This window comes from Xyrauchen texanus, chromosome 44 (assembly GCF_025860055.1).
Source record: "Xyrauchen texanus isolate HMW12.3.18 chromosome 44, RBS_HiC_50CHRs, whole genome shotgun sequence".
Taxonomy (NCBI): domain Eukaryota; kingdom Metazoa; phylum Chordata; class Actinopteri; order Cypriniformes; family Catostomidae; genus Xyrauchen; species Xyrauchen texanus.
The window spans coordinates 25,252,109-25,393,751 of NC_068319.1; the positions used below are offsets into that span (position 1 = coordinate 25,252,109).

Sequence of the window (141,643 nt, forward strand, 5' to 3'; positions counted from 1 at the left end):
CCCAGATCTCATTTTTGGTTAGGTTGTTCACATGACATTTTAAATGTAGCCCATATCAGACACTGGTCTGAACAGCCGACACTCCTAAACTGACCCATATGCGTGTAGCACTCCTTGAGCATGTGTATAACAAACTCCAGAATGTTCATCATTATTGTATGAATAATGACTTAAAAAATAGGGCCTAATTAAACATTTAATTATCCATTTTTAATGCAGATAGGACACATAATCTGAAATTATGTCCACGAGTGATGGAGAAAGGCTGTTGATCTGTCATTTGCCTTCATATGGTGGAATTTAAATAATCATGGAAGTTCAAGTGTAATATTGCCTACAAGTGAAAAACGGCATTACATGTATGTAAGGTAAGATGAGTTCTTTATTTATTTCATATTTCCATTGACTGGCTTGCATTCATATTTTGATACAGTTTTAGAAATATTAAAACTTTGTTTTCTGAGCGAGTGACACAACCAAAGAGAGTGCCGTTATATAAATCTACATCTGTATCTTTTCATATGCACATTTAACGTACAATACAAACGATTCGCTGAGCTGAACAGTTTGTTTATTTCTTTTAAAAGAAACTGAATGCATTAACCAGACAGATATGACTCACACTTAAAACATGTTAAAATATAAGAGGCATATAAATGCTGGAAATTAAGCATGCAAATGATGAATATTGATGTTGATTCATGTAAAAATCACATTAAATCTGACCTGACTGCATTGAGAAAAATCCGATTTATTTCCACATATGAAAGTGGCCCAGATCAGATTTGAAAATGTCAGATTCAAAGAGCTTTTGGCTGTTCACACAATCATCCAATTAACATCTGTCACATGTGAGTGAAAAAAAAAATCAGATTTTGGCCACATTCAGCTGTGGTGTGAATGTAGCCTTATTCTCTTTACCATCATGTAAAAAACAAAATTGAAAAAATCATCATAATGACAAGAAAACTCTCATTATCATTAACGTAATGCAAAAATGAGAATCATAATGACAAAATGTTTTGATTTCATTACCATAATGTAAAAAAAAAAATATCATTACCATAATTACAAAAAAACAAACAAATCCTCATTAAGTTAATGTGAGAAATCTCATTACCGTAATTACAAAAAACTCATTCTTATTAACGTAATGTGAAAAATGTCGTCATCATAATGACAAAATATGTTATTCTCATTACCGTAATAATGATCTTGCCAGAATATTTTTTCCATTTAAAATAAAGTATAATCATAAGTGAAAGCTCATTACAAATACTACAATGATGTACTGTATTCCACACATTAAATATATTATAATTTTATTTCACAGTAAAGTGAATTGGAAACAGTGATGTGCTTATTTGGTATAAAAATGTAACAATTCACTATTTGAACTCGGCATATTCTTGACAGTTTTCATGAGATTCACTCATATAGCAGTACAGGACTGATAGAGGTTTGATACATCAAGCCCAGGGCACAGCAGTGACATAATTGGTTAGTCAGCCAATCAGATGCAGTCATTTTCAACAATACCATTTTCTGTTTTCTTGTGATTTGTCTTTATTTATCACTTTAAATTTTTAAGTAATTATTATGTTCAGATTTTTTGTGAATGGAGCTTTATTTTTCCACTAAGCTTGTCTTTTTTTGTAATGTTCTTTGTTCTGGGTGTTTGACAGAGAAGGAATGCGCATCTAACGCCACACTGGGCAAGATTCTAGACTACTGCTCTGCATATGTTTCTTTCTCATTATGGTGTGTGTTGGTGTTTGTGTCCAATGACGGCAAGAATCCTTATGTTGGAACTCTGCTGAGGCCTCTCTTGATTATTTCTCCCAGTTAAAGGGATAGTTCACCCAAAAATACAAAATGTAATAATTTACTCTCCTTCATGTTGTTACTTTTTTAAAAAACAAATTCATGTCGTAATATTTATGCAGATCTTATCCATTTGTCAACAGTTCATAGAGACCACATCTGTCAATCTCCAAAAAGGAATACAATACCATACGAGTAGTCTAAATTCCATATTCCAAGTTTTCTGAAGCCATATGATAGCTTTGTATAATAGACCAAAATGTAAGTTATTTTGTTTTTGTTTATCTCTTAATAAAATGACTGTTTTCATTTTCGGGTGAACTGTTCTTTTAAAATTTCATAAATAGACACATACTTGCAACAACAACAAAAAAACCTTCAATTTCAATAATTCATTCATAAATTATGTAATGCTGCTTTGTAATTTTTTATTTTAAGTTAATTTTATATTTATAAAAAAATGTGAAATGCTGAAGGCACTGATGTGAATATTTTGTAGCCTTTTAAGTAAATCTGAACATCAAAGCTTTTAAAGGGATATTTTTTGTGTGCAAGTATGTGTTGGTTTATTTTATAGACTTTGTCGCGGTGTGCAGTAGGTGAGATATGATGCAGTTCTCATGTCTGACCACAAGGTTGTGGTGTTGCTCATTCAGTGGACCTCAAATTCACAGATTCCACAAACCTTCCCTCTTCATATTCAGAATGGCTGTGAAAATCTCAATGCACTGTTTTTATATTTTCATGTTTTACATTTAACTTGATTATTTACTGTGGATTTTCTCATTTTGTTTTGGCAATAGCCATTCACAAGCAAGGGTGTGTTCAACATAAATGTTATCTTACTATATTTTTTATCTTATTTTGTTGAGCACCAAAGCCAATGCTAGTTTTTTAATGGAGCAACACAGTTTGTTTTATTTTTCAGAATTTTAGCTGTTTATTTTCTTCTCAAAATGTAACCATTTTGTCACCATTCTCAAAAGACTGATCATAAATACACTTTTGTTTTGTCATTTTCGGTTCGGTACTCAGGAACAACGTGAAAAGGCAGATGAGAGAAGGGAAGGGGTGAGCTGGTGGCTCTGTTAGTCGTGTGTGTGTGCGTGCGTGTGTGCGTGTGTGTGCGTGCGTGTGTGTGCGCGTGTGTGTGTGTGCGTGTGCGCGTGCGTGCGAATGTGTGTTCACACTGACGTCCTCTCATCTTAAAGATTTGCTGTATATCATGCTCTTTGAAAAACAATGGCATCCAAAATACATATTAATAAAAAAAATTGTAATTCTACAAAATGTCTCCATTTTATTTTACTTGTTTTGTGTGGAACAAATAAAATAGTATAAAATATGTTTGTATACGTTAGTGAACTTTGAAAGAAGTAGGATGAGATGCGACAATGCAAATTTTTATAACTTTTTGTTAAGATATTTTATTACATTAACTATGGACTAAGTTCCACATTTATTTCCAAATATCTTTGTCCAAATACTTTTTGAAAATCACATTTAACTTAATTTAAAAGGTGTGCTTGTGCAAGCTATTTTTAAAATAAATGTGTTTTTGTTTTCAAATACAATGACATTTCATAAATTTTTAGTGTAGCTTAAGTGTCCAAATATATTTGGGGCCACTGTAATACTGAATGTCTCTGTCTAATGTGTTCTCTCATTTGATTGGCTGGATTGGTCAGTGGGAGGAGCCTATGTGGTTGGCACCCCCTTTGGCAGACCCTGCATAGTCCACAATCCCAGTTTCCTGGATGTGTTTCTCTACCACATAAGCAGGAAGATCGCCTTGGTGACCATCTCTTTGGCAATGCTCTTCCTGATAGATGTCCATGCCAACATCCAACCACAGAAAACCTTTGACCTGCAGAGGGTGAGAACGTTTGCCATGGATTTTACATGATGTTTTGGAGGAGTGAGCAGATTTTCTTTTCACAATGACTAGTTTTGAACAGACAAAGTGTCTTTATCGTCATAAGATTAGGATGTGAAGTTATGGGGTTCAAGACTAGTAAAAACAAAATATCATTATATATCACAGCCAATTGGGGTTCAAGGCTGTGACACCCATAGATACACCCCTCCAGTCAGATTTAGACAGCTGAAATATGTTTATTTGACATTTGTTTAAAGATCTCCTTTCTCTGTGTTAAATACAGACATTTACAAGCTGTTCGTCTGTGTTTACATATAAGAGTAAGGGTAATGCTCCACAGTAGTTCAGGGGGAGGTCTAGGACAGTGATTGCATAAACCGTAGAGACAGTGTAGACAAACAGACCTCAGGGCAAAGGTCACATGGTCAGTATTGCAACAAGCAACAGATGATTTCTGCCAAGATCTTCAGGCCCTTAATTGTCAGTGTTGGGTGTAATCTGATTACAAATTTATTTTAGTTACTTTTTAGCAACAAAATGAGTGTAAAGCATAACATTTAAATTTTTGTAATCAGAATACATTTATTGTAAAGTAATTAGTAATATGAATACTTTTTCTACAAAGTAATCAATAAATTAATCTGAATACAATTTTATAAAATAAATTTGTAATGTGCAGTGGATTACTTTTTAGTAACTTGCCCTACACTGCTAATATTACTGAGATAAGTTTATATATAGAAGCTTTTATTTTTCAATGGAAAACAAAATATTCTGGGAAGAACAAATAAACACAGTTAAATATATGTACAACAAACTGTTACAGTGGACTAGGAGTCTGCAGCTCGACACGAGCCCAACGGGACCTGAGAACTTGATGGGTTTCGGGCCGGGTTCGGGTCAGTTTTTCAAGTAGGACTTCGGTTTCGGGTTTGTATGAATGAAAAAATACAGACTTACTAAACTTGTTTCATGCACGTGCTCTCTCTCACAGACACGTGAGAGATGGAAGCCAGACGTGTTTTTGCACGTTTTCCCAATTTTTTACATTTACATTTATGCATTTGGCAGATGCTTTTTTACGAAGCAACTTACAATGCACTTGTTACAGGGACAATCCCCCCGGAGCAACCTGGAGTTAAGTGTCTTGCTCAAGGACACAATGGTGGTGGCTGCGGGGATCTAACCAGCAACCTTCTGATTAACAGTTATGTGCTTAAGCTCACTACGCCACCACCACCCTTTTTCATATGTAAATGCAAGCTGGACAAATGTCTTTGACATTTGCACAGCGTACAGCATTGCACAGCATTGTTTCATTTTATTCCAGATTGTTCTGCACCAAGTGAAGGTTCAGCAAATTAACGGCTGGCAATGCTTTTTTCCCCTTCTGCTCTAGTGCACTGAGGGGCTGCTGTGCCTGGTTAAAACTGTGTGTGTTTACTGTTTCAGTACTGTTATGAATGTTGCCTACAGTATATGCTTACATAATATACAGCCTATTGCATCAGTATTTGCAAGCAGAAGAAATTAGATAGCAAGCGATTTTGGGTTCAGGTCTTGTTCGGCTTAAAATCTGATGGTATCATTCTGGTCGGGTACATTGTCTCGGGTATGGGTCGCGTTTCATTTTAAGGCCCGTGCAGAAATCAAGGCTGATTGATTACATTTTCCGGCTCAATTAAAAAATTTTGTGTTGAAAAAATGACGTTTTTCAGATATTCAACAAAAATTGTCATAACTATAAAACATATAAAACCACTGTAAATGTTATGAGTGGATTTTTTAGAGAAAGAACTAAAAATAAGCACTTTATAGTTCAGATTAATAACATGTCCGAAAACTTTTTTCCCAACATAGAGATGTTTGATTAAAATGTACATGAAAGTACAAGGGAGATTTTCAAGGGTGTATTTTATGAGCTGTGATAAGTCAGCTGAATATTTGCTCTGTAATGGGGTCCATGCGGGCATGTTGGAGTCCAGGGCTGCAGCGCTTATATCGTCTGTAGGATGGGGCGGTACTTGCGCAGCAGCGGGCCAGACCAAATTACCTAGAGGCCCACTGGGAAAACACACGGTGCTCCTGATGACCAGTTCGACCCTGTCTGATACACATATATATATATGATAACAGTGATTTAAAAACATACATGTGATGTTACAGAACTGGACTTTAACACTGTCAGAATGTTACAATATTATTTCATTTCTACTGTTACAATTTCCCCTAACTTCTGACCTGAGCTATCAGCAACACATTTGACTAACAACCTATAGTGATAAAATAGATACAAGTTTAAATTCAAATGAATTACAACTCTAGACCAGTGGTTGAGCTCTTGTGCACATTTATGATAGAGCACGAGAGCAACAGTTCAAGCAGTCCCCACTTGTGACATGGGGCGTTCAAGTGAAAACATAAAAAAAATAAGGCTGGGCATAGAAATGCATACATTTTTTGACTCTTCAAACATGTTTAGTAAGCACTGTTCTCTGTGTTGTGTGCAGCTGTGTTGTGTTCTTTTGTCACTATCTCTGTGGAGGTCCTGTTTTTAGATGAACAAAAATATTTTCGCTTGAATGCCTCATGTCACGAGTGGGGGCTGCGTGAACTGTTGCTCGTGTGAACTTTTGCTCTCGTGCCTTATCATAACTGTGGACAAGAGATCAAGGATCAGTGAATAGTTTCACTAAATAATACATTCAATATTGTTTTTTTGTTTTGCACCAAAGCTTATCGTATGCTTTCATAACAATCATGAGTTTCATGGAATCATTTATTAGACTTCTGAATTATATTTATGCATCCTTTTGAAGCTTGAAGAGGTGGTCACCATAAACTCCCATTGTATGGACATCACTGAGAGCAAATTTTTTTCCACAAATACTCCCTTTGTGTTCAGAAAAAGAAAGTAAGTCATATGGGGATATAACAACACAGCTGTGAGGAAACAATTACTTTTTCATATTTGGGTGAACGAATCCTTTAAGATCATCCTGTATTGACAAACCAAACAAAATATAAAATAAAGTGATTAAATGTTAATATACTTAAAGGATCAGGATTTTTATTTATGAAATTTTACATTATTTTAATGATGGAGATGATGATGGTAACAGGGTTGACATATCATTTTAGGACACTGGACTTTAAAAAAAAAAATGTTATGCTGATGTTTCAAGACAATTGCCTGTAATAAGATTGTTAAAGCTGGCATAAGTTGTTCATTGTTAAAGTCACTGTTCATAAACTCAGCAAGAAAAGAAACGTCCTCTCACTTTCAACTGCTTTTATTTTCAGCAAATTTAACATGTTCAGTTTATGTCTTAGTTGTTGAATCTTCTTATGTTCATACAAATATTTACACATGTTTCTCAGACATGTGACTAACAGAAATGGATTAATGTGTCCCTGAACAGTCAGTATCTGGTGTGACCACCAGCTGCATTAAGTACTGCAGTGCATCTCCTCCTCATGGATTGCACCAGATTTGCCAGTTCTTGCTGGGAGATGTTACCCCACTCTTCCACCAAGGCACTTGCAAGTTCCTGGACATTTCTGGGGGGAATGACCTTAGCCCTCACCCTCCAAAACAACAGGTCCCAGACGTGCTCAATGGGATTGAGATCCGGGCTCTTCGCTGGCCATGGCAGAACACTGACATTCCTGTCTTGCAGGAAATCATGCACAGAACGAGCAGTATGGCAGGTGGCATTGTCATGCTGGAGGGTCATGTCAGGATGAGTCTGCAGGAAGGGTACTACATGAGTGAGGATGTCTTCCCAGTAACACACAGTGTTGAGATTGCCTGCAATGACAACAACCCCTCTGTCCGATGATGCTGTGACACACCGCCCCAGACCATGACGGACCCTCCACCTCCAAATCGATCCCGCTCCAGAGTACAGGCCTCGTGTAACGCTCATTCCATCGACGATAAATGCGAGTCCGAGACAAAACCTTGACTTGTCAGTGAAGAGCACTTTTTGCCAGTCCTGTCTGGTCCAGTGAAGGTGGGTTTGTGCCCATAGGCGACATTGTTGTCGGTGATGTCTGGTAAGGACCTGCCTTACAACAGCCCTACAAGCCCTCAGATCATTGTGGACAGTCTGAGCACTGATGGAGGGATTGTTCGTTCCTGATGTTACTCGGGCAGTTGTTGCTGCCATCCTGTACCTGTCCCGCAGGTGTGATATCCGGATGTACAGAACCTGTGCAGGTGTTGTTGCACTTTGTCTGCCACTGCGAGGACGATCAGCGGTCCTTCCTGTCTCCCTGTAGCGCTGTCTTGCGCGTCTCACAGTACGGACATTGCAATTTATTGCCCTGGCCACATCTGCAGTCCTCATGCTTCCATGCTGCATGCCTAAAACTTCTCAAATCTTATAAGCATGTGCTGAATAAGTGTAAATACTCTAGTTTATTTTTGAAACATAGAGTGAAACGATTGCCTCGTAATTACCCTTCCCTTGTCTGATACTGATCAGTCATTTGAATTATGCTTAATATTTTGGGCTGGATAAGGTCAAAACATCCCTGGGATCATGAATAAAACTTTAAGATCTCTGTGCTGTAAGTTCTGTGCCTAAAATATTGTAATACACACAGTGTGTTTTGTCAATAAATTATGTCTGTCTCTCGCTAACACCTCGCGCTGCGCTGTGCACCTAGGTCGCGAACCTTCTTCACATTGTCCTGAGGTTCGGTCACTTCGGTCGGAGATTTCGGATTTGCGTGTGGCCAAACTCTCTCCTGTATTGTTTTTGTCGCCTTTAGCGTGCATCGCATGGCATTTGCCTTGTGATGTACGCTTAGGTTTTGTTCAGTGTGAGAATGCATGGCATCGCTTTGTTTAGTGTTGCTACACATTCTCTCATCTTGTTTGTCGGTTGGCATGAGCGTATATATCCATATTGTCTTGGGGATGACTGCTCATGCCATTCGGGTGTATTGTTGTCTTGTGAGAGCATGTGGCTTTGTTTATGTCTCTCTGTCTTACGTCATACCTTGCCTCCTTGTTAGCTTATTATTAGTTAATTTGCCTCACCTGTCCACTGTTAACCCATTTGATTTATCTCCTTGTTTTAACCTCCTCGTGTGCCGTCCAGTGCCAGTAGCCTCGTGTACATAGTCGCTCTTGTCTGTTGGTCAGTTCCAGTTTATGTTATTCCCTGTTCCTGTTTCGGTCAGGTCATCATGGTACGCTATTTTCCCTACCCCAGCCTGGACCTTTTCCCCTTCTGGGTAGTTTATGTTTGTTTTTTACCCCTCGTTGGAGTTTTGGTTTGTTTTTTGCCCTTTTTGTAATATCAATAAATCCTTTGTTTTTTAAACTCTGCATTTGGGTCCTGAGCCTCCATCATTCTCTCTGCATCATGAAAAACACTGGAGTTGTATGTAGTATTGTTTTGTTAGCTTAGCAACATACTAACATCACTCTATTCGAGTGAACTGTGAGTGTCAATTGAGCCCTCATAGAGTTGCTGTCTATGTAAAGCAGTTAAGATCTGTAATTTATGGGGATTATTTTTATTTTATTTGATCAGATATACAAAACATAAAACCAACATAAAAGAAATAAACCAAAAAGAAAAAAGGCATAGAGGCCTAACCAGCGATATCCATCACACATTCCACCTCAGGTCAATGATTATGTAAAACAACAGCATGTTTCCTTCAGGGCAGTTTGTAAAAGACCTTTACAGGTATTCAAAGAAAGGAAAGTGTTTCTAAAATAATAGTAATTTGCAGCTCATTCCATGCCCAGGGTGAATAAAAAGAGAAAGCAGTATTACCAAGCTCTCCATAGTCTAATACAGATAGAGATGAGCTTTGCACAATTTTGTTTCTGGCCTCAAATGGAAAGCATATAAATAAGGCAAGTTTTGGACTAAGCTTTTTCAATAGATGATCGATATGCACTTTAAACGCCAACTTTTCGTCAAGCCATATGTCTTGGTATTTGTAAGAAGTTACTCTTTCTATTCATATACTTTCTAATGTTAAAATAATAGGATCAGCAGCCTTATAGTGAGAACGAGTGAAGGTCAAATATTTGGTCTTTTTTGAATTTAGGATCAGTTTTATTTTTGACAGTGAGAGCTGCAGTGATTGAAAAAAGCATCATGTAAGAGCTTTATAGCTTGATTCAAAGAGTTTGTCAAAAGGGGTGCCACTGGATTCAATAACTCTAAAGATGCTACTTTAGAAGGTAGTTGCCAGTCCTCCCGAGATCCCGCATCCACATTATGTATTGGCTTTACCATAGGCTATGTATAATTTAATTTAAACCGACTGATCTCAGTTCAGTAAACTCTGTGCTGTCTAAAAAGGGTTAAACTTCTGATGCACAGAGTCATGTGAGAAAACAACATGGTGCCGACCACAGCAGATTTTGTCTTTGGGAGGAACGGTAACAAAACTACATCTGGTAAGAAACCTCAGTACGTTTTTACATGAAAAGTCTCTAGTTTCATCCGATATGCCATTTTATAAAATGTCATCGATTTATCACTAAACGGCACGATGTTAAACACAATGACCACGTACATGGACTATAGGCTAATTTTCCTTAAAATGTCCCATATTTACTGTGCATTATCACACTGAGAATCAATGGATGCATCCAAAAGCTGTAAAATGTTGCTTTCTGGGGCTTTATATTGTGTTAGAATGAAAATAGGGTGCAGACAGACAGCACACTAGTCATTCCCTAATTAGGTAGAAAGGGAGCAAGGAAGCATCCTATAACTTTCCTATGAATTCACTCCTATCAGGCAGCAGAGGATGTTTGGACCACTCAACATGTTTGGCAGACATGGGACAATGATAATCAGTAAATAGATTCAGAATTTATAATGAATAATTTTATTTTAACATGGTTGGCAGTGATTGGTTGATGTTTGCCATTACTTTGAATCAGAATTATTTATGATAATTTCTGTAGCGTCCTAGAAACATAAACAATGTGATAAAAAACTGACTTTGTATAGATTGGTATTATTTAAAATTTCACACGGTCCATATACAGTACTGTGCAAAAGTTTTAGGCACTTGTGAAACATGTAGCATATTAAGGCTGTATTCAAAAAGAATGACATAAGTAGTTTTCATTTATCACTTAATGTCATACAAAGTCCAGTAAACATAGAAAAGCTAAATCAATATTTGTTGTGACCACATTTGCCTTTAAAACAGCCCCAATTCTCCTATGTACACCTGGACACAGTTTTTCTTGGTTGTTGGCAGATAGGATGGTCCAAGCTTCTTGGAGAATTTGCCACAGTTCTTACATCTATTTAGGCTGTCTCACTTGCTTCTGTCTCTTCATGTCATCTCAGACTGACTCAATGTTCAGTGGGGGGCTTTGTGGGGGCCATTACATCTGTTGCAGGGCTCCCTGTTCTTCTGTTCTAATCTTTTCTATTTGCAAAAGTAATGTAAATTAAAGTTGTTCTGTATAATACTTGTTAGACTGTGTTTGCCTTAATGATCTGAAATGACATTGATGAACTGTTCTGGTAATATTTCAAGTGATCATGAATTGACTGTCTGAATTGTTATATTTCATTGTAAACCTGACTAAATATTGAACCCTGTACACAGAATAAAGGGGTGACGTCTCCAAAGGAATATTCCGTGTTTAATACATAAGATGCTCAATTGACAGCATTTGTGGCATACTATTGATTATCACAAAAATGTATTTTGACTTGTCCCTCCTTTTCTTAAAAATAAATTAATTAATTAATAAAAATAATCTGGTACAGATTTTACTCTTTACAGTAAAGCATTTGCAATGGAACTGAATGGGGCCAATTCGTAAACATTAACATAATTAATATTAATTCATATTTAATTCATTAATAACCACAAGACATAAACAATATGTGTGTTAACATGATTTTAGTGTCATAATTCCACTTATTCCTTAAAACCCTAAAATTATTGTAAAAGAGTTATAACAGAACAATTCATGAAAGTGCTTTTATAAAATTATAAGCTTCACATTTCTGTAATTCCGCAGTTTGTGCAGTTTTGAAAGAAAAGTACGTATGAGTCTAAATCATTTTTTGTTGTGATCAACATTATGATCAGAAAGTCTGTTTTTATTTGTTTCAGTATGTAAATTCACTCAACAAAAAGGCTGAAGAAGCCTATTTTTAATGACTTTCAGCCAAAAACACAAAGAAAAATAAGGCACAGAAACAGAGTCAATAAACAGATAAGAAGAACTTTGGTCTATTTGTTTTGTTGGTGTGTTTTTGGGGGTGGTGTTGCACACACGGCCGGCAGGTCGATGTCCTGCAGCTGTGGGTCTTGTCTGGGTTAGACATCAGAACTTCAGTTGGATCACAGACAGACAGACAGAATGCTGCATGTTGTTCTGGTGTTGGCCTTCAGCGGCCTGCTGCATGCTGAACCTCTGCCCTCTGAGCCTCTCCTCCAAACCCAAGAGAACTTTAACTTAAACCGGGTAAGTTACGGCTAGTAAGAGTTTAACCACTGCCTCTCCAGGCTTATAAATAATTGTAGGTTTTCTGTTTGTCCTTACAGTTGGTCACTGTAAGATACTGTTTATGTTCAGGGGTGATGGGGGCTTGTTGTCACACATTTTACTCCAGTGATATTAGTTTGAAAGTCAATTCCTGTATAGCCAAATGCCTTAAAGTCTTGGCTGCATTAAAACAACTGAACATTTCCACCGTTATTGCCCAAATATAAGAGATATATGTTAATGAAAATAAGTTGTCCCAGTGGCCCATGTTGTCTCACTACAGTATATGGGGTAAGTTGTCACAATGAGAACCTGCTGTTTATTGACACTAATTTGAAAAGAATAAAATCTGAAATATTATCCAAAAATTTAAAAGCCGTCTTCCACAATATATCTGTACTTAAAATGTATTTTAGGCAATTTAATGGCTTTTCAACTAATTTAAAGGAATATTACAGGTTCAGTTCAAGTTGAGGTCAATCGACAGCTTTTTTGGGATAACATTAATTACCACATGTATTTCAACTCCTTAAAAAAAAAAAGGTTACATTTGAGGCACTTACAATGTAAGGGAATGGAGACAATTTTTAGAGGGTTTAAAGGCGGAATATATTTTTATAATTCATTATATTTTACAAATCCTATTTTTTAGGGTATGTTGGCATTACATCTTCATGGCATCTTCAAGTTATAAAACTGGCTATTTACACAGAAAAGGTTATTATGCAATTTTATCACTCTAAAAAATGTTAACACACATATTTTTTATGTCTTGTGGCTATGCGTTTGAGTGTTTTAATGTAAAAAAAAAAATTGGCCCCATTCACCATTGCAAGTGCCTCATTGTCACCCAGATTTCTGCTTTTCTTTTTTTAAGAAAAGGCGGGATGAGTCAAAATTCATTTTTGTGTAGTCAATATTATGCCACAAATGCTGTCGATTGAGCTCAACTTTTGAACCTGGATCAATAAAACAATTATAATACACAATATATGCACAAAATGTGTGAATGTAAATATCAAAGCATTGTTTTGGTCAACAGAAATTGTATATAATTCATAACTAAAAAATGTCCCTCAACCATTTATGAGAAAAAAAAAACTTGCCATAAGAACACAGTTCAACTCATGTACCTTCACAATCAGTGTTGAGCAAGTTACTCTAAAAGTAATTCATTACTAACTACTAATTACATCTTCTACAGTGTAATTAGATTACTGTACTAATTACTCTGTATGAAAAGTAATTGCATTACTTATTACTAATTACTTTCTAAAACCCTAATCAACCTCAACCAGATGAAAAATACAAGAATATTCTTTCAAATAAATAATGTAAAATTAATTAATTATTCATGAACTGGTCAAAGAATTTAAGGGGGTAGTGTTAAATTAGAAATCATATATTTTAACATTATTACATCAGAAGTAACTGTAATTAAATTACTGAAAAATTAAGAGTAATCCCTAACTTTACTTTTTTCAATGATAAATAAATGTAATTACAGTAATGAATTACTTAGTAATGCATTACACCTAACACTGTTCATAACAGTTGACTGTTATCTCGATGGATCTCAGTTTGGTTTTATTGTGTTCACTTCTTTATCTAACAGCTATTACAAAAACACACCTTACTGAGTTACTGAGAGTGTAACAACAAGCCCCGGTCTCCCCTATATTCAACATTTTGCTTGTTCACAATTTAAGTACTATTCTCTCAGTCAATTAAGATTGTTAAGCAGTTATAGCTATGTAATAGCCATGTTTCACTGGTTATTACACAACATGTAAATAATTAGTTAACATCGTAATCTGTTACGCCACAAACTTTTGTTGACATAACATCTGGTTTATCCTTGCTTTGTGATATGTTTTATGAAGATTTTTTAATTATTATTTCCATAACTATTGTTGTGGCATGAGAATCCTGCCATTGACGTGATCTTTCTAATACATCCACATCCACCTGCTTTTGAATTGCTTTTTGATCTGAGTTCTCCTAATCTGACCTCTGACTCCTCCCCTCCACCTCTCCACCTACCAAAGTTCATGGGGAAATGGTATGATATAGCGGTGGCATCCACGTGCCCTTGGCTCAAGCACCGTAAAGGAGATGCAGCCATCGGCTCGTTAGAGCTGCAGTCAGGTGACTCTGCCAAAACTGTCAGCATGACCCATACTGCCCTCAGGTACAAATCTCGAAGCAATAGTTCACCCAAAAATAAACATTCTGTCAACATTAACTTGAACTGTTGTTACAATAAGTAATGATTTTCTATCTTTCGTGGAACACAAAAATATACATTTTAAAGCATGTTCACGGTTGGCTTGGGTTCGCTGGCATTTTCGCGCATCGATAATCAGAAGATCATTCCCAATGATTATCGATATACAGTATATCATGATTTTATTCAGATATAAATTGGGCTGATCGTTGCACAAAAGTGTTTGTCTTTTCAAATATATTCCAAAATTCTGCAGTGCCACGAAGCGCAAAACTAGTTTTTCATGAAATTTGACCCAAATCATTATCAAAGGACAAAGATTATTTACTCTAGCCATGTATTTTTATATAGCATACACAATGTATTTTCTGTTACAATTATGTCGTTTTGTGGTTTAACAGCTTGAATTAAATCTATTCAAGGCTACATACAGAGAAATTCCATAATAAACATCTCCATTTCTAATCGTTCGGTTTGCACAGCTATACCAGTTTTATACACTAACCTGCAAACTCATCAGCGTCACTTTTTCATTCTTGAAGCAGTACAAAAACCTTCGTAACCTTGACTGCCTTCTGCTGCGCCGCATCAGCTCATCCTCTGTGTGTGATGGTGTCTTTCATACCTGCAACCCAGTTTCAGTAAATGTTATATCATCCCCTTGTGGTATCCCAATGCTATTATATCAGACTGATAAACAGAAGACCAACTAAGTGAATGCAAAAATGTGCATGCAAATTAGGCTTCTAATTTAAATGTCGGCTAATTTTAATACATCGATGCCTCAAAAATATATCGATAAAATAACGTGCTGATCAATAATCAATATATTGATGTTTTATGACATACTTAGTTTACGCTGCTCTTTTCCATATCATGAAATTGGAGACCGTTATCGTTTTAGCTTTTCAGTCTGTTCCTCACACAAAGCTATCGAATGGCTTCAGAAGACTTGGAATACAGTGCTTGAGTCATATGGACAACTTTTATAGTACATTTTGGTCCATTGTGGAGCTTGACAGCTCCAGTCCCCATTGACTTTCATTGCATGGAAAACAGCAATTTAAATAATCTTTTTAGTGATCCACGGAAGAAATAAAGTCATACAGGTTTGAAATTGAACAAAACAAAAGTGTTCAAAAAGTCTTATTATATGACATCAAATGAAAAATGAAGCTAATTGGTGTGAAACAATGACTTCTAAGAATCAAACTTCTTTGTGCCATCTAAAACAGCCTATATGTGTCATATTACACCCTGTATGTCAGTTATCATTCACTTATTTTGTAGGCATGGAACCTGTAAGTCCATCAGTGGAGAGTATCAGCTGACCAAAAAACCCGGAAGATTCCAATACCACAATGCCAGTGCGTAAAGCATCACAACTGTCTATCAGAGAGTGTCCTCTGTTAAAGTCTGAAGATTTGTCACTGTTTTGTTTTTACTTTGTAGAATGGAAAGCTGATGTGGATACCTACGTAGTGCACACTAACTATAACGAGTATGCACTGGTGGTGATGCATAAACACAAGGCGGGTGGCAACAAATCCACATCTGTGAAACTCTATGGTAAGAGATCCAGAACTGTTATCTTAAGGAATAAATGTTTAGTTCAATATACTGTTTTTGTGAATAAATTAGACAATTCTTCATGTCTGTTGCTACACCCCAATTTGCATACGATCCATCCTAAATGGAAATGCAGGATTAGGATTAGTACATCCCAAATCATAGAGTGAAAAGTAGTATGAAAAAAGGTACCTGTACAGTAAGTATACTATTTCTGGTTGATTGTGAGAGTATGCATGACTTTTGAGCTAGAATTTGCCATAACCCCTCGCACTACAGAGAAGTTTGTGACAGTATTTCCAGTAGAAAAGTGGCAAGGAATGTGAGGCTGATGCTGCCGCCGCATACAGTTTTTCAAGGTATACACCAAAAAGTGGAGTGATAATGAATTTGAAGGTATTGAATTAAGCTAGGTGCTACTGTAAAACAGATTTTGCCTTTTAGTAATCATAACTTAAAATGTAGAGTTAGAAAAACTGACCTGGACAAGATCATTTGTGATCATTTATTGAACTTAGAAAAACTATTCAGTTGAAACAAAAATATAGAGTAGAAATAAAATAAAGTGGACTATGGTTATTTGTCATGTAACAATAATTCAAAGCTCATGTTTTTACTGTGTTTGATGACTGTCAGTATCATTATGGATTGCATTAAGTTCATTAACAGGGTTGGGAGGGTTACTTTTGAAATGTATTCCACTACAGATTACAGAATACATGCTGAAAAATGTAATTTGTAACGTATTCCATTAGATTACTCAAGGTCAGTAATGTATTCTAAGTACTTTGGATTACTTCTTCAGCACTGGTAGATTTTTTCACTTGTATTGACTATAAAAACTCAATATACACATGTTAAAAATACATTCTCTGAAAAAACTAAATATCTTATGCAGTGTTGTTAAATCAAATTGATCTTGTTTTAATGATTTTTAGATATTTTTACAGGAAAACAATAAAAAATATATATTATCAAGAATAAGATTTTTGCCCTAATCTGAAAGGTCTTACTAGAAAAAAAATTATTATGATCCAAGTGAATTTTGTTGATTAAAAAAATATGATCGTTCCTGGTAATATGTGCATGTAAAATGGCTAGAAATAGCATTTTAGCTTAGCGTAAAGCTGACAATATACACAAGGTTTATTTCTATTTCTTCTGCTCCAAACTTACTTCTCTGTCTGCTCGTATGAATGTAACACTTCATAAGAAAGGGTTCCACTGCTGTTCAAATGCACTTTGGATCGCATTATTTATATGTATAAATATTTTCCATCTGAAAGGACTAAATATTAAATGAAACAAATGATAATAAAACGCAATGTAATCTCTTCAGTAATCAAAATACATTTACATACAAGTTACACATATTTTATATTTTAAATACGTAATCCTGTTACATGTACTTCGTTACTCCCCAACCCTGCTCATTAAACAAGTTAGATTGATTTAAGCTGACTTCTGTTTAAACAATGTTTCCCCTTAAGTTGACAAAAATATAAATTTTAAGGCAGCACGAACACGCACTTATTTAAGTTGAAACTACATACTCAAAAGTATTTACAGAGGTAGAGAGCGTCTGCGGCAATGAATGGAACGTTGCCATGCCATCGCTGGAAAGACTTCGTGACCTCTCGTGAACGCACATACTGCTGCTTAATGGAAGCAATGGTTTATAGTTAAAAATACTTAAATACTGATCTTTTTCACACCAAAAGCAATCGTATCGCTTCATAAGACATTAATTTAAACACTGGAGTCGTATACACTCACCTAAAGGATTATTAGGAACACCTGTTCAATTTCTCATTAATGCAATTATCTAATCAACCAATCACATGGCAGTTGCTTTAATGCATTTAGGGGTGTGGTCCTGGTCAAGACAATCTCCTGAACTCCAAACTGAATGTCAGAATGGGAAAGAAAGGTAATTTAAGCAATTTTGAGCGTGGCATGGTTGTTGGTGCCAGACGGGCCGGTCTGAGTATTTCACAATCTGCTCAGTTACTGGGATTTTCACGCACAACCATTTCTAGGGTTTACAAAGAATGGTGTGAAAAGGAAAAACATCCAGTATGCGGTAGTCCTGTGGGCTAAAAATGCCTTGTTGATGCTAGAGGTCAGAGGAGAATGGGCCGACTGATTCAAGCTGATAGAAGAGCAACTTTGCCTGAAATAACCACTCGTTACAACCGAGGTATGCAGCAAAGCATTTGTGAAGCCACAACACGCACAACCTTGAGGCGGATGGGCTACAACAGCAGAAGACCCCACCGGTACCACTCATCTCCACTACAAATAGGAAAAAGAGGCTACAATTTGCAAGAGCTCACCAAAATTGGACAGTTGAAGACTGGAAAAATGTTGCCTGGTCTGATGAGTCTCGATTTCTGTTGAGACATTCAGATGGTAGAGTCAGAATTTGGCATTAACAGCATGAGAACATGGATCCATCATGCCTTGTTACCACTGTGCAGGCTGGTGGTGGTGGTGTAATGGTGTGGGGGATGTTTTCTTGGCACACTTTAGGCCCCTTAGTACCAATTGGGCATTGTTTAAATGCCACGGCCTACCTGAGCATTGTTTCTGACCATGTCCATCCCTTTATGGCCACCATGTACCCATCCTCTGATGGCTACTTCCAGCAGGATAATGCACCATGTCACAAAGCTCGAATCATTTCAAATTGGTTTCTTGAACATGACAATGAGTTCACTGTACTAAAATGGCCCCCACAGTCACCAGATCTCAACCCAATAGAGCATCTTTGGGATGTGGTGGAACGGGAGCTTCGTGCCCTGGATGTGCATCCCACAAATCTCCATCAACTGCAAGATGCTATCCTATCAATATGGGCCAACATTTCTAAAGAATGCTTTCAGCACCTTGTTGAATCAGTGCCACGTAGAATTAAGGCAGTTCTGAAGGCGAAAGTGGGTCAAACACAGTATTAGTATGGTGTTCCTAATAATCCTTTAGGTGAGTGTATATGATGTTAATGCTGATTGTCTGTGCTTTTTGGAGCGTCAAAATCGTGTTACCAACCACATCAATTATAAGGACCTACTGAGCTTTGCTATTTTTCTATTTTTCTTCAAATGTGTTCTGCTGAAGAAACAAAGTCATACACATCTGGGATGTCATGAGGGTGAGTAAATGATGAGAGTATTTTCATTTTTGGGTGAACCATCACTTTAACAAATGTTATGTATTTTTGCAGTATCCAAACATATCTTGAGGCACTACTGTCTAAACTCTCATGGTAGTCGCCGCCTCACATTGCGGCAGATTGTCATAAGTTGAAATCTGTCACTTCAGCAAAACTACGTTTTTTTTTTTGTTGCTCACGTCACCTCAAATTGCAAACTCTCCTTGAAGATCAATGACTTCCAGCCTTTTTATCGCTGCAGATCGCTGTCACTATGAAAGCTCTGTTTTTGTAAGCATTGAAGATCATGTTATACTGCTCCCTGTAGGTCGTTCTATGCAACTGCGACCCACTCTCATCGAAGATTTCAAGACTCTGGTAGCAGAACAGGGAATGAGTGAAGACACTATAGTAATCAAACAAAACAAAGGTGCCTTCATGACACACAAACCAACATGAAACAACTCAACTGCCAACTCTTTGTCATTATAACTGTCTTATCCTATGCGTCATTAGGGGAATGTGTTCCGGGTGAGCAGGCCATACCAGAGCCACAGATCCAGGTAAAGTCCTCATTATCACTGCACTGGACTGTAAACACACACACACAATATTAAAAGCTTCCCTAATGACTTAAAAATGTTTTAATTTAAATTGAAAGTATTATTAACTTTAACCCATAGATAAGCTTTATTAACCCTGTCATTTGACCCGATCACGATAGAGGGCGAGGAGGAATGTGGTTCTGCCACCCCCTGATGAAGGATCAGGTGATGACACGCCCATGTTGAGAGGACCAGGTGAGTAGCTAATAGTGCCACTTATGTGCTTCTTTCATACTTAGTAGTAAACAATATGCACCATATCTTCATGTTTTTCACTCTAAAGGTCAATTAAATTGTCCGGTGTGACAAATTAAGGTTTAAAGTATAAATATGGCAGTAGTAATCACATTGAATCCCTCTGAACCTGATCTAGACCGGCGATGCTGGGGTGGAGGAGGCTTTCTGAGAGAAAAATCTTGTAGAGTGCTGCAGTGAAACTATTTTATTTTCCTTAGCAAAAATTGTGCTCTTTGCAGTCCAGCCAAATTATTTAAATCTATTAGAAAAATATTTATCATTTTGCTTTCAATATCGTGTTTGTTTGTGAACGTGTGTCTTTAGAAACGTGTAAGGCTCAGCCAGATTCCGGCCCGTGTTTTGGAATGTTCCAGCGATTCCATTATAACTCCTCCATTATGACCTGTCAGGTGTTCACCTTTGGAGGCTGCATGGGCAATCTAAACAACTTTGAGACTGAAAAGGAGTGTCTGCAGAGCTGTCGCACTGAGGGTGGGTGTGTGTGTGATTGTGCATGTTACACTGACATTTCTGTATGTATGTGTGTTAGTATCCCAATATGTACAATATACTTCTCTGTTTTGTCTATCTAGCTGCCTGTAGAATGCCCATGGACGCTGGCCCCTGTAAAGCGTTTGTAGATCTGTGGGCCTTTGATTCATCCATTGGAAAGTGTGTGTCTTTGAAATATGGAGGCTGCAAGGGAAACGGCAACAAATTCTACAGTCAGAAAGAGTGTGAGGAGTACTGTGGAGTTATGATGAGAGATGGTAAGACACACACACACACACACACACACACACACACACACACACACACAGAAAGTACTAAAAAAAATTTCATTAGCTTGATTTTTCCTCAGTTACAATGGGGTTCTAATGTCTGAGTCCATGTAGAATCTGAGATTCTAAATCTAATTTAATCCAAGAAATATTTTAAATATTTCAGTAGTTAAAAGAAGTTTTAAAATACATTCCTATATATTTTTATTTCTTTATTTATGCCATTTATCTGTTATAAAATCACTGTACGTTTGAATATCTTCAAGGAAAATGAATGATAGAGTCATTTATACAGCGATGTGCTGATTAATAACAGCGACACTTGAATGCGCGAGCTCGTTATAATGTCGCGGGTGATTGAGTCATAAGTGTCCCAATGTGGAGTGGATGAACACTTAACAGTGCCCGACTTCGTGTTCATGATTTACTGATTCAAGACATGGAGAGCTAGGGAGCTGATTGAGACACAGGGTATGTTAAAGATGCAAAATGAGTAACTTTTGTTTTTGTGTCATCTTGGACTGACATCTAGTGGTGTGGATGTAGCATCAATTAAAATCAATAGTTTTCAATTTCAGATGCCATTGTAGAAAGTTAGTATTCACAGTCAGTCATGATTACTTTAATCAATGAGTGTAACCTCCATTCCCTGATGGAGGGAACGAGATATTGAGTCGAATGAAGCGACACAATGGTCTTTCTTGAAGGCCTCGGTTACCTCTGACCTTGAGAAAAGGCAAATGAGAAATTGGCAGACAGAATTTGGATGTCCCTACCCCAGACATATTGGTATAACAGAATGTTCGGCAATTACAGTGGCTCGGTACAGCATTGTGGCTGGGGGGACACAACGTCTCGTACCCTCCATCAGGGAACGGAGGTTACAACAGTAACCTAGACGTTCCCCGTCTGTTGCTCACTCGATGTCTGTGTCGAATGAAGCGACACTAGGGGTCCCTATTCAATCACGTCATGCTCTGTACCGTGTATGTGAGCTCCATGTGGCCACATGTGGAAGTAGCTTGGTGGTAGCTCATACCTAGCGAGGTACAGAGTAGTTAGTACCCATAGTGGTCTGGTCGGGAATTCCTTGTGAATTTGCGGACCAGAGGGCTAGGGAGGAAAGACATCCAGGGAGCGCGAGTTTAGTGCTTGCACAGCCCCTGTGGCCAGCTGTGTGCCAGCGTGTCTATCCCGAGGGTAGCCTCCACTAGGGAGTACCAGAGCGTGCAGTGGGAGGTCTCTTGGGAAGCAAACAGGTCTATCTGTGCTTTGCCGAACCACTCCCAATTCAGCTGGGCCGCCTGGGGGTGAAGCCTCCACTCTCCACTGAGTGTCCCCTGTCAAGACAGCGCTTCCACTGCCATGTTGAGGTTGTTTGGGATATGAGTGGCGTGCAGCTGCTGTCGCTGCTGACTCCAAAGGTGCGTGATGGTGACTCCAGATGGCGGGAGAGTTGCAACACGTGACGAGAACGCACACCGCCTTGGCGATTTATGTACGCTATCGTGGTGGTGCTGTCTGAATGGGTCAAGATGTGTTTACCTCCGCAGGGCAAGAATTACTGCTAGCAACTCTAGGCAGTTGATGTGCCAACCCAGCCGCGTCCAGGAGCAACTACACACGGCACCCCAACCCCTTTTGGAGGCATCTGTGGTGGCCAGAACGCATCGGGACACCTGCTGTAGGTGGACTCCTGTCTGCAGAAAACAGAGGTCTGTCCAGGGGTTGAAAGTCTGGCTGCAGGCAGTTGTGATGAACACACGGTATGTGCCGTGGTGCCATGCCCATCTCGGGACTCGAGTCTGAAGTCAGTGCTGAAGCGGTCTCATATGCCATATGCCCCAGGAGCCTCTGGAATTGTTTTAGAGGAACCGCTGTGCCTGGCTTGAACAAGTTGAGGCATTTCAGCACCGACTGCTCACGCTCGTTGGTGAGGCGCGCTGTCATTGAGACTGAGTTTCACTCCATCCAATTTCTCATTGGCCTTTTCTCAAGTTCAGAGGTAACCGAGGCCTTCAAGAAAGACCCTAGTGTCGCTTAATTCGATACAACGTCGAGTGAGCGACAGACGGGGAAAAGAATGTTCCATCTTCAATAAAAGTTATGGTTAATTGTCAGCATTTGTGGCATAATGTTGATTACCACAAAAATTTATTTTTACTTGTTCCTCCTTTTCTTTAAAAAAAGCAAATATCTAAGTTACTTTGAAGCTCTTACATTGGAAGTGAATGGAGACCATTTTTTTTTTTTTTTTTGTGTTTAAACACTGAAATGTGAAGTTTATAATGTTATAAAAAACTTGTAATAATTCTTCTGTTAAAACTCATGAATTATTTGAGCTTTAAAATTGTTTAAATCATTATTTTACAGATGTTTTAGGGTTTTAGAGTTTGTAGACGTTACATTAACTAAAATTTGAAATTAGATTAGATTTAACTCTACCAAGAAATAGTTTGTAAGTGATTATATCTCACTAAAATCATGTTTACTCGCATATCCTTTATGTCTTGTGGTTATACTTTTGAAACAGTGAATATTTAAACATTTACATGATTGGCCCCCATTCACTTCCATTGTAAGTGCCTCACTGTAACCCTGATTTTTGCTTTTTTAAAGAAAAGGAGAAGAGCCTAAATTAATTTCTGTGGTAATCAACATTATGCCACAAATGCTTTCGATTGAGCTTAACTTGTATAGAACCCAGAATAATCCTTTCAGCAAGTAGTATTTGGCTGGTCATGTGATCATAACATGACTGCCTCCATGTTTGGACCCTCTCCATGTACTGTAGAATAAAACAGCTTTTATAAGGTCACTGGTATGACTGGAGTCTTCATATTAATGTGAGTGGTCGTGATTTCCTACATATATTTCAAAATTACAATTCATGTCTTTAGGAGTTCAACGTTTTTAATGAGCAACAAATTACTTAGTGCACCTTTAACTCTTCTGTATAAAAAGGTCAAATTACTTTGCTACCGTTAAAGCACACAAGATGCTTTCTGGAACATTCTGAAATCATGCTAGATCACATGATCATTGGGTTTTGTACAAATGTGTAGAGTTCATTCCAGCTGGATTGCATGATGTCATTAAAGCAAAACGGGGACATCTCAAAAAAATGACCAAGAAATATAATAATTAATATAATTTATATATTCAACTCTTCCCTCAAATAATTATGCTTGAAAACTTGTTTTAAATAAAAGAATAAAAAATAATAAAACCCCTGCAAAATAGAAGCATTTTCACAGAAGGCCTCTGACCTTTGAACCCCATTGCATATTACAGTATAACCAATAAAAGGAGTAGATTAAATTGTGTATTCATCAATATGTAGATAATTGCAAAGTACTGATTGTGATTTTATGTCCTTACAGGAGATGACGAGTTTCTGAATGTGAACTGAGAATGGCGTGATGTGAATGAGAACGGAGCATTATTTTTCAAATGATAAAGTGCAACATGGAGCAGTTTCCACAGGCATCTATTTCAGCATTAACACAATAAATAGAGACCTGTTCATTTATCTGTCTGTGCACTTCATATTTAAATATTTTAAAATCATAAGCTGATTTGATGCTGTATGGCCCAGTATGAGAGACCTGGAGTCATTGTAAAATTGTAGTATCTATATTTACACTCACTGAGCACTTTATTAGGAACATTATGTTCCTAATTAAGTGTCCAACGTGGTCTTCTGCTGTTGTAGCCCATCTGTCTCATGGTTCGACGTGTTGTGCATTCTGAGATGCTATTCTGCTCACTACAATTATAGAGAGTGGTTATCTGAGTTACCATAGCCTTTCTGTCAACTCGAACCAGTTTAGGCATTCATACATTTATGATCTCTCTCAACAACAAGGGGTTTCTATCCGCAGTACTGCCACTCACTGGATGTTGTTTTGTTTTTGGCACTATTCTCTTTACACTCTAGAGACTGTTGTGCATGAAAATCCCAGATCAGCAGTTACAGAAATACTCAAACCAGCCCGTCTGGCACCAACAATCATGCCACGAGTGAAATCACTGAGATAAAAGAATTTCCCCATTCTGGTGGTCGGTGTGAACATTAACTGAAGCTCCTGACCTATATCTGCATGATTTTATGCATTACACTGCTGCCACACAATTGGCTGATTAGATAATCGCATGAATAAGTAGGCATACAGGTGTTGCTAATAAAGTGGCCAGTGAGTGTGTGTGTGTGTGTGTGTGTATATATATATATATATATATATATATATATATATATATATATATATATATATATATATATATATATATATATAGTAGATAATATAGTTTAAATCAAAACCTTAGACTGCAGAAGATACCAAAAAATTCAGGACTTCCTAAAAATAACATATTTACATATACATTATTTATTTTGTCGAAAATTACTCCGGCAGATAGAGAACTTGTTTCAGTGGCCAGTAGAGGTCAGTGTTGTTTACTATTGTGGCTCCGCTCACAAGCTCTAATGAAACTGCCCTTTCATTGCTGATCTGTGATCAGTTTAAGGGGTCTTATTATAATGCTACAGCTTTACGTACAGGCAGATAAAGCTGATCCTCCATCCAATCTGAGTAAAGCCCAGAGCAGCCCAGCCAGGCTTCCTGCCCTCTGTTTCCCAGAATTCACGGCTGGTGATGTGGCTGGGAGAATGCTGGGAATATCCGGAGAGGAAAAAGGAACTGTCGGCTTTCAGTGACTTTCCGGACAGGGCCACATCACCTGCACACACCCTCACATGGTCACAAACATATGCAGTGGCCCCTTAAAGTATCTGGATACTTAAGCATCCTTAAACATCTATGAATGTCATTGCAGATTACAAAATATCGAACCAAGAGGAATTTATTTTAATGACAGACAGCACAAGCTCACTTTTCAAGCAAAACATATCACAAAAGGAGTGTGTTAGGTTTTAAATAGTGAAACAATAGATATACAGTTAAAATGAAGATCATGTCAAATGTATTTGGGCATATACAGAGTGTCACACTTAAACTGTATGCATTTCCCTGAATATTAGATAACAAATTTTCAAAACAAGTGTTTTCTGCTAAATCAAATGTTGTTAGAGCATTTTTGGTTTAGTTTTTTGCAATGACTTTTAACCAACTTGTGTCAATGTGATTTTTTTGGGGATGAATTCAGTTCCTCTTAAGTTCACACAGGTGTCCAAGCAAAGTAACTAACTTAGCATGTAACGTTTAACAACTAACATTTGACAACTAGAAAGTGTCCAAATATATTTTGTCTTAATTTTGAGCAGTATATTGCATTATAATGTAAAACCTACTAAAAAATATATATTTTTTATTTTTTTTTGTATGTATTGTTATCTAATGCAATGACATTCATACATAGTTAAGTGTGTTTTAAGTGTCTGAATACTTCTTAGGATACAATTCAACTTCACAAGATGTATGCACTGAGTGAGTAAGACTAAGTATTCAGTCTTATTTTCTTGTAAAAAAAATAAATAAATATCTAAACATCATTAAGACAAGAAAAAACGTCAAGGTTACAGATGTAACCTCCGTTCCCTGATGGAGGGAACGAGGCGTTGTGTCAGAGAAGCCTCTGATGCCTCTGATTTATGAAAAAAGGCCTACGAGAAGTTGGCAGACAGTATTTGCATACCCTGCCCCCGGACATATGGGTATAAAGGCAAGGAAATACATCGAGTTCATTCAGGATTTTTCTGAGGAGCCGGAAATGGTCCGGCCACTACAGTGGCTCGGCTCAGCAACGTGGCCAGGAGGACACAACGTCTCGTTCCCTCCATCAGGGAACTGAGTTTACATCCGTAACCTAGACGTTCCCCGTCTGTCGCTCTCTCAACCTTGTGTCGGAGAAGCGACACTAGGGGTCCAATTTAAATCACACCATGCGCTGAGCCGTGTACATTTTCTGATGACACAGGAGTGAGCAGGTATTTTACGTGCAAAAGCGACCAGCTGTGTCAGACTGCACGTAACCTTCCCCAATACCCTAAAAGAGTCGTCTGAATACCGTACCGCGGAAAATACACACAGGGGGGAGTCCATGTAGGAGTCCTACCCTGTGGAGCACCTATTCCAGTACAGGGTAGATTAAGTACCCGCAGTGGATTGGGTCGGCGAGTTCCTCCGCTAAACTGCAGACCCACAAGGGCTAGGGAGGAATCATCCAGGGATCCGAATATGCAGAATCTCCTGGGGGAGAAAGCGCACAGTTTTACCTCGGCCGAAGGAAAAGGTGCTGGGTGCTAGGTGCAAGCGATCCACCCGGCCAGTCCGTCAGCGTGTTACCGAGTTCTACCGGCTCGGACCTGAGAAAACACAGGACGATACTGACTCAACCCTGAGATTGAAAAAATCTTGCAAGGGTATTAGGTGTTGCCCAACCCGATGCTATACATATGTCTGCTAGGGAGGTGCCCCTGGCCGGTGCCCAAGAGGACGCAACACTCCTGGTTGAGCATGCGCTTACCCACAAAAGGGGGGGGCACGGCCTGGGTGTGATAGGCCAATGAAATGGCATCCACGACCCAGTGGGAAAGCATCTGTTTGGAGACAGCGTTCCCTTTCCGCTGTCTGCCAAAGCAGACAAAGAGCTGCTCAGAACGTCTAGAGCTCTGCGTGCAGTCCAAGTAGGTATGCAAAGCACGTACTGGACACCGCAACGAAGGGGCTGGGTCTGCCTCCTCCCGGGGCAGCGCTTGCAGGTTCAATACCTGGTCTCTGATGGATGTGGTAGGAACCTTGGGGATGTAGCCCGGTCGCGGTCTTAGGATCAAGTGTGTGTCTGCCGGACCGAACTCCAGGCAAGTGTCGCTAACAGAGAACGCTTACAGGTCCCCAACCCTGTTGATGGAGGCGAGCGCGATCAGCAGGGCAGTCTTTTAGAGAGAGGGCCTTGAGTCCAACTGATTCTAGCGGCTCGAAGGGGGGTCTCTGAAGGCCCGTGAGGACCAATGAGAGATCCCAGGAGGGGAATAGGCTTGTCCGGGAGGGAATTAACCTCCGGGCGCCTCTTAGGAACCTGATGATTAAATCGTGCTTACCCAAAAACTTTCCGTCTACTGCGTCGAGGTGGGCCGCGATGGCAGCGACATATACATTTAGGGTGGAAGGGGACAGCCTTCCCTCCAGCCTCTCTTGCAGAAATGAGAGCACTGACCTAACTGCGCACCTCTGTGGGTCTTCGGCCCAGGAAGAACAGCTATTTGTGAAAAAGCGCCATTTCAGGGTGTAAAGATACCTGGTAGAAGGGGCTCTGGCTTGGTTGATCATGTCTACGACGGTAGGTGGTAGACCAGCTAGATCTTCCGCGTCCCATCCAGGGCCAGGTTCCAAAGGTCTGGGTGTGGATGTCAGAGCGTGCCCTGTCCCTGAGAAAGAAGGTCTTTCCTCAGGGGAATTCACCAGGGAGGGGCTGTCGTGAGAAGTGCGGAGGTCCGAGAACCAGGCCCGGGTGGGCCAATAGGGAGCCACTAGTGTGACTTGTGCAAGAAGGCTCACTGGGGGAAAATGTGTACTTGCGCAGCCCTGCAGGCCAGCTGTGTGCCAGTTCGTCTGCCCCGAGGGGAGCCTCTGTTTGGGCATACCAGAGCGGGCAGTGGGAGATCTCTCGGGAGGCAAACGGGTCTACCTGGGCCTTGCCGAACCATTCCCAAATCAGCTGGACCGACTGGGGTTGAAGCCTCCACTCTCCGCTGGGCAAGCGTTGTCGTGACAGCGCGTCCGCTATCACATTGAGCAGACGAGGCATGGCCCATGGCGGCAGGTTTGCGGCAGGGCAGGATGTGTGAAATGGCATCCGTCTGCTTCTTCACTGCTGAGGACTGCTGGGCGGAGTTGTCAACGGTGCCGCCGAATGGACGGAGCTGGGAGACGGGTGCGTTCGAGAAAGCGTGCTTTTTCTACTTCCCGTATTTCGACCAGGTCCAGTCCATAGATTGCATTTCTGGACCACAGGGGGTGGCCATCGCCCGTTCGAGTGACCTTAGTGGCCCGGGTGGCACGATCGGTCATTGAGCGCAGTTCCTGCAGCACATCAGACTACCCAAGTGCAAGTTTTAAGTGCCTTGGCCTGGTGTTGCTTGCAGGAGGGGCCGTGGCATACAGGGCATGTCGAGGGTAGTGAGAGCAGAGAAGCCGGTTCCGGGCAGTAAAAGGTGCCCTTTTACGGCTTACTCAACTTGTCATGCACGTCCGTGAAGAAAGGAACCGGGGGGGCGGGGAACAATGAAGTAGCCCATGAGCGGGGGGCGGGATTTTCCGGTCCAGCCTCGTGCTCGCGGTACCCGGGAAAGCATAGCGGACCTCTGTGCGTCCGACTCAGACTTGGCGCGCAGACCCGAAGGTGACGGCCCAGACGAGTTATCAGCATCAGACGTCGCTGTAACGCTCTCCGATGCAGCAGCGATGTCGTCATCCAATTCCGGGAGCTCAAGGGACCAGCAGGCCAGCCGCGAAACGGGCCGCACTCATCCCGAGCTCGGACGGAAGCAAGCAAGCGTGCCGGGGAGGCTGGTGTTTCGAGGGGATTTACCCGGTGAACAGAGCCCGTCATTGTCCCCAAATCACTTTTCATCGCCCGAGGCACCTGCCCCAATCCCGTAGGAAGGAGGCGAGGCGTGGGGGGTGGCTGAAGTGGCTTTCTCTCATGACAAAAGAAAGCCGCGACCGCAATGCTGTCATGGCTATGTTCTCGCACTGAGAACATAGACCATTCATAAAACGCTGCCTGTGTGTAATCGCAGCCCATGCATGCAAGCCAGCTTTTATGACCGTCAGAGGTCGGGAGAAATCAACCGCATCCAGAAACTACATAGAGGCGGAAACACGTCTTTAAAAAGACGCGTCCTGAAAAGGACGTTCAACGCCAGCTGTGTATTTGCTCTTTTAGAGAAAATAGCTCTTTTAACTGCGTGTCGAAGCGCCCAGGGGCGAACTGCACTGCCGTGCAGAGAAGGAGAAAGCAGCTGTAATGCGCCATAGATCCAACAGCAGGCAGCGTCAGAGGAACAGGAACGGGTGTGTAACTCGCAGCTGACTGCATACACGACCATCTGCTCCGAAGAAAATTTCTGAATGAACCCGTATTTCCGGGGGCGGGGTATGCAAATACTGTCTGCCAACTTCTCATTGGCCTTTTTTCATAGATCAGAGGCATAATCGGCGCTCAAGAGAGACCCCTAGTGTCGCTTCTCCGACACAACGTCGAGAGAGCGACAGACAGGGAACTATATTTGAGAACCACAATAGCAGAAGATATTTTGTCTTGTTTTCAGAGAAATCTAACAAACATTTAGTAGGGTTTATGCTTCAAAAAAGAAAAAACTATTTGCTAATGAGGTGAAAAAAATAAACATGTTTTGTCTTGTTACAAGCACAAATGTTGTTAGTAAATGTTGTTAGATTTCTCTAAAATCAAGACAAAATATCTGTATTTTTCTTTTTTAGATATTTTGTCCAGAAAATAATGATTGAAAAGTACCCATATAAAGACACCCAACCACCTATATTTGTGAACACATACAAACACCTCAAACCTACAAAGACCAGCACACTTATAATCTACACAAACTCACACAATCTCAGTTTTACCCAACCATACATTCACTATGAAATATGAACTTCCCTTTAATTAATTAAATAAACAGTCATTTGTCACATGTCACACAGAATGTGCTGTGTGGAAATGCAAATATACATCTTTAGACATTGAGCTTGGCATTCCTTACCTACCAGTTTACTTTAAATACTGCATCCACCTAAATAAAATATTATAATTGTTAAAGGAACAGTTCACCCCAAAATGAAAATTCTCTCATCATTTACTCACCTCATGCCATCCCAGATGTGTATGACTTTCTTTCTACTGCTGAAAACAAATTAAGATGTTTAGAAGAATATTTCAGCTCTGTAGGCCCATACAATGCAAGTGAATGGCTTCCAGAACTTTGAAGGTCCAAAAAGCATATAAACACGATATAAAAGCAGTCCAGACTCCAGTTGTTAAATCCATGTCTTTAGAAGTAATATGATAGGATAACAATATTGATAAACAATATTTTTACCAATAAGTTCTCCTCCCTGCACAGTAGGTGTCGATATCCACAAAAAATTTTAATTGCCAAAACAAAAGTAGAACAATATAAAAGTGAAAGTGGAGATTTAGAGTAACAAAGGACTTTTGGGTAGTACAAATTTTAAACTAAAAGAGACTAAAGTCTGTTTCTCACCCACACATATAAATGACTTGGTAACCACCTAGCAACCACCTTAGAACACCGTAGCAACTGCATAGCGACACACTACAAAACCACCTACAACAATGGTGGTGACATTGGCGAGGGAAAGCACCACTCACATTTGCTTCAAAGAGTATAATAATATATATCTTATGACTGATCAGTTAAGCAGTCTGGCACAGCTGAAAGGTGTTTAGACATACTTGAGCCTTTTTACTATATTCAAGTTGAGTCATGAACACAGATGAGTCTTCCAGCTGTGGGATTCCTGCAGACCTTTGATGTGCATGTTTCCCACAGTGTTGCAATGATGTGGGTAAATGAACGATACAGAAAGCATCTCGCATGTGTGTGTATGCATGTGTGCATTAGAGTGGGGCCTGTTAGTGGTGCGTCTTTGCTGTGGGAAGACTGCTGGTGTGTAAGTGTGTGTGTGTGTGTGTGTACGTGTGTGCGTACATGTGTCATGTCTGTCGGCAACGCAGGAAAAGAGTTTCAGACCACTGAACAGGATCAAAGCAAGTCAGCTCAGACACAAGGGTTCACTTCTCTTTCCACATACACACATGGTCACACACACACACACACACATATACATTTTCACACACGCATTCAATCACACCCAGACTTTCCCACAGGACATGTCGTATGTGGTTGTGCTGAGTATTAAAGCTCATGCACACACCTTTTAAGGGATATTTCACCCCAAAATGAAAACATTTTGTCATCATTTACTCACCCTCATGTTGTTCAAAACCTGGATGAATTTCTTTCTTCCATGGAACACAATAGGACAAATACCAAAGACATTTATTTTCCATGCAAATACAATGAACTGGGACTGGAGCTTTCAAGATTCAAACAGGCTGCAAAATCACCATAAATGTAGTCAATTTAATAGACTTCTAAAGCAATATGACACCTTTGTGTGAGGAACAAACTGAAAATACAGTAGTTATTCACTTAAAAACTTGACATTCGCCCTAGCTCTCTTGAGCATGTTCATGAGTGTAGAATGATGTGAAAAAATCTTCTTCTTTTTTTGTCAGATTTATCAGTAGATCCGGTCAGCGGCGGACTAGCCATCAGGAGTTAGGAGTTATTTTCCCGGTGGGCTGCTGGGTAATTTGGGCAAGACCACTGCTGCACAAGAACCGGCCCATCCTACAGGTTATATAGGCGGCCACCCTAGGTAACAATATGCCCACGCGGACCCCTTAACAAAGCAAAAATTAAATGAACTCTGCAAGGTAAACTAATACAATCGATTTTAATTTGAAAACTTTTCAAGTTTTTTATTTTGAAATTACTTGCACATCGGCGCTCATGTCCATGTGAGAACAAAATGTGCCTTTTCATAAAAATTTACAAATATTTTATATAATATCTGATGAGGGTATAAAAGTGGTACTCTTTGTTGTTGTTGTTTTTTTCTTATCACGTGACAACCTACATGTTAGTTACACCACATGACTTTGATTTGGATGACAAAATTTCACAATAATTATATTTATATAATTATATGAGGTGTGGTGGTGGTGTAGTGGGCTAAAGTGCATAACTGTTAATCAGAAGGCCACTGGTTCGATCCCCACAGTCACCACCATTGTGTCCTTGAGCAAGGCACTTAACTCCAGGTTGCTCCGGGGGGATTGTCCCTGTAATAAGTGCACTGTAAGTAGCTTTGGATAAAAGTGTCTGCCAAATGCATAAATGTAAATGTAAATGGCATAATGTATTGTTGATAATATTAATAGTATTTTATAAACAATATTTAATATTTTAAATAATATTTAATACAATTATAATATGGGGGAAAAAAATCACTGTTTATTTTTTAAATAAATAATTATTAAAGATCATTCTGCACTGCTTGTGCCAAATTTCAGCATTTAATGTGCCTTTTTTTCTCAGAACGTTTACATGACATGACATATTTAACAAGCCCCAGAACAAATATCAAAATGACTTTGAACTCAGTAACTAAATACATGTTCATCATAGAAGAGGTGTATTCAAGTAATTGTGTTGTGTGAATTGCATTTTTAATATATATATATATATATATATATATATGAGAATCACATCGACCCAAAAAAGACTAGAATAAAGGACATTTTGGCTTCCAAAGATTTTTAGACAGCATATTTATTGCACAAGTCACATGGACTATTTTAGTGTATTTTAATACTTTATGGTGCTTTTGCATTCTTTTTAAACTAGCAACCTCCACTCCTTGTTCTTTATAATTACATAATATTCATTAAATATCCAGTAGGGCCCATTCATTCAATTTTGTCACTTTGTGTTCTGCAGAAGAAAAAAGTAATACGAGTATGGAGCAAAATCAGGGTGAATAAACAAGGACAATCATAACTTTTGGGTGAACTATTCCTGTATGCCAGTTTCATTATATCAATGCACAAACCACCACAAATGCTCTCAAAGATACAAACCACAACACACAAAAGCCAGATCAGAAGGAAATGATATGAGACCAAAGATATACTGGATTGCACCTTCTCTCTTTTCCAAAGCAATTAAACTCAAATGGCAACTAAAAGCATAGACACTGGGTGCTTGGATTCCTTTCTCCTTACAGACTCTGAGCTCGACCGTGAGCACAGGAAGAGCTGAGGCACTGATTGGTCAGTGAGTGTCAACTCAAGCACATTCGTCTGCTTGATTGTGTACATAATAAAGCCCTCAGCAAAGGTTGGAATTAACTTTGTCAAACACTTCCCTCGCATATGATCAAAGCGATGGCCTCTTTACAACCTTCCTGTCTAGATTTGCCCTTCCTGCCATTTGTAACTGTTTCTTTTATGAAACATAATAACTTTGAAATGTATTGAATCATACATGCTTGAATGTGAATGATGTGAGAGAAATCAGCAGCTTCAAAGTTCTTGTTTAATTTGGAAGTATAAAAAAGCAGTTGAATTGAATACAAACACACTGTTGAAATGTGTAAATACTAGTGGAACCATTCGAAATGGCAAAAATTATGGCTATGTTCAGAATGGAATATTATTTCTATAACATTTTTATTTGAGTTATATTACTCTGGCACTGCTATGATGGAGTTTCAAGTACTGCTGCTGAGGAGTAAATTTGGCATCTTTCTCTGTCATAATCCTGTTTTTGAAAGTTGTGTAAACATAATTGAGTATTTTTTCTATAGTTGTTGGAGCAAATGGGAACATAAAAATATTATTTGCTATGGTCTCCCATTCACTGCTATAGAAGTTTAACCCACAGTATTCCCACTTCAGTATTCCAAACCCAGATATGTGAAAAGTTTCCATGATACACATTCCAAAAAAATCGTATGCTGCACTGTTGTCCCATGTCTAGTTATTTCATGCACACTGTATTCATATTATCTACTCCAGAAATAGAAGTATGGTATGCTATTCTGAACATAGCCATTGATTGTGTCCAAACGGGTTTTCCAAGCACTTCTACCGCCTCTTCCACTCCCCATCTGCCATACTACTTTGGAAAAACCGGTAGTCCCAAACTCACATTGACATGTTGGACTGCTTAAACAAATACAGCAACAATGATTACACTTTTCAGGGTATTCAACCTACGAATGGCTTACTTATATTTATAGGAGAAAGTATGTCTAAAACTGAAAAAATGACATCACCTTTGATGTATTTGATTATTATAGCTTGTCAAGACAGACTGCTTGCTTCTTCGCAGTATAAAATAAAACTATTACAATTGAGTCTGTCTTTCTGTATGATGGAAAAATCTTCCGTTTCTTCTTTTTAATGATTTAAAAGTGAAACAAGAAAGGTCTTAAGATGCCTTTCTCATCCAGACATCTCTCTCCCCCTCTGTCTTGGGTTATGTGGGGCAGTAGAGAGAAGGGGAGATGACAGTGGAAAGAAAAGAGGATTGCAGTATTGGGGGTTTGCTGAATAGTACCATTCAGGATGCCCAGTCAAACAGAAACACATCTCCCCACTCACTTACAACCCATAGTTCCACTGCAAACAACCAGGGCTTTATTCCCCACAATCACTCCCCGGCACACACACTCACACTTGTGTAGACCAAAAAGAGTGACGGCATGGCCAGACAGACATACATACATGCATGCAATCACACGCAAACAAGAGGATGAGCACTGGGGTTGACATACATAGCGCGTACTCAGCAACAATGTGGAGCAGAAGTGGAACTTGCAAGCTAAAGTGCTCTCCAGCACTCTAGTGCAGTGTCGACATGTACATGGTCACATGGGATGATCACAGAGTCAATAGAAGACATGAGAGTCTCGACGTGGTGGTCAAGAGGTTTGTTGTCTGTGGTCGTTTTCAATATAGAAGATGCTTCCAAACCTGATTGCTATTGAAACGAGAACTAGTACACTTCTAAGCAATACAAGATGGTTTAACAACAATCGGAAGAACTTTTGCTGAGGGAATTTAATACTTGGGAGCAAGTTGATCAAGGCAAAACGGATGCTTACTTTTAAATGTTTTCAGAACGTTTATACAGTGTGTATATTTCTTTCATTTGGGTTCATTGATAGTATTTATGGAATTAATCAGTTCATCGAATATGGATGGTTGCAAGGTCTTGGCTTACTGGCCCAAGTTATAAGAACCCACCCTCAAGACCCTAGACATGGCTCGGGTCTATGGGATATTTTCGCCCATTTTATTGTCCACTAGATGAAAATCGTTTGTCTGACATTCCTCCTCAACAAGCTGCATGGTTTGAGGTCTTATTAAGGACTTTAGCAATGTTTACACAGTGTTTATTGGACTAATTTGAGACTTTATTCATAGTATATATCTGGAGGGTTGCTGACTGGCCCAAGACCCCATTTCCAAGTCTCTGTGATATTCTGGTCTCTAGATATGGCTTGGTATCCTCCATCAATGTTAGATTTTTTTAACCTGTTCTATTGTCTGCCAAACGGAAATCATGAGTTGCTTACTGGCACAAGTCAAGTGACCCCCCCCCCATGTCTCTATGGTATTCTTGACCCAAAATATGGCTTGGAACCCTCCGTGTCTCAATAACTGGATATCCATTAAGGTATTTTATTATTTAAAATGTTGTGATATTACCCCCCAAAAAAAAGAAAATACTAGATGGAAACACCAATATGCTAGTATGTAAAATCTGCAAGTAATTCATTACATTTAATACAGAGCTACGGCAGGTTCCATTTTTATTTCTATTTTGTGCCAATTTCCCCAGAAGTGACTATTTTCTTCTGGGAAATTACATGGGATGGAAATGCTGCTTTATTTGCAAGATTTGTGTTCTTCGATTTTCTGAATTTGTGCATAAATTACATTCTTTGATGGAAAAATTTATATGTTTAATGGTTTAATGCACTATTTTCATTGATTGTTTTTATGAGATTTAATTAACCTTGAATACTTTCATGAAGATTTTACCCTTATTGAAATCTGATATCTGTTAATCTGATATTGTCCCCATGAAGACAAATCCAGACACAGACTGACTCTCACGTCAGAATGTCCAGCTGGGTGAGGTCAGTGCCCTGTGGTTACAGAGACCTGAACATGTGTAGAGAGGAGAAAGTCTGACCCCACTGCTCGCACCCTAATCCTTAACCTCATCTCTCTATCTCTCACTGTGTGTGTGGTTTGCATGCATACACAGGGTATTGCCTTGCCCTTGAAGCCAGTTGCATGAATACATCGCTGACCAGACATGCCCTCCTAAACACCCACACACTCCCTCTTTATGGTCTGTGAAGGAATGAGGCAAACCGCAGCGAGCAGGACATACAATAGCAGAACAAAAGGTGCAGGCAGCAGGGTACAGCAAAGTGACAGGGCGAGGGTCGTGTGTACGAATGCGTGTGCGTGTGTACTAATGTGCGTATGCTCCATATGGGCGCTCTCTCGCGCAAAAAGGCAGATGTCACATAGGTGGCCCCGCCCTGCAGGTCATTGGGTCACGGCGCTCTGGGACACGTCTAAATAGCTGAGCAGGAGCGAGGAGAACGGGGGCCTCTCCCCAGCTGCCTGCTCCATATACAGATAACCATATTCATGCACTCACTGCCATACACTGAAGGGCTTGAGTTCGCCTCCCATTCGCACTCCTGCTCGCTCGTCTTTGTTTACATGTTTGTTTACTTCTTCATGCTGATTTCTGCTCTATTGTTCTCCGTCTATCATGCTTATCGTGCACACGCTTCACTCTATTTGTGTACAAACTTCAAACCATATTTTTGTAATTGTTTAATTTAGTTAAGTTATTTCAGCTCAACTACATTAAGCAACTAAAAAATATGGTTTACTGTCATTTCAGAGATTGACAAATACAAAGTTGCGAAATGTCATTACATACTTTTTGCTATTTTTTATAGCTATTGCTATAACATACTGATTTCTCTGTTTCATTAAATGGCATCAAATTAATGAAACAAGATTGGAGGTGTGGGTTAAAGATACTTTGACTTTTAAAAAATACTCAAACATTTTAAGTTTGCTATTCACAGGGGCCTGTGTAGCTCAGCGAGTATTGACGCTAACTACCACCCCTGGAGTCGCGAGTCCGAAACCAGGGTGTGCTGAGTAACTCCAGCCAGGTCTCCTAAGCAACCAAATTTGCCCGGTTGCTAGTGAGGGTAGAGTCACATGGGGTAACCTCTTTATTGTCACTATAATGTGTGGTTCTCACTCTCAGTAGGGCATGAGGTGAGTTGTGAGTGGATGCCACGCGCATCAAGCCGCATGATAAGATATGCAGATTGACGTTCTCGGACGTGAAGGCAACTGAGATTCTTCCTCCGCCACCCAGATTGTGGCGAGTCACTATGTCACCACAAGGACTTAAAGCGCATTGAAAATTGGGCATTCCAAATTGGGGAGAAAAGGGGAGAAAATAAAAAAACATTTTATTTTCACAAGAAGCATCTGCTTACGTGGACCATGCCTAGCAATACAGGGGTCTCAGAAAACCTGCGGTCAAGAATTGTTGCTTTGCATAAAGCTGGAATGGGTTACAAAGTTATTTTGAAGAGCTTAGATATTCATCTGTCCACAGTTAGATAAACTGTCTATAAATGGAGATGATTTAGTACTATAGCTACTTTCCCAAGAAGTGGCCGTCAAGCCAAGGATGACTCAAAGGGCACACTGCAGAATGCTCAATGAGGAACAATTGAGCATTCTGCAGTGACAGCTAAAGACTTGAAGGAATCATTGGAACTGGTTAACATCTGTGTTCATAAGGCTACTATATGGAAAACATTAAACAGGCATGGTGTCAATGGCAGGACAACATGAAGGAAGTTTGCCAAAAACATCTTGGCAATCCACAACGCTACTGTGATAATGTTTTGTGGACTGATGAAACTAAGGTTGAATTGTTTGGAAAGAACCTGCAGTACTACGTATGGTGTAAAAAGGGCTACGCATACCAACATGAAAACAGCACAATGGTGAAGTGCGTTGGTGGGAGCATCATAATATGGGACTGCTTTGCTGCATTGGGCCTGAATCGCTTGCCATCATCGAGGGAAATATGGATTCCCAAGTTTATTTTGATTTCCTACAGGATAATGTCAGGGTGGCTGTGCACCAGCTGAAGCTCAATAGTTGTTCACACCAGACATCCTAAGAATATGGTTGAGATTAAGCAGTTCTGTAAGGAAGAATGATCCAAAATTCCTTCAGAACATTGTGCAGGTCTAATCCGCAGCTACCGGAAACGCTTGGTTGAAGTTATTGATGCAAAAGGAGGATTGACCAGTTATTAAATCCAAGTGTTAACTTTTTCCACAGCACTGTGAATGCTTAATTGGATGTATTCAATAAAGACATGGAAGACTACACTTGTTTGTGTGTTGTTAGCTTAAGAACAATGCGTTTGTCTATACTTGTGACTTTGATGAAGATGAGATCACATTTTATGACCAATTAATGCATAAAACTGGCTAATTCAGAAGGCTTCACATACTTTTTCTTGCCACTGTATAGTAGGACACAAGACCCTTAGTACCTTTTTGCTTTGACAAAATGATTACTGCATAATAAAAACGTCTTAAACATTATTTTGTAAAGCAAATTCATTAAGTGTGTTCCTTCCGCTATAAAAACAATAGTCCTTTGCATGTAAGCTAAGGTTAATAGTATCCATGTGTTACTTTGTTGTTGATGACAGCACAATATTTAATCACAACATTAATTTATTAATCAATTCTAAATGGTCTTGCAAAATGTTTTTGTATCATTTGGAGCAGAAAAATATGTAAATTACTTATATATATAAACTACCTTTTACTGTTTAGGCCACTGCCATTTTGGTTCTTTTTACATGATGTCACAGTGGGCAAGTCAGATCTCAATGTTATGTTATAATTTGCTCTCTGTCTGTAATTTCCCCATCTCTCTATTGCTGAGGTTCATTAGCATAGCAGCTGCTGAGTGCAGGGTGTTTGAGATGAGAAGGCTGGTGTGTCTGTATGTGTGTGAGTATGTTTTGGAGGGGGAGTGTAGGGGGGCTCTAATTAATGGTGGTCCGTCTGGGAGCTGAATAGCGATGAAGCAGAATCCAGCAGGCTGGACAAAAAAAGAGGAGAGCAAAGAATAGAGCGAGAGAATGAATGCGCTTGTCACTGTGTGCTTGAAAAAGCACTGAGCGGAGCGAAAGAATGAAAGAGAGTTCAAACAGGAGAGGAGGGTAAGGAAAGACAGGCCTAGCCACCTGTCCCGTTCTCTCGCTATCTTTCCTCTTGCTGTTCAACGAGAGAGAACTTTGTTTTACATGTTTAATAGCATGCATTTTAATGTGGTTTCTCGCACTGAACAAATGTGTGCAGCTCGGTTTGCATTGACAGCTTTTAAGATCAATGATGTTTTAAAGGAATGTTTTGGGTCCAATACAAGTTGGGCTCAACAGACAGCATGTGTGGCATAATGTTGATTGCCACAAAAATTATTCTGACCCATCCCTCATTTATTAAAAACAAACAAATAAACAAAACAAAAACATTTGTTAGAATTAAATGGGGCCAGTCCATAGACGTTAAATACAGACAGTTTCAAAAGTAGAGCCATAAGACGTAAACGTTATACATATCAACATTACTTTAGTGTGATAAAATCACTTACTAATCTTATCTGTGTAAAGATATATCCAATATTACAACTTTGTTATCATGACCATGTAACAGCAGTAAGTCTTGTAACGCTGGTAAATCCATGATTTAATTACACTTTAATCATATCTACGCTTATAATGTTTATGTCTTGTGGCTGTACTTTTGAAAGTGTGCATGTTAATATTTAACTACTGGCCCCATTCACTGCATTGTAAAAAGGTTCAGCAGAGATATGTTTATCTACAAAGCTAGTATGCTAAAAGAAAATGTCTAGGTTACGGATGTAACCTCCATTCCCTGATTGAGGGAACGAGACGTTATTTCGAAGAAGCGACACTAGGGGTCTCTCTTGAGCACCGAATATGCCTCTGATTTATGAAAAAAGGCCAATGGGAATAAGGCAGACAGTATTTGCATACCCCGCCCCGGACATACGGGTATAAAAGCGGAGAAATACGTCGAGTTCATTTAGGAATTTTCTGAGGAGCCGGAAATGGTCCGGCCACCACAGTGGCTCGACTCAGCGACGTGGCCGGGAGGACACAACGTCTCGTTCCCTCCATCAGGGAACGGAGGTTACATCTGTAACCTAGACGTTCCCCGTCTGTCGCTCACTTCGACGTTGTGTCGAAGAAGCGACACTAGGGATCCAATTCAAATCACGCCATGCGCTGAGCCATGTACGTGTACTGCCGACACTAGAGCGGGCAGGTTTTTTACATGCAAAGGCGACCAGTTGTGTCAGACTGCACGTACTCTTCCCCAATGCCCCATAAAAAGTAATCGGAATCCTTTTGGTTACCCTAAGCTGGGGAACAAGATGATGCTTGCCAACCGGGCCGAGCCTAGCCGGGCCTCTTTCTCTCTATGTTTCTCGCATAGAGGCAAACGGCTGGAGCCCTTACACGCATAGTGGGAAGGGGCTCTTACCCGGTTTCCAATTCTTTCAGGGGGAAAAGATCCTGCGGAGACCACACCTGCCCAGAGACGGGGAGGTAAATGGTGAATAGATCACATGGGCCATTCAGGTCACATGTGGAAACATGGTGCGGTGGTAGATCCAGCCTCAAGGAGGGGGGAGTTGCTACAGCACAGCGAATGGAAGGCAGCTGGAACTGCCTAAGGGAGACGCAGGTCCACTCGCAAAGGGACCGTACCACGGAAAATACACACAGGAGGAGTCCAAGTAAGAGTCCTGCCCTGCGGAGCATGAATTGCGGACCCACATGGCTAGGGAGGAATCATCCAGGGATCCGAATATACGGAATCTCCTGGGAGAGAAAGCGCACAGTTTTACCTCGACCGAGGGAAAGGGCGCTAGGTGCAAGCGATCCACCCGGCCGGTTCTACTGGCTCGGACATGAGATAATGACTCAACCCTGAGATTGTAAAATCTCGCAAAGGTATTAGCCCAACCCGCTGCTCTACATATGTCTCCCGCAAGGGGGGGGGGTCTAAAGCTCTGTGTGCAGTCCAAGTAGGTATGCAAAGCACGTACCAGACACCGCAACGAAGGGGCTGGGTCTGCCTCCTCCCGGGGCAGCGCTTGCAGGTTCACTCCCTGGTCTCTGAAGGGCATGGTAGGAATCTTGGGCACGTAGCCCGGTCACGGTCTTAGGATCACATGTGTGTCTGCCGGACCGAACTCCAGGCAAGTGTCACTAACAGAGAACGCTTGCAGGTCCCCGACCCTCTTGACGGAGGTGACCGCGATCAGCAGGGCAGTCTTTAGAGAGAGGCCCTGAGTCCAATGATTCTAGCGGCTCAAAGGGGGGGTCTCTGAGGGCCACTGAGAGATCTCAGGAGGGGAACAGGCTTGGCCGGGAAGGATTTAACCTCCGGGCACCTCTTAGGAACCTGATGATTAAGTCGTGCTTACCCAAAGACTTGCCGTCTACTGCGTCGTGGTGGGCCGCGATAGCAGCAACATACACCTTCAATGTGGAAGGGGACAGCCTCCCTTCCAACCTTTCCTGCAGGAATAGGAGCACTGACCTAATTGCGCACCTCTGTGGGTCTTCAGCCCGGGAAGAACACCAATTTGCGAACAAGCGCCACTTCAGGGCGTAAAGTTGCCTGGTAGAGGGAGCTCTGGCTTGGGTGATCGTGTCTACGACGGCAGGTGGTAGACCAGCTGGATCTTCCACGTCCCGTCCAGGGGCCAAACATGGAGGTTCTGGAGGTCTGGGTGCGGATACCAGAGCGTGCCCCGTCCGGAATTCGCCAGGGAGGGGCTGTCGCGAGGAGTATGAGGTCCGAGAACCAGGCCCGGGTGGGCCAGTAAGGAGCCACTAGTGTGACTTGTTCCTCGTCCTCCCTGACCTTGCACAGCACTTGTGCAAGAAGGCTCACTGTGGGGAATGCATACTTGCGCAGCCTCGAGGGCCAGCGCGTCTGCCCCGAGGGGAGCCTCTGTTCGGGCATACCAGAGCGGGCAGTGGGAGATCTCTCGGGAGGCAAACAGGTCTATCTGGGCCTTGCCGAATCGTTCCCTAAGCGAGCCGCGACCGCAATGTTGCCATGGTCATGTTCTCGCAGTGAGAACATGAACCATCCACAAACACTGCCTCGGTGTGATCGCACTGCCTCTGTGTGAGATAACATCTGTGGCTGTCTGAAGCGGAGAGCACTCTACCGCATCCAGGAACTACGAAGGGGCGGAAGGGCATCTTTACAAAGACGCGTCCTGAAAAGGATGTTCAACGCCAGCTGCGTATTGCTCTTTTAGAAATAATAACTCTTTCAGAGATATCACTCTTTTCTAGAAACTCTTTTAGTTTTTTTGCGCTGTCGAAGTGCCCAGGGGCAAACTGCACTGCCGTGCAGAGAATGGAGAAAGCTGCCGAAGTGCGCCATAGATCCAACTGCAGGCAAAGCGTCAGAGGAAACAGGAACAGGTGTGTGACTCGCAGCTGACTGCAACACGACCATCGGCTCCGAATAAAATTTCTGAATGAACTCGACGTATTTCTCCGATTTTATACCAGTATGTCCAGGGCGGGGTATGCAAATACTGTCTGCCTTATTCCCATTGGCCTTTTTTCATAGATCGGAGGCATAATCGGCACTCAAGAGAGACCCCTAGTGTCGCTTCTTCGACACAACGTCGAAGTGAGCGACAGGCGGGGAACATGCGAATAATGTATTATTGTATAATCATTATTATTTAATATTATGTATATTATTATTAATAAATATTATTATTCTTGTCATATTCTTATAAATGTGATGATTATTTATTTTCTATTCATTTGATTTATATTTAATACATTTGACACTTCAAAACTGTAAAATTATCAATCACCTAAAATTATATAAAAAAAAAAATTACATCTTTTTAAAGACTAATACTTATTTCTAGTGTTGGGTAGTTTTTCTCAGTAATCCACTATAAATTACTAATTACTTCTTTAAAACTGTAATCAAATCACTATACTGATTACTTTGTTTAAAAATAAACACATTAATAATTACTTTTAAGTTACTTTCAGTAATGCTTAAAAAAAAAATTCTTTAACAAATTTAAAATAATGTCTATATTTCCTTCTTGTTCATTGTCACATTCAAGACTTACAATGACTTATTGGGGCATCTTACGCCCTTCAATTGTCACAGAAATGCAGAGATGTACACTTTATTCTACATAAATAATACTATTTTAGAAAAGTGTAAAGAAATATCCTTAAAAGTAATTAACTTAAATTCAGTAACTAATCTGATTCCTAGAATTTACAACGCAATGTATTACACAATTTTTTGACTGAAAGGTGATTAGATTACAGTAGTTGCGTAATTGTAATCAGATTACACCCAACACTGCTCATTTCCACCAGCAGATAAGTGCATTTAATGGAGGGTACTGTGTTTGAATGGAACTTTTCCTGATAATATTTGTGGTCGTGTCTGAACCAGTGGAACAACCATTCATCTTGATTCCTTTCTGGCAGTAATTTTTCTCTTTCTCTGTGAATTTGCAACCATTTTAGGTTAACATGGCCGCAAACATGTTTTTCCATGCATGTATATACTTGCACCAGGGCAAACAATCTTGAAGGCCTTTGAGAATTACATGCGAAAGTATGTGAAACTACTGACAAGAATCTGTCCATGCAGGAGAGGTATTTTTGGATCTCTGGAACACTATGGATTGGCTCTGACAGAAGGTATGAAAAAACGAAACATTCCTGTGCAGCTAACTACAAACAAAAAGACCACTTCACAAACAAAAAGTGCACTAGAATAGGAGCATGTTTTCTTCTCCTCTCTGAAGTACATTCACAAAATTCTTGTTCACATTGTTGAGTTCACACCATCCCACCATCCCTCCCTCTTTAGCTGGTGGTGGGGGAATGCTGGCGCGCAAAGCGACGGGACTCTGTTAAAATCATTTCAAAATTCCTGCGATGATGTGTGTCGGGACTGAGGCACATGAAGAATCTATTAGGGGGCCTCTCTATTGCACTCTGGGAAGGTGGCCAACTCAGCCTCCGTACAATGGAAATCCAGCTCAACAATAACATCCTGCCTGGGGGGTGGAGGGCGGCATAGAGGGGGGTGGAAACAGAGAGGGATGCCATTGAGGTCACAGTCAACTAGCGAGGGTTGTCTTCAAAAGCATGCAGTTAGCAGCTCTGTCTACCTGCAGAAAACTAATTCAAAGCAGTTTCCTTGTGCTCTGTAAATGCAGTTGTTGGACAATACAGCTATGCACAGTGCAGCTTTTGGTTTATTGTAAATTTTTGAAATTTTACAAGCTGGAAATTCCACACTTTGCACAACCAGTAAATCAGGAACAGAAATCAGCAGGACATCCATTTGTGTTATTTATAGTGATTACATTTGCCATATATCAGTGTCTTTTCATCTTTAGGCCATTTATGTCCCAGAGGTTGATTTACATGAAACAAACTGATTTAAACTTTTATTTCTTGTTTCAAATTTGTATATGTGGCTCTCATTAAAACCAAATTGGGAAATGTTTCCCAGGCCGTCATCATAAAAAAAATAAAAGTCTGGTCCCAGACTTTCAATAATAAACTCTGTAAATATATACATATGAAAACTATAACATGTTTTAACTAAGATAATATAAACAAATAGTGAAATAAACCATTTAAATATTTATTTTGTGAAAATTATTTCTTGTTCCACACATAGACTGTAAAAAAAGATGGACGACGTCCCTTCGCTCTTTTCCATTGGTGAGAACTGAAGCCGCCAGTGTCCCAATATGGTGCTGACATCTTGGGACTTGAGTCTGCGCAGTTGCGATTTCGGGACCAGACCTGCGCAGTAGTGAGCAGGAAGTAAAGCCGCAAACTCAAGGCCCCGCCCTCACTCTCGCTGAATCAATCGCAAGGACACGCCCCTTTTTTTGGCTTCACTTTTGAGGGCTTGTGCGGCACACTTGGGTTCCACCAGACCAATCAAATTTGCCCCTAATAATGTTTTTCATTAGTTAGTTTGGTGTTTGAAGGAAACAACATTATTTAAGGTAAATATAATTTATGAGAAGAATATTTTTATTGGACATTATTTTCATGCTGCAATTTTGCCAAATTATGCAAAAAGTGTGAGAAATGATTTGATTGCATGCAGTAAGGATACATAAAATGTTAGCTATGAAATTAGCCTTAGCAAGACAAAAGGCCAGCAATTATTACTTTATAAAGCATTAAAAGTGTCATTTCCATCACCAAATTCTATTAAATACCAATAAAGAATTGGAGATGTGCTGGAAATGACAGTGGTGGGAATTTTCATGACATTTCAGAGTTTGTCAAAAACTGACTTGAATCTCCTCTGATGCATGCATACTGAAAACAATTTGGAGTGAGTTTTACTTAAAGTTAGCAAACAACGCAGCACAGAATTAAGCCATGCTTTTAAAAATACACTAGCGTTTCAATGCTTTTTATGATATTTAATCATGCACCACATGACACACAGAAGCCTTCTACAGGGAAGCTTAATGCATGATATGTAGTCTATTAGACAACATCACCTCAATGGTGATATAAATAAGACTCTGAGCTGTACACGCAGACATCAACACTTGATCCAAAAACACGATGCCGGCAATAATCAACAGATCATTTTTGAATGATTTTTTTTTGAGTAGAAAGTGAACTTCAGACTACACAAAACAAGAAGTTACAAAATGAAACAACAAAATCAAGATAACAACGGTGTAAATCAACTTGCAAACAGTGATATCATGCAAGCTCATTAATTATCCAATCCCAGTGCATGCTGGGACCACAAGCTTTGAAAAGTTAATTAAAATGTACTTATTTTATTTACCTGTGAAATGTACTCAAATTAGCAAATAATATGACATATGACAATTGATACATGATAATGCATGTAAAGAGAACAAACAATCATGACTAATATTAACTTATAAACTAGAGCATTCATTTTTACATGTTTGAATTGAGTACAAATGTAGAATTTAGGCTACTTCATATTTTCAAGTTCATACTTAAACTAACTTATTCAGTGTAGAAAATGCTTTTTTTCTGCTTTATTTAATTCACCACAAAATCATTGTTTTCAGTGTACTGTTGAACATTTTAGTAGGCAAATTAATTAAACTAGTGAGAGTGTGAAAAATGCATAAAAGTGCCCAAAGTTGAAGAAACACCTATTACGGTCTTGATTTAAAGGCATAACGATATTGTAACTTCACGTGAGCTGCGCAGTGTTGTAACATAAAACCCACACAAACACACAGGGAGGGGATCTGTCTTTAAAACAAAGTTACCCACTACCCCCCAGCACTCTTTTATCCAGCATATGAAAGAAACCGGCCAAATGAATGACAAAAAGAAAGAGAGGGGTTGGCCCAGAGAGGAGAGGAGGCCCAAACCAGCCTAATTCTTGAAAGAGCAAGAAAGAAACGTTCACACTGAAGAAGGTTTAATGATTTCTTTACTGGCTTAAACGCACACACACATACAACAAAAAATATTACAGCACTCATTTTCTCATCACGTATGAATCACAGTGTTACAAATGCTCAAAAAAAAAAAAAAAAAATACACACAAAAAACTGACATACAAACAAAAAAGAAAAGCTAAAGAACATTCGCATTACTCATTAAAACATTTTTGTTCGCTGAAGACACAAGATGAAAAATTACTTGGTCCACAAACAAAACAAAACAGAAAAATAAATCAGCACTTTTGCTCATTCATATACACCTATCCAATCATTTAACCCCCCATGTCATAAATGTTATGACAAATGGTGGGATAAAACAACTATACATCGTGCAATTTATTTTCGTTACAATGATCTTACCATCACAAGTATTATTCCCCTTTATTAACATCAGGAGGAGAGCACTTCAAATAAGAAAGTGCTCAGAGATATCAGCGTCTATATGTGTATATATATATATATATAGCCTATATATGTATACACATACACCCGATCACAGAGATACAAACATCTTTGCAAACATAATGTTATACAATGTAACATACACAAAAAGAAACAATATAACCTGGAGATTTTTTATACAATAGTATTTTGTTGTGTTCCTTTTTTCTATTTAGAAAAATAAAATGTCGACCTGAAGTCAACGAATTAACAACAGTCATCAGTGCAATATTTTCCACAAGAGTAAAAATATCAAGTTTAAGACAAGCGATGCATATTTGTTCTGCCTATACCATCAAGTAAGATGATCATGAGAATCACATCTGTTGCATCTCCAGGTGTAGGAGTTGATAGTCCCTGGTTGGAAACAGTTTAACCAGGAGTGAGTGAGTGTGGGTGGGGGGGCTGGACACATAAGCACAATCACACACATGCATACTTACACCCGCTCAACTGCATGAGGCTTCTCACGAATGGACTTAATGATATTTGTCCTCATTCACTCACCGTTATAAAAAGCAGCATTGAAACAAACATCAGGTGCCATGACTCTTAAAGGTAGCAGGCAGTCTTTTGAACGAATCTGTCGATGTTTCCTGCAACAGAAGTCATAGTCTTCTTCTCAATAGTAATGTTCATATAGTCCTGCTCAGTAGTAACTTTTCGTAAGCCTCGGCTCCTGCAGTTACCCGAACAGGCACTAGGGGTCGCAAAAGGCTCCACTTTTTATGTGCAACAAAACTCCCTGCATTTAATAGTCATGCGATGCATTTCGCTTTTTAACGAATAATCGAAACAAAATGGAAATGCACTATTAAGCGATTGGCTGAAAGAAAACGTTAAAATGTCTCAACCATGCTTGGCAAAGAACAAAAAAAATTAAAATAATTAATAACCAATCGATCTTAATTTTGGTTGTGGAGATAAATTGTCCCGAGTTAAGATTTGGAAGAAAAGAAAAAGAGAATCGCCAAAAATGAGGCCTAATAGATTTTTTCGCCCAGTTAAAATGAGTGCTAGAGGGTAACTAGTTCATGAGAAGGCATGGAAAAGGAGAGGATATATCTGATATTGTCGAATACTTTCAAGTCGAGGTAGCTGATGCAGAGAACCAGAATAATGGTAGAAGGTGACGTTTTTTTTCCCGGGGGAAAAAAAAAAGTTTACACGTGGGGGGCCGTGGCACAGAATCTCCACACGGGACAGTTTAGCCTGTAATGAGTCCGAAGCAGCTTTAGGTCACCCTACATACTCTTACACTTAAAAATAAGCACAACATAATTTAAAATGCATCATCTCATTGTACCTTCATAAATAAAGAAACAAAAGCAAACCCAGCCTGTATTCACAGTGATGACCAGGGTGTTAATTAAATTACTGAAAGAAGATTATAAAGTGTGTCCCAAATGCGACTTTCCTGATGTTTTGATACAAAAAAGGCGAAAGCAGCGGTTTTTAGTAACACGTTAAACATGGGTCGCACTGGCCTGAAAGCTGTGTAAAAAGCAATCTGCTAGGTGAAGGCAGAGCGCAATGGACTACTTTTACATTGAAACACGGTAAAGCTATGTGTACAGTACTTAAGAACAAGTCAGTTGTTATGTCGAGGACATAGTTTAGCATTGCTCATCAACGCCGCCGCATGCCACGTGATTTGATTGATGAAACGACATAAGTAAGGTTTGTTTTAAAAAAAAGACAGTGTTTAGCCAGAATAGAGGATGATGTCCTGGAGTTCACCTCTCTCCCTTTCAAATATTCCAGCATTCAGCCACAGCATCAAGTGCCATCTTGATTTCTCCAGCGGTCGCATCGGTGGACAGGTCAATAGGTCAAGCCCCGGGTAAAGCCACACAGTCCAGATCTGATGACTTCAACATTCAATCAAAAGCTTTAGTACCAACGCACGTAAAACACTGTGCGTTTCAGTTTCACATCGTGGATCTGTGGATTTGACCGTGGAAAGAAGTAGCCCGACAAGGACCTCGTTTGGTTTCAGGTACAAGGGAACTTCGATCTTTCCTACGTGTGCATTGACCCGGATCACCGCGCACCGGACGAGTACTTGGCCTTGGTGATGAGGTATAAGACGATGTCTTGATGTCCTCCGAAAGCGGCGATGTGTAACGCGCTCCAGCCCTCCCGGTTCGCCAGCCGAATATCGGCTCCGAATTTCACCAGCAGTTTAACCAGCTCCAGATTGCCGTCGATGACCGACTGATGCAGCGCCGTCTGTCCCTCGGGCCCGAAGGAATTGACGTTAAACTCGCAGTTGGTCATGTTCTGCAGCAGTGAATGGAGCTCTTTCGTGTTGCCTTTCTTCACCGCCTCCTGGAAAACTCTCTGAGGCGCCGAGCACGTCGATATCTCCGCCTGGCTCATGATGTTTGAAGCTGTATTGGATTAAAACCAGAGGCACTCGAGACTAGAAATGAGGCGAGCGTATATCCAGAAAGGACAAATAAAAGACACACTTGGTGTGTAAATGCAGTCAGTGGCTAGTACATCCAAAGACCTAACAAGAGAAGTTCAAAAGGGTCCCTCAGCTGCAGCAGGTTTTGAAGTAATTGACTGTGTGAACGACGGCGTCTCCGGTTAAGCGCATTGAGGGGCCGTTATATTCGGTGATTTACCTCAGGAAATGCGGCTCACGCGTCCCGCTGTGGCTTTTTTTTGGCAAGGCTGACTGAAATAAACATAGGCGCTGTTTAAATGACTATTTTATGACATGTGAAATATTTGACGTTAAACAAGTAACGATATTGTACTTACCTCCTGACGTTTGGACGGGTAAAATTGACTCAGAAACTCTGTCCGCTTGCCCGCTGTTGTGTGTCCGACGCGCGGTCCCGGTGATTCTCTGCTCAGAACTGCGTTGCCCGGGGGCTATTTAGACGAACTATTTTGCATAACAAAAAGTCTCTTTAGAATCTAGCACTGTGGAATGGGAGGTGCTGGGCGAAGCTGATAGGCTGGGGGGTTGGCTTGGGGGGGTGTGGTAAACCCGTAAAATGGGCGTGGTTTACGGCCCAAGCGTTTAACAGCGGCTATAAAACGGCTGCTTTATTACGCGTTGATATGGTTTTCAGTACACCAAATGCCCATAGTGGGGAAAAAAAAAGTGTGTTTATATAAACAACTGCACGAAGGACTGACATAAAATGCCAATTTATGACTGAGAACTGAGATTGTAATTATTATTGTTCAGCGATAACAAGAATAAATCACGTTCTGATTCCCACCTTTAAACCTAAACTACTCGGACTACGCAAGGAAAAGCTAAGTTTTTTTATCTAGTAGCCTACCCCAGATAATGGTGGTTTAATAAAACCGAAATGTAGGCCTATGCTACATGTATACTGTACAAGTTTGGTATTTTTCCATCATAAAAGCATGCAACCCGCTTTATTTGGAATATTTTCTGTAAGTGTTAACATCACTGTATATGGAAACATTGTCCTTTTATCATAAAATAAAAAGAGAGTCCTATGATGTATTTTATTTTCAGATGGTACCCATTTCATCCATAGCAGATAAAAGCAACATTTTCCAGATAGTTCCTACCTATTTGCACTAAATGGCAATGACGTCTGCTCTTCTTTATTGTTTTTTTTTTTTTGTTTGTTTGTTTGTTTTAAGTAACACGAAATACCTTTTTCTGGATCGTTAGACTTTTAGGACTTGTGAAGCAGTTGTTACAGATGTTTTATGTTTGACAGACTTCAATAACAAAGCCTGAGCAACTTCCTGTGCGCGTCTACGAAGGTGTTTGTCGCGCGTTATTCCCTGCTCCGCACGTTTCAGCTTGCTTCGCGCATGCGCTAAGTAGGAAATTGAGTGACACACATAGCAGCTGCACCGTGGGAACCGGACGACTGCAATTTCTGCGCAGCGCTCTCGCTTTTCCTCACTTGCCGCAGTTTGGCGTGGAAAGCCACACACACAGTGTACTGTGCAGCCGTTTGCTGCGTTTCTACAGGCTTCAAAAGATGTGATCTACTAAACTGTTCTGTTTCACCTTATAACCGCTTTGTGCGTCTGTAATGTAGTGCTTACTACACAGTAATAAAGTGACTCTTGCAAATGACTCAACTGTTGGAGGCATAAAACGCGTTATTATAACAGTGCTGTTACAGTTTGGGATTTTTAGTTTAGTTTTTATTTCTATTTTATATCAATCTTTCATTCCAAATTATTTTTAGATTTGGTTAGGTTTCACAGTTTGTTAGTTTTTGTTTAGTTTTTAAAATTGAAATATATATATATATATATATATATATATATATGCATGATTACCAAAAGGGTAAAGGGTCATTTGAAGACCCTAAAAATTTAACAGTGTTTTGTTTTTTGCTCTTCTTCAATAAAATATATATTTATTATACTTTCATATCTGTATAAGTTTGCTATCACAGGGTACACATTATATGTTTTATTTATTATAAGACAAAAGAGTACTACATTAATACAAATGACTACTACGTCACATTTATTTTCTGTGTGACAGTGGTGAATTATCAATATTCCATATGCGTTTACACATACATGATATTCATATCCTATGGATTCATATCCATATATCTATTACTTACTCAAGGTGGCACTGATGTTTCAGTGATTGACTTAATTTACATTTGATATTGCTATTTGATGATGAAACAACATGGAAGTGTAACACGTGAACAGTATGATATGACTATTGCATTTAGGTGTACTACTGTAATTACACAAGTTGTACATCTATTTAGTCTCAAAAAGTGCCTGTGTAGTGTAGATTATGTGTTACGTGCTGCACAAAATGTGTTTGACAGCCAGTTGCGTCTCATGAAATTTCAGACTACAGGTGAAACTCGAAAAATTAGAATATCTTGCAAAAGTTCATTAATTTCAGTAATTCAACTTAAAAGGTGAAACTAATATATTATATAAACTCATTACAAGCAAAGTAAGATATTTCAAGCCTTTATTTGATATAATTTTTATGATTATGGCTTACAGCTTATGAAAACCCCAAATTCAGAATCTCAGAAAATTTGAATATTACATGAAATCAATAAAAAAAAAGGATTTTAAATACAGAAATGTCGGCCCTCTGAAAAGTATAATCATGCATATGTACTCAGTTCTTGGTTTGGGCCCCTTTTGCATTAATTACTGCCTCAATGCGGTGTGGCATGGATGCTACCAGCCTGTGGCACTGCTGAGGTGTTATGGAAGACCAAGATGCTTCAATAGCGGCCTTTAGCTCTTCTGCATTGTTTGGTCTCATGTCTCTCATCTTTCTCTTGGCAATGCCCCATAGATTCTCTATGGGGTTCAGGTCAGGCGAGTTTGCTGGCCAATCAAGCACAGTAATACCATGGTCATTGAACCAGGTTTTGGTACTTTTGGCAGTGTGGGCAGGTGCCAAGTCCTGCTGGAAAATGAAGTCAGCATCTCCATAAAGCTGCGTTGACTCTGGACTTAATAAAGCACAGTGGACCAACACCAGCCGATGACATGGCCCCCAAACCAACACAGACTGTAGAAACTTCACACTGGACTTCAAGCATCTTGGATTGTGTGCCTCTCCATTCTTCCTCCAGACTCTGGGACCTTGGTTTCCAAATGAGATGCAGAATTTGCTCTCATCAGAAAAAAGGACTTTGGACCACTGAGCAACAGACCAGTTCGTTTTTTCTTTAGCCCAGGTAAGACGCTTCTGACGTTGTTTGTTGTTCAGGAGCGGCTTGACAAGAGGAATACGACATTTGAAGCCCATGTCCAGGACCCGTCTGTGTGTGGTGGCTCTTGATGCAGTAACTCCAGCCTCAGTCCACTCCTTGTGAAGCTCCCCCACACATTTGAATGGCCTTTTCCTGACAATCCTCTCCAGGCTACGGCCATCCCTGCTGCTTGTGCACCTTTTTCTTCCACACTTTTCCCTTCCACTTAACTTTCTATTAATGTGCTTTGATACAGCACTTTGAGAACATCCAACTTCTTTTGCAATTACCTTTTGAGGCTTTCCTTCCTTGTGGAGGGTGTCAATGATGTTTTTCTGCACAATTGACAGGTCAGCAGTCTTCCCCATGATTGTGAATTCAACTGAACCAGACTGAGAGACCATTTAAAGGCTCAGGAACCCTTTGCAGGTGTTTTGGATTAATTAGCTAATTAGATTGTGACACTTTGAGCCTACAATACTGAACCTTTTCACAATATTCTAATTTTCTGAGATTCTGAATTTGGGGTTTTCATAAGCTATAGGCCATAATCATCAAAATTATATCAAATAAAGGCTTGAAATATCTTACTTTGCTTGTAATGAGTCTATATAATATATTCGTTTCACCTTTTAAGTTGAATTACTGAAATTAATGAACTTTTGCACAATATTCTAATTTTTCGAGTTTCACCTGTATGTCCACATTAATCCGGATACACTTGAAAATGGCAAATGGTAACCCCCCAATAATCAAAACAAGCAAGTATGATATGTATATGGAGGATACTGTATGAGATATATTTATAATATTTATATTATATTTGTGTGTGTGTGAAAAGTCTCTCTCTCTCTCTTAAAAACACACACTCAATCTCTCTTTCTCTCTCTCTCTTGCTCTCTCTCTCTTTCTCTCTCTCTCTCTCTCTCTCTCTCTCTCTCTCTCTCTCTCTCTCAGTTCAATTCAATTTCGATAAAAGTACTTTATTGGCATCATTGTGTTTACATACAATATTACCAAAGCATTAATTCACAAAACAATTACTGACCAGAAACTTAAACATGATAATAATAAAATAGGACAGAATAACTGTATACAAAGATTAAAGTAAGGTGCCAAGCAATGAATACAAATAAAAACATTTCACCCACTATCACAAACAGACATCAGTTGTAATTCTGATGTAGTCTATCTTTTATAATTAAAAATGAATAGATACGCACACTGGCACAGACATAGGCCTAGTGCACACAAAGCATTCTAGCTGGATGGTAGGGGTTTATTGAAAATAAGTTAGGCTTAACTGTCTCCACACTCTGCAGCCTAAGTTTATATCTCTAAGTTGAAGTTCAAGTGCCTTTTTGATAATTTCTCTCCTGTGTGGCAGGGGATGAAACAAAACACAATGTCTTCTGAACCGCAATAGGCCTAACATATGACACATGACCAGTAGAAACACGTATTAGTACAAATAACAACAGAACACTCCACAGAAAAACAATACAGACAATCAGGGCCATAGCTAGTGGGGTGAAAGATGGTAATGATTCTAGGGTCCAGGGGGCCCAGATTACCTTGCTACGGCCCTCCAGACAATATATACAGACAATTAACAATTGGCAGTGCGCTAGAAATATACTAAAGAGTAAACTGCATCTCTTTTTATTGTTGTTCAAGTTGCACATCTGCATATGTTGAAGCAATGCAGGCTGTAGTTTGTGAGATTGGATCAAGTTTTATTTAGCAAAAGAAAAAGACAGGATTGTGAGGCAACAGAATATGCAAATGAATGTTTTAAATACCCTAGTGTATGGAGACAGTACATGAGCATGTGCGTATATGGTGGTGGATCACAAGAGAGGCGTAAGTAACAGTGATGGATCACGAGGAAGATGCTTAAAAAATACGGAGCCAGAGTTGTCTGCAGTGGCAGGACGAGTGAGAGCTGCCATTGGCGGTGACAGGTCTCTGTGGCAGCTGTCCCTGCCACAGAAAGATTTGACCCCCTCTCTGTTTTCACTGTCTTTGATATATGAAAAATGAAACATAAAAATATATCAGACTACATTCTATTATTTTCTAATCGTCTTAAAAATGTTTTGAAGATTTGACAATATATAGGCATTTTGTTGACCCATTTGTGATAGATATACAGGTCAGTCTCTAAAGACCTGAGTATGTAATAATGTTTCGCAAAACACATTTAAGGGTTAAGAGGCTACACCCCTGTCCATTGAAATGTACATTTTTGGTAAAGTTCAAACGATAACTGATGTGACCTATCTATGAAAAACAGCCATGCTATACCAACTCCCAGTCATCTTAATATTAAAAAGTCAAGTCAAGTCAAGTCAAGTGGTTTTTATTGTCGTTTCAACCATATACAGTTAGTACAGTACACAGCAAAACGAGACAACGTTCCTCCAGGACCATGGTGCTACATAAAAACAACAAAGGACCAACATAGGACCACATGAGACTACACAACGAAATAAAATACCTATATAAAAAAACCTACATATACCTATATAAAGTGCACGTGCAAACATGTGCAAAAAGTACAGGACAGTACAACAAATTACTGACAATGAACAGGACAATAGACAGTGCAGCGCCGACCAGTACTCAGTAGTGCAAAAAGATGACAGTTTCTAAAAATGTAAACATAACATACTATGAGATAATGTTCTATGCACATAGCAGTTATTGAGGTAGCAGGCAACATTTCAGCTTGGCTCACAAAGAGGAGTTTGCTAATCCTTGGTTGTTAACATTCTTTTTGTACATGGAACTTATCCCACTGAAAAATAAGCCAAGAGGAGCCAGACTTCACACGTACAAACACTGGGTTCACATGTGGAAGTAATAACTTGTCCTCATTAGTAATTATTTGTAGTAACTTATCCCTACATATATCCTTCTTCATATCTCCTAAAGGGGGCATGTGCAAATACTGAGTTTCAGGCATGTGTTTTTAGTCGTACCAGCAGGGCCGTAGCTAATGGGGTGAAAGGTGGTAATGATTCAATGGGCCCAAAGGTACATGGGGCCCCACAAAAAATTTGAAACTGTATTTTTTAATAGGAAAGGGGCCCAGAGCAATATGCAGTCAGGGGGCCCAGATTACCTTGCTACGGCCCTGCGTACCAGATTTCAATATGCTCAAAAGTATATTTCAACTGGAAGCTGCTTTTGCCCTGAGCAAAAACTTTCCCATCACTTGAAAGAACAAGGCAAATTGTGATTGTGAGGTATTCATTCATGTGTAAACAGAAGTATTCTTGGGTATAGCAGCACATCTAACCAGAAGGATGTGTCCATGCACTGGCCTTTTGGAAATTATTGAGAAAATGCGAGCCTCTCTCAGAAGCTAGTTATCTCCTCATGTAGCGAATTTGCAGGGTACTTCTGGTACTTGGTATGCTCCATCTTGTTAAAAAAGACTTACCTGCAGTGGCCCCAAAAAGTGTTTGAAAATTGAAGCCATGCTTAAAAAAATGCCATTGCACCAGAAAACTTAATATCAAACTAAGGGTATTTATTTTGGAGAACAATGGTGCAAAGACTCAAAGATTAAAATGATAAAAATTCATAATCTTGTTATCAAACGTTAGTGGATAATGTCAATTGTAAATGAGATTCACTTCTGCAGTGGTTTCTGTGCTAAAACACCTGTGACCTTGAGGGAAACTAACTTCATACATCCATTAAAAATCACAACAAGACTGGTTGGTTAAAAGTAGGTGCAGATAGTTCAGAATTTGTTATTTGCAGAGGGCACATGGTTTAATATTTTGTTATTTATACAATAAAACATTCATATTCAAGTGTGGTTTTAGTGTTTCAATGTTTTGTGGGACTAAAGTATACATGAGATGGTCAACTGCATTTAAAAAAAACATTTCAAAATATACATTTAAACAAGTTTGACATTTTATTTAGTTGTTTTTATAACTATTTATGTCACAAGTAGTCAATACAAATCGAGCCAAAATGGGAATCTTAAATAACACCGTTTATTAAGTCGACATCAAAGCAATAAGTTATAAAGGGAACATCAGAAAGATGCTAACTGAGGCGAAGCTGAGATTAGCCCGAAGGCCATTTGCTCAATGTCATATGTACAGAACTGAACAGGAATGCATCGTTCCACCATGTCACATTTATCAGAAACCTAACCCAGTGAGAGAAAGAGCTATGCGGAGGCAAGCTAAAAACTCCTCCCAGTGTCAGCAAGTGCAAAGACGTGTTATTAAAGATTAATAATTGTGAAGGCTCAAAAGTCGATCTCTGTGTGGAAATACTTTTCAAGTTAAACCTGTTGAGTTTAAGCCTGTTCAGATATAAAAGTTCTTTTTAAATATTTGCCGTTTAATTTTGGTGAAGGGGGAGCTCTTCAAAGATCTGCCAAGCCTACCCCTGTGCAAGGTTCTTGGCGCTTGAGCCAGACAGTCGAGCGGTGGGGGGAGAGAACCAGCAGAGGCCCCTGAGTCACGAGCCGGGGAAACTGCGGGGCTAGTGTGACGTCTCAATAGAGGGAGGGACTTCTGGGCCCGATTCAGCCCCAGTACCACGTGTTCAAGGAGCGTGGGAAAGAGGCAAGCTTTTCTTCCCAGCAAAGAAAGAGCAAGTATCGAATAACAGAAGTGCAGAAGAGCCGGGGCGGTCTGAACAGGGCAAACTAGAGCTCCGACTGAAAGCAGACAAGATTATCTCCAGCAAATGCAAACACGCAGAGCTACAGTTACAGTGAACACTTTGATATGTATATTCAGGGAGCACACATTTAAAAGGGGACACAGATGTACGCTGCTCTGTTTTACTGGACTTGGGAGGGCAGTGGGAAGGACTGTATGTGGCCCATCCTGTTATGAACTTGCAGAACATCCTCAAAAACTTGGAAGGAAAACAGGGACTGAGACATTTGTTTTTAGTTTTGACAGATTTACAAATGGAGATATGACTTAAAGACTAAACATAAACAATGACCGATGCTGAAATCATTCAAGCAAACAGAACTTTTTGGGGAGATTTAGAGATAGTGCAGTAAATCTCTTGCAATTATCTAAAGATAGATTCTAACAAGTTTTATAAAACAATGCTGGGTTGAACAAGACCCAGTGTTTGACCCAACATAAAAGTGCATACATTTATTGTGTAAAAAAATTTGTTATATACATAACAGCGCAAAAAACAAGATTAAACTGTCAAACATTGTCACAATGTAGCAAATGCAAATACCTCCATTAAAATAATAATTAAAAACATCTGAGGTGTAGATCTCATTTTTGAAACAACACCTTATGCTTTTGTAGCCACGTCATCACTAACATGCAAGACCTCTTCAAACTGCGACAGCACCCGGTCAAAGTGGGTTCCCTCCCAGAACACCTTTCCGCAGCCAGTGCAGACAAAGTACACTAGAATCCGGGGAACGAGGCCTGGCGTCTCAGTCTCCAGCTGAACTTTGGCCCTGCTGGGGAATCTGAAGGTCTGGGGGTCCAGGGAAGTTTGTGGGTCCCAGAGGCAGTGAGGGGTGAACTCTGGGCCCTCTGGGGGCCTCCAGCTATTGTAATCTGCTTGTGTCTCTTCTTGCAGTTCGAAGTCTTCCCGCTTGGGTACGTTGTCCTGGCGAAGACCTTTTTAAGACGACAAACAAAGTAATTGAGCACAACACACACTTTGTGGTATATCTTATGATGGAAGGAGCCTAAACTGATGAAAATCCTATGATTTTAACTTAACTTTGTGTGTTGTTAATGGTTCTTTGATGAGTATTTTTCAACTAATATGGTTTCTGACTGTTTCCTGCTGTGCTATCCAGCTGCGGCGGTGACTCTTTACTGAATCTACAGTGCGAAACATACAGCGCGACCAGTGTAGTCCAATTCCCGAACGAATTACTCTTATGAGCTGGTTCTTTTGAATCTACAGTGCGAAACATACAGCGCGACCAGTGTAGTCCAATTCCCGAACGAATTACTCTTATGAGCTGGTTCTTTTGAATCTACAGTGCGAAACATACAGCGCGACCAGTGTAGTCCAATTCCCGAACAAATTACTCTTATGAGCTGTTCTTTTGAATCTACAGTGCGAAACATACAGCGCGACCAGTGTAGTCCAATTCCCGAACAAATTACTCTTATGAGCTGTTCTTTTGAATCTACAGTGCGAAACATACAGCGCGACCAGTGTAGTCCAATTCCCGAACAAATTACTCTTATGAGCTGTTCTTTTGAATCTACAGTGCGAAACATACAGCGCGACCAGTGTAGTCCAATTCCCGAACAAATTACTCTTATGAGCTGTTCTTTTGAATCTACAGTGCGAAACATACAAAGCGACCAGTGTAGTCCAATTCCCGAACAAATTACTCTTATGAGCTGGCTCTTTTGAATCTACAGTGTGAAACATACAGCCCGAAACATACAGCCCAACCAGTGTAGTCCAGTTCCCGAACGAATTACTCTTATTAGCTGGTTCTTTTGAATCTATAGTGCGAAACATACAAAGCGACCAGTATAGTCCAATTCCTGAACAAATGACTCTTATGAGCTGGTTCTTTTGAATCTACAGTGTGAAACATACAGCCCGACCAGTTTAGTCCGAATCACGAAAGAATGACCTTTATGAGCCGTTTTTTTCAATCTACAGAGCGAAACATACAGCGCAAACAGTGTAGTCCAATTTCCAAACAAATTTTTTGAATCTACTCTATTAAACACAAAGGGCGACCTGTGTCATCCAAATCCAACTCTTATGAGTCTGTTCCTTTGAATATACTGCGCGAGCAACCAATGTTACGCTATTCCAGAACATAAGCCAGTTCTTTTGAATCTACAGTGTGACCTAAGTAGTCTGATTCCTGAACAAATTACTCTTATGAGTCTATTTATTTAATCTACAGCGTAGATGTTCAATGTTGTGCGAATTCCTGACGAGTAACGCTTTTGAGCCATATCTGCATATCTACAGATTTAAACACACAGCATGACCAGTATAATGCAGTTCATGTCTTGAAATTGCAAATTTCAAAATATTTCTTCCTGAAAGTAAGAATCGTTAATGGAACCATTAAGGAATCACAATTGGAATCAGAATGGTAAAATTATTTCCTACATACTGTAAATATTAAATGTTAATAATTTCACAGAAAATCACAAAGTAGTGGCAGAGATTATAAATGTTTATGGTAATATCTGTAAATGTATTAACGTACTAGACTTTTCTGTATGTCATATTGAAAACAATTACCTCTTTCTTTCATCATGCACATCATATCCTCTCTCTGCAACTTTAAGTATTCATACCAATTGCAAGCCTTGAAAGAGGTGTCGGAAAAAACTAATTTATTTGTATTAAACCATTATGACGTCATGTTAATCAAATCACCAACAAGATCCTAACTCATGTGTTAATGATAATGATATTTGAAGTGGAGTAAAATACAGGAAGTATATTGGTAGATGACAGATGACCATGGACAAGATTAAGATTTTTTAGGGTCAAATTTATATGAATGTGGGGCCTGGCTAGCTCAGTGAGATAAGACACTGACTACCATCCCTGAAGTCGTAAGTTACGAGGCAACTGAGATTCGTCCTCCGCCACATGGATAGAGGCGAGTTACTGTACCACCAAGAGAACTAGAGAGTACTGAGAATTGGAGATGCCAAATTAGGGGTAAAAATGGATACAAAAAAATACAATTATATGAACGTGTAAGGGAATTTTTTATCACCTTATTCCTTCATTGTGACAAATGGATTTTAATAAGTATAAATATCCATGTAGTCTCTAAATAAATATGAGGTCATATAATGCATGCAGCATGATAATAAAAATAGTTTCTGATGGAGTATATATACAGTAGCATGTCACAAAGCAGGATATTTCATCTCATCTACTTATATATGCTGTTTTGTATCAATAAAAAACATTTTACATTTTTATCCATGGCTGTTTTTATCTCTGCCTGTGGTAGACTTATCTTCAAATACTCTGTTAAGTCCCGTTACACCCTCACAAACACACACACTGTTAGAGCTCGGCGGCAGTGACGCAGGTTAGGTGTGAGGTTAAAAGTTTGTGTCACTTCTCATGAATCACACCTCAGTGTGGCTTCTGTCTCATCCTCAGTGAAGAACCGATTCCCACCCTTTTCAAACGGCGCTAAAAGCCTTGACACTAAACTCTCAGTTTCCACCTCACAGCAACACAAGCTAGATTAGGACATGTTAAATGGGCCACCTTAATAAGACAGCCGACCAGTTATTAAATCCAAGGGTTCAATTACTTTTTACACAGCACTGTGAATGATTAATGAGATGTGTTCAATAAAGTCATAAACGATTACACTTGTTTGTGTGTTGTTAGAGTAAGCACATGGTGTTTGTCTATACTTGTGACTTTGATGAAAATTAGATCACATTTCATGACAAATTAATGCACCAAGTCCAAAAGGTTCACATACTTTTTCTTGACACTGTAACTGTGCTAAAAAATAATGTAACAATGTAAAAATTCTTAACGGCCCTTCTAATATACAAAATAAAAATGTATATATATATTTTTTATTATTATTTATTTATATATATTTTTGGGATTAAAATAGGACAAGGAAATTGTCTTGACAGGTTTTCGTAAGAATCACCTATATGTGCTTTTAAACCTTGCAGAATGACTTTTCCATAGACTTCCATTGTACAGTAACTGCATTACTCTACATGTTATTTGTTGACAGAGCTTAAAGGAATATTCCGGGTTCAATATAAATTAATCTCAATCAACATTATTTGTGGCATGATGTTGATTAAACATAAAATGACGTTGACTAGTCCAGTGTTTACTTAAAAGACAAAAGCAGTAGCAAAAATGTAGGTTACAGTGAAGCACTTACAATGGAAGTGAATGAGGCCAGTCCAAAAATATTAAAATACACATTGTTTCAAAAGTATAGCCACAAGAAATAAACATTATACTTGTTAACATGACACTAATATGATAAAAATCATTTCTATCAGGAAGACAGGCAGGCTTGAGTGAATTTTAAGATGCCATTTATTTGATAACTGTAAAACAGAAAGAAATGTCTCTCTCTTTGGCGTAGGCCCCGTCCGGCAGTCCGAGGGAGTTGTAACCGGAACCGTCATGTCCTGCCGGAGATAGGAGGCAGGGGCGAGGAGCCTACCCCGTGCGGGACAGGGCTCAACTGGTGGTGGTGGGGTGGTGGAGGTTGCTGTGTTAGCACACTGAAACAGAAATGTGATAGATTGTGAGCAGACTTATAAAGCAATGGCTTACATGTGATTGGCTATTAATTACAGGTGTAAAAAAAATGCAGGTGTCTCCAGACCTCTTGATGGGCACATCCACTGTTGTTGTTTCCACATTTGTCTCGTAATGTATAGCAGTGATTAAATATTCTTCTAGTGCTTCATCGTGACCGCAAAGGCTCAAATGTGAGTGTTGCCACCTTGTGGACCCACTGATTAGTGCAAATAATTCCAGGTGCATACGCATTATGCACATTCAAAGATGCGCTGTAAGACAAATCGGGTCCTGTACGAAGCATACTTTGGGCTTTACTGCAACAACATTTTTGTCATAGTCAACATTATGCACAAATGCTGTCCATTATGCATAGCTTGAATAGGACCTGGAATTTTTCTATAACTTGTTTTAGAACCAAGAACCAAGTTTTTGAATATTATTATAAATCATTGTATTTAATAATATACAACAAATTGTCTTTTCAAAACCGAAATAATAACTGGATTTACTTTTACTCTGAACACTCATAAGGTGTTGTGAAAAGAGAGACGTGTATGTGTGTGTGTGTATGTGTGCAACAGACACAGGTGCCCTTTTCAACCCCTGACTGCTCACTCTCACACTCTCTCCATTCCACCTTAAGAGATCCCTTCCCACACACTGCAACTATTTACCCAGCTCCTGAGTTTCCCATGCAAGAACAAGTCTAAACCTGCTTGGCAAACTCTCAGACTCATCCATGCACTACTGCAACTCTTTCTCCATCTGTGTTTGCCTCCAAAACCACATACGCAAGCTTTCACTCTTGAACGTACACAAACATGAGAGAGAGACAGACAGGCGTGACTAGACCGAACCCGATGGCAAATATGTCAGTGCTATGTGTATGAAGCAAGTGTTGTTGTTATTGCAACAACGGCTATGAAATGTCTCTTGATTGCCAAACACTTTTAAATGTACATAGTTGACTTTGATGTGCTGGCACATTAGACCTGCTTTTCTCTTGTTTTGAAGCCACTTTTGCTAGATTTCTAGGCTGCGGCACTAAAGCATTCCAATATCATGTCATAAACTTTCCAGTTTAGTGAATTAAACTTTAGTGTATTACACCGTGTCCACTGTTAATCTCGTCAACGAAATTACTGACAAAAGTTTAGTTGACGAAGGGATTTTTTTATAATTACATTTTGTCAACGATAATCAAGACGAGACAAAAAATATTCATCATGAAGATAATCACTGTTCTCAATAATAACTGTTGACAAAAATATGATGAGAAAAAAATATATAATTTTTTTTTAAGATAGAAAAGTCTAGAAAGAACTGATGCAAATAATCCAGCCATGGTATGTTGGGGATTTCCAATCTTAAGATAAAAGAGCAGATCGCCTGTCCAATTGTTACGAACGCCGGTGAAGGCGCCTCCCCAACCGGCCACCTGAGATCGGTTTCACCCGTGTACTGACCATTAGACTACAATTCCCATAAACCCACATACCCGGCGTGATTATGCTCCAGCTGACTGTCATTAACTTCACACTACTTAAACAGTGTTTGCATGTTCATTCATTGCGAAGTCTTGTTTTGCTCCGGCTGCATTTCTGAGCGTTTATCCTTGTTTATTCCTGATTCTCTGTGTTTTGACCCTTATCTGATTATACCGTCTAAGTCTGTCTGTCGCCTGCCTTTACTGAGTTTACGCCTGTCCCTCTACCATTGATGATTACTGCCTGCCCTGATTCCTTGCCTGTCTGACCACGATTCTGCCTACCTGTACATACCTGTTTGCCTGCCATTTACCTTCGCCTGTACTGACATTGCTTACCTTAATAAATCGCTGATGGATCCCAACCAACCAGAGTCATCATTACAGAAGACTTCGCCATTTACCGATCCAGCGATCTTCTCTCGAGTTTCGGAGGAACTCTCCGCTCAAGCAAACCAGCTGGCTGGCGATCAACACCAGCTCAGCCATCTCACCTCGCTTATCGAGGAGGCCATGAGGTCCCTACGAGGTTTGCACCAACCCGCACCTGAGTCCGTACCCGCGGCACCTCAACCCAGCCAAATGACCACTGCGCTGTCTCAATACAGTGCAGCCGCCAGCCCTCGTCTAGCCTTCCCCGAGAAGTTCGACGGAACTCCCTCCAAATGCAAAGGCTTTGTGATGCAGTGTTCGATCTTCCTGAGCCAACAACCCACTCATTACCCCTCCGACGAGAGTAAAATCCTCTTGGTGTGCTCGCTGCTCACGGGAAGAGCTCTGGAATGGGCCACCGCTGTTTGGACCAATCAGGGTTTGCACCGCGTTACTTTCGATGCCTTCATTCAACGCTTATCCGAGGTGTTTGACCATCCTGAATGCGGTAAGAGCGCCGGTGAACAATTGCTCTCACTCCGCCAAGGAAATCGGACAGCGGCATCATTCCGCACTCTCGCCACGCAAACCGTCTGGGTGGAAGATACACTTAAACTCCTCTTCCGCCAGGGTCTGAACATTGAGGTACAATCTGAGCTGGCTTGTCGCGACGAGGGCATTTTGTTGGACCAATTCATCACGTTGGCCATCCGCATTGATAATCTCATTTGTTCCAGACGCCCAGCTTCATGGTCTAAACCCACGTATTCGGTGCCTCAACACAGTGAGGAGCCAGAGGCCATGCAAATCGGCCGCACACACCTCTCTCAGGAGGAGCGGGATCGCCGCATTGCCAATCACCTCTGCCTATACTGCGGTCAAGCGGGACACCTGAGAGCCAACTGCCCCACACGACCTGCACAAGCACAGCGATATGGGGTGAGTCTGCTAATTTCCTCTACATTTTCCACTATCAGTTTCGAAGTGCCCATAAGGCTCATTCATCAAAAAAATTATTTTAATATCAATGCCATGATAGACTCAGGAGCAGCAGGCAATTTCATTGATGGTGCCTTAGTGAAACAGTACAAAATTCCTCTCATTCCCTGTAATCCCCCTTTGGCAGTGGCGGCGTTAGATGGACGTCCCTTGGGATCTGGACGAGTGCATTATACCACCAGCAACATTACCTTACAGGTTGGGGTGTTGCACTCAGAGACTACCCAATTTTTTGTCATTCACTCACCTCACAACTTCGGCCTTCCATGGCTACGGGAGCACAATCCATTAATTTCCTGGCAGAATAATCAGATCATGCGATGGGGCACCGATTGCTTGCACAAATGTCTGAAAACCATTATTCCTACCTCTGTAGGTGTCACTAAGATCCTGAAAGAGCCTGACGAAACCTCATTAATTCCCTCAGAATACGCCGACTTAAGTGAGGCTTTTAGTAAAACCAAGGCATCTCAGCTGCCGCCCCATCGCGACAGCGACTATGCCATCGAGCTGTTAGCTGGCTCCTCGCCACCCCGAGGCAGAGTCTTTCCACTGTCAGAACCTGAATCTCACGCCATGAACTCGTATATCAAGGAGGAGCTAGCTAAGGGTTTCATCCGCCCGTCCACCTCACCTGCAGCTGCAGGATTGTTTTTCGTGGGCAAGAAAGATGGGACCCTCCGTCCCTGTATTGATTATCGCGGCTTGAACGACGTCATAGTCAAGTTCCGATACCCACTACCCTTAGTTCCCGCAGCCCTTGAGCAATTGAGAGCAGCTAAGATTTACACCAAACTTGACCTCCGCTGCGCATACAACTTAATCCGCATTCGGGAGGGGGACGAATGGAAGACGGCCTTCTCCACCACTAGTGGGCACTATGAGTACCTCGTGATGCCGTTCGGATTGTCCAATAGCCCTTCCGTGTTCCAGTCTTTTATTAATGACGTCTTTAGAGACATGCTGAACCAGTGTTTGATAGTGTACAACGACGACATCTTAATCTACTCGAATTCTCTCGAAGAACACATCATACAGGTCAGAACAGTTCTGAAACGACTCACCAAACACCAATTGTATGCCAAGGCCGAGAAATGCGAGTTCCATCTGACGTCGGTTGCCTTCCTCGGGTACATCATCAGCCCAGAGGGGGTGGCTATGGACGACAGTAAGGTGCACGCTGTCCTAAAGTGGCCACAACCTACGACGGTGAAGGAACTACAACGCTTTCTTGGGTTTGCCAACTTCTATCGTAGGTTCATCAGAAACTTCAGCTCCGTCGCCGCACCACTCACTGCCATGGTTAAGAGGGGGGCACACTAAACTCCAGTGGTCCATCGATGCACTCCGAGCTTTCAGCCAGCTAAAGGAGCATTTCACCTCAGCCCCCATTCTCCATCACCCAGACCCTGACATTCCCTTCGTGGTGGAAGTTGATGCATCCAATACCGGCATTGGCGCCATTCTCTCCCAACGTCAGGGTAGTCCTCCAAAGATGTTCCCGTGTGCTTTCTATTCACGTAAACTGTCTCCTGTCGAACAGAATTATGATGTGGGCAACCGTGAACTTCTGGCCATGAAAGCAGCTCTGGAGGAGTGGCATCACTGGCTTGAGGGAGCTAGACATCCTTTCCTTGTTCTCACAGACCACCGCAACCTGGAATATCTACGCTCCACCAAAAGGCTCAATCCCAGACAGGCTAGATGGGCCTTATTCTTCACTCGTTCGACTTCTCCATTTCATATATTCCCAGCTCAAAAAAACGTCAAGGCCGACTCGCTCTCCCGCCTGCACGACCCCTCGCCTCAGCATCCAGTCTCCGAACCTATCATCCCATCCACCCTGATTGTAGCCCCGGTCCAGTGGGACATTATGTCAGAAATTTCTCAGGCCAATGCAACCAATCCACCCCCGCCAGGATGTCCACCCGACCAAGTGTATGTCCCGCTCAGCCTGAGGGAGAGGGTAATTCGTTTGGTTCACGCCTCCACGAACTCCGGACACCCCGGTATCACTGCTATAATACGCTTGCTCAGGAATCGATTCTGGTGGGAAACTCTGCAGAACGACACATCCACGTTCGTGAACAATTGCCATACCTGAAATAGGGCAAAGACCCCTAAACAACCCCCAGCAGGCTTACTTCAACCTCTTCCCATACCTCAACGACCCTGGTCCCACATCGCCGTGGATTTCGTGACTGACCTACCAGTTTCGCAAGGGCACATCACCATCCTAACCGTCATAGACCGGTTCTCCAAGGCGTGCCGCCTAATTCCCCTAAACAAACTCACAACAGCTTTCGAGACAGCAGAACACCTCTTCCACTACGTCTTCCGCTATTATGGGCTCCCCGAAGATATCGTCTCGGACCGGGGCTCTCAGTTCACCTCCAAGGTGTGGACCGTTTTCTTCCGTCTACTTAATGTTAACATCAGCCTCACTTCTGGTTACCACCCGCAATCTAATGGTCAAACAGAGCGACTCAACCAATAAATCACCAAGTTCCTTCGCATGTACTGCCAAAATAACCAAACTGACTGGGTTCGCTTCCTTCCTTGGGCCGAATGTGCCCAGAACTCCATCCTCAAACCCTCCACCAAGTTAATCCCGTTTCAGTGTGTGTTAGGGTATCAACCCCCTTTGTTTCCCTGGTCCGGTGAACCTTCAGAGGTCCCCGCAGTGAACAGCTGGCTCCAACGCAGCGAAGTGGTTTGGGACCAGGCTCACGTCCACCTCCAACGAGCCTTAGACAGATCACGGGGACAAGCCAACAGACATCGTCGTCCTTGCCCTGACTATGGTCCTGGACAGTGGGTCTGGCTCTCCACTCGAGACCTCCGCCTCCGCTTACCCTGCAAGAAACTCAGCCCCAGGTATGTGGGTCCCTTCAAAATCATTAAAAAAATTAAACCTGTATCATTTCGTCTCCAACTACCGGCTAATTACCGTATTTCTCCTACTTTCCATGTCTCGTTGCTGAAACCGGCCGGTGGTCCGGGGTCTGAGGAGGAGGAGACGAACCCTGCCCCCCCACCCATAACTATGGATGGTGAGAAGGCTTTCTTGGTACGAGGGTTGCTGGACTCCAGACGTCACCAAGGTCAAATCCAGTACCTGGTGGACTGGGAGGGGTACGGTCCGGAGGAGAGATCCTGGGTCCGAGCCAACGACATTCTCGATCCCAACCTCATCTCGGAATTCCACAGGATCAACCCGGCAAAACCGGCCCCTCGTCCTCGAGGTAGACCCCGACATCGGTCACATCCTCGCGTCAGGAGCCGCTCACAGGGGGGGGGCTCTGTTACGAACGCCGGTGAAGGCACCTCCCCAACCGGCCACCTGAGATCGGTTTCACGCGAGTACTGACCATTAGACTACAATTCCCATAAACCCACATACCCGGCGTGATTACGCTCCAGCTGACTGTCATTAACTTCACACTACTTAAACAGTGTTTGCATGTTCATTCATTGCGAAGTCTTGTTTTGCTCCGGCTGCATTTCTGAGCGTTTATCCTTGTTTATTCCTGATTCTCTGTGTTTTGACCCTTATCTGATTATACCGTCTAAGTCTGTCTGCCGCCTGCCTTTACTGAGTTTACGCCTGTCCCTCTACCATTGATGATTACTGCCTGCCCTGATTCCTTGCCTGTCTGACCACGATTCTGCCTACCTGTACATACCTGTTTGCCTGCCATTTACCTTCGCCTGTACTGACATTGCTTACCTTAATAAATCGCTGATGGATGGAATGAGTCATCATTACACCAATGAACTTTACTAAAACAAAGTCATTACCCTTACTTAACTGAATTTGAGAAAGTTTTTACAAGCATTTTAATTTCTTTAATTTAAATTAAGGCTGTTTCAGTCAGCCGACATCATTTACTTGGATTAGGTCGAATCAATGTACTATAGTAGTTTTAACTCAACTTCATTAGGTTCAACAAACTCAATATACTAATGTTTAATTTAAATAATTTTCTTATGTTGGTCCAAGTTAATTCATTTTAGTAATCATTAGTGTAAGCCAATTGAGCAAGTGTAAGGACAGTGAAACTGTTGCACTGTCAATTTGATAGCAACTGCTTATTGAGCTAAGCATTATTCAAATTAAGTATCAATTAAACTAAAGGTCCGTGCTGATCCTACAAGCATCCAATCTTGCATGAAATAACACTAAACTTAAACATTCATCCAGTCCGCTGCAAAACATGCTGGAAGATGGAAATCCCCTGCCCAGTTTCATCACTGTTACAGTATTCATGTAGTCCAAACTCAAATGGATTAAGTAAACTTAAATTAGGTACATTTCATTGGATAGAAAGCAATGAAATCAAGTTTTGACTAAATGTTGTTGATAGGTTAATTATCTCACTCAGACACATCCTATATACTGTTTGTGAGATTAATCAGCTGCATCCACAAAATAAATGTAATATTACAAAATATAGTACTGTGCAAACGTTTAAGGCAAATGTTGCATGGTGAGGATGTCTTCAAAAATAATGACATAGTTTTCATTTATCACTTAATGTCATACAAAGTCCAATAAACATAGAAAAGCTAAACCAATATTTGTTGTGACCACATTTGCCTTTAAAACAGCCCCAATTCTCCTATGTACACCTGGACACAGTTTTTCTTGGTTGTTGGCAGATAGGATGGTCAAAGCTTCTTGGAGAATTCATCACAGTTCTTCTATTTAGGCCGTCTCACTTGCTTCTGTCTCTTCATGTAATCTCAGATTGACTCGATGTTCAGTGGGGGGCTCTGTGGGGGACATTACATCTGTTGCAGGGCTCCCTGTTCTTCTGTTCTAATCTTTTCTATTTGCAAAATTAATGTTTGTGAGTCTATCATTTATATTTCCTGTTAACACACTAAAGCTGACGATATAATAACCATCTTAAGACAAATGCTTTTGTGATACGGCTGGGTATCGAGTTCGATACATTTTAGGCATCGACCGAATTGCATCTAAACAATCGAGTATCAAAAAATGTCTTGTCATTTGGTACCAAATTTCGATACCTAAGGGGTTAATCTCGTCAACGTCAGTGATAAGCATGTAGCATGCAAGATGTGCCCAAATCTAAAAGTGCTGGTCATTGGCTGTGGTTAAGCATCAAGGAAAAACACTATTTTATGCCAGTTACGCCCAGAGATACGGCTCACACGTGAGGCTGTAGTGTGTTCGTCCCAACACCCATAGATTTAAAAGATGTGGAAAAGATCAAAAGTGTGGCTACATTTCACCAGGCTCAATGCCAACAGCGCGCGATGCAATATTTGCGACAAGATAATTGCTGCCAAGACCAGGCAACACAGCAAATGCGATGAAGCACTTGACAGTACACGGAATAAACTTAAGAGCAGAAAACTTCGACTGCAAGAAGACTGAGCCGGTGCAGTCATCCTCTCAGTGTCCTCCTGCCATAGAGCCTCCTTCAACATGCCCACCACGAGTCCTCCTCCAAAGCTACTGATGAATGCATGACTGGGACTCCGACTGGTAAGGTTAACTTTTAGCAAACAACCCAACAAACAAAATTGGCTAACTTGTAGTGGTACATTCTAACCTGTCTAAACATAAGGAATTCACAACAGAGCAACTTCAAAGAATTATCTAAAACTTCACTATTTTCATTATTCGCTACTTTTTCAGGAGCTCAAGTTTTCAGGAAAGTTTTCTCATGATGTTTAATTTTACATATTAATATTTAATATGTTTGATACATGTTTAAATAATGGTGTGTTGTTTATATTTTTCCAAAATATTTGAATATTTGGTTAAAGTTTTGTCTGTTACAAATTGATCATTTTTTTCTTATTTTGCACTTTAACATTAACTACAATATGTCTCTCAACTAAAATGAATGAATATAACACAATTAAATACTGATTAAAACAATCTGTGTGAAAATGAACACTGTCCTAAGTTATTTTCTGTCCACATTTAAATGCAAATTCAGTGCAACGCTGCACAATCACAGCCAATCAGAATACATTTGTAGTTAATATACAGCTATGCAGCACCTGATTAGGTCACAGAGTCAAGGCTAGGGTATACTTCATTTTTCCCCATGCCGTTAAGTCTTGCACAATTTGAGCACTTTTTTTGATCGCAAGCACATACGGTTGCATTCAACTGCTTTGTGATACTTGTTAATCCAGTCAAAGCCAGACGTATGTGCAGACGACACGCATAGATGTGGACTGTCCCAATGTCTACAAAAGCTAGGCTGTTCGCTGACAGTCTGCGAGTACTGTGCTGATGATGAAATGTGAGTGAGGCCAACATAACTTAAACTCCAACAAGCTAAAAAACACTTCCAATTAGAGAGACGTGCTGGAGAGAAGACAGAAAGGACAGCTCCCATAGAAGGGAGGAGGGGGAGGGGAATGGAGGGAAAATATTCATTTCGACTAGCACAGACTCCAGTTCCCTCTCTCTCTCTCTCTCTCTCTCTCTCTCTCTCTCTCTCTCTCTCTCTCTCACTCACTGCCGCTCCCATGGGAAAATCCTGGAGTGCATACTGGCAGCAGGTTTGTGCTGTGGCTAGGTCACATGACCAAGCAGTTGACCAATGAGGGAAGAGTGCTATGATTCAAACTATAGCAGAGGCAGGTAAGCGTGAGAACAAGAGTAGGGTTCAGATTCCTGCCCTATTGGCAATGCAAACCTCAGTCTTTGACACATGTGTTGCAAGCTTGGGCGGCCAAAAACAAAATCACAGCAGTCTTGAGAGAGAAAGATATTTTGCCCATGTGGGAAAATAAATATTAACTAACCAGACTCTTAAAGGAATATTCCTGGTTCGATACAAGTTAAGCTCAATTGACAGGATTTGTGCATAATGTTGATTACCCAATTTTTTTTTTTGACACATCCCAAAAAAAAGAAGCAAAACTCGAGGTTACAGTTTGGCACTTAGAAAAGAAGTGAATGAGGCCATTTTTGGAGGGTTTAAAGGCAAAAATGTGAAGCTTATAATTTCATAAAACCACTTACATTACATATAAAAGCAAAATAGTTTTTAATTTCACCAATGGTTTGGATAGTTATAGCTTAGGGTCCATTTACACGACAACGTTTTCAACGAAAAACTGAAAAGTTTTTATGCGTTTTGGCTGTTCGTTTACATGACAATGGGGTTTTGGGGCCTCAAGTTTTTGAAAACGATGCAGTTATCATCTCCGTGTAAACATACAAAAACGTGTGTGACATTTGTGTAAACGGTGACGCCATGCGCACGCGTATTACGTGTTCTGTCTATAGGCATGTGTGCGAGTACTTCAAAACAATGCGTGAGACATTCAAAACTACAATGGCGGACTACAGGACTTTGTTTGTGCTGCTCAAGATTTTGAGTTTATTGACGCTTCTCCAGCAAATTAATTGTAGTAATAAAGCAACCTCATCGTCCATCCAGACAAAATTGCTCGATGCTTTCACCATCTTCATTGCTTGTATTCTCCGCTCTGTGGAAGAATGCTTATGTGCGCAGGCACTTAGTGTTTCATAACAATGTGACATCGTCAACTACTGGCCTGGCATGCATAATACTAAGTTTTTAGTAATTTTCGCGGATCTGCGTGAACGGGGATTGTTTCAAATAGATTGACGTCTGTACGCGAATCTTTTCAAAAATGCAAAGGGAAAACTTTTCCGTTTTTAGTACATTGTTGCCATGTAAACATACCATTAATTTTAACTTTGTTTTTATATATTTTTGTTTCATTTGTCATAATTATAGGCAAGTTATCAGTTGAGAGTTTCAATTAACATTTAAATTAAGAAGTGCTTTTGTATTGAAACAGGAATCACAATCATGTGAAACAGTGAATCGGCACAATTTATCTGCCAATTATTGAATATGATTCAGTTTATTTCAATTTGCATAATCGTTTTGCTTATACAGTGCCTTGCAATGAACCGGTAAAAAAAATAAAAACACAAGTTGCTGATATTATTGAGACCTTGTGTGGCATTTTAAGTACAAATATAGCAAATAAGACAAATATCGATAAATGTTATCATCTACTCTATTTAAAATGGTATTGCCTCCTTAAATAGTTCAAATTTAGCAACTTTTCTTGTAGTTTGTGGTGTAGCTAACTACTTTATAAAAAAGGAAGCTTGACTGCAGTTTAACTAGGTTTATGAGTAGCTTGTGAAGCTATAGTTTCCAAGTAGTTTCCTCAACACTAGATATGATAATAACCCTGAACAGAACCTAAGGAACCTCAAAAGACATTAAGAAGAAAACCAAAAGTTCAGTTCTCTTAGAGGTAATAAGATGAGAGACTGCTCGTTTACTTGAGGCATTAGTAGAAAGCTCATCAGCGTTGACCTCTCTTTCTCTCTCCCGTGACCTTGCCTTGAGGTGGTTTAGATAAGCGTTGTTGGTGGTGCTAATGGTCCGTTCATTGCCCAGAAAGCTGAATCTGACCACTCAGGACAGGACAGGACACAGTCAACATGCCAACTTTTCCAGCACTTCTCTCTTTTTTCTAATAACATACATATGTGCAGAAAAGGCTTCGCTGTTGGTCTTGGAACCACTCATACCCAGAAAGCTTCTTGGCAGCATTGGACGAGGGGGGCTGGTTAGGAACTGGAGCTCTACAGAGAACCAAGAGAGCTCAGGAATAATGGCCAGTAAGGAGACTCTTTGTGTGGGCTTTAGCTGCAGGGCTCAGGGGGGCACTGGGGGTTTTGTGCAGTAGCTTGGCCTGTATGAAGCTAGCCTTTCCACCCACCCCATTGATACTTGCCCCCTTCTCAGAGCTGAGCTCTTTAGCACTGCCCAAATAGGGGGATAATAGCCCCACTACGAGCCCTGAAACCAAGAATAGTTCATAGCGCTTTCTTTTCTCTCGTTCATCTCATTCTTTCATCTCAGGCTGTCAGATCAATGACTCTAACATACTGCCAGAAAAAAACACCCTTAAGGATGTCACAGGGGAATTTGGAGTTGGTGATATATCATATATTTACTATAAATTTGATTTTTTTTGTTGCAGATATAAAATGAACCAACACTGAATATTGCATTGGTTTTAATGTGTCTTTAACACAATGTACCAGTAGGCCAGTTTTCTCAGTCCTTGTGTCTTGACTTGTGAGTTTGAGAGCTTTAAAACAGGTGTTTTATGATAATTTCTCATTTAAACCTCATTAGCAAAAATGCTGGTAGAGCTCAGAAATTTTATTCATTTCTGAGAATAAGTTCTGTGAACTGGTTGAACTCGTGAACTGGTTCAAAACCATACAAATTGTATTATTAATTCCTGTCTCTCAAAAATGTTACTCAAAAGTACCATGTGGTATTTTACATGTTTTTGTAAAAACTATTGTTGTTTATTACCATGTATTGTTATATTGGTGCATATAAATAAAGTGATTAAATATAATTCTTCCTTGTGTTCAATTAGTAAAAAATAGTATGCAAAGTCGATTATTTGGGACTAGATTTTTACTGTAGTTTACATTTACAGATTTTTTCTTGATTTTTACATTTTTAAAACATTTCAGAAAAATTTATAAATGTCAATATATATCATCAATAATATCAAGATATCCTTTATAAGCTATATCAGGGAGAGAAAGAAATAGAGAGAGAGAGAGAGAGAGAGAGAGACTTCCCACCACACCCACAGTAACTCACTGTGGTATTTGTCCCGTCCTGTCTCCCGGTGTCTTGTCATGGGAGCGCCACCAGATTCTGTTGCGAAAGCCATGTGCTACATTTCACACCTTTCTTTCTTCCCTTGCTCGCTCTCTGTAACTGACATACTTTAGCATGTTCGGAATGCTATTGTGAAGTCTTCATGATTCATACTCAACTGTAAATATTGACTATAGCAGCCCTGAAGGCGGGGATGAGCCTGAGAAAGATGTGGGATGACTGGTGTCCTGCCATGTCCAATGGGCACCACAGATTTCAGACCCAGCAGGCAGACAAAAAAAATAAAGAAAAAGAAAGAAAGAGAAACCACATGATGTGTCAACAGTTTGAAAACTCAAAGTTTAAAAAATCTGGCTGTCCGGTATTTCTTATCTCATTAGCCCTCTATGTTCTGCAAAAAACCCTCCCCACCTTTGCTGACCTAGCATGCATTTATCTACCTGTCTAGCATGGAAATATTCAATGATGCTGGAAAGACATGGGAGCCTGAGAGGGGAAAAGCGACTTTAAAGTGCCCCTTTTCCAAGTGTTGGTGTCTGCAAGGAAAGGACAAAAATTGAGGGCTTTAAGATGGCAGCAGGGGTGGACAAGAAGACATGTGAGAGAGAAACAAGAAAAAGGGTGTGGAGAGGAAATGAGGCAAGATGGTGAACAAAAGCCAGGGGGGAAAGTAGCTAGAAGAAGGGGGAGATGAAGTGGAGGCATTGAGGTAGAGGAGGCATTGGGTGTTGGGTTTGACTCAGGTGTGAAAGTGCTGAGGTGAAGCCTAATAAGGCCTGAGTGAGTTCCTGTGTCACAGACCCCATCGCCAAGACTTCATCACCCCTCCTTCTTCTGGTTGGTCCTGCTAAATTCTCTAGGGCCAGAGGCTGTCCCCTTTCAGTCTCCTTTGACACAGTTATTATAAGTGTGGGAACTGAATCTGTCCCTCTCCCAGTGCCCCCGCAACTCCATTGCTCCACCCCACCGCAGTCCCTCAATCACCCCCACCATCTCCAACTCTCTTTGCCCCCTGCTTTTTACTGATATCTCGGAGCTGGACCCCAGTAACCCCCCCCCCCCACATGTAACAGAGCTGCTATCTCCCTGTGCAGAGCTGTCTTTCCCGGTCTTTGTCAAACACCACAACCCCCCATCCCAATCCTCCTCCATCCCTGACGCTATCTCCTGCCGATAATCATGAGAACCGTTCTGTGGGAACTGGCTGGACCAGCCCAGCTCACAAAAATAGATGAAGAAAAGACTGAGAAAAAAATGGTGAGAGAGCAAAACAGTCATACCTCCCAGAGAGGAGGTTTAAACAGACGGACGGAGACAGGTACGCAACCTGACCAATCAGTAACATGCTGGGGAAGGGGGGGAGGGGTGCGGGAAAGTTCTCCCACAGTGGTGGAGTTTGTCCCTTTGATTTCAGGCTCTTTGGCCCAGTGCTTTAACACTGTAGCTTTGGGGTCTTCAGTGTCCCCTTTCTTTGTAATGGATATCTTCAAAGAGGGCAGAAATCTGGAGATCAAAAGTGGCAGGCTATTGAGAAAAAAGTCTGATAAGAGCCCCGGCGGGTAATGAACATATACCAGCATGGCTATATTCAGATGCAAGTTCAGATGATATCACAGGGCAATCCCTTTTATCCATTGAAACAGATGAGGTTAACATAAGCGTCACCTCCTTTTCCTCATTTGCAAGCACCATGGACACAATGGCGTGGTTCCTGTGAGAAAACTGACTTTCCTCGGATGGGGATGTAGGGGACGGAAGAGAGAAGGGGCGAACGTGCATCTTGTCTGAATTTGGCCATTTTTCCATTCCAATTTTATTCAACGTCATTCAGTAGTCTAAGCTCTAGCAGGCCTTTCCCAAGCTAGAAAGGCTGACCCCAGTGTCGGTATACCTCGACTGTCCCACGGGGGGGAGGGGCAGGCTGACCCCAGTGTCCATATTCCTCGACCCTTCCCACCCCGAACTGCCCAGCTCTCCCAAAACAGACTTTCAACCCTTGATAACATCAGCCAGATCAGGCACAGAGGAAGCACTGCCAGCCTCTGTTGACCCCCATTCCCAAGCCCGACTCAGAGAGGTTCCAAGTAACAAGCACAGTATGCACGACTATTAGCAAGTCAAAAAATTATCGCAAATTTTGAACATTTATCATGCACCCAACAGCAAAGCTACTGTTCAGTAATCTTGCTCACTAACCACAAACAATCACACTACAATACACACTACAAACAGAGACAAGCAATGGGGTTCCGAGGCTGTTATAGCTCACGTACTGAAGTGATAGGCTTCATTGGGGGTCCTGTTTTTAGTGTCTCAACAGGAATCTACATAGTGCAAGTGCACAGACTAGCTACAAACAGAATCAATTACAAGTCCAACAACATTCCTATAGTCTGCATGGCAATATTAGCTAGAACAGATATAAAACTCAGGACAGCGAGCGATAGTTAGAAACACATCCATCAAATTCTAGCTTAAAGACCCTAGAGCATGTGAAGACTGCAGACCAATTTAAGCAAACTATCAAATGCTCACAGTTAAGAAAACAATGCGCTACATTATGTATATTTCCCCCACTTGTACCCTTAATGGAATATCATATAATGTTGATTACCACAAAATATAATTTAGGCTTGTCCGTGCTTTTCTTAAAAATATATTAATAAAAAATTAAAGTTACAGTGAGGCACTTACAATGGAAGTGAATGTGGTCAGTTTTTGGAGGGCTTAATAGGCAGATGCATTTGGAGCATGTGATTTTATAAAAGCACTTACATTAATTCTTCTGTAAAGTTGTTTAAATTGTTTTTACAGTTGATTAAGGGTTAACAGCATTACATTTTACAAGTTGTAAAATTAGATTTAACTTTACAAAGAAAAGGTTAGAAAGTGATTTTATCACACTAAATACATGTTTACACACATATTGTTTATGTTTTGTGGCTCTACTTTTGAAACCATTAGTATTTTAACATTTATGGATTTGCCCCATTCACCTCCATTTTAAGTGCCTCACTGTGACCCAGATTTTGGATTTTCTTTTTAAAGAAAATTAGGAGTGAGCCTAAATAATTATTTGTGGTAATAAACATTGATATCAATGTTATCGGAAAAATTGTGATATTGATGATAAACTTTGATGATCAAGTCATTCAGTCATTAAATCACATATGTTTAGCTAAAAACGCAAGCAGTATGGAGTTATACACACATTTGGCTAACTGAATAACAGTCATGAAATCAGCAGGTTTGGAAGCATTAGCAGGCTAGCGGCTACATGGTCCTGCTGTCATGGTAACCAGAAATAAGGCTTGGTAGCCTCTAGCTAGCTATCCGGCTAATATGAGATTGTTGTGTACTGAACAAGACAGCACTGACAATGCACTACAGCTATCGACTGAACACAACTGCAACTCTGACATCAACACCATTGCTGTTTATTAGGTCATGATATTTTCATGATCCAAAGTGCTGTCACAGGCAAGAAAGTGTTCCTTCTTCTTGTGATGTTTATTGGCAGTTGGCAATCCAGCTTATGGTGCATTACTGCCACCTCCTGAGCTGGAGTGTGGAGCGTCACAAAATCTTTCAGTGGAGTCAAACGTCAGCTGGAGATTATAAAATTGAAAATTTCATTGAAAAGAGGTCACACATCTTTTGTAGGATTAAATCATAAACAGAGTGTACTTACCCTCTAGGGTTTAGTTGTAAACAAACAAGTCATGATTAATTAAAGGCGGGTGCACACTGTACAATTTTGGCCACGATTCTATAATAACTGTGTCAAAGGATTTCTCTCGTCGCTGGTCAAAATCGGCAATCTTACTACGTTCAGTGTGACATGTTCACAGACAGCCGATTAATAGCCGTTGCGATGATCTTCAACCTCCGACGAAGTTTGGGCAGTGTCTGAAATTTAGCATCGTAGCCGTATAGTGTGACTGCTATTAAGATGGTCTGGTGAGATATTATGCTCCTCTCTCGCAACCCAATTCACTTGGAAAGAAACCTGCTCCATGTTTGCACCACCATAGCAACATTTGTGCCAAGTTATCTCTCTACTCAAGCACTTTCACTGTTTTTTCTTCGTTTAATTTTATATAAAAAATTTGAATAAATAAATATGCAGAAAATGTTGGAGACAAGAGTAACAGGTCAGCAATATGAAAACATTATTCTCTGAATTAAATAAATACAGAGCTTAGGCTACAAAATGAAAATAAATAAATTACTACATTTTCTTGTTATTTTTGTTATTTCTTTGACATTTTTATTTATCGTGCATTTTCTTTACGTTATTTTAATTACTATTTCACTTTTAATAAATTTACTTTAAACGTCTGTATTAAAGTATTTATGGGACGTTGTAATCCAAATCAGCATATACAGTTGGATATAATTATAGAAATCTATATTTTATTTGTCCATCATCCATAGGGAATTTGCCTAGCGTGATATATTATCGGAATTTATGAGTTTTCAAAATTTTGCATGGCCAATAGGTTACTAATCTAAAAGAGGAGAAAGACGTACTATAACCCACCTTTTTTGTTTTCTTCAATGTGAACAGAGACGTTTATAATTTTTCAGGCTAAAAAATTATAATCTTTTTATTCCCGCAATGAATATTTTATTTTAGTTGCTCATTATTACTGTAGGCTACCTCCCACACTCATGTTCATTCTCAACATCTATAATTCTCTGTATTTGTGATCAAGGTGTCTTATTATAGGCCTATTTGACAAAATCCATCTTTCTTGTAAACGTTAGCCTATGCTCGTGATGGAGTGGTATTGGAGCAACGGAAATGCTGATGTCCTGACTTTCAGAGAGAGAAAAAAAATGCTCCTCCGTGGTGGGCAAATTTCACCGTTTCGCTTCTATTCAGCAACACTCCCGTAATGTGAGTCACGTTCACTGATTGGGACGATTGGGACCACAGTCAGCTATGATGTCTATCGTGCAGTCTGACATAATGTCACATGGTGTGCCATTCTGATATCAATGCGTTCATATCGTATAGTCTGACAAGCAACAATCATAAAGGACTATTATAAATCGTACAGTGTGCACCCGCCTTAAGAAAGAAAATGGCGGCCGTAAAGGTAGTTGATAGCCAGTTTGTGTTTAAATATAAGTTTTTCCCATTTTTCCAACTTTTGATTTAATTTCTAGTGAGAAAGTCGGATAGAAGTTATTAAAAATATGCTTGGTTATCGACAAAACTCTCTTGATTCCAAGTTCAAGATTATTAGACCTCTGCTGTTCAGTTGGACTGAATGAATGCTGGTATATAAGCCACGATGTGACGTAGTGCTGCCTAGCAAGCCTGTCCGAAACCAGTTTCCAGAGTACCTTCGTATGCAAACGCTGTCTGTTAAGTCATTGACTGATAGTTCAGCGAGGCAACACGGTAGCTACCTTTGGTTTTGGACGCTGCCTTAGTCTGTTTGTCAAGTTGCCTTCATTTTGAAGAGTATATCTATTGGTTTATACTTCAAAAACAACAAACTTCTTTTGTGAAATGATTTGCTTGAAAAGTGGTCTTGTGCTATCTTTCTTTAAAATAAATCCCACTTAGCTTGACATTTTGTAATCTAATGCAATGACATTCAGACATTTTTATGTGTGGCTTTAGTGTCCAAATACATTTAAATGCCCCCGTAACTCTCAATTATTATGTCTGTGCAGAGCACCTTACTTTTGTTCCAAAGGTAAAATTACAGAAAAGGATACTTGTTTAAAGTAAGAGAACTGGTGAGATAAACATTGCTTAATCTAAATGACCAAATAAGCCCCATTTAGCTGCTCAACCAAAGCAAAGTAGTGTAGCATTTACACTGGCAGCAGCAGACCCGTCTGCAGAGCTACAGGGAACCCTGCACGTAGCCTTTCACATTAGAGGCATGCTGTGTCATTTTCAGAATGAATTCTCATGAAAGACGGCTGGAGATAAAAATGGGTTTGAATGATTGCTTTTGGAAAAACATAACTCTGCAGTCTATAAAAACATTGAAACTTGTAGATAAATTCAGGGGATGGAAAAGCTGACAGATATACACACATGGTAGTACAGTCTGTCTCCCTTTCATTGTAAATCATAGACACACATGATGCCTTCCTCCTTCACACACACACACCATTCATAAGAATGACTGCATTGAGGAACCCTCTACGAGTACAGCTCATAAAAATGCCCATTAACACACACTTTCACAAATGTGTCTACTGGGAGGAACGAAGATGGACAGACAGCAAGAGACAGAAGAAAAAATAGATTTTTGTAGTAGAGAAGTGTGAAAGGAGCAAGTTTTAAAAAAACATGGTACATGAAAATGGTAATGATTTTTAGGTCAATCATATACGCTTCAAAGTATCATGGTATTATTATCTGATACTATGACTATACCATGGTACAGTGAGAAAAAAGTGTTAGAAAAGTAGAAGATGAATGGCAAGAGAAACAAACAGCAAAGAGAGGGGGAGAAAGAATGAACTTTGGTTCAGGTGCCGAAGCAGTACAGACAAATAATGTTACCACAAATTACAACAATCCAAATTATAACAAAACTAATGGAATAATAAAAACCTCCTGGACATAATTTTAAGACATCATAAGCTATGTTTGCATCCAAGTTGTGAATTTAATTTATGCAAATAATTGGAATATCAGAAAAACAATTAGCAAATAAAGCAGAGTTTCCATTCCATTTGTATAAAAGAACAAAATCGCAGCTTCTGGGGATATTGACGCAAAATGAAATGACAATGGAAGTTGAACCCACTGTGGCTCATTTATTAAATGTAATAAATCACTTGCACTTTAGAGCATGCATACAAAAAGTTCTGTCAAACTTCATTTGCCTTATGTCTGGGAGTAAAAGCACATCAGATTGTTCTGGGAGGTACAGTAATTGTAGCAAATAGTGCTGCACGATCTATCGAATTTATCGAAATATCACAAATGTACATATCACAATATGCATATCGTAAAGGCTTGTGAAAACAGAATGATTTTAATACAGTAATGTTCAAGGCGACTCAAATAGCAGACAATAGACCGGGTGCGCGATTGCCACTTGGTGTGTGCATGCAACATCCATAGACGCTGACTGAAATGATGGAGCATGTCACAATTTGTGCCTATGAAGCTGTAACCGGTGCAGTCTTGTGATTTCACTCTGTGTTGTGTATGTGCAGATAATAATGAGACCAGACACCAGTATACAAACTCAAAATTGGCTTGTTTATCGGCCACTGTGGTCTAAGTGGATATATATATAATGATGGGTTTCAATTAATGGATTGTCCCTTAAAATCCTTCCTGTCAGTCTCAAGTTCAGTGCGGACTGACAACAAGCACGTTAAACCAATCAGAAATCCAATGTTTATGGCAAGTGTTTCTGGAAATCATTTTCAAAGCAAAAGTACCTCAAAGAATGAACTTATTTCAAGTAGGAATAGCTGCAGGCTGGAGATATCCAAATGGGAGTGGAGTCTTCAAAAGAGGGTGTGGCTATTATAGAAGGGGCGGGGTTAAACTAAAAGGGTTGTGCCAACTCCAAAAGGGTCACTTCCACTCACGGTTATGGAAAGGGTTAGGTTAAGGGCTCCCTATATCTTTGCTGGCGGTTTGGAGCTCCAGCCTCTTTTGGTGCTATGCCTGTAGCTATATCTTTCTCACCAGTTTGTTTTATTTTTATCCCCTTTTCTACCAATTTGGAATGCCCAATTCCCACTACTTAGTAGGGCCTCATAGTGGCGTGGTTACACAGCTCAATCCAGGTGGTGGATGACAAGTTTCAGTTGCCTCCACTTCGAACTTGTGACTCCAGAGGTGGTAGATTCTTAAAAAAAAAATTATTAATACGAACATGAATAACAGTGTATTAATTAAAACAGATTATTTCATAATATGGTGAAAATAACTTTAAAATGATATGCTTTTTAAAAAAAAATATATATATATATATATATAACTGAAGATTATTTTAATATCTGCAACATAGCAAATAGTAAAAATGTTTTTAAAAAGTTTATTTGGGCAGTGGGGTTCCAATGTTCCATGCGCTGCGGTGACATCAACATAGGATTACTGTATCGTATGTCGCATTTTCCAACAACTTATTGCATATCGTATATATCCTCTATATCTTGCAGTACTAGTGGCCAATTATGTTGATGACAGGCTTCAGATTTACCAGAGCAATATTTCAGATGATATGCTATTGATGATTTTTTACGTTTTTATGCACATTTTGGAAACTTGTATCTTGTGTTTCCATTCAGCCATGTGATATCCCAAAATCTGCATGAAAATATGTGGATGGAAACCCAGCTGTAGGCACGCTTCCAGCATGAAGGCCACACCAAAGGTTGGTATCATTATTACGCTACCTTGTAAGACACATTCTTTTGGTCAAAATCTAAGGCAGCATCATATGTACTGTATCCTTCGTAGAGAAGACAATTCCAGATTGCACTGTGATGAGCACAGTGAAAGAAGTCATCCAAGATGGTGGACTATTTGAGGGAAATGTACGCAAAAGTAAAAGTACATATATTTTATTCAATACCAAAAAAGCTGCCTGAGTTGCTGCCTACGAATAGCTTTAAATCTTTAACTTATCCTTATATTTCAATTAGGGTGCTTCCTTAGATGGCAGCTGCCTATGTAGGCAGCAGACAGCAAGGCAGATAATATTTAAAAATGTACACAGTCAAATAATAAAAGACAGCAGAACTTTACAGGGGCAATTCAGCTTCTTTAAAACAGAATGAATAAAACTGCCCTTGGGCCAGTAAACCAGAAGAAGAATGTAGGGCGAGATCTCACCTTCACCCCTGTATCATTTTCTTTATTTCAGTGTCTATATAGTGTATGATATAGTGCACTAATATACATTTTAAACATTCCAATTACCTGTAAATGTTGAGCAGTATATATATATATATATATATATATATATATATATATATATATATATATATATATATATATACGGTAAAACCAAGAGCTATTAGAATTGAATAGAACCAATCAATATGACAAGAAGTTAATAGTGAAATATTACAAGAGGGCACAGCAAATTTCAGACAATTTGGAGAATTCCTAGAGGGCACATAAACAAGACCTAGTGTTTGTGTCTGAGCTTCTTTTCTGGCACACATTTTTGTGCACTATATGGAAGTGATATATGGTTCTGCCTTTCCATGAGGTGAAAGAGTGCAGCCCCTCCTCTCTGTAGAACATAAGCAGCCCTGTCTGCCCGGGGCCAGTTCTCATGACATCATCGCAGAACTGGTATGCTCTCAACCAGAAAGCAGCGAGAGGAAGAGCTTATTTCATCTCTCTCGCTCTCTCATTCCATTCCTATATCTTTTTCAAAAGATCCGTCAATCATTTACCCTCCCTGTCCCTTACTTGGGAAGAATTTGCTCTCTTCTTTCTTTGTGTGTCTCTAAGGTTCACTGTATCTCTCTTTTGTGTTATTATCTCACAGATATTCACCAGCTTTTGCTTGTTATTAATGCAGTTTGCTAAGACAAGCATCACTATTATTATTGCTCATACTCAGGCTTAGGGATTTGAACAAGCCCCTAAACCTAAGAATTAAACTTCAGTGCAGATTTGTACAGCTTGTTTAGGAGAGGTGTGCTACTACTTTCATAAGCAATGAGACTTAAGATAAAATGGGTGAAAAATGTACATTGACGTACCCATATCTTATGGGACTTACATGGACCCATATCTAGGGATCAGAATATCACAGAGACTTGGTTGTGTGCTCTTATGACTTGACATGCAACCACCCAGAACACCCTAGCAACCCCATAGCCACATGTTAAAAACATTCAGAACAACTTAACCTGTATTGAAGGTATGTTGTGGGTTAATATTAACTTAATGTCTTTGGAAAGTGTCTGTGGCATGCTGTGAATTATCACAGACTTTTGCCTTGTCCATTTTTAAGAAAAGGTAAACAGTACAGTTATATACTTACACATCATAGTGGTAGTCAATGGGTCAAACAGACCCGAGGGTTTGAAATCAGGAATGTTCAGCTCGTATTTTTGTCAAAGTCTTTACATGAATTCTTAACCTCTTAACTGGCAGACCCACCAGAGGGACGGAGTGGACACAGCTATTCTAGGGTTAACCCTGAACCCTGAAGAGTATCTGGAGTGGTTTTAATATAACGCACTCAGCACATGTAAGCAGACGGAATTGAACTTGGAGCACATCTGATACTCTGAGCACGAAGAGGAGTTGTGGAGAACAGAACCGCTATAAACACACTATAATCATGCACTAACACAATACAGACAGGACAGATCGGCGCATATAAACTTTGAAGCAAGCAACACGATCAGACTGTTTAATGAATTAAATCACAGCCCTTTGTGGTTTAATAATCGCACAAGTTCATATTGTGATTTCAATTTTATTTCGATTAATTGTTCAGCCCTATATCTGTCCCATTTGTTTGACGACTTGAAAAGATTATCTGTGGTAATCAAACGCATTTAAAATGGGACAATGCTAAATACATGTGTAAACGGGGTCCAAAACGTTTTGAGATTTATTTACTTTGACCAACTTTGGAGGTGGTTGTATGTTTTCAGAAACACATTGGGCTCATAGTGTAAACGCTCATCTTTTTGAAAGCATTAGAACAGCAGCGAAGCACTGCCAACTCACCTGTCAATCAACCGCTTTGCTTACACAAGAGTTTCAAACTGTGCTGGTTGAAATAACCATACAACCAGACATTTTTAAAAAGTGTATACATATTCACACGTCTGTCCATGTGTTCGCCCAAAATCGCCCAAAATGCATCTTAATACCTGGGCTAGAGAAATCAAGTTCAAGATAACCAAAAATATTCTTTTAATAGACGGAAAGAGGCAAGTATGTGTGCATGCGCCATCAGGACTGCGGCAAATACGGAAATTACGCACTATTTAAATGTATATTTAGGAAAAGCCCAAGTAAGTGTCGCTTACTCTTATTCTCTGTGGCAGCAGGAAGCAGCTTGGCTCCGACACAATGGCTCACATCAAACAGCAAGGCTCTGCACTGTGTTACCGTCTCTCACACACACAAACACACACACACACACCACTGCCAGCCAGGCCAACAGAAAGCACAAACAGATCTAGACAAACAGGACATTCCAGCTGCCGGGTGCAACGGATTCCTCACCACGGCTAATCGCAGAGCCAGAGAGTGAGAGCGACCAGGGTGCCAACAGGAAATATGCTCCTATTAAACACACTCTCTCAAACACACACACACGCACCGGCGCTAAAGCCACATACACTGACCCCGTCCACAGATCGACCCCTCACATTAGATGGACACACACGTGATGTTAGCAATGGAATTCTAGCTTACTACAGTACATACTGAATACTGTGCAGTATACAGTATATTGCATACTGCCTTCGTATTTTATTAATGTATTAGAAATACATTCATCACAGTGGAAATGGAAAGTCAAGTATATTGCATTGTACAATACAGTATTGCGAAAAAGAAAAGGCTAGACGAACCACAATGTTTTGCAGCTATTGGTTAAAGGTTTAAGATAATCTTAGTAACACTTGAGCTAAGATTTCCACTGATTGACCAAAAACAGTTCTATGTGGAACCTTTTCACCTGGCACAAAGAACCCTTATGGGTTATGAGCGATAGAGCCGGTGTCCTCTCTTCTCTAGGTTCTTCAAGACTTTCTGCCCTGTCACTATACAAGAACTGTTATACTGTGATTTTATGCATATTTCATTTTATTCTGGAAAGGAGCCGTTCATTCAGGTACGAGGGAAGAGTCTGAACACGTTTATCCACTGATCAAACTTCACTCCCGCTTAAGTTCTGTAAACGTTCACCCCTCTTGTTCAAAATAAACTGTCCTAGTGGGTAACACTCTCGCTCACGTTGCTGTACTGTACCTCCCTATGCTGCTGTTTATCTGTCCGAAAAGCCTCACCTGATGCGCCAAAAGTGCGCAAGGGATGGATGTTATATGAAAAAAGGTATGAGAAATCACAAAACATAATGTAACCAAATGCTACAATTCCCTTAATAATAATATCTCAATATGTTAAATAACCATAATGTTAATTAAGACTTTATTATTACAACTGTAATACAATAATACACTTTTAGTGTTTGAATCAATCATATCTCTCACTAAACACTGTGTATAATGTGTATTTTTGCCTTCTTTTATTCAGTTGGCATGTAGGAGTTCATAACAGTTTGCTTTATAATCTCATTCATATCTGGTTAATTACTGCAATATCATGTAGGATTAATTTTCCCCCTCTATGATATTGCATTATATTAGTTTTGTACAGTATGTTAACTTAATAGCCAAACTACTTGGACACATGTAAATGATATATAAATAAAGATGAAATAGGAATGTGTTTCAGTCACAATGTACATAGTATAGTTTAGAGACGATCTAGAGGCATTTCGAATATAACACACGGCTATTTCTCTTTAAATAAATGTTGTTTTTTAAATTGTCTGTTTGACTAAGAATCCTCTTGCAGCAATGCAGGTCTTTGGCATTTAGAAGCTGCTAGTTTAGGACCCGTGAGGAGTCTGTTTCTCAAACTAGAGCCTGTGATTTACTTGTCTTGTTGTTGTGCATCTGGCCCTCCACTTCCCTCTCTATCCTGGATAGAGATCATTTTTTTTAAAACAGTAATGAATGGAATATCCATCATCTCCCTAAAACAATAGACTTAAGGAGAAAATAGAATTTCAGGAGAAATGTGTTTCTTTTTGCCTATTTTTAAAAACAAAATTTGACTTGCAAGTGTAAAGCAACTTGTAAGAACTCAATACCTCAACAAATGGGGAAAAAATCCACTGTATTGTGATTTCCGCATGGTAGCGCAAGCATTTTCAATGGTTCTAATAATAATAATAAGATTTCCCAGAATTTCACCAAATTAGCACTTTAGAATGATTTTGTAAGGAATAGGAGACAGTATATGTTTACCATCACAGGTAAAGAAAACATTTATTAAATACCTAACCCTAACCATTTCAAACCATAAACAAAATGTGCATTGAATGACTTTGGCAGTATTTTTGATTAATTTAATGCATCCTTGGTGAAAGGAAGCATCAATTTCTTTCAAGAACAAAAATGTCTTTGTGTTCCAAAAATGGAAGCGTATCTACTATATACAGTATAATATAACTTTCATAAAGTAACTTGTAATTACCTGAGTAGTTTTTCTGCAAACTAATTATTTACTCTTACTAGAGTCATAATATTTCTCAGTAGTTCTACATGTACTTAAGTGAATTATTTATTCAGTAGCAGTACTTTTACTTCTACTTTTAAAGCAGTACTGTTTCCACCACCACCTGTTCCTAAATAACACATAAAAGAGTGTTTTTCAACGTTTTGTCATTTCTTGTGAAAATCATCAGCACAGTGTCATTTCCAGCACATCTCAAATTCTGTATTTTGTTTAATAGATTTCTGTGGTGGAAATGACTGTTTGTTAACATTTTTTAAATTAAAGGGCCGACTCCTTTGTCTTGCTAAGGCTTATTTCATAGCCAACAATTTATGTATCCTCAATAATACAATTAAATAATATTTTCACACTTTTGCATAATTGAGCAAAATCACAAACTGATTGGAAAATATGCCAAATAAAATATTTCTATTTAACTTGAAATGTCTTGTTTTCTTCAAACATAATATCTCTCATATTTCCTTCCAAACATGCTCTTGACACTTGATGACATGGTTAACAAATACACTGAATAAAATTAGAGGCAAAATTGGGGGAATATTTATTTAAATCCCTTACACCAAAAAATACTGGAACAGTTTTTGTTTATTTACCTCTTTGTTTGTAATTTTATAGTTTTAAACATGTAATAATTTGTTTTATTACAATGGAGTTTCTTATTGAAAAACTGAAGTCTGGGTCTGAGGCAAGGCTAAAATATATATACAAAAGGCTTTTGAAAAGTACCAAAAGTAAATAATGAAGGCCTTGTAAAACGTTTCTAAGTCCAAAAACAAAAACAAACCATGGTTGATCACTTCACATGTAAGTCAGACAATTTCTTACAATATAAGTGGAATGTTCTTGGCCAGAATATCATGCAGTCTAAACCAGACTTTATGCCGATAGTCAAAAGTCTAGCTACACGAGACTAGACTGAACATCCTCTTTGGAGGTCGAAAGAAGAAAAAACAAAGGGAAGACAAATCGAACTAGATTCCTGTGGGTTTTAAAAGACGCACTTCATGCGACCTTTCCATCCTCTTCTCATCTTTCAGTCTCTCAAACACGCACAGATTCAATTATTCTCACACTGACTTTCTCTCTTGCACTTTCCCACACACACACACACACACACACACACACACACACACACACACACACACACACACACACACACACACCTCCTGTGCTTCAGGCTCTGCTCTGGTGCAGACAGCTTGTCAGTCAGTATGTCAGCGTGGCCCCAGAAACAGGAGTCATAGGCTATTTGCCACACACACACACACACACAGAGTAGGAAATATTTGGGATGGTTCCCTCAGAATGTCTTGGCATGTCTCAGGAATGTCTCTCTGCTCTTGTCTCTAACTCTCTCTCCTTTCCCTTTCCTTCTGGCCCTATACAGGCAGGGGTCGGGGTAGAACAGCAAGGCAACAGCCTCTCACAAACTCTACGCCTGTCTTTGCACTCATTGACCTAGATTGAGTTTTTCATTTCATTACAGTCAACATGAAACCGCATTCACAACCCATTTTATGAGCCTAATCTCAAGATAATTATGTGACTGTGGCAACATTTTTGCAAAATGGCATTTCGTGGCTCGTAATTCAGCAGTTCCGAGATTAAATGTCCACTGTGTGGCACTAAAAGAGGGTTTTCTCCCAAACACATTTGAGGGTTTTAGGTTAATGCTCGATTGAGTTTTAAATCAACATAACCTACCTCCCTACCCTAAACCTAAACGTTACTAATAGTGTCATAAAAAGCCAAAAATGGAAGCATCCACATCATTTTGTGATAATTTTATGACACTTTCAGCTAATGTGTCAACTTGCATACTATTCAGGACAAAATGTTTTCTGTGGAAATTAGCAGCTTGGACATTCTGTTATAAATATCTACTTTTGTGTTCCACTGAAGAAAAAAACTAATATGGGTATTAAAAATCATGAGAGAAAATTATGGTAGAAATTTTATTTTTGGGTGAACTATTCCTTTAAGAAAGTAAATAGTGTAAATTTGTATTAGATGTTGACTTGAAAACACAATGAACTTTTGGTTTAGACTGCATATTACACAATGGGTCCAAATATGTCAAGCGAAAATTGAGTAGAACAGGAACAGAAATACACTTAAACAGCCAAGAGTGTTTCACAGAATTTCTCCACTGCAACCAAACCTCAACGTTGACCAATATTTTCAGTTTTTTCCACTTCTTCTCAGCGTTTTGAAGTTCAAAGACACAAAAATCCTTCTTTCAAACACCCTCCAGCTCTCACTTCCTCTCTTTCCTTCTATCTTCTCACGTCATTTCTGTTCCTATTCACCCCACTAAGCCGAGGTCCACCACAAACCTGCCCTCCATCCTACAGCCCCCGTGGGAACTCCAGAGCTAGGGCCAGTGCAGCGTCAGCGATACGGAGAACCGCGTCTGGCTGCCAGTCTCACTTCTAAAAAAAGGTTCAACAGACATCTGATGCTGTTGTATGATGATGGTTTCGAGTAAATGCAGAGAGTTGGGCTTTGTGGTTTGGATGACATCGGTGGAGCAATATTTGTGGAGTTTCTTCAGGGCTGAAATCAGATAAATGCCCGGGATCAAGTATTGTCCGTGTAAGTCCAAATCACTGTCACAATTATTAAATGGTATGAGCGGAAATGATTTGAGTAACATGGTAATGTGTGATGATTGCATGGTATGACTGGATACTAGATCGAGAAGTGGTTCTCCATATGAAGAACATGGGGTTTGCTTCAATGAATCATAACCATGTTGACCAAAAATATTTAGTGGTGTTTGCCAAGGCAGGCATGACTATTACTATTTCTCATACTTACGGAATAAAGACTTCGGCGTGTATCTCACAATGGTTGTGCTCCAGTTGTGACATTTACCTCAAATTGTGCAGGGCTTCGTTTCCCAATAATGAGGGATCTTAGCTCTTAAGATCATTCTCTACCTGTGAGGTTCCGAATGTAGTTTATGCATCCTGGCCAGCGCTGAGAAAAGTAACAGGTACCACGTGACACCGCAATCTAGTTACGGAGGGAGGTTTCTGAATTTGAGGGGCTGCATGATGTTAGCCAATCAAAACAGTGGACGTTTACGTTGAAATTTTAAGGAGGCACTTAGGCCAAACCGATCATTTTAGACAGGGGGACTAAAACATGGTGGAAAATGATCATATCAAACTAAATTGTGACTGTTTTGGTGCAACAAAAACTTGTATAACACTATCATTGGACCTCAGGGACTGCTAACCGCATCCATGTATGTCTGTAAAGTGTTGACAGTAACTTTAGTGAGTATGTCAAGTATATTCCTGACAGGAAACATGACATGCTACTGATCCCAGCTCTAATCCATTTAGCAGTCTAGTCAGTGTGGTGACACATTTGAATTCTGAGCCTGGCTTGTGGAAAAAGAGGAATTCACTGGAAGGGCCATTGATAAAGCAGTGAGAATAGATTGAGACAGACAGATAGATTGCAGGACAGAAAGAGAGAGGGGATTATGGCGGGACGGGCAGGGGAGAGGTTAATGATTGGCAATGAGTATCAATGGGCCACATAGCGGGCTCACAAGGGCTTCAGGAATGCCTCTTACAGACATGGGGGACACGTCACCCAGCCACTGTTAATCAAAGGACTTTACAATCAGATAACAAAAGGGTTAACTTAGCATTGGTGGGCTTTCACATACCAGCCCTGGGGTGCACCTTTAAAATGGCCTTCTTTCACCATATCTTTAGAAGCAATCCAATCATTTTTGGTGAGAAACAGATCAATATTTAAATCCTTTTTTTTATTCTAAATCTCCACTTTCACTTTCAGAATGTGAAAGTAAAAGGGGAGATTTATAGTAAAAATGACATCAATGTTGGTCTGTTTCTCACCCACACCCATCATGTATCTTCTGAAGATATGGATTACACCACTGGAGTCTGTGGATTACTTATATGTTGCCTTTATGTGATTTTTGGACCTTGAGAAAAGTGATAGGGAGGGAGTAATTAACTTAAAAAAGTGTACAAAGACAGATAAATAAAGTCATAAAAAACATGTGATCATATTATACCAAACGTTCTATAAAGACAACGAAATTTGTTCACACATTCCAAGTTTTTATGTTTGTTTGTTTGTTAGTTTTGTTGGAAAAGGTGGAAATAGTTTTAATGTAAATTCCAACATCTGTTTGAAAAAACAACTGCAGATAACACTGGCTCTTGTGTATGGACTAATGCATGTTTGTCTTAAGTATTTCATGCTGTGATGTGCACAGAACGGGGCCAGCAGGACCACAAGCCCCTGCCCCTTTCATTCACAAATCTAAAAGGTGCCCTTCTGGTCGCCCAGAAAAAAGTAGAACATTTAATAATTTAATTAAAATGGTTAAATAAAACAAAATTAAAATCTCATAATAATCTCACAATAACAGTAATAATGTGTTATTATGAGGTTTCTTTGTATTAAAGAAAATTAAGCTGAGGTGCCTTTAACAGCACGTGCTACAGCAGATCCTCCCTATGCCCTACTCACTTCAAAGTGCAGAGCCCTTGAAGTGGGTACTCTGAAGGGAACACGGAATTACTGTATGAATGTACCCTTCGTCTTGTGGAAGGGCCCATTAATTTCCTCACTTCCGTTTGGAAAGAGCATTTGAGTGGTACGCAGGGCCGGTTCTAGACATTTGGAGGCCCTAGGCAAAATGTATGTTGGAGGCCCCCCGCCATGCCCTCCTCCCCTCCACCTTTCAGAATTCACGAGTTCACACTTACATCAAATTAAATAGAGTAAAGATTATGCGTATTTGGCATGCTGTCCAGGGGAGGGCTCCAGGCTCTGAATTTTGGCCAGATTTACACAGTATTACATTGGATTGCATTGTATTTTGGATTGTGTTGTTTACATCCAATAAGAGATTATTAAAAATCAAAGTGAGGAGATGGGGGTGGTGGAGGGATGCTGATAAACTGTCAATGAACAGAGGTAAGTCTGCAGTATATATACCTCTTATCTCGTTGATTATCTGAATGTGCTCCTCCCGAACTTTGTTAATAAAACATCATTTAATAAAAAAGACTTGAAAACAAATATGATTCCTAACCATTTTATTTATACAAAACCTGTTATCAGTATTTTTATATTTTTACTTAAATGTGCATATTAATGTAACTTTAATTAAGGTAAACAAAAAAAAAATAATCTGAAAAGTCATCTTTTTATTTTAGCAGTCAGGAAGTTTTTTGCAGTAATTTGTTCAGTAATTTATTTATGGTAACACACTAACCCACTATTTGGGATAATGAACAATTTTGTTTTTGATAGACTAAATATAGTCATATTAGGTATGTATTGTAGAGAAATACCTTATGATACACAAATCAGCTGCTAGTGGAAGTGAAAAGACAAGTTAATTTCGTCAACTGTAATTGTGTGCTTATTTATATGCTTAAGATTGCATACTTATTTTCAATAAATATTGCAACAGTATTTATGACTGGAAAACGAAAAAAAAATGAAGTCTATTATGGTCTATAGTCTATTATGATAGACTAGAGCAGTTAATGTAGGCTAAACATCTGCGTTTTAGAAGATATACAGACTGTTTTAAAACATAATAAACAATGCTTTAGTATAGTGCGTTTGCTCTTTGACTGACAAACTTGACTTTTTCTGTAGTGTTTTGCGAGTCAGCTCCTGACTAGGGCTGGAAATCGATTGTAGCTACATACGCTCGGATTCAAAGTGTCAGAAGCGAATTCAGTCCATCAACGGCGCTCGCGCTCTTTTGAACTGGAAATAACCGTCAAATGATCTATCTCAAAATGACGCTGATCGTTAGAATCAGTTTATTTTTTACAAAACATTACAATCACTCAAAAATAGATGATACCTGAATCACGAGATGCACTTTCTTTGCGTGCCTGTTTAGCCATACGCTTAGCAGCCCCTGAAGGATGAGTTCGCTTCGGCGCCATCAGATAAATTTGCAGAAAAGTTGGATTTTATTCATCTACAATCTCTTCATTCATAAATTCAGAGGTTGGGAGTGACTCGCATGTAAACGGTGATATTAATTGGTTTAACTACAGGTGAATGACAATTGTTATATCCAATGGACAAACAGCATAGTATTTTGCTGCTCTTGATTGGTGGATAAGCATGTGTATGTTTTGGAGGCCCCGCCTCCAAGGCCGAGGCCCTAGGCAACTGCCTAGTTCGCCTATAGGTAGCGCCGGCCCTGGTGGTACGGAACAGATCAAGTTAAAAGTATGCCAAAACATGTTCATGTATTATTATATAAGGGACTCAACAGCAAGCATACAGTCATTTCCTCATTTCTTTTTGCAATGCAGGCAACATGTATAATAGATAATATGTAGCATACATTTCAACATGTTCACATACTTTAAACTCGTTTTTAATTCTACAATAATTGAATAAATGCTTTAGAATCCAGAAATGACATTGCTCGCATTGCTTTTGTTCATTTAAGTAACATACTGTTAGTATTTCAGCTGTGTACTCACAGAACAACACACACACACACACACACACACACACACACACACGCTAAACTATAAATGCAAACCAACACAGGTTAGATAAAATGTCCATTTCATGTATTGTGTTGTAAGTTCATCAATTTGTAAGTTCATCAATGTAATGCTCGACTGCTATTTAAGACATCACAAGGGACACTTGCAGTGTAAACAGCTTTTACAAAAAGAAAGACATTTGGAGATGGTGGTGGTGTAGTGGTCTAAACCACATAACTGGTAAACTGGTAATCAGAAGGTTGCTGGTTCGATCCCCACACCCACCACCATTGTGTCCTTGAGCAAGGCACTTAACTCCATGTTGCTCCGAGGGGATTGTCCCTATAATAAGGGCTCTGTAACTCGGATAAATGTGACTGCCAAATGCATAAATGTTATAGAATACTGCATTAACTGAAGGAGATTTCTGATTCAGGCAAAGCCAGTTAGGTTTTTGTTTAATCTAATAGACTAAATCACAATCAGAAATATAACATGGAATTATTGACTGAATGATTATATTCATATTTCATGATACTGTCATAGTACTCAAAGATACTTCAAAAAATACGCTTGTTTTACTCTGACACCTGGCAAAAATATGGGATTATCAAAGACCATGTCTAAAATGGGGGAAAAAAATATTTTATAATGCAAGAAAAATGCTTAAATACTCAAAAAGCAAAGAATTAGTTAAGTGTATATTAGTGCTACTCTTTAAAAATAAATAAACAAATACAATTAAAAATATAAGTTCCCTTATCCTTAATATAGCGTTACAGGCTCGCTATAATGTCACCTGTTCTATGGCATTTTGCCAGATTTTCCAATCAATTTCTTCTAATAATCCCAGATATAAACAAGCATACTTCTCCATTTCGACATCGTCATCTGATCTTTCTTATGATTGCAAATATATTAAACTAAAATGACAGTAAGCTGGCCAATTTCAATAAAGTACCTCAATACTCTTTCCATTTTACACAAATGTGGAGACATCTGGGACACGAAAGGTACACAATTTGTGATATACACAAAATTCTGTATGGAAACGCCTCAAGAGCAGAGTTCTTTTGCACTAAATTAAAACTTATGCAACACAGTCTAAGCATGACATCATCACGCACACCATTTTATCGGAAAAAGGCCATTTGAATGGAAATAAGCAGGAGACAACAAATTTCGCAAACACTTTTTTTTTTAACGCACTTCCACTTTGTCGATAGCAGAAGAGTATAAATAGTGGATGGAAAATAAATTGTTTCCATAACCATGCAAAACCTGCACAAAACAAATATACAAAACATTCAATTTAATATCCACACAAAATATATGAAATATATAACACTATACTATTCACATTGAAGTACTGCTTAATTCCGACAATATTTATGTGATCAACTAAAAATGTGAAAGACACTTCTGATGAGGCATTACAAACAGCTACCCCTTAGGGTCCCAGGGAGATTGTATTCTGTGGGTTAATTGAAACACTCATGATCAATCTGTTACATTTTGTTCAGGAAAGCACAAAGACAGCAAACAAGGATGTGGATGAGACCTCAGGCAACAAATGGTGGAATGTCACAGATCAGGATGGGAGCCTGTGGCCACCCGCACAGGAAAGGTAGGTGGCCGAAACACTGACACATTTGTGGAAACCACCACCTGTGCGAAGCTTAAACGAGCCATGTCTGCAATTCTGTATCGGCAGTGTTTTCCATTCCTTTGTGGCTGGAGGTGTGAGCTTGGTGTGGTAGAAAGTCTAATGAGTGGTATGAGGTGTGTTGCAAATGATGTGTGCAGAACGGCATAGTCACCGAGTTGTTTGGATACCTTGGATTAAAAGTTACAACATCAACAACAATGGCTGTACAATGCATTATTAAAGAAACTGATCACCCAACAAATTTAAATTCCCCTATTTACTCACCCTTGTGTCATTTCAGACCTGTTTGACTTTCTTTCTGTGTCTGATCTCATGAAAATTACATGACTGGTGACATTTTTGCAAAATGACATTAAATGGCTGCTCCTACAGGTATTGCGGCAGTTTTAAGTTGAAATGTCCACTGAGTGGCGCTAAAAGCGAGTTAAATGTTCTCCCAAACAGAAGATGTCTTTAACAGGGTCATGACATGCTTTTTATTATTATTTTAATATGTTCCTTGAGTTTCACCTACAGTATTAGTAAAGTTTTTGCACAAAAAAAGTCATATATTTGTGAAACATGATCATATTCCACACTCATTCTAACCCTCTGTAAGAAACGCTCGGTTTTGGTGCTGCTTCTCCTTTAAGACTTGAAAGTAAATGCACACTGTTATGATTGGCTCTCTGCTCTTGACTGACCTGCTCTTTCTTTGCCATCTCACTGCTCACTGCTACTGGGCAGGCTACGAAGTGATGAGGTAAAGTAGGCGTTCATGTGTTGTTAAGGAGGCAGTCAGATGCAAATTTCCCCTTAAAGGTTAAAGGTGCTGTAACCGATTTCAGCTGTTCTATTTCCACAAGACTGAGCCGTTGAATAAGCCATGGCCCCTCTTTCCAAAACCCTGAACTACAATGATACCAAAATAAGCTTTATTGAGAATAGAAATTGTTGATTAAAACAACAGCTGCAAAATAGCGCCCTCAACTGAAACTTTTATGAACAACACGGCATAAAAATGACATTATGCCTCAATAATTCTCTTTTTTTAGCTTACCTTTCCATGTAAAAATCACTTACAGCACCTTTAATGCACTTTTTAAATTAAAATCAACAAAACCTACCTCCCTACTCTAAACCTTAAATCCCTAAACCTAACCAATAGCATCATAGAAAGCATATGTAAAATCAACCGTGTCATTTTTGGCTCTCCTATGACACTTTCGGCTCACATGTGCTCCTCAGGAAGTAAACTCCGGTCCTTTGCAGAGCAAGCACAACACTCTATCTGTTGAGCTAATGTGCAATTTGATTGTGCACAAACAAGCATACAAAGCAAATATTAAAAAAACTATTGCTTTACAAACCATGCACTATAGTAAATTATTTAGATGTCATAAGATATCATTGTGAGGAACAGGGCCAAAAATGTGTGTTTATGAACTGATAATCTGCCATTTGTGTGAAAGGGAATAAGAGCCATTGTTGTTGTCATGCCTCTAGTGTTCATCTTAGCAGGAATCTGCCACTATACATACAAAAAACACGTGAAAGTAACACATTCTTATTTGTGTGAACTATTAGTTTAATAACCCTAAGAAATCTGCATAGACCCTTTCATGCTAATCTTTGTGCATACATGTATGTCAGTATTTATGTCTATGCACGTATAAATAATGCTTTTTATAGTGCCAATTGTACACCTGATTTTTTAAACCACGAGTAATAAATACATGTAGACCTGCGGTGGAGCTGGAGGTGCAGTTCCAATGCAGATAAGGTATTACAGCAGGAATGAGTCAGGCAGATATCTTCCTCCATCTCTCTCTTTGTCACACACCTTAGTCTGTCTCTGCCTTTGTTTTTCTACATGTAATCTCTCCCTATATCTCTCCGCCTGTTCTCTCTTGCAGTCAGCCTTCTTTCAGCTACCCATTCCACTTTTTATTTATCCCCTTCATTTATAACATCACTATGACTGCTCATAGTATTAAACTACAGTAAGTATTAAACTTCAGTGCATATCTCATTACACCATGTACATGAATGGTACCTCAAATCATGCGGCTTGTTGAGAAGAGGTGTGGTTTTACTTTTCTTAGTAATCAGACTTTGCATTTCAGCCTGCTGGATGATAGAACAACTGAAAAAATCCCATAGACTTGCATTGAACCATATCTATATTTTCTGCATCCCTCCATTAATTGGTTATTTCCTTATCCAAATCCATTGTCCAAATTCCGATCATCATTTATGTGAGAGGAAATGCCTAAAACACAGGAGAGATGCTGTGCCTCCTCTTGTTCTAGCAAATTCCTCAGTGGCACCTCAAGACAATGATTCACAGGATAAGTGACTCCAGAGGAGCCCTCTGGCAGAAGTCCTGCCTCACAAATCTTATGTCGAGACAATATCATTAAGTTCTGCCAGATAAGGGCGTCTGCATGCTGATAAAAGCAATATGAAAATTCTGTATCTGTTTACTCACCCTCATGTTGTTATGCAGAACAAAATGGAGAATTTCTAAAGAATATTTATAATGTTTTTTTCATATTACGACAGTTCTTCATAGCAAATAGTGTAAGAATCACACAAAAATGCTGTATATGTTTGTTTATAGCCACACACAACTAACCTGGCATCGACTGAAGATGTCCGCAGGGGTGAGGTGGAAGTTAAAGTGTCTGAGAATGTCCAAAGCCTGGTCAGCGGCCCTCTTCCACATGAAAGTCTTGTGGAATGGGTTTTTATCAGTCTGCTGAAAAACAAAATCATGTTTTAAAGGTACCAGGTTGATCTGATCACAATCTGAGCACTTGTGAGGAGGAACTGAATTCGGTTTGCTGAATTTGAAGTTCATGGATTCAAATATTTTTTTGGTTAAAGTGTTTTGTAGCATAAATATATTCATGAGCAGAACTGTGTATTCCAGAATACACTTTAATACGGACCAGACCTTATGTCAAAATTCTGGTTACGCAAGGCTACTGAAACTGAGATTATTAGGGGACGCCAACATACGAGCTCCATTTTTTGCCAGTTTGATCTTGGTGTTGTCTGCCTAGCTATGGCAAGCACTTCTGTTCTTTTACATTATTAAGGCTTGTGGAAGCATATACACTTGAAACAAGAGAGGACCTAGAATAGAGCCTTGGGGGACACCACATGTCATGAAGGTCCACTCAGAATCACAGTCGCCTATTCATACTAATTATGATCTAAAGCAGATGAGGACACTCCCAGAGAATACTGCCTGCTTCCCACATCATGTGTAACCAAAATGGGGTTCACCATCACATATCAAAAGGTGTCTTACTGTCTCACCTCTGCAGCTACTTTTTGGTCATCTGTGTTTTCAAGCATCCTGACATCCACCCCCAGACTGCATGTTACCACAGAAAACCTGCAGCTCCCGTGGGGTGATGGGGGGCCCGTGGTACTCTGAATTTAACTTAACATCCTCCCTGGAGAGGGGCTCATTCACCTTCTGCCGCGCCTGATGATAAAGTCCAACATCTTCTGTGTAGATTTGTTTTTTGTCTAAAGATACTAATCCACTATAATGCTTTAACAATACTTTTAGTAAATTTGAGTTTTAATCATTAAAGAGCCCATCAAATAGTTTGACGAGTGCAGTGTTCTTTTCTAATTATGCATTTCCTGTTGAAAGAGGAAGTTAGGGCTGAACATATCAAAAGGCTTGTTACCTATTTAAATAGACAATAGCCCTTAGTTTTCATTTCACACCCATGATTTTTTACTTGCTATTGATAGGTTTGTATACAGCCCTGCGTGCAAGAGTCAGCAATATTTTTAGTCCGCTTAACTGGAAATATTTTTTCTGATAAAGGTTTAATATTATGAACTTGTGGGGCCTGGGTAGTTCAGCGAGTAAAGACACTGACTACCACCCCTGGAGTCGCGAGTTAGATTCCAGGGTGTGCTGAGTGACTCCAGTCAGGTCTCCTAAGCAACCAAATTGGCCCGGTTGCTAGGGAGGGTCACATGGGGTAACTTTCTTGAGACCGCTAAAATGTGGTCTTTCTCACGGTGGGGCGCGTGTTGAGTTGTGCGTAGATGCCGCAGAGAATAGCGTGAAGCCTCCACATGCACTATGTCTCAGACGCAGAGGCAACTGAGGTTTGTCCTCCGCCACCCAGACTGAGGCGAGTCATTATGCCACCATGAGGACTTGAGAGTGCATTGGGAATTGGGCATCCCAAATTGGGAAGAAATGGGAAATTAAAAATATATATATAATAATTATCAGCTTGTGGGATACACTAGCATATAGATGGCCTTAAAGCTAAACAGACTAAAAGCCACAAAACATACATTTTGATTTAAAGAATATCATATTTTATATATAAAATATGCAGTGACATAAAAAAACAGACTATAAAATAAACTTAACAAATAATTGCAATAATACAGAATGTGACCCATGACATATGGAACCTCCCAAATATGGACAATTGTGTGCCACATTTTTATTTAACCCCCCGCCCCCCTTCTTAATTTCTACATAATAAAAACTCCACATTCACATAATCTACTTTTATATTGCATTTTATGACAGTAACTATGACAACGGAGCAAATATCAAGACCACAGGCACATAAAAAGTGCAGTAAACAAATGCGGTCCCAGCCTGGCAGGCCAACCTCTCTTCTTTTCGACTGCCCGCTCTTGTCTTTGGGCTACTACTCCTCACGGCTTTTGGTCTGTTGGGCAAAGGGGATGGAGGGGAGGTCCTCTGGCAGCCCATACGCCCTCTGGTCCTGGGAAAGGGTGAGGTAGATGTCCAGCAGGCAGTACGCATCAGCATCAGAGGGTGTGATATTGAAAAATGTGGACATGAAGGAACTATAAAAAGTGTTTGAAGAAAAGTAATGCATTTTTAGAAAGTTGAGAATGTTTAAAAATGCCACTTGTTTATTAGAATTTATATCAACATTGAGATTCTTTTTCTGATAATATGTAATTAAACCTTTAGATCCTTGAATATTTTTTTTTTTAATGTTTGCAATCATATCATTGCAAGCAGTTCATCAATGAAGAAGCAGGTTGAATAAACAAGATCCAATTTAGATTTAATAATGCATCATGATGCATGTATTACAATCTGTAACAAATCATGAGAGCTGGCAGCCCTGCTAACTACTATACAGTACTACTATAATTTAGCTGAAGCTTTTATCAAAAGCAACTTTTTTACACTTGTTACAGGGACTTATAACTCTTGAACAACCTGTCACAATGGTGAGAGTTTATGGATGAACCCTTGCAGGATTTGACCAACAAATTTTCAGTTTCCACTACAAATGTTTAACCATTATAGAAGTGTATGCTCAGCTTATATTCAGCGTGAATTGTGCCTTACCTGCATTGCAGAGTTGGCTGATGCGGAGTGGCCGGCATTCTCAGTTGGAGAGCTGCTCAGTTTTGTTTGGTGGTTTCTCCAGCACCTGCTGCACCAGCAGACTGAGACCCTTCTCCGCCAGACCTTCACTCACCTTCACTGACAGAGACACTCTTCTGCCTGACCAACACCACTAATGCTACAGGGTCAGAGGGCAATGGTAAGAACAAATATTGTAGATTCCAAAATTGAAACAGAAATGGGGTCTTGAACTTAAATTTTTACATGAATTTCAAAATGTCTAAGTTTGTGGTATGGTCCCCCTTTTGCTTTAAATATAGCTTTTAATGGAAACAAGAAATTCTGAATTCTTGTACAAAGGAGTTAACATGAGGAATGTCACAAAAATGCTTGGTTTCTATTTTTGAACTATTTTTGAATGGAAGTTAATTGATTTACATCTTTTGATTAAAGTGTTTATATATTCATGAGCAGAACTGTGTATTCCACTTTTTTCTGTCTCCGAAATTATCAGTACTTTTGGACAGCCAAAAAATCTGATCCGCTAATTTCTTCTGCGAGTCGGTTATTGTATAATCATGTTTCTCAGATAAGCCCACCACTAAGAGGGACATAACAACAAGACGAAATAGCATTGCTTGCTTTACTTGTCTAAGTGGGTGTTTTTTGACCAGAATAAGCTTTAATATGAACCAGACCATATGTCAAAATAATGGTTACGCGAGGCTACTGAAACTGAGATCTGAATCTTAGAGCACACCAACATTTGACGTCCATTTTTTATTTTATTAAAGGATAACCTATACGCCTGTAACAGCATGGCAAACTAGCCAGGTAGATATGGTTTCATCTGCCTAGCTATGGTAAGCACTTCTGTTCTTTTACATTATTAAGACTTGTGGTAGCATATATAGTTGAAACAGGAGAGGTCCTAGGACAGAGCCTTGGGGGACACCAGATGTCATGGATGTCCACTATGAATCACAGTCACCTATTCCTTATATTAATGATCTAAAACAGTGGAGTCCCCCTATGGTCTGCTTTAATGACAGCATTCAATGGAAAAAAGGAATTCTGACATCTTTTACAAAGGAGTTAACATGGGGAATGTCACAAAAATGCTTGCTTTCTATTTTTGTCATGTCTCGTCATGTAGCACTGCCCACAGTAAAATCTCATTGGTCCATGGTACATTAAATGTGATATTGTCGTTTCACACATTATCTTGCTTAAAAACTTCTTATATCATGCCTAGTTATGTTGTTGTTTTAATTATTTCGATGATTAAATTCGAAGACAAAATGGCTCCAGAACCTCCTAATGGACATGGAGCAGGTCCAGAACTCTCTCCATCTTCAGAGGCTCCTCTCTGAGCTCAGGCCATGTTCTGAACAGACTCCTTGAGTCTCCAGACATCCCATAACCTAAACACACAAACATACACACTCACGCTAGCAATGATATCCAAAGTTACAGGCAGAAATCTAATTTCCATATTCACACTAAGCAATATGACGATCTGGGTCATTCTTGAGAATTTTGGAAAAAGTTTGCTCCTAAAGTTTGTTCTGGAGAGGGATTGGGTCATTCAGAAGTCTCCTCAACCAGTTTAAGGATACTGTTGTCTGACAGCAGAGCTCTGATGACGTTCGCTGTGGTGTTGTCGTGGCTGATGATGTGTGCACACAAATCCAACAGAAACACCTGTCTCTGTATGGCTAGCTGGATCAGAGCCACAAACTGAGTGGACACAGTCCCAAAACCGGCCCTCCATTCCATGTCTAATCCCACCACACAGCCAGGCTAAAGGAGAATGGGGAATTTTTTCACATTATCCAACAAATACACACATTGGTCATTCTACAATTGAAGTGGGATTTTACGTCTTTTAATGAATAATATTTAATTAATTAAACCTTTAAAATATTCAGACCATGTTTCCAAATTTGTACATATATTTTTTTATGTATTTGGAGTAAAGACATCCATATATTCATGCTGAAGTAGAAGAAATTTACAAAGAAAACAAATCCAAATCCTTAACATCATATTAGACATACTTTGCTTTGTTAAAAGCATTTGACACCATTTTCAACCAAAACTGTAAAACGACCCATTTATTTGTAATTTATCATGTCTCCTAGACAAGTAACACATTCTCATTCACGTTCACATACATTTAACTACATTGCATGTTTTACCTTTAAAACAGCCTGTCTGCACTGCTCAAGTTCATCTAATGTCTCTACAAAATGGACGTCTTCTCTGGCCAGAAGCAGTTGGTTGTATTTTTGCAGATCAGACTGGGGAGGTGTCCAGAACTCAGGTTGGACACTCAAAGCCCACATCTCACTGTGACAGAATAAAGTGAATATTTGTGAGGGTGATTGCTAGTGTGTCTGTGTGTTTGTGTGCACTTATTTGATATAATGCTTACAGCTGCTTGGGCGAGAGGCTCTGAATTATGTCCCATACCCCAATGGGCAGTCTTTGTCTGGGTACATGGTAATGTACTGCCCATTGGGCTGCAGTCTTGAGACTACAGTGTTTCACCAACAGCTGCACCAGCTGAATCTGCAGCTCTGTATTACCCGCAACCACAGCCTGAGTTCAACACACACACACACACATACACACACACATACACACACACATACACACACACACACACACACACACATTTAAAACGTTTTTATGATATTTTGGTCTCTAGATATGGCTCGGGGCCCTCCTTCAATATACGTCTATGTACATAGGGGAAGTTTAATACTTATGTTTAGGGGTTTGTTAACCCTAAGTATAAGCAATAGTAACATTATGTTTGCGTTAGCAAACACCACCATTTAGCATGTTAAAGTGCTGAATCAAAACATGAGTAGTACTACCTGAACATGGTCTCCCCAATTGTCTTCTGACATGATTTTCTGTCAGATAAATACACAGAGGTGGACAAAATCATTCCAAATGCACAAATAAGTGGATTGTTAGGCTACAATATTATTTGTTAATATTATTTTTCACAACACAGAGGTGGACAAAGTTATTACATTTTGAGGAAGATTCTAATCAATTACAATTTTCATCAGAATAAAATGTTGCACAATAAGAGAAGTGACATCTGATAATCAGTAATCAATGTTAATGGTTTTATGGTTAATGAGCACAGTTGAAAAGTTTAAGTTGCAAAAACAATGGCAGTGAAAACGAGAAATTGGGGTTTTCTCACCTCACCAAAAGTTTTGAACATAAGAAACCTCAGTGAATCCTGCTTCCTCTTGTAGACTGAATTAGAGCACAGACCTGCAGTCAACAAACCACATAGCACCGATAATTGTAAGTTAAACATTATGAAGTTTATGCGTGTATTTATAAAAGGTAAACACTTCAGTGATGGACAAGAAACAGATGTGGAGTCACACTCTCTCACACACATCTGGGTCGATGCAGAATTTTCTGCAGAGTCTGAAGACATGTTTGCTAAGCAATTTGGGCTGAATCCGGTCTGTCTGGTGTTTGGAGAGGACCATCTGCAGGTAATGACTGCAACCAAAACCTCGTAAAGTTTCTGTCAATATCCTCTGCATTAGGGATGAACCAATATATAGAGTTCACACACCTCTTGACCAATTCATTTTCATGATTTCAGTCATACGTGATCAGTGGAAGGATTTTTATAGAAATTATTTTTTAAAAACTGCACACTACAAAGATACATTTCTAGCCGATAAAATATTTTAGAGCAGAGCACAGCAAAACTCTATTTTTATAATATAAATTTTCATGAAAGATTTTATTCATTTGCATGACTTTTCCAGGCTTGAAAAAAAATCACAATTTTAAAAATCCCTGATACATCCAAGTATTTCATGACCACGGGAACCCTGAAAATGTATGTTCCCCTTCTGTCACTCGCTCAACGTTGTGTCAAATGAAGTGACACAAGGGGTCTTTCTTGAGAGAAAGTCTGGTAGCGGCACCCAGAGCCGAGGTACCAATCGTCAAGCCATGAGGGTTGGGGGGAAGACGGAGGGTTCCAATCCAGCCCAACGCTCACAACGGCCCGTAAAAGTATGTCGGCCATCTGCGCATCAGACTCGGACTGGGCAGGGTGGCCCGAGGACGGGAGTCCAGTCGAATCTTCAGCGTCAGATGCCTGAGCGCTCTCCAATGCAGCGTCGATACCATCATCCGGACATGGCTCTGGGGAGGATGCAAACTGTCCGTGAAGCGAGCTGCTGTCGTCCCGAGCACAGACGGAAGCAAGCGAGCGTGCCAGGGGGCGGGTGGTTCATGGGGCTGTGCCCGGCGAAACCAAGCCCGCTGCCTTCCCCAAATCGCCTCCATCGCCCTCAATCCCGTGGGAAGAAGGAGTGACGCGGGGGGTGGCTGGAGTGGCGTTCATATTTAAGAACGAACGCCGTGACCGCAGCGTTGCCATGGTCATGTCCTCGCAGTAAGAACATGAGCCATCCACAAACGCCGCCTCAGTGTGATCGAAACCAATGCACACGAAGCAGCGACTATGACCGTTGGATCTGGAGAGATATATACTACATCCAGGAACTACAGAGCAGCGGAAAGGCATCTTTAAAAAGACGCGTCCTGAAAAGGACGTTCAACGCTCGCTTGTGTATGTTGCTCTTTTACCAGAAATAAACTCTTTTAGAGGAAAATATATACTCTTTCAGAGAAAATCAACTCTTTTGTGAGAGAAGTGCTGTAGAAGCGCCCAGGAGCAGAGACTGCACAGCGTGCAGAGAGGAGAAAGCCGCTGGAATGTGCTGTCAGATACAACAGAAGCTCTCTTGCTGAGGTGGGTGAAGCAGTCGTGAACACAGCTCGCTGATCAAACCAACGCTCGGCTCCGAAGAAAAAATCTGACTAAACAGACGCACATCTGCTCCCTTTATACCCGTATGTCCGGGGTGGTACATGCAAATTCTGTCTGCCAATTTCACATTGGCCTTTTCTCAAGATCAGAGGTACGTGAGGCTCTCAAGAAAGACCCCTTGTGTCACTTCATTCGACACAACGTCTCATTCCCTCCATCAGGGAACGGAGCTTACAACAGTAACCATGACGTTTTGGCCTGATAATGTTTCCTGATTCTGATCATTGATTAATATTTTTATCATATGACTGATTGCTATTATTATAATCTACACTGTCTTGTCTGGGGTTTTTTTTACAAATCACAAAAAAAAAATAGATAATTAAACACAAAGATAAAGAAAACAAAACAAAACCACAATAAAACTGAAAAAAAAACTGAAGAAAAGAAAACACAAAACAGAACAGAAAAACATTTACAAAAAAAAAACATAATCACAATAAAACAGAACAAAAACCTAAACATAAAACAAAACCACAAAACGGAACAGAAAAAATCTGAACAAAAGCAAACAAACAAAAACATTATAGAGCAGAAAACAATACAATACAAGAGAACAGAACAAAATACAATGAACAAAAAAACAAAATTAAAATAAAAACAGAACAGAAAAAAAAAATCACAACAAAAAAAACACTATGGAACAGAACAAAAACAAAACACAAAACGTGTAGATTATGCATGTAACCTCCGTTCCCTGATGGAGGGAACAAGAGCACTGACCTATCTGCGCACCTCTGTTGGTCTTCAGCCCGGGAAGAGCACCAATTCGCGAACAAGCGCCACTTCAGGGTGTAAAGTTGCCTGGGGGGGCTCTGGCTTGGTTGATCGTGTCTACGACGGTAGGTGGTAGACCAGCTAGATCTTACGCGTCCCGGCCAGGGGCCAGACGTGGAGGTCTGGGTGCGGATGCCAGAGCTTGCCCCGTCCCTGAGAAAGAAGGTCTTTCCTCAGGGGAATTCGCCAGGGAGGGGCTGTCGCGAGGAGTACGAGGTCCGAGAACCAGGCCCGGGTGGGCCTGTAGGGAGCCACAAGGATGACTTGCTCCTCGTCCTCCCTGACCTTGCACAGCACCAGTGTTGGTCTTGACCAGGACGTGTCGGGACACCTGCTGCAAGGGCACTCCTGCCCGCAGAAAGCAGAGGTCTGTCCAGGGTTTGAATGTTTGGCGGCAGGCGGGGATGACCATCACATGGTGCCACGGCACCACGCTCATCTCGGGACTCGAGTATGAAGCCAGTGCTGAAGCGGTCTCATATGCATCAACCCCAGCGGTGTGAACGCAGCGGAGGATGCTATATGCCCCAGGAGACTCTGGAAAAGTTTTAAAGGGACAGCTGTGCCCGGCCTGAAGGTGGCGAGGAATTCCAGCACCGACTGCACACGCTCATTGGTGAGACGTGCTGATATTGAGACTGAGTCTAACTCCATGCCGAGAAAAGAGATGCTCTGAACCGGGGCGAGCTTGCTCTTTTCCCAGTTGACCTGAAGCCCCAAACGGCTGAGGTGCCTGAACACCTGGTCTCTGTGAGTGCATAGTAACTCTCAGGAGTGTGCCAGAATGAGCCAGTCGAGGTAATTGAGTATGCGGATGCCGGCGTCTCAGAGCGGGGGCAAGGGCTGCCTCTCGACTTTCGTGAAGACGCGAGGGGACAGAGACATGCCGAAGGGGAGGACTTTGTACTGATACGCCTGGCCATCAAATTGAGAATTGAGACGTGGAAGTACGCGTCCTTCAGGTCTACCGCTGCGAACCAATCTAAGATGTGTTTTTCCATGAGCATTTTGAACAAAAATGTCAAAAAAAAGTTGAAAGCCCAGTTGAAAACTCGCAATTCCAAGATCGGTCGTAAGCCGCCGCCTTTCATGGGTACGATGAATTAATTGCTGTAGAAACCCTTCTTCATCTCAGTTGGAGGGATAGGCTCTATCGCGTCTTTGAGTAAGAGAGTAGCGATTTCCGCGTGCAGGGATTTGGCATGCTCGCCGTGTACTGCGGTAAAGCGGACGCCCATGAAATGGGGCAGAGGCCTGGCAAACTGAATTGCGTAACCGAGTCGGATGGTCCAGGCCAGCCAGCTTGACGGGTTGGGAAGTTAAAGCCACGCATCCAAGCTCCGTGCTAGGGGCACCGAGCGGACGATTCTTTTTTACGTACCCGGCAGGGCTTCGCAGCGGGGCGGAGCAGGTAGTGCGGTGCCGGGAGGTGAGGACGTGTCCCAAGGCTCTGGTGCTGAGAAAGGACTCAAAGCACTTACCTTGCTCCGCACTCCCGGCAGGGGGCGGGTTAGCGACTAAGGAGGAGGTCCAGTAGAGGCATCCTCTGGACTCGTCAGAACTGGCCGGCCGGGGAACAGTCGTGGGACTGAGGAAGGAGGGTCCACGTCCAGCGTGCCGGGACTGTTGAGGTGTGGCGGCAGAGTGCCGTGAGAATGGGATTTGCAGGCCAGGTGACCCAGAGACAAAGGAAATAGCTCTTTTACTGAGAATATGGGTACCGCAGCGCCATCTAGGTCTGCTTATCCGCTCCGTAGCTAACGTCTTGGTCTCTGGGTCAACCATCTCAGGAGCGCCTGGGAGCCTTCCGGATCCTCGAGGGGGTCCGTGAGACGGGGGGCATCTGCTTCCTGCGGGGTGCTCGATGCACAGGCTGAGAGCTGGGCCTGGGTTGAGGCGGAGCAGGGCGTTTCTTCGCCGCAGGTGGACTCCAGTTCCAGTCCAGCCAGAAGAACAAAAAAGAAAAACAGATAATGTGCTAAACTTCTGCTAGATGGTCAAGGGGCATATTTATCTTGAAATGCCGATAATCTTAAAATGACAAATTATGTCTGATTTATCATCCTTGTCAAAAAAATCAGTCTGCCACAAGGACAATTTCCTTTGCCCAAGCTAATATTGGAGCCTGTATTTACAGCAGAAGTGCCAATGAGCTTGTAATGACTGGTGATGACTTCCCCTCACCTCTTTGTAGCAGCAGCAGAAGCAGTCCTGTAGGAACGTCATGTGTTTCAGCAACAGAGGTTTCTCCAGTGAGCTCAGCTGATAGACCTCCAGCAGGGGGTCCATGTACCTGGGCTGAGCATCTGTGAGAAGCTCCAGGGCTCACTGCTGTAAACGCAGCTTTTCTTTCTCACTCAGGCCCTTCAGAATGGTTTTGGGATTATCGGTCTTGCAGCTCATGAACTCAGTAAGGATGAATTGGCTCAGGCTGGTAGATTTGACCTTTTGGATGGTAACACAGCCCTCCAACAAGTCCAGAAGTCCAGTCAAGGGCTCCGGCATATGTGAGAAACTAGCTGCTAAAAACTAATGCAGCTGAAAGAGGAAGAGGCGATGTTTTCAGAAAAAAATGGCCAAAAGTGATCAATCATGTATACATGTATAAATTATCAACCTAACAAAGAAAATTCTACAGATTATATTTACTTAAATAATACTCAAATCATTATACTGTACATTCATTCAATATTTATGTCTTTACCAAGCTCAATTCTTGAGCTTGTGAATGTAAAACCAAATGTATTGTTTTTGTTTCAATTATAATGTCCATTTTGCTTACATATAAATAAAATTGTGTTGGGCAACACCTAATACCTTTCCGAGATTTTACAATCTCAGGGTAAGAGTCAGTTTCGTTGCGTGTTTTCTCAGGTCCGAGCTCAGTAGAACTCGGTAACACACTGATGTACTGACCGGGTGGATCGCTTGCACCTTGCACCCTTTCCCTCGGTTGACGTAAAACGTGCGCTTTTTCTCCCAGGTGATCCCACTCACTCGGCTCCCTGGATGACTCCTCCCTAGCCCTCTGGGTCCGCAATTCAGCAGAGGAATTCGCTGACCCAATCCACTGTGGGTACTCAGATCTACCTTGTACTGGAATAGGTGCTCCACAGGTCAGGGCTCCTACATGGACTTCCCCCTGTGTGTATTTTCCGCAGTACTGTTCCCTTACGAGCGGACCCGCGTCTCCCTTGGGCAGTTCCCACTGCCACCCGGTCGCCGTGTCTGTAGCAACTCCTCCCTCCGAAGAGGCGGGATCTACCACTGCGCCACTTCCCACATGTGACCTAAAAGCCCATGTGGGGTATGTCACCACTCTTACCTCCCCCTCTCCGCAGGGTCTCCGCAGGGTCTTTTCCCCCTGAAAGAATAGGAAACTGGGTAAGACCCCCTTTGACCAGCCATTGATTCTATGCGAGAAACATAGAGAGAAAAGAGGCCCGACTAGGCTCAGCCCGTTCCCAGGTTGGCAAGCGTTGCCTTGTGCCTCTCTCTAGGGTAATTATAAGGATTCCGACGACTTTATGGGGCATTGGGGAAGGATACGTGCAGTCTGATACAGCTGGTCGTTTTGGCACGTCAAGTACCTGCCCGCTCCTCTGTCAGCAGTACACGTACACGGCTCAGCGCATGGCGTGATTTCAATTGGACCGAACGTCTAGGTTATGGATGTAACCTCCGTTCCCTGATGGAGGGAATGAGACATTGTGTCCTCCCGGCCACGTTGCTGAGCTGAGTCACTGTTGTGGCCGAACCATTTCCGGCTCCTCAGAAATATTCTGAATGAAACAGACGTATTTCCCCGGCTTTATACCCGTATGTCCGGGGGCGGGACATGCAAATTCTGTCTGCCAACTTCTCATTGGCCTTTTTTCATAGATCAGATGTATATTCAGCGCTCAAGAGAGACCCCTAGTGTCGCTTCTTCGACACAACGTCTCGTTCCCTCCATCAGGGAACAGAGGTTACATCCGTAACCTAGACGTTTTTGCTCAGAACGAACCAAAATTAATATGTAGGCACAATTATATTTTTGTCTACAAAACTAATTTAAAAAATGTAAACATATGCCTCAAAAAGTTTTTAAGATCATGAGAAACAATTCAGGCAAGTGACCCCAAACCTCTGAACGGTAGTGTATATCATAATTAATACACTGATTTATTTAATTTAATTATGTCATTTTGAGTACTTGAACAAGTCCTCCGTCCAACTGAAGCTTTATATTATATAATATATAATGCTCTCAAATTGAATTTCGATTCTACCTTTTCAAAATTAAACTATACACATCAGGGCTGTAGGAATACCTGAAAAGAAGTGAGGGGCCCCACATTTAAAAGGTGAACAAATGTAGGAATTTCTTAAAGTGGGTTGCTTGTCTTTTCTCTCAAGGAGGATATGCAGCTGATCTTTTCTATCAGTTTTTCCATCTCAACTCTCACGAGACACTCACACACACTCTGCTTTGAAAGAGAGTATAATGACATGTGTGTCTTACCTCCTGCAGCTCTTTCCTGTTCCACAGACCTTGGAGGTGCTCCTGCAGTGCAGGCAGGTCAACACCTGGGGGAAAAACATGACACCAGGGTTGCACACAAACCTGCTTGTCAACTCTGTGACTCAATTCTCAATTGAATACTTCACTAAATGTCTGCATTCCTTCCATTGTCTTATATTTTTGAGGCTTTTTGCCTCTTTTTACACATGTTACACCTTGAATATCCACTTTTACCTTCAGGAAGAAGATGTATGTTTCCCAAATGGTTCTGTATTCCTAACTCCACTACATCGCTCAATGAAAATGAGCAATTTTTCACAGATTTGTTTCTATAGTTATGTTAATGTTATTTTGTACGTTTTGGACACTGCATGTTCTCATGTTACATGATGCCTATATGTTCTAAATGTTATATGCTTTGTTATGCAGTATAGTGGTTGACTATGTACAATCTGACACAAAACAAATTTCTTAGAGATCAGAAAATAAAGTATTATTATTAGGGATTTTCCCGATAACGATACTGGTATCGGAATCAGGTCCAATACCACGCTCATACTTGTACTTGTAAAAATGCTCTGATAACAAAAGGGTACGAATGTCATTATGTAAAGTTTCAGTGCATAAATTAAAATCACGTCATGTCCTATTAGTTTGCATGTGCAGTGTTTTAAATGTGAGAACTTGTGAATGTGTGGATCCGGTGTTGTGCTGACATAAAAACACTTACACAAGTGCTCATACCTTTAAGAGATCCTTGGCTCATACATGGAAAACACCATCATGAGCATCGCACGTTGTTTGTAGCAGATACAGCAGGCAGAGCGCTAGTTCGATTTTGAACGCGCCTTATACAGTCTTCATATTTATTTATTTAAATAGTAGCCTTTTGCGGTTTAATAATCACACATTTGAGTCATGTAGTGACCGGCTTTTCCGGATTGAGAAGCAACTGACATAATGTTAGAGCTCCTTGGTCATAACACAGAAACACTTCAAAATAAAAGCTCTGCCAAAATAAAAGCTCAATTTAAATATAAAAAAGTATGACAGAAATAGATAACTACTGTATATTTATGCAATATTCAAAGTTATACTAATAATAATAATAATAATAAATCAATAGTAATTTTATTATATTTAAGCAATATCTCACATCTGTGATTCTCTGTTATACAGCAAGAAAATAACTGTTACACATAAATTCATTTTGTATTGTGGATTGTGCTGTGAGGTTTTGTATAAAATCACTTAATTTGATACAAATAATACAGTATCGTGTTGAAAATTAATTGTTATACTTTTATTGAATTAAAGTTTTAATGAATTTATTTAAACACCATTTTTATGATAACATGGAAATAAACTGCTGATATGGAGTTCAGAAAAAATCAACAACATCACTAATTAATATTATATTGATTTAGTAGTTCTAGAAAAGAGTGTCAGGAAATGTTGCATGCTGTGCTTGAACTTGTGTCAGCCATATGAGCGCCAGAGCACAGGGGCATGTACACTAACCACTGTTCCACAGCTCGATTCTATAAAACATTCTATCAAAAGTGTTGTCATTCAAAATCATGACCAGGTGATATTTACATTTAATTATTTAGCAGACTCTTTTATCCAAAGCGACTTACAAAGGAGTACAATAGAAGCGATTCATCCTGATATCATTGAGAACTGATTGCAGAATTAAATAGTATCGTTCGATTATTATATATTATATCTAAAAATACTGTCTTCTTAAATAGCTTTAATGCAGATAATCTGCACTTTTTAATTGGTTTTAAATTTTTACTTATTCGTGAATCAAGATTTCAGTGTGAAAGCGTTCATGCGCAGACTGTAGTTTAACTACTTTAATAATGGGTGTGATAGCGCTGCTCATTTTATTTGCTTCAAAATTTTACCGTAAATTTAGAATAAATTTCAGTGCAAACTTATTTGTGAATCAAGATTTATTTGTGAAATCGTACGTACGCAGATTTTACACTGAAATTCATGTAGTTTCTATTAGACAGGTGGTTGGAGGGGAAGGGTTAAAAGAAATATAAGAAATCTTTGTGACGTCAGATGAAAAAAAATATCTTCAGGGGCAAGTTATTACAATTTGTAAATGTAATATTACAAGATTAGTTTGTTTTGTGGAATGTCGTGCACTGTAATTGCACAATAAGATCGAGAAGTTGTATTGAGAAAGTTAATAGGGTGAATTTCAAAATCATGACGACTTTTAACTTGGGACACAAGTTTTCAATATGTACTTTTTCCCACCACCATAAGATTTTAAGGGACACTTTTCCCTTTCAAATCCAGGATACAGGTTTAACTATTTTACATCCTTTGTAATGCACTCCTTGACTCTTTCTGTTCCAGTCAACTATTGTTGCATGTGGATACTTATCAGCGCATTTGAATTGAGCGAAAAGGGTCAGAAAATTAACATTTAATACGTGTAACAGGGAGAGAAAGCAGTGCCCTGTAATTGCTTAAAAGGTGTTGGGGCTTTGTGCTTTGGGGAGTGATTTCAGGCCACAAAACAGTGAGAAGATGAGCCATTTTTGAGGAGGAAGGCAGGGGTGAGACAGGACAGGCTCATGACAATAGGGAAATGGAGGGAAGGTATATGGTCCTCTGAGTAGGCCTGAAAGCAACTGCCTCTCTTATGCTGTATGGCCAACACCTTCTCCCTCCCTCTCCTTTTTCCCAGGGCCGGTTTTCCTGCCCCCCTTGCCACCCCCTCTTCATGTTTGTCTCGGATTTCCCCCGGAAAGGGCAACACGGTGGTCACGGTGTAAAAAATCCAGCCTTCCTGAAAGACAGCCTGGGAAAGTGGTGCAAAAGGCTTTTCTGTGTCCACTCTTAACCCCAACCCCCACCTCGCCCCATCAGGCTGCATATTCCTGCATGGAGCTCAACGCATTTGCCCACATTACACCATACACCTACCTAAATGAATAGTTCATCCAAAAATTATGGGTTTGGAACCGCATGAGAGCGAGTCAAATATGATAGGATTATAATATGTTTTTGGGTGAACTCTCCCTTAAACAAACATTGTTTATACTCGGGAGTTCTTCATAAATTAACTTTCCTCGATTAGTGTGGCAGTACCGTGCACACATACTAGTGCAATAACAAACACACATTATATTCCCTCGTCTTTGTCTCTACCCCACCCTTACCCCATTCTTTAACAGGCATTAACATACACAAATGCATGCACGCATGAGAGGAAAGTGGGGCGGAAGGACATTCAGGAATGTGGACTATGCAGCTAGTCAATGGGAAGTGAGAAAGTGAGTGAGTTATTGAAGGAGACAGGTATGTACTTACAGAAGTCCATAACGTCCATTACTTCCATTCATGGATGAATGACCCATTTAAGAAGCTTAAAATGGAAAACAGTGAGTGGTGTTTGCTTGTGCAAAATTCGCCTCTGCTGTATTGGGAGTTGACCTAACAACTTTCCCAACTTTCGCCAATTAGTATCTAGGACATTAATAGGGTGTTCTAGAAGGATGCTAGATGGTTGCTTAGGCCACATCCACACAAGTCGTGAAGTCCATTTTCAGTTTCCTAAAGTCATTGTTTTCTAAAGTGTGCAGTAATGGAGAGCATTTTCAAAACGCTCAGTTTTCGGTGGTCTACACCTATATGTCTTTGTTTGAAAACCCATTAATTGTGCTAAAATTCTCATCAACACTAGAACTGTATTTTTCCCCACCCGAAAAACAGAGCGTTTTGAAAACACACTCCATTACCACATATTTTATATAGTTTTCCAAAGTACATTGTACTGTAATGGAGAGCGGTTTCAAAATGCTGCATTTTCAGTGGAGGAAAACATGGAAGAGAAGTGTAAACATAGCAAAATGAATGTGTTTTCATAAGAAAAGGTATTAGGGTGGAAAATGTAAAATTAAAAAGCTCTGCATTACCGTATACTTTGAAAACCATGAATTTTCGAAATGGAGAGAGTTGTCGAGATGCTTCTTATTGGTGGTCCACACTAATACATTTTGTTTGAAAATGTATTAATTTCATTACGTTGATGCCTCTCGTTTACACTAAAACAGCATTTTCCTCCACCGGAATGAAGCGTTTCAAAAATACTTTTCATTACCGTATATTTTGGAAAAGAGTTACTTTAGGAAAGAGCGTTAGAGCGTTTTTGAAATGAAGAGCTTTGTCGAAATGCTTCTTTTATGGTGGTCCACACTAAAAAGTTTTTTTTTTTTGAAAATACATTAATTTAGATATGTTTACGCATCTCATTCACACTAAAACTATGTTGTCCTCCACCAGAATGAAGCGTTTAGAAAATGCTCTTTATTACCATATACTATAGAAAACGAAGACTTTCTTTTTGGTTGCCCACACTAATACATTTGTTCAAAAATACATAAATTTTGCTATGTTCCCGCCTTTCATTAACACTAAAGCAGCTTTTCGTCCACCAGAAACAAAGTGTTAAGAAAATCCTCTTCATTATCGTATACTTTGGATAACAGTTAGGAAACAGAGCGTTTTCGAAACGCTCCATTTTAGGTAGTCAAATCTAATATGTTTTACTTTAAAAATGCCTCTCATCCAAACTAGAACAGCATCTCTCTATTATCGTATACTTTGGAAAACGATGACATGAGGAAACTGAAAATGGAGGTTAAGTATCCTATAATTGAGAGCATTTTCGAAAAGCTTCTTTTTCGGTGGTCCACACTAATACGTTTTTGTTTGAAAATGCATTAATTTAGCAAAATTTACGCATCTTGTTCAAATTAAACTGCCGTTTTACTCCAACGGAAACAGAGCATTTCAAATGAAAAGGTCTCTTTGGAAAACTTTGAGAAAACTTTGGAAAACGATGATGTCAGAAAACTGACAATTAAGTATGTGGAAATGGAGAGCGTTTTCCTCCACCAAAACAAAGCATTTTCAAAACGTTCTCCTTAATCGTACACTTTGGAAAACAATGCTGTTAGCAAACTGAAAATGCAGTTTTCAAATAAAAATAGACTGATGTGGATGTGACAAAAAAGGGGCAGTTACACTACACTTGCAAAATTATTTCAGCAAAATGGACAGGATACGATGTCACATGCAAGGGCTTCTGGTTTTTATCATTTGTGAATATATATCACAAATAGCAAATAATATTATCATCGAAATGTTAAAATACACCATATATTAACTTGCCTGCTACAAAAAAAGCTTTGAAATATTTATTCTATGTATTGAGCCAAGAGGTCAGAGTGTGTGATCTTCTTTTGGTCACACGTCTTCTTGTCATATGAATTCGCAGTTCAGTTCACCAAACTTGAACTTTTGTCCGCAGTGGAATGCGAAATGAACACAAAGTTGCGTTTCCGGTCTCCTGCATACAGTTTCGTTTGAATAGTACTGAAGTGTACAGAATTCTTCCACCTGTTTTACTGTCTGCCAGATGACAATCGTAAAAGGAAAGCTTTTTCAGAGGCAGAGCAAGTTACGATATTTTGCTAAAAGTTAACGAAGACAAAATAGTTTGTTCATTGGAATAACTTGCACAGATGAATTAATCACAATAAGACCAGGAACATGTATTAATAAAGATAATAGGGTCTATTTTGATTCATGTTGACATACTATAATATTTAGGGTTAGGGGTTTGTTCAAATTCCTAATGCTTAGTATGAGCAATAGTGATGCTGCTTTAGAAAAAAGTTTCCAAAGGCTGATTTCTGTTTGAAACATACCTTTTGAGTGTCCTAACTGGCTCATTATCGCACACCTGGTGGTGCTGTCTTAGGTCAATGCTTCCAAGCCCTTTACAAAAAAAAGTTCATTGTTGTGATTATAAAATGCATGAACAGATTCCCAATGCAGATCTTGTTAACAGGTTAGATAGAACATGGCAAACAGAGTCTACACAAGACTGCCATTGCATAATTCTCTTTCCTGATGGTTTTTATTAACATTCATAACCAGTTTATAACTGATGACAGGGATCTGTCCATGTGTTTCAATTCAGAAATTCTGATTCTCAGGTTGAGAAGTTAGTGCAGGATTTGCAAGTTGACCTAAAATAACTGAATGTAAAATGAAAATGATTTTTTTCCCCATGTAGCAATCCCCAAAAATGCAGCTTTGGCAGCTGGTCTCAATATTTTTCATGCTGAGCATGTAGGACATTAGAGTCATTTAAATGAGTTCTCACGAATTCTCATGCAGTTTTTCTCAAGTAAGCAACAGTTTTTCTGACAAAAAAAACTGTTACATGTTGTTCCCCTTTGTATATGCAATGCTTCAAGGTTCACTTCGGAAAAAAACATCAAGATTCACCCTTAGATTAAAAGAGGAAACATAACAACATATGTTTTTTTCTGGTTTGTCAACGTAACAGTTAAACCGACTTGTGTTGAGCAACATGTGATCAAGTGCACAGGTGTCAAGACTCAAAAATCACAATCCAGTACCCACATGTACACATGTCAGTCACACACACACACACACACAGTCTCCCTTCCTGTGGGAACAGCAGCCCAAGAAAGGGCAGTCTGCCAGCTGGCTAGGCGACATGCTTTAGAGGCTGAGGAGGGGGTGTTGGTCTGGAGTCTGGACTGTTTCTCTCAGAAGTCTCAGGGGAAGCTCCTGGCACTAAACTCAAAACCTCTCAGTCCACATTATAACTCAAATCTCTTCTGGTCTTCACTGCCATCTAGTGGAAATATATTACACTCACATTATGACATGCACCTCTCGGCTGTCTTTTTGGCTCTGTTCAGGTGCTCTTTTTACTCTTACACTAAGACTCATTACGAGGCTCAATGTCACGAGGCTCTTTTTTTATATATATATATATATATTTATTTTATTTATTTTTTTCTGGATCAAAAATACATTAAAAAATGCAATTCACAAAATTACTAGAATAAACCTCTTATATGACGAATGTTTTCGATTACTGACATTTAAATAATTTTGATATTTATTTCTGGGGCTTAAAGTAAAATATGTCATGTGATGTAACATTACATTTTATTTATTTATTTTCAATGCTATAAATGTTTTTCAAAAATGTAAAACAACAAAATGAACACAAAGATTACATTTCTACAAACTTGAGGCATATATGTTAAACTAGATTTTTAAAAGATTTATCATTTTTTTCACCTCGGACAACCTTATTATTCATGAATATTAAAGGAATAGTTCACCCAAAAATGAAAATCCTCTCATCATTTACTCACCCTCATGCCATCCCAGATGTGTATGACTTTCTTTCTTCTGCTGAACACAAACAAAGATTTTTAGAAGAATATTTCAGCCCTGTAAGTCCATACAATGCAAGTGAATGGTGGCCAGAACTTTGAAGGTCCAAAAAGCACATAAAAGCAGCAAAAAAGTAATCCATATATCTCCAGTTGTTAAATCCATGTTTTCAGAAGCTATATGATCAGTGTGGGTGAGAAACAGATCAATATTTAAGTAATTTTTATTATAAATCTCCACTTTCACATTCACATTCTTTGATTTGCATTCTTTGTGCATATCGCCACCTACTGGGGAATAGAAATTATAGTAAAAATATTTTAAATTAAATATTGATCTGTTTCTCATCCAGACCTTTTATATCGCTTCAGAAGATATACATTTAACCACTGGAGTTGTGTGGATTACTTTTACGCTGCCTTTACATGCTTTTTTGAGTTTCATATTCAGGTACTCATTCACTTGAAATTTTCCTCTAAAAAGTTTAATTTGTGTTCTGCTGAAGAAAGAAAGTCATACACATCCGCGATGGCTTGAGTGTGTGTAAATGATGAGAATTTTCATTTTTGGGTGAACTATTTTTTTAAGGAGGCAAACTGTAAATGTAATATGAACCTAAATATCACTGTGCACTGTTTTTTCAAATGTTTAGAATGTATAGTTTTCTCCAGACTATATAATAACAGTTTCACCTGGTTTCACCTTTTTGCATTCTTTATTAAAAACAGCAATATTTTGATTAATTTCTTTCATTTTTGCTTGTATTGTATAATTAAACCCATCCAGAATGAATCTCATAAAACCTGTCAATAACATGTTGATATCCCAAAACCAAAATCCAATAAAGAAATTGAAGCAAATTTTTTGCATTATGACAACATCTTCATGACAATTAACCGCATCCTCCATCCCACAATTTTCATTACCATAAGCAAAAATCGCACTCTCACTGCTGAAATTACACAACTATTTGATTTAACTGTCTTATTAAGAATGATTAACATTTTTATGTATGTATGCATACTGATAGCATTTGTTGTAGGGCCTACTGAATTTAATGTATGCTGATTTAAATAAATACTACATTTAATTTCCTAAAGTAAATATTAATATCTAATTTGAAGAGAAATGTTTTACATTAGTAAAGGATCAGAGATATGAGTTTCTTCACATGACAGAAGTGTTGTTAGAACTGTGGATATCTCTGCTTAGTTTTCTCCTTTGTTATTCAAATGACGCGTAAATGACGCAAACAAAAGAGCCACGCGACCAGACGCATCAGGACGCTATACACTAAATTGATCAAACCGAGTCATGCCGCCGTGATTTCGCGCTCCACACCACTCATTATTTATCATTTTGCCTTTGATACTTTTGATGTCGTTTTTTAAACCTAATATGTGTTAATAAAAACAAATTCCTTTTTAATGAAATGTTACCTGGCCTATACACTTTTCAGGCCAATTCAGCTTCAGTGAGTAAAGCAGGCATGATAAGTAGGAGGCCAATAATCATGAGCATAATAATGAAATGTGAAACAAATTAAACAGAATTAGGCTAAGCAAAATTATTTAAAAACAATCAAAACAAATGTTGGCGCAGGTTGTTGTTTTTTTTTTTTTTTTTTTGCAAACAAATACTGTCGAATTGGTAACAACATAAACTATTTTGATCAATTTTACCCTAATGAATATACAGAAGTGTACACAGCGAAAGATTAATTCAAAACTAAACTTTACAGACTTTACAGAATTTACCTTAAACAAATATCCATTAAAAGTCCATATTTAGGCCTACATTTCAGATAAACTTCAAAAGGTAGCAGAGATGTGTTAATTTCCATAATTTGCGACGAAAACTGGCAGTCTACTGTAACGTATTGCACATGATTTCACTGAAGTACATACTTTATAACAGCTAATATCAGCTGCTTCACGAGACATCGTGAATACGGACTACTACTGGGGTTCAAAACTAAACGATTATTTTTAGATATTTGGTCTGAACTCGTGTTGTTTACAAATATTCAACTTACTTAAATAACGTGGACGTCAAACCACGAGATGGTATGTGGAATAAATATTTCCATCCATCCGAGCGGAACCATTAAATGCGGAAAATGTTTATTAGAGACAATTGACGATGTAGCACAAGAACATTCACGCGAGTCTGCTGACATGTTTATAAACAAACGGTCAGCATTTCATAATTATACTTCTTAACGCTTGTGCGTCTATTAAAAAAGAGTAACTCAGATGTCCTTAGAGGACAAAATGTCCTTGTCAAAAACTGACATGATAATATTATATATTCATATTATTATCCACTTTCAATTACTTAGATTGTTAACCAACGTTAGTCCTGATCATAACTACCAAATATTCATTAATTTTCAGGATTTTAACCCTTTAAATGCCAGTTTGTTTACATAATGTCACAGCTGTTTTTCACACACACACACACACACACACACACACACACACACACATTTCTCAATACACACATACAAAACACTCTCGCACAATTTTAGCTGCATAATTTATTCAACTGACCTGCAGTGCTCTATAATACAGAAAATAGGGGAAAAGCATGTATTTTCTCCTTATGCTAAACTTGAGAAAAATGGCACCATCGGGAGGGAAATATTAAAAATGTAAATTTTGAAGCCAGGGCTCTGGAATGAAAGCAGAATATCATAGAATTCATGATATTATGCTTTAAAGGCACTGGGATCGAATATTGCCGTTTTAATGGGGACATTTTTGTCCTTAAGGTCCTAAGTGTAACTATTTTGTATGCGCAGTGTTTTATAGATGCTTTATAGGAACTGAGGTTGAAATATCAAAATCGAAACCATATTAAATGGTATCAAAACTATATTAGGCTAACAGATAGTAACATCAGGCTTGATTAATAGCTACAGAATACTGAATGCTGATGTTTATAAACCTACATTTGTATATTTTTAAATAAATACAAATTAAAGAATACATTATTTATAACAAGTTTATTTCTTTTCTACCTCATTATTAATCCACATTTAACAATATTCCATGTAATAATTGGTATAATAGATATTCTTTGTTATATCCAATAGAGTTATTAAAGTCAAATCAAACAAATTTCAGAAAATTCCCAGCTGACATTTTTTTATTTTGTTAATAATTTATTTGAAGAACGATAAAGATAAATTATGATGAAAGCCAAAATATTAAATGTAATTTATTAATATATACTAAGTAATCTGTTATTTGTAGAGGGGGTCAAAATGGTGAATTCACCTATCACTTATGAATTTAGAGCAAAACTATGGATTACATTTTTTTTTTTTAAAAAGGTAACAACTTCATTATTTTATTTTTACACAGAGATACATAAGCATATTACTTCAGCAACCCTTGTTGCATTATATAGTGTGAGTCCAAAATTTGGAAAATTTAGTTTTTGTGTGAATAACTTCAAAAGTATTACAGATATCTTAATATTCTTTCCGGGTCTTAGAACAAACTTTCCTTTTAAACATGGCCTTAAATATGAAGATACAGGAAGGAAAGTTTGTTTATCTAAAAGGATATTAAGATATATTTAATACACACACTACATCTTAGCTATTATTATTATTACTGTTTTGTTTTTATTTATTTATTTTATAAACTCAGGGGTGCTGAAGTCAACTGGTTTTTAGTAATCGACCTACCTATCTCGGTTTAAAAATAAAATTAAGATGCAGCCAACTTTCTAAGGTTATATTTGACCAATAGTGTTGCTCCAAAATCATTGTTGTACTTTTCTATTTAATTGATGCATGATGAAAGACAAAAAATTAAATGTCATTTATCAATATTCACTGGTGTAAAAAAAAAAAAAGAAAAGAAAGAAAAAAGAAGAACCCCAACTTAAAACGCTGTGTCATGTGATTTGTGTCCAGTGTATCACGTGACGAGTGAGTGCGTCGGAAGTTGTCATAAGCAGCTGAAACGAGCTGCAGATCAGGACAGTTGATGTTAAAACCTGAAAATAACCCTCTATGCTTGCGGTGACGAATTGCTGTCTGTCGGACCAAACGCTATATAAACACCTTAACCCGGAGAGAAGCTTCAAGACAGAGTTTAAGTAGCGGGATGGAGGGGTTTGAAGGCGGCTTGTTTCACACTGAACAGGACCTAAATGAAAACATGATCTGCACACACCCACACGAGGTACCTGAGAAAGTTAACTACAGTTTTATTTATACCGCAATGCCTTCATTAAGGAACAGTGTTTTAACTTGAAAGAGTGGTTAAATGCGTTTAAAGGCACCATTCCCTCGTTAGGGCGCGTTAGCCAGATACACTAGCTCACCGCAACATAAACAGGATGAACAAAAGCAAAGCTGTGTTTCAAAAACTACTGAGCTGCCTACCTCGACAGCTAATTTGGGCCTCATTTAGGCGCATCTGGCTGCCCACAAATGATGTCTAGGCAGGCAGACACAGCTGACAGTCATTGTGGGGTATAAGGGGTTTTGTCAGGATCTTTGATATGAGATCATGAACTATTGTTAAATGTCTCATGTTGACAAGCATGTTCTGACAGCTGGAGATAATGAGTGCTTTGATATTATTAGATACATGGAATTCCACTGACACGTTCATGCATCACCGAGTATTCATCGGTTTTATTATTATTTATGTTAGTTGTCGCAGTATTAACTGCGTTGCTTTAAAGGGATTCTTTTTTATTTTATGTATGTTCCTTAAGGTTCTTTTAAAATATGAAAGTTTTTGCTCACAAAAAAAAAAAGTCATATTTGTAAAACATGATGATTTCCCTCTCTCATTCTGACCCTCTGTAAGAAACAGTTGGTTTTGGTGCTGCCTCTCCTTTAAGACAGGACAGTAAACGCCCACTGTTATGATTGGCTCTTGACTGACCTGCTCTCTCTCATTGCCATCTCATTGCTCCCCGCTAGTGGGCGGGGCTACAGAAGTGACAAGGTAAAGTAGGTGTTGTTGTGGAAGCGGTCGGATGCTAATTTCTACCACAGTGACATCACAATGTGGAGGAATTAGAGAATGAGTTGTTTTGGCAGCTTGGTTCCAACAAATGCTTGTTTTGCAGTGAGAAGGAAGTTTTGAGTTCTGAAAATTACTGTATGTTTTTATAGCACAGTGACCTCTTAAATGTCAAAATATCAAGGGAAATTGTATTCCTCATGTCATAACCCCTTTATTATAAGTCATAGGCTTAATTTTCCTTATGCTAAATAAAATTTAGTATTTTTTGGTATTGATTTTGGGTACTATATGACTAGGAAATTTTCCTAAAAATCCACCCTAGCAATCTTTGTATAATATATTTAAATCCTTAGCCTGCAATTATAACCCACTGGAAAGGTAATGGAAAAGTAAAAAATTGTGGAAATCCAGAAACATGTGTAATATGACTATCACGGTGGACTGGTTACAAAAATGAAGCATCATTTTTTGCCCAGACTAGAAATATATGAAAATTAGTTTCATATACAGACTGAAATATTTTTTTTTTCTAAGACATTGTGACTGATTCTGTCTCTGTGGCCCATCACAGTCCAGTGCGGAGAGTATGGAGTCTCTGTGCCAGCATCAGCAGCACTGTGTGAAGGCCTCAATCAGGTCACAGTGGCAGCTGGCAGAGGCACAGAACCAGCTGTGTGGTCTGGAGCTTCACAGCTCGGAGTCTGTAGAGCAGGAGCATGCTCGAGCCCTCGCCTCCTCCACTGAACTCTCTCAGACCGAAAAGGAGTGGAGGCATAAAGAGAGCATGCTGGGAAGGAGCCCAAAGCTGTGTCCAGATGCCAGCCGAGATGTGTTCAACAAGGTATTTTTCACTCTTCCGTATTCCTTTCTTGTGAGATTTCAGAAGATTTAAAAGCTCAATACTTGTCATTCAGTGTTTGTGTATGTCATAGTCATTTATGCATTGTGTACAATCCAATAGCTTCAGTGTTAGTGTTATCTCAGCACTTAAATCTCACTTGAATATCAGCTCTGAACCTAAAAATAAAACGGCAGCATTGTTTTTTTTTTTGGGAGGTAGTTATTTAGCAGACACTTCTATCCAAAGCCACTCACAATACACTTATTGGGTTTAGGGTCTTAAACAAGGGCACTAATTCTAACCATGTATGACTAGGGTCAAAGAGCAAATCTGTTTTATCGATATATCTGTGCCAATAGTAGCTTTTTGGAACTATTGTTTATCCGCAAAAATCAAAGCCAGTTGTTACAGGTAGTTTTTTTTATTTATTCCTTCATAAGGTTATAAGAAAATTAGCACTCTGAAGAGGTATATGTTAATCTTAAAGGGATAGTTCACCCAAAAATGAAAATTCAGTAATTGTTTACTTACCCTGTTTGTTATAACCCCCGTATGACTTTCTTTTTCTTAACACAAAGGGAGAAACTGTGAAAAAAATAAATGATAATTGTGCTCTGTGATGTCAAACAATGACAGTTTATGGTGACCACCTCTTCAAGTTTCAAAAGGATGCAAAAATATAATTCTGAAGTCTAATAAATTATTGTATGCTTCTCATGTCTTGTTCTGAAGGAACATGATAAGGTTTGGTGAGAAAAAAAACTGAAATTGTATGTATTATTAAGTGAAGCGCTTGATCGACCATTGCTGTCCTGTGCGCATTCATGAGAGTGCACGAGAGCAGCAGTTACACGGCGTCCACTCACGAGGTGGGGTGTTCCAGCGAGAAACCACTTTGCTTTGCTTAAACTGGACCATAAGTGATTTTAACAACAGAAAACACAACACAGCTGCACACAAACCAGAGAACAGAACTTACAAAACTGTCTGAAGAGTTTGTAGTGAAAGAATAGAAGCATTTCTAAGCGAAGCCTTATTTAATCAATCAAACTGAGAGAACAGAGGAGGCTGAAGGTCAGCCACACATACACCCAAATGCTACAGTCAGAAATAGAGTACAGGAGACTGAAGTGTTTTGGAGGTTTTGCTTACCGAAGGTGAACCGAAGAAGCGGAGGGAGCGGGAATGTCTGTCACCTCTTCTAAATTGTAAACCGTGTGTGTGTGTGTGTGTTTGTAACAGACCTCCGCATGAAGAGAGTAAGATCTCTGCAAAAACAATCAATCGGTGTAACATTCTCGGCCAAAATCAAGTCGTTTTTAACCGGCAAGTGAGATGCTGGCTTCAATATAATGTTATGAGAAAGATTTTGGACCAAATAAAACCAATAAAAACCAGACAGAGATATATCCTGCTTAGGACAAAATATAGAAATGCATATCCTGCTTAGGACAAAATATAGAAATGCATATCCTGCTTAGGACAAAATATAGAAATGCATCCTTGACCTTTTTTTAGATAAACAACAAGTTTTCACTTGAATGCCCCATCTCGCAAGCAGAGGCAGCATAACTGCTGCTCTCGTGCACTCTCATGAATGTGCACAGGACACCAATGGTCGGTCAAGAGTTTCACTTAATAATACTTTCAAATTCAGTTTTTTTTCTCACCAAACCTTATCATATTCCTTCAGAACAAGTCATGAGTTCTGAATTAAACTTTTGCATCCTTTATGAAGCTTAAAGTGGTGGTCACCATAAACTGCCATTGTATGACATCACTGAGCACAAAAGGTTTTCACAATTTCTCCCTTTGTGTTAAGAAAAAGAAAGTAATACGGGGTTATAACAACACAAGGGTGAGTAAACAATGACAGAATTTTTTTAATGTTCTTAACTCTCATTAAATACATTTCAAATTAATGATGACACTTGTTGCAATTTAGCTGAAGCAGCCTCTGCTTTAGTTTTACATACTCATCATATTCTTCGCTGTGTCGAGCTTTAAGGTGAGTAATTACAAAATATAAAGTCAGCTGTGTTAAAAGTTTTAACAGTAGTTCTACCTCGTGAAGTTTTAGCAGTGCGAAGCTTACAAATTGCAACTGCTATCATTGTCACCCAATTCTAAGTAATTCCACACAAGAGACTTTTTCTCTCACACAGAGCACAAGTTGACTGACAAGTTTTCTGCCCCATTTTGACCGTAAATAATCGTAAAAAAAAAATGTCTTCCCAATTTGTAATGGCCAATTCCCAATGCGCTCTAAAGGGGCTTTTCTACTGCACGGTATGACTCGACTCAGCTCGGTTTTTTGGGGATTTACACTGGATAGAACCTGGTACCTGATACGTTTTTAGTACCACTTCATTCAAGCTTCCAAGCGAAGCGAGCCGATACTGCAGATCACAGATCACTGATTGGTCAGGGAGAATCATAACTACCAGCATCACTGGATTTCCGACACGAGACATCAACCCTCTAGTTTTAAAGTTAGCAACAGCGAAAGCAGTATCATTTGTTCACGCGACTTTCGAATTGTGAAAAAAGAAATGACTGTGCGCAAAACCACACCGTGGTCAATAAACGAGGTGCAGACGGTCCACTCGTTAGCGATGAGCCAAACAATAAAGTCTCAGGAAGTGTATCAGCTGTTGCCCGCACTGCAACCAGCAGACCTACCAACAGAGTAGGGAAAAGTAAAAACATAAATAAAAGTGACTTCAAAACTATGAAGGAAAAGTGAAAGTGGTTCGACCAAATGGACGCTATCTAAACCAGCGAACAGTGGGAGGGAGATTGCCCTGGACTGGCGTTGATCCACGATGGAGGATGGTATGTTTTGTTATGTTAACTCTAAACGCTGCTTGAAAGCTTTACTTTATTTATTTGACCAGCTACTGGAAGCTTGCTTCTAAAGCAACCAGGCCAATTTAACGGTTACACTTGTGTAAAATCAGCATGCAACAACTGCTTTATGCAGCACAATGAGCTAGTAGCTAACAGCTAGCGGTCGTGTTATTGTTTTGGTCAGTTTGTGTCGTGTGTAGGATGATGTCACGGCAGCTGAGGCGGCGCAGTTATGACGAACCGCTTATAATCCCACCCACGTTGAGGTGGCACTAAACTGCAGTGGAAATGCAAGCTCAGAAAAGTAAAGCGAGTAGAGTTGAGGCAAGTCGAACCATAACGTGCAGTGGAAAAGTGCCATAAGTCCTCATGGTGGCATAGTGACTCGCCTCAATCCGGGTGGCGGAGGACGAATCTCGGTTGCGTCTGCTTCTGAGACAGTCAATCCACGCATCTTATCGTGTGACTTGTTGAGCGTGTTACCGCGGAGACATGGCAAGTGTGGAGGCTTCACGCTATTCTCCGCGGCATCCACGCACAACTCCCCATGCCCCCCACCGAGAACGTGAACCAAATTATAGGTTACCCCTTGTAACTCTACCCTCCGTAGCAACCGGGCCAATTTGGTTGCTTTGGAGACCTGGCTGGAGTCACTCAGCATGCCCTGGATTCGAACTTGTGACTCCAGGGGTGGTAGTCAGTGTCTTAATTTGCTGAGCTACCCAGGCCTCCTTCATGGACTGCTTTTAGACAGTCGGCTGAATGCCCGATTTGAAAATAATTGCTTTGAATGGCCGATACCAATGTTTTACTGAAGTTTGGTCGATACATCAATCATCTCTAGTTTTTTATGGCCTTTTTGTTTATTTAGAGAGTTTTGTGTAAATGTGCAAATTACTTGGGCTACCTATTTTTATTGTTTTTATTTTTCCCAGAGTATCATAAACATTTCACAGTTTTGGCCTAATGAAACGGAAAATGATAAAAGCTTAACCTTCGTCCACCGTAACGAAGAGCTCTTGAAACATTTAGGTAAGTGTTGATAATTTCTTGTTTGTGACTATTTCTATTGGTTTAACCCCATGATTGATAGGTTGTCATATGATCTGTCTTGCGATTGGATAGGCATGTTGAGGAGGTGGGATGATAGTCAGCGCTTTCTATCGGAGTACCACCATCTCATCTGCGAAGAAACAGCCAATTACTTGATCCTGTGGTGCTTCAGACTACAGGCAGAGCAAGTGAGTTCTCTCTCTCTCTCTCTCTATCTTAAATGGCATACTACTTACACTTTTCATACTATTTGTGTTGTTTGTAGAATGTATACTATGTACAGTATGCACATTTTCTGTGCTCACGGAAGTATGTTGACTTGGAAGTGTTATTTCTGCACCACTAGCATCACCAAACATAATTGCAAAAATAATCCGTTTTCAAACAGATGAATTCTTGATTCGACACTACCTCTCACCCAGGTTCGCATATGCATATATAGCTAAATTAATAAATGAATTTGTGTTTCAGACATTCTAATGGCTGCTTCTATTATTAAGGGACACTTATTTACATGTTTGTTATGTATTGTCTGGATGTTTTGCAGAAAGAGGCCTTAATGGAGCAGGTGGCTCATCAGGCAGTCGTCATGCAGTTTATCCTGGAGATGGCTCGAAATGCTCAACAGGATCCACGAGGCTGCTTCCGTCAGTTCTTTCAGAAAGCCAAAGTGAGAGACCATTCATTACAGCAGAATCGGCTGAATCACCACTTCGGCACATATCACCTTTAACGTGTGATGAGCACCTCCATAATATATGATGTTACAAGTTACTGTGATTTAGTCATAAAGGTGCATGAACAAAGTCATTTGCAAAGAATAGTCAAGTCAATGTCAATGAGGCAATGTGAGTGTTATGCAATAATGTCAGTGGCCACTAGAGAGAGACATGATGTAACCGACAGCCTGTGGCAAGGAAAAAGAGCAAGCAGAAATCAGGTGGATTTTCTCTGGTGTCATTTTCAGAGCTCATTCTGAAATATTCCTGTAGAAAAAATCAGAAGTTAATTTTAACATATTTTAAACAAAATCTAAACTTTTTTTTTTTTTAAGGCAGGGCAAGAGGGATACTTGGACGTCTTTCACACAGAACTCGAGGCCTTTAAACAGAGAGTAAAGGAGTACACTATGAAATCTAATGGAGAAATCTCAAAGGAGACAACACACCAAAATACACCGGCAGGCTGTCGACTCGACCCCAAAGAGGTCCTGGATTCTTTGCCACCGGTAGGCATCGCACAAAATCATTGAATGTTCTGGGCTACCCAGCACAACACAACCAAATTCGAAACCAAGCAACTGATAAAATGTTTTGCCTCTGGTTAGGAGCAGAAAAAAAGCTATTAAAGTTATAAATAAATTGTAGATAACGATACCAATAATATTCAATAAATGGTTTCATATAGTCATCAATTGAAATAAGTCAGTTTTATTTGTATAGCGCTTTTGAAAACACACATTGTTACAAAGCAACTTTACAGAAAGTTATACAGTAACAAAACAATTATGCTGTAATGTCATTTTAAATGCGTTTTTATTAGTTTTTTTAAATGAATAACGCAAATGAAAAATGCCTTAAGTGAGCAAGCCAAAGGCGATTATGGCAAGGAACACTCCATAAATCTAATATAAGTAATCTAAAAATATATTAATTAATGTAGATTGTAGACAAGTAATAAAGTTCATTAGCTTACTGTAGGCCCTTTATGTTTGCCAAGCAACTATGTTTTAGGTTCAATACAAGTAAAGTACAGTCTACAGCATTTGTGGAATGTTGATTACCACAAAAAATAATTGACATCCCATTTGATAAAAAAGGACGAGTAAAAATATTTTTTTATTGTAATCGGTATTATGCCACAAGCTTTCGAGCGAGCTGAATTTGTATTAAAACTGGAAAATTTCTTTAATATAGAGAATTTTATCACATGTGCATGGCTATTTTGCGATTTGCTTTGAATGTTGTTTATCTAATCAGAAGTTAAAGCTGAAACTATCCATTTTATAAACTCCGATTAAGATGGAGTAGATGAAGTTTATTGCTTAATCATGTTGTGCTTGGTTATGACAGTGTTACTAGGGATGGGTATTTTCGAGTCATTTCGTAGTAGAGTACCCTAACCCACAAACATTTTTTACTTGATTACTCGTAAATTAAAATGCAAGTTAAAAATAACAAGTATGACACGGACGTGAAATGTATCATTTGTTTATTCACATGTTACCAAGAATGGTTTTCAAAATAAGATGACTTCAACAAATTGTCCTTTTCTTTAGGGAAAATTTTTTATGAAAAATATGCATTAATAAAAATAGAAAATAAAGGATTTAAAAATAACAGTAAAAAACCTTTTCACTCACCCAGAGCTTATATAGAAACTAATACTGATGGCATTAGGATTACGCACACAAAAAGTCTACATAAATAGTATTTTTATCATTTTACATATAATTATTCAGAAAACAAGTGTTACGTTTTTATAAAATGTGCTCTGTTGGTGTTCAGAGATTTAATGCACATGCAAACTTACTGGTATGATAAGCTTCCGAGTTTCTCGTACCGCTTCGCCTTTTCTTTCCACCATAAATGCAGATCCTCGTCTGATGTTTTGCATGACTCCAACAAGAACCAAATATCACTTGGCCAAAATGATTATACCATTGTATCTTCTCACATCCAACACCTCAACAACACATCAACAGTGGACTAAAATGTACCTGCAAGATTTGGTGAGCGATTGAAGGGGAAAGTACAGTATTCAGCACTGGTCATGGCAGGCAAATGTGCAAAGGAAAATCTGTTGAGTAGAGCAGTAAGAGTACTCGAATACCTGTGCATATCCCTAAGTTAAAATATTTGTATCAACTTGTATAAGCATGTGTATACTAATGAAGCTAGCTAATTACAATCTCTGAACTCATTATATAAACACTGAATTTGCAGGAGCTTAAAACATGCATCCAGATGCAAGATATGCAGATTCTTCAGAGTTTCCTGAGCACCATGAACCCACAGGTAACACAGATGCATTGTGCTCACAACATCAGTACATGTCAACTTGCTCTCCCACTCATACATCCATAAGGTCTAACTTGCAGCTTTAGGGAAGTATTGTGGCATGCGTCAGGGTCATTTAGGGGTGAAATGCATTGCACATTCCTCAGTTGTTTTGAGGTTTTTTTAATGGGAAGGAGTGAGCTAACTTCCTCCACCATTTTTTACATGATCCTATCTCACGGAGAGCACATACTCTGAACCTGACCTTCACAGACAGTCTGCTAAGCCAATGAGAGACAGGAAGGATTACATAACAGCCATAATCTTTAAGAGCGGCGCATTAATCAGTATACGGGGTGAACTATAATCCCTAAAGTTTTGCATGTAAATGAATGTGCCGATTATACTGAATGCTTCAGTTAATGTGGAAAATGCCGATTAATGGATGTGCAGATACTTATAAAAAAAACCTCCAGAATAGATCCAGTATCACGCAAAAATAAACGTTTTTAGTTTCTAATTTTCTGTTGCTCTCTCTCTCTCTCACATACACATATATTACAGGTGGCAGAATATCATGTGAAGCGTTGCTTGGAAGCTGGACTTTGGACAAATACACCCAGGGCCTCTAAAGAGGAGAGTTCAGAAACGGATGAGTGGAGAATGATGGAAATCTCGCAGTGAAGAGACACTCCCAATCAGTCCATGAAACTTCAGTTGGAAAACAGATTTGGGTCAGAGGACAGGAAGACAAAGGGCTCTGCTCAAAGACTTTTGTTTAATCCGTGCCTGAATGTGTGCTGCACTTTATTTTTGTTTAAAAGAGAAAGTATTTTAAAAAAAGGACAAGGAACTGTATTTTGGGGCACTTCTATTTTTGTGCACAATTTTTGTTACATTTAAGTTGAGAAAAAATATTTCTGTTTTAACAGTTTAGGAAAGTGATACACGCTCTAAGCAGAAGTTTTATTATACTTTTGGTTAGTTTTGGTTTTCAATCTCTAGGATCACTGATATTTGAGAAGTGTTCTCCCGTGAAGAGTGTAAACCTATTCTTTGATCAAATGGCAGTTTTTATATTCCACCTTTTGGATTGTGATCAACAACGTCCACTAAACATTCAACTCGAGCTGCTATCTGGAAATTGTTGCATGTGTCACACGCATTGACGCAGTAGATTAATAGGCTAAGGACACTAAAGCGAAGGAGGACCACCCAATTTGCTCTCATTCTCTGAGAAGTATTTGTACGAATTTTGCGCTGTTCCCAGGATTCGAAAAGGACGCAATATTTAAAGGAAAGGTTCTCCCCAAAAATGAATATTCTGTCATTTACTCCCCTCATATCATTCCAAACGTGCATGACTTTCTTTCTTGGAACTATTCTAAATGCTTTAAAGCCGTATTAAAGCTTTGTGTGAGGAACAGACTGAAATGTTGAAATTTAAGTCGTTATTTACTGAAAATCTTCCTCTGTCGCTGCTCTCAAACCTCATTTGCACTTCCGCATATTCAAACTTTGCATGTCAAGATACGTCACGCCAGGTTTGACGGCAGTGATGCCAAATGTCAGTGGTTTTTGTAGGTCTCGTAACCGAATACATAGCAGCAAGTTTTTAAATAATGTGCCAATACAATTTCAGAGGGGACAAATAATTTTTTTATTTTGGTCTGTGGCTATTGTATGACTTTGAACTCATTTTTGACTCCTCTATTATAGCATTTTAGGATGGTTTTTGTGTAATTTTTATGGAAAAGCAGAGTGAACGGTTTTAAAATATATTTTCATTTTGCATTCTATGGTAGAAGTTATGTGGGTTTGGGACGATTTGAGGGCAAGTAATTGATGACAGAAATTTCCCTTTTAGGTTAACTATTTCTAATTAAAGGAATATTCTGGGTTCAATACAAGTTAAGCTCTATCAACAGCATCTGTGGCATAATGTTAATTTCCAAAAAATTATTTCTACTCATCCCTCCTTTAAAAAAGCAAAAATCAAAGTTACAGTGAGGCACTTACAATGAAAGTCAATGGGACCAATGGAGGGTTTTAAGACCGGAAATGTTATTAAATGTAATTTTTTATAAAAGCACTTACATTTAATTCTTCTTTTAAAATGTGTGTATTGTTTGAGCTGTAAAGTTGTTTAAATCTTCGTTTTAGGGTTTGTTGGACATTGTCATGTCAACGAAGTTGTAAAATTGGATATAACGTTAGTAAGAGATTTTATCACACTAAAATCATGTTGGCATGCATATTGTTTGTCTTGTGGCAATACTTTTTAAACCGTAGGTGTTTTACAGATTGGCTCCATTCACTTCCATTGTAAACACAGGTTTTTGCTTTTTGTTTTTAAAGAAAAGTAGTGATGAAGTAGAAATGGACTTTTGTGATTATCTGCATTATGCCACAAATGCTGAACCGGAACGTTTCTTTTGGTTACACTGAAAGAGACTGAATACACATTCACTAGATCAAACTGTAAACTGAATACTCAAGGCTGTTGAGGTTTAAGATAATAGAGATACATGGTGTTGATCTGTTTTCTGGTCTATATTAATATCACCTTTCATTTTAAGAATACAATTTTAAGAAATGCCATTTTGCCTCGCTATTATTTTGGGCCAGTAACACATTGAATTCCGTTGATTGCAATAATTGTATTGAAACCTCCAGTTGCGTAACTCATTGAGCCAGTTTACATTGCCTGTTTCTGCACACAGAGCATATACAACAAACTCAAATTATGTAACTGTAAATTATGGGTTGATAATATTGTGAAAGTCTTTGCAATCCAAACAATATCCTAAACTGATTAAACCTTTAGAACAACTGTTTGAATTGATTTATTTACTGTACACTTAAAATAAATGAGAATTTCAGGCGTTCACATGTTAATGTAATTCTAGAGGTGAAGGTGAACCGATTTGACTCACTGGCCATAATGGAGGACTTGAGTTTGAGATTCGACCCGGCCTCCTTGTACCCCTTGAATGAAGAATTGGAGGAGTGAGGTAAGCAGCAGTTTATATACTGTATGTTTACTTAAAGAGAGAGTTCACCCAAAATGAAAATTCTGTCACCATTTACTCACCCTCATGCCATCCCAGATGTGTATGATTTTCTTCTGCTGAACACAAAGCTTTTTTAGAAGAATAGTTCAGCTCATTGTACGTCCAAACAATGCAATTGAATGGTGACCAACATTTTGAAGCTCCAAAAGCACATAAAGGCAGCACAAAAGTAATCCATTCAACATTTAACACTCCAGTGGTTCAATCTATATCTTCTGAAGCAAATATGATATGTGTGGGTGAGAAACAGATAAGCACTTTTACAGCCCAAATGACTGAATTTGCTGTGGCTTCTCTCAAATTTTGCGATGCAATTTGCAGCATTTTTTGGGGTTGTTTTGCAGTTAAAATTCACAAATCATCATTATATACCTTTTGTAATTGTGTTAGTTACATTGTAAATACATGTCATATTTTAGTGCACAATAACTGAATATGCAGTTAACAAGATTAGAAAAAAGATGTACACCCATAAATAGACTACCATTCATTTAGGTCAGGAGTGGGGAACGTCAGGCCTCAGGGCTGTATAAGGCCCACGAGGCTATTTGAGAAATAATTTGAAAAGGAAAAAATGGCCTTGATTCAATTCCAATATTTTTTTTAAATGATAACACCAGTGGCGAATTCTTCAGGGCCAGCAAAGCCTCATGCTGGCCTAACATAGCAAATAAATTAATATTTTTCATCCTTTCTTTCTCAATCACCTTTTTGCCTATGTATTTTTAATCGCTTTCCACTCTTCATTAATCTACAAACAAATACAGAAAGAAAAAATGTTTGTCCTGTCAGAATTTATTCCTTGATGCTTACAAGCGTAGTGTGACAACTGTTTCACAAATCGCATGCCTGAAGCAGCACGTGAGTTTGAGCTCCACCCCCTCAGGCCTTCAGAATTTCTACAGAATCCCTCAACAGTGCAAATGAACCAGAGCCATATAAAGGAGAGTTGCTTGATCGTCACGTGATTCATGTAGACTTCAGATAGTTCCAGAAAGTGCTTTTGCGGTCATTCCAAACTGTTAGCGTAGAGTGACAGAACTGCGATTTCTGGTAATTAGTAGTCAATAAATGCATTTATTTTATATATTTATGTAACACACCGACATATGTATGTAGCATGAGTATGTTGTTACAGCGATGTTGTTTTTTTAAAGATCAAATCAGCTAATATTTGAGGATTAGTGTTTGCTTACCGTTATTTGCCTCAACTTATTTCAGGCTAGGGTTTCTGTTGCCTTTTTATGTTACCTCATGTTCATTGTTTTCACTAATCTCATGGTAACTAATGTCATATTTATGACTTTTCAGATAGTACAGAGACAGGCTGGTGACAGGTGATTTCCAGCTCGCACCGCACAATGGGTCAATGAACTATTAACAGCAGCAGTTACGTAAATGTAAAATTTAGTGAAATGAAGCTTATTGTTTACAATTCTTACAATTCTATATATAGTAATATAATTATTTATGTATTATAAATATTATATATCTAATGTATAATTCTTACAATACTTATTCAGATACACAATATATTCAGCTTTAAAACAACTTAAGCATACATAAACTGCCGTTCAAAAGTAATGAGGCTGAAAATTCAGCTTGGCATCACAGGAGTAAATTACATTTTAAAATACATTAAAATAGAAAACAGTTATTTTAAATTGTAATAATATATTATGATATTACTTTTTTTGTATTTTTATTCAAATAAATGCAATAACTATTTACAGCAATTCATGAATACATTTCTAATAAATTAAATAGCATGCCAAGCATTTTGCCATCCTTTCTTTCATGTTGTCATTGCATAGTCTTCACCATGGTTTGCTGTGCTGCATGGGGATGCTCCAATCGCTCAGAGAAAGGTGTGCGAATGTATGGCTTCCCCACTCCATGGAGAGGAGAAAAAAATTGTTGGCTCAAGTCAGCAGGAGCAATCTAAATATAAATTAAAATTACAACAACAAAAAAATGTGTGAGATATTTGCAAAGATTTTACAATTAATAGGGTGTTCGTTACTAACTTTATCCAGCTCCAATCCTTGCCTAATCTGTTAGTTATCCGATAACATCCCTTATCTCCTAATTTAATGAGTAATACTCAACAATAAGGTTTTAATTTACAAGTTATTTGTATTTAGATGTATTGCTAATATACAGAAATCGCAAACGGTTTGTTCTGATGCATCTCTACGGAGTTTGCTGCTACTTCCGGGAACTATTGAGAGGCTCCACGAGCCGCCATTGCTGTAAAAAAAAACGTTCCATTGGAGTCAATGGAGTTGTCGCAACTCTCTCTTTATATGGCTCTGAAATGAATGAGCAACTAAAGTCAGATTGTCAGATTCATTAGCCAATCACATTGATTTATTTGTTCTTGGTGGGTGTGATCTTTCGGATAGGTCCCGGTCGAGCCTAGGCCTTCTAGCCTTTTGACTCAATCCTGCTTAAAGTGATGTAATTTGAAAGCGAAGAGCACAAGATTGTCATCACTGCTGCTATCGCCATTGAGAAAGAGATCCTTATGGATTTAAAAATACGAGATGCTCTGCATCACCGTGTGATTGCTTAATTTATTAAACAGGAAAGGAGGACTGATTTTCAGTTCAAGGAGATTGGTAAGTGCATTATAGCAACATCAGGAGTTTTGTGTAAGTGTAAATTATGTTGCTTGAGCATTCAATGTCGGATCTAGTTTTGAAAAGTGGTGCTGCGTTCCATTCAACTCGGAAAGTCAGATTTTACAACTTCCTACTAGGAAAAGTGCAATGGATGCATCTTGAAGTCAGAATGACAACTTGTAGGCTCGTGCAGAAATTCTCAACTCTGATTTTGCCGAGATGCATGTGCATGATGTCACACTAACATGTCGACACTTTATTAAGTAATATTATCGATAAATAAGTTAGTTTCCACATTACATGATATTAAAGTCCGCCACTGAACAACACAAAATATTGTATAATAGAAACACCTTTTACAGTTGTTGTTGTTGTGTTCGCACGTAACTGAATGCATACATTCATTTCAACCCACAATCAGAAATTGCAAGTAATTGTATGGCCCGCAATTTGTTTTGTAAATACTCAAATGGCCCTTAATGGAAAAAAGGTTCCCCACCCCTGATTTAGGTGAAACCTTTGGTTATTTGAAGGCCCTTAATTATTTTTGTTTTAACATTTTCCACCTCAGACTATGCGAGAACTTACTTAGTCCAAGTGTAAAATAGACGTGCAATAAATCTGTAAACTAAAAATATCAATGAGGATTCATTGTCTGATTTTGAAATCTGATATATGGCCATATATGAACAAATACAATTAGAGTTCATACATTTGAGCATTTAAGTAAAAATTTTAATTCCACAAGCATTTCAACCACTACACACTTCCAGAGTGAGGTACAAAATCACTCTGGACCCCCTCACCCAGCCCATAACCTTTCTGAACTGTCGCCTTCTGGCCAACGCTACAGAGCACTGAGCACCAGAACAGCAGGCACAGGAACAGTTTTTCCCTCAGGATGTCCATCTCATGAACAGTTAAAACTGCCCCATTGAGCAATAATTATGTGCAATACACAGCTTAGTCTATTTATATTTATCCAAAACATCTTACCTCTTCACTTGTCCTGTATGTAACAGATTTATATTAGTATTCGTATGTAAAGAATTCTTGTGATCGCAAAATCCTGGAGGGACTGGCAAAGGAATAAGTGCTAGTATCTATTGAATAAGTAATAGTGACTATTGGAATACTTCATAATAACTAAAAATAGTAACATAAAAATGGACACAAGTAAGTTTTAAGGAATAAGTGTCAAATGTGCTTGCCAAAAACATGCTTCTCTTGAACGTTTGTTTAGAACTCCATTTAAGACCTGATGATTTTGTTCACCTCTGATTACAATGCAAATACGTGACATAAGTTATAAGCATCAGAGTTTGTTTGTATTGAAAGAGTGGGTTGTACAATGGAAATACTGTAAATGTCAGCACGTCCACTCAATGGGAACACAAGGCAGCGGTCATACACCTTAACAATCTAAGTTAATATAAACAGTTTTTGCAAGATAGCGATTGAGAAAATAGATAATTGGTTTATCAAAGATTTAAAAGTCACTGGTGTGTTTTCACTTGAATGAAACAGAAACGGAGTATGGAAAATGCCTCATAGTTAATAACAGCAGATGATTCTGATTCAAACGAGCCCAAACACAACATAAGATCTTTAGATAATCCTGACAGAGCGACGCAAGATTGTCTTTATTGTAGTTGTGTCTTCATTATCTTGTCTTGGTACAACCGTTTTCCTAAAACTGCTCTCAGTCACTACTATTTTTACAGTGATCAACAATTGTACCATAGTTTCTTACACAGGTTTTTAAATACACTTGCATTCATACAATGGCTAGCTGTGAAAAACTGCATTTTCCCCTGTGATTAAATGTATAAACAAATGATTGTGATTTTAAAAAAAAAATAAAAAATTATACAATTACAATTACAAAACATTATTATTTGTCCCTTTATCTTTTGATTTTATTCTACAAACATCTCTCAATTAAAAAAAAATACATTGTTTGTAAATTATGATTAAAATATTCCCTCTAAAACTATTAATTCTTACAATCACCTAGTAGTCTGAGCAAACATTTTTCATGGGCAAAATAAGAAATCTCTTAAACACTCAAAAACATATTTTAGCCTATTTTTAAGATTTATCCATTTCAATTGAATAACAAATTTCCATCTGATTGAATTGCCTAATCTTTAACTAAATAAAACATATAAATCTTACAAAATGCAAGTTTTATTAATTACATTTTCTTCAAGACTATTCAATTCAATCAGATGGAAATTTGTTAATCAATTGAAATGGATAAATCTTAAAAATAGGCTAAAATATTTTTTGGAGTGTACAAGTATCAGTCTCTTGATCTACATTACAATGACAGAAAAAGTGCAGGACATGATTCGACTGTTTTGTGCTTGTTAAGACTTCAGTGATTTCACTTAAAAATACGCAAATTTATATCTCAATATTGCTTTCATTCCTCAAAGATTAAGACATTTTATAATTCATATTTTTCTTCTATAGTAAGATCTTGATAATAAATGAAAATATAGTTAATAAACAGGAATTTTGTGTCAAAATTTTGCAGCCACTTCATTTAAAAACAAAACCGTACTGTTTACCTACGGGTTTGTTTACTTACAGTGGGTACGGAAAGTATTCAGACCCCCTTAAATGTTTCACTCTTTTGTTATATTGCAGCCATTTGCTAAAATCATTTAAGTTCATTTTTGTTCCTCATTATTGTACACACAGCACCCCATATTGACAGAAAAACACAGAATTGTTGACATTTTTGCATATTTATTAAAAAAGAAAAACTGAAATATCACATGGTCCTAAGTATTCAGACCCTTTGTTCAGTATTTAGTAGAAGCACCCTTTTCATCTAATACAGCCATGAGTCTTTTTGGGAAAGATGCAACAAGTTTTTCACATCTGGATTTGGGTATTCTCTGCCATTCCTCCTTGCAGATCCTCTCCAGTTCTGTCAGGTTGGATGGTAAACGTTGGTGGACAGCCATTTTCAGGTCTCTCCAGAGATGCTCAATTGGGTTTAAGTCAGGGCTCTGGCTGGGCCATTCAAGAACAGTCACGGAGTTGTTGTGAAGCCACTCCTTCGTTATTTTAGCGGTGTGCTTAGGGTCATTGTCTTGTTGGAAGGTGAACCTTCGGCCCAGTCTGAGGTCCAGAGCACTCTGGAGAAGATTTTCGTCCAGGATATCCCTGTACTTGGCGGCATTCATCTTTCCCTCGATTGCAACCAGTCGTCCTGTCCCTGCAGCTGAAAAACACCCCCACAGCATGATGCTGCCACCACCATGCTTCACTGTTGAGACTGTATTGGACAGGTGATGAGCAGTGCCTGGTTTTCTCCACACATACCGCTTAGAATTAAGGCCAAAAGTTCTATCTTGGTCTCATCAGACCAGAGAATCTTATTTATCACCATCTTGGAGTCCTTCAGGTGTTTTTTAGCAAACTCCATGCAGGCTTTCATGTGTCTTGCACTGAGGAGAGGCGTCCGTCGGGCCACTCTGCCATAAAGCCCCGACTGGTGGATGGCTGCAGTGATGGTTGACTTACTACAACTTTCTCCCATCTCCCGACTGCATCTCTGGAGCTCAGCCACAGTGATCTTTGGGTTCTTCTTTACCTCTCTCACCAAGGCTCTTCTCCCTGATAGCTCAGTTTGGCCGGACGGCCAGATCTAGGAAGGGTTCTGGTCGTCCGAAACGTCTTCCATTTAAGGATTATGGAGGCCACTGTGCTCTTATGAACCTTAAGGGCAGCAGAATTTTTTTTGTAACCTTGGCCAGATCTGTGCCTTGCCACAATTCTGTCTCTGAGCTCTTCAGGCAGTTCCTTTGACCTCATGATTCTCATTTGCTCTGACATGCACTGTGAGCTGT

General features: G+C 39.4%; 3 protein-coding genes, 1 long non-coding RNA gene and 1 pseudogene across 4 annotated transcripts; 2 read left to right on the forward strand and 3 right to left on the reverse strand.

The window, feature by feature from the left end:
- Window positions 1-12,014: 12,014 nt before the first annotated feature.
- Window positions 12,015-24,306, forward strand: ambp (alpha-1-microglobulin/bikunin precursor). Its single transcript, XM_052117718.1, has 10 exons — window positions 12,015-12,182; window positions 14,252-14,394; window positions 15,721-15,797; window positions 15,883-15,999; window positions 19,479-19,580; window positions 19,667-19,713; window positions 19,875-19,950; window positions 20,317-20,484; window positions 20,586-20,762; window positions 24,158-24,306. Exons 1-10 carry the CDS (start codon window positions 12,078-12,080, stop codon window positions 24,184-24,186), a joined length of 1,041 nt encoding a protein of 346 aa, XP_051973678.1. The 5' UTR covers window positions 12,015-12,077; the 3' UTR covers window positions 24,187-24,306.
- A 22,676-nt stretch (window positions 24,307-46,982) lies between these two features.
- On the reverse strand, window positions 46,983-50,455 carry nrarpa (NOTCH regulated ankyrin repeat protein a). The gene is made up of 2 exons (XM_052117722.1): window positions 50,301-50,455; window positions 46,983-50,214 (listed from the first exon to the last, which is right to left on the reverse strand). The coding sequence occupies exon 2, from the start codon at window positions 49,908-49,910 to the stop codon at window positions 49,572-49,574; it is 339 nt and encodes a 112-aa protein (XP_051973682.1). The 5' UTR covers window positions 49,911-50,214; window positions 50,301-50,455; the 3' UTR covers window positions 46,983-49,571.
- A 7,918-nt stretch (window positions 50,456-58,373) lies between these two features.
- LOC127636645 (exonuclease mut-7 homolog) lies at window positions 58,374-117,947 on the reverse strand (annotated as a pseudogene).
- Window positions 62,295-86,160, reverse strand: LOC127636923 (uncharacterized). The gene is made up of 3 exons (XR_007969648.1): window positions 86,069-86,160; window positions 75,041-75,288; window positions 62,295-62,484 (listed from the first exon to the last, which is right to left on the reverse strand). It is a non-coding gene; the product is annotated as an uncharacterized LOC127636923 (long non-coding RNA).
- A 5,334-nt stretch (window positions 117,948-123,281) lies between the features above and the next one.
- LOC127636916 (hsp90 co-chaperone Cdc37-like 1) lies at window positions 123,282-135,670 on the forward strand. Its single transcript, XM_052117717.1, has 8 exons — window positions 123,282-123,538; window positions 124,908-125,177; window positions 128,963-129,059; window positions 129,153-129,268; window positions 129,628-129,750; window positions 130,135-130,308; window positions 132,026-132,097; window positions 132,644-135,670. Exons 1-8 carry the CDS (start codon window positions 123,461-123,463, stop codon window positions 132,761-132,763), a joined length of 1,050 nt encoding a protein of 349 aa, XP_051973677.1. The 5' UTR covers window positions 123,282-123,460; the 3' UTR covers window positions 132,764-135,670.
- Window positions 135,671-141,643: the final 5,973 nt, after the last annotated feature.

What these genes read in the sequence shown, in the direction of transcription:
- ambp (XM_052117718.1), top strand. Translation starts at nt 12,078, where the DNA reads ATGCTGCATGTTGTTCTGGTGTTGGCCTTCAGCGGCCTGCTGCATGCT. An exon ending in GCAGAGCTGTCGCACTGAGG is followed by an intron (nt 20,485 to 20,585) that starts GTGGGTGTGTGT and finishes TTGTCTATCTAG; the next exon opens with CTGCCTGTAGAATGCCCATG. An exon ending in TGGAGTTATGATGAGAGATG is followed by an intron (nt 20,763 to 24,157) that starts GTAAGACACACA and finishes ATGTCCTTACAG; the next exon opens with GAGATGACGAGTTTCTGAAT.
- nrarpa (XM_052117722.1), bottom strand. Translation starts at nt 49,910, where the DNA reads ATGAGCCAGGCGGAGATATCGACGTGCTCGGCGCCTCAGAGAGTTTTC.
- LOC127636916 (XM_052117717.1), top strand. Translation starts at nt 123,461, where the DNA reads ATGGAGGGGTTTGAAGGCGGCTTGTTTCACACTGAACAGGACCTAAAT. An exon ending in AGAGCTCTTGAAACATTTAG is followed by an intron (nt 129,060 to 129,152) that starts GTAAGTGTTGAT and finishes GCGATTGGATAG; the next exon opens with GCATGTTGAGGAGGTGGGAT. An exon ending in AGTTCTTTCAGAAAGCCAAA is followed by an intron (nt 129,751 to 130,134) that starts GTGAGAGACCAT and finishes TTTTTTTTTAAG; the next exon opens with GCAGGGCAAGAGGGATACTT.